Source organism: Periplaneta americana, chromosome 13, assembly GCF_040183065.1.
Source record: "Periplaneta americana isolate PAMFEO1 chromosome 13, P.americana_PAMFEO1_priV1, whole genome shotgun sequence".
Lineage (NCBI taxonomy): Eukaryota > Metazoa > Arthropoda > Insecta > Blattodea > Blattidae > Periplaneta > Periplaneta americana.
The window spans coordinates 122764642-122877700 of record NC_091129.1 but is presented as its reverse complement, the minus strand read 5'-3'; the positions used below and the strand labels follow the sequence as shown (position 1 = coordinate 122877700).

The window sequence follows — 113059 nt, the reverse complement described above, 5'->3', positions numbered from 1 at the left end:
ATGTAAACTAAATTCATGTTAACTGAACAATATACTGAGGTGAATTTGAATTTTCTGAACCGTTTGAGTTACAACTTTGGACATTTGCACAGATATCATGCTACACATAAATAGCCTTAATGCAAAGTTTCATCTCATTTGGTCCAAAGTTATATGAAGTATTAACATTTTTGTACATTTAAATAATTGTATTTTTAAAAATCATACTCCTCCTACAAATTTTTTAATTTTTGTCAGAAATATGCTCCACATACCTTTCAAACTCTCTGAAACATAACTGGCCTTTCCCCCCCCCCCTTCAGATTATTTCTCAAAAGCTAAGGAAAAAATTATTTTATGTAGTGAAATATAAAACTTGCGCAGGATAGGGACCGATGGCGGGCTTACGTGAGGGTGGCAATGAACCTCCGGTTTCCTTAAAAGCCATAAGTAAGTAAGTCAAATATAAAAACAGGTCAAAATGATGTCTTACATACTTACAAATGGCTTTTGAGAACCTCACGTAAGTCCGCTATCGCTCCCTATCCCTGAGCAAGATTAATTCAGTCCCTAGCATCATATCCCAACTCCCTGAAATCCATTTTAATATTATACTCCCATCTATGTCTCGGCCTCCCCAAATGTACAAAATTATGTCTAGCAGAAAAAATATATTGCCACCACAAATCTTGAGGTTTTAAGAAATTCCTGATAGCAAATTTTGTTAAACACACTTTTAAGGAGACACAAAAAATCATGGATATAATATAACATTTGGAGAAGGAGTAAGATTTGTAGAAAAAAGTAATATGTAAGAAATATGAATTATAGTATTTAGAGGGGATTAGGTGTTTAAAGGGCCACCCAGAGCTTGCAATCCTCTAAAAATGGTGGCCCGAAACAGCTAATTGAAGGGTCCTATGCATGAAAATTTGTGGAGAGGTTCTCTGAACCATATACAATTTTTTAATGTTGAATTAGTTGCAAAGTTTTCAGGATTACATACGAGGAAATTTATTAATTAAAAAAATATACTATCAAGCTTCCTTGCATCTTTGTGTTCATTCTTCAATACATTTTGTGATTATGTTCATGGTAGGTTTTCAGATGATGAAATGTAGGTGACAGTTTACCTATCAGTCGCTTTAATTATGAAATGGAGAACAAAATGTCAAATTACAAAAAGATGAAAATGCTGTGTCAAAGAGTGAATAAAAAAATGAGATCAATGTGGTATTAACAATCATTCTCGTTCATTGAAGAAGATGAATAATTTTATAAACTTTTTGCAAGTATCAGCAATTTTTTGGGTGCTTTTTACAGTATTACACCAGAAAAGTGTGCAGATTATTTTTAATGCTGTCTTTTGAAATTTGTACTGCATTAACAGTTTCTGCATAGGCTGACAGTTTTTTTTATTTTTTATTGTGGTAATGAACTTTTTCACTTTCAAAAGCACATTCCAGGTTCAAGTATAGTAGGTATTTAATTTTGTTTGTCCTAATTAGAGCTCAAAATTGATGTTGTTATCATACAGTCATTAGAAATCACTACTGTACTTCAATAATATTTTGACAATTCAATTTTTGTGAGAAGAAAAACGTTTATTTCTCAGAAGTAATAATTTTAACTTAATTTGTTTTGCTTGTAAGCCGACGATATTTGACATATTTTATTCTTGATTCACACACTTTCAACATTTGTATATCACTAATGATAATTAAGATTGTTAAATTAACAACTTTTATACTTCACTGTGTTAATTTATGAAATTTAATATGGTATAGTACCTTAGTGATTAGCTTCAGTGTGATGTCACCATTTTCACACTTCTGGTGCTAGTCACTAAGGTAAAAATATCATATTAAGTATTGTGGAAATCATTAAGGCAGAGCCAATTGTCAGAACACTCGTTATTTTAAGGATGTAATTGCATTTGTGATTAGTTGTTTACTTACGTCATTATATAAATGTTTTCAGATTACTAGTCTGTACTTACTTTGAAACTTCTGGAATTTGTAAAGAATACAAGTTCATATTTTGTGTGACTATAGTTTTGTAAACAATATGTTCAACTGCAACTCAAGCAAGAGAGGTTGATTATTTTAATTAAATCAGGCATTTATAAATTTGCCTAGTCTGCATATGTTTTTGAAAGAATGAGTAAAGGAGCTCTGACAGTTTTTGCAGTATTGCCAATTTGTACTATATAAACTGTTAGAGACTTCATAATGCCTAAAATCTCAATTTTTTTTTTTTTTTTTTTTTTTTTTTTTTTTTTTTTTTTTTTTGAGAAAGAAACTCCTTTTATAGTATTCAGAAATGTGTTTTGTATAATTTGCTCTCTCTCAAACACACAGATTCAAATTTGTTTCGCCTTAAAGCTTAACTTATCATCACCATAATCATCATTAAGGTTTGGGCCCTTTGATCTGTTCCTTCTCAGAGAAACTGATCTTCCCATCTATTATAAGATCTGCCTATACTCCGTCTTGCAACTGGAGTATAGTTCAAAAGTAATTTTGAGAATCTGTCTTCATGCATACATTCAATATATTCTTTCCAGTCTTCTTTATATTGTGATAATTCATCATTGAGGTTAAAAATTTTAAGTTCAGCACATATGTCTTAAGATCATTTATGATCTAAGAGAGTAAACCCCACAACTGATCTCAAAAATCTCATCTCTGCAGCCTCTATCTTCCTTCTGTCTGATTTATTCAAAGTCCAATTCTTACTGCCATATGTGAGCATAGGGACTGACATAGCTTTATAAAATTTAAGTTTTGTGAACTTCAAAGTTTTACGTCTTAAGATCCTTCTTATAGTGCCACACATTCCTTGAAACTTATTCACTTTGTAGATTATATAATTTTTCTGGCAGTATGATACATTGCACCATAGGTAATTGAAGGAGTTTACTTGTTCGATTATTTTGCCCTCTGTAACTAGTTTAGCCCATAAATGGTATTTACTTATGAAAGCTATGGTTTTGGTTTTGGCTGATGATATCTTCAAATTATATTCCTTTATTATATTATAAGTTTATTTCTTGCTAATTGCAAACTGTCTTCCTAATTATTAAATTTACCAGATCATCAGCAAAAAGAATAGTATTTAAAATACGATTATTAATAATAAAATTCTTAAAAAGTTTACTTTGCCATTCACGAATGACTATGTCAATATAAATATTAAAAAGTGTTGGGGATAAACCTCAACTTATCTGAACTTTAATTGTTCTTGATGCTGTTGGGGTTGGCATTCTTGTCACTGGGTGTGAGTTTCGCAGGTTCAAATGTGGCAGAGGGTGATTGATTTCCAAGGGCAATAAACATTCTTTGAAAGGAATGCAAAAGTGGAAAGCCTATATCGCAGATCTACAGCATATGAAGAATCGTGTCTCTAAATTGAAGGGCTTCATATAAAATTCATTGATCACTAAAGAGTATGCTACTGGAGCTAAATGACAGCTGTAAGCAGTATGAGATGAACATAAATGCAAATCCTATGATCGTAGGTAAACTTGAGAATTCTAAATGAGGCAGTAGAGCAAGTGGACATCTTCAAATACTTGGGGTGTATTATAAGCAGTAAAATGAGCTGCTGCCAGGAAGTCAAAAGGAGGATAGCAATGGCCAAAGAAGCTTTTAATAGAAAAAGAAGCATCTTCTGTGTTCCTCTGGAAAAAGAACTAAGGAAGAGACTAATTAAGTGCTTTGTATGGACTGTGGCATTATATGGGGCAGAAACATGGACATTATGACGGAGTTAAGAGAAGCAAATAGAAGTATTTGAAATGTGGATATAGAGAAGAATGGAATCTGTGAAGTGGACAGACAGAATAAGAAATGAAGCTGTGTTGGAAAGAGTGGGTGAAGAAAGAATGATGTTGAAACTGATCAAGAATCGAATTCGCAGTTTTCTGGATTACAGCATAACACCTTAACCTTGCGCCCAATGTGTTTTATAAGCATAATTTTATTTTTTCAGCTGATTTTAGAAATACACCTGAATATCTAAATTTTTATTTGGATTGCTTCTCATACTCATTTTATTCTCTTTAGTTTGAAAACCATTTTGATGTGAACTCATTGTTATGGATCAGTCTCTCTTCTTCACCTCCACAAGAACTATTAGTCTTGTAGTTTTTGTGGTCTAAGTATATTAGAGATAGAGAGTATTATTGTCTTCATCTTCAATATGACAGAGAAAATCATTAATAAAGTTGTTTGAATGTGTCCACTATTCAAGCAGAATAGTGTATTTTGAATACTGACTTTTTTAAATGCCTGATTTACGTATATGAGTGTGATGTGAGTTGTAGCTATGCTGAAATAGATCATGAACAATCTGATGATACGGTAGTTCCTGTCGAAGGTACCGGTAATAATGAAACCGACTTAGTTTGACTACATGTAATGATGCTGCAGTGCATATGTTGAGTTTAGTGTGCATTGTTATATGTGAGACTGATTTTTGTACACATGTTGTTAGCTTGGTGTATGATTGTATGTAAATAATGAACATTCCACAGTTGATGTTGAGAAATTTTTCACTTATTTACTGCTGAAGTACATTATGTGTCAAAACAAAAAGTACTGAAAGTGGATACTGCAGTTTAATGAACTGAAACATAAATATGTATTTTAATTTTCTATTCAACATTCATAACGTTCATGTAGATTCTCAACCATGTTTCCAAATAGATTTGCTGCAGTTAGTGAAAGAGAGCCACTATCTTTTCCCGTAATTCCACAATTGTGGGTGAATTCTTAAAGATAAAGATGAACACTCTTAACATACCCAATACATAGTCATTGGGTGGTGCAAAGTCAGGTGAATACGACGGATAAGGAAAATGTGTTCTATGGAAAATTATGTGTTTCCTAAAGTGTTCCTAGAGTAAAGTGAGTGTGTTCATAGCTGTTTCAGCAACTTGTAACATAACCATGAAACTCAGTGGTGACTTGTGAAACATTTCACGAAAGCCATCTGTAACATGTTTCAAATTTGGGTCTTACACGTTGAAGTTCATATGAATGGAAAAAATACCCAACAATAAATACTTTTTCCTCTGTTGTGAGAACCCTAATTGCATCACTAAGCCACGCACGGAATCTGTAATATGGCAGATAAATAAATACCGGTACTTGTGTTCTAGGCAAGCAAGCATATTAGTCAAGCAGTAATTTCAGTACTGTTTGCTTTTGGCACATATTGTAATTCCAAATGTTCACTGATGGTTTTCTTAGAAATTTTCCAGATTAACATTTTCAGAATTGTAAATTTATAATTGAATGTGCTTGTAATACGTTCAAACATTTTCCTTACACTTACAGTTCGAATTTTGTGGTAACATTGGTGCTTATGTTGAGACATTATACATATCACACATCATTTTGGCTCCTGAAATTTTAAATGCTGAACTAAGAAGCGAGTCACTAACCAACTTGTATGTTATCTCCCAATCAGCTGCAGACCCCAACTGATACTCGCCTGCCAATCGCCATGACACCAGAAGTACACTCAAAACTCGTGTAAACAGACATAACATGATGCCAATACATCACGAACACCGAATCTAATAAAACGTTACAGACTGTGCGTTTTTTTGTTATTGTTAGAAATTTTTTCGACTAAACTATCACTACTGCTTTCATTGTATTTTGTTCTTATTATGATCTCCATCATTCTCTTTATCGTTGTGATTTCTATATCTATAATTATCTTCCCCGTAGATGATGGGTCGGCCTTCCTCTCTAATTGCATTTTTGTTTTGTTACCGATAAGCTGCTATAATTTAATGTGTAACACTTTTATTAAGCCGCCAATGCTTATCTACTATAATAGTCATTTACATGAATAAGATTTTTACATGAACGTTTTCGATACCATTTTTTGTTTCATCTTCAGATGCATTATAATTAAAATTAACAATTAACCAATGGCTAGGTTTTCAATCATTTACAAATGTTAATTGTTAATTTAATTATAATGCATCTGAAGATGATACAAAAAATGGTATCGAAAACGTTCATGTAAAAATCTTATTCATCTAAATGACTATTATAGTAGATAAGCATTGGCGGCTTAAGTGTTACACATTAAACTTCCTCTCTAAACTTTATGATTGATAGAGATGGTACTCTTTGCCTCTCGATCAGTACACTTCTATTTTTCCCTATCTTCTTACACTGGAACCTTAAATTCTCTTCAGATAAACCCACTTCTTAAATTGATGCTCGCCACTGAATGATGGGTGATTTCGCATAAAACTAATGACTTCGAAATTGTAAGAGAAATTTTGTGCAAAAGATAGAATTTTTTAATCGTTCGTCATATCACACATTTGTCAAAGCCATCAATATTAGTAGCGGTCTCTTACCTTCAGCCTTAATTCTGTTCAAGCAAACTTCCCTTCACTGTTATAGACGCCTTGTTTGCCTCTGCTACACTCTGTGCCTTTTTTTTTTACTACTCTGTTTATTTCTTCATAAAATTGTATATCATCACTTGTCTGTAAAAATGGCTATGTGGTTTCAAGTCAATTTTATAGGAGAGTAAAAAAAACTTCACAAGAAAATTGTTTGTGTTTGTATCACTGTGCTAAAACATTGCTACTTTCTTTGTTATTTTATTAAGATTGCAAATATATCAACTTTCAATTTTTAGGAACAATCCTAGAGACCATTCTGCTCTTTTAAATGCACATAACCACTTTTACAGGCACAGCAACGATATATTGAGAAGAATCTCTCTTGTTCATCTCGTTTTAGTACTATAGTTTAAAAAGTGTCGGCAGCATCTCACTTAACACACAATTTGAATTTCACAGGCCTACAGGTCTTCTTCTAAGCAACTGAGCATGCTTTTCTTTAGTGTCATTGCTCCTCCCTTTTCTAGCCCAGTCCCAATCCTGCACAGGACCACCACCATAAAGACTCGCTTGCTAACTTTCTATTTCCTCACACTAAATAGATTTGTAAGACTTATAATAATTGCAGGGGACAATGGTGGTGTTGGAAGTGGCAACTTATACTCACTCAACTTTTTTTTATATGAAAGAAGAATTCTAAAATCACATTATTGAAATCGTAATTATGTTTTTAACAAGTTTTAAAAAGTAGACTATTACTGAAAAGTTACGACTAAAGTAAGCTTAGACTAATTCTCAAGAGCTGCCGTATGCTAAATTGATTTAGTTATATCTGTCTTAAATAATATATATTTTTAATATTTTCAATAAAATATGTCTGCATTTGTTTTTAATATTACATCTTTTTTATTTCTGATTGTGAGATCGATTATTGAACATGTTTGTAATTTTTTTTTTACCCAAGTAATATTTCAATTTCAGTAACAAAGAAGGTTCCCAGATATTGTTAGTATTGTAGTTAAATAACTGAACTTCAACATTTATTAAAATATTGAGGAGAAGGGAGGATCATGACAAATGGTGGGTGGGCTTACAATTCCTGAGGGACAGTAAAATTTCTTAGCATGGCTTTAGAAAAGAAGCAAAACTAGAGAGCATAGATCCTATTTTTTGTATTTATACTGTAGCATCCAAAAGAATCCTGAGTCACAAAGGCAACAATAATGACCAAAATTGTTCCCCTCCCACCAACTTGCCTATCTGTACTGCCAGGTATGTCTGCAGATCAATAGCTCAATTATTGAGACTGCAACATTATCTGCAGAACATCTTGTGAGATGGCAAGAGTCATTGGATAAACAAAACAGAAAACAAATTTGAATAATAGCTGAAGGAAATAAACACAAGTATCATTGACAACGTGATAAATAACAGTTATTGCGAAATTGTGTAGCACATTTAATGAGGAAATATGTCATCTTCATGAGTGTGTTTTGTTGTGTATGTTTGCCATAATCGCTTCCCAACTCTCTCTTTTTTCTTCGAACTAGATGAACATACAATATGACCAGAACTGTTCAGTAGATTGTACTTCAGACAATGCAGACAACAAAATCATATGCCCAACATAAAAGCTTGCAATTTTCTATTTACGAATGTAATTCGCGATCCATCTCCAAGGTTTATGTACCGTTTGTGGTTTTTACAGGAAGTGCAATATAGGTAAACTAATCTTCCAGTGTGGTTAAATAGTGCACATTCTGTACGACACGTTTATACATGGTAGCCTATAAGGTGTGATTTGAGTAATAAAATAAAAAGCGACAATGTTGGAGGTCCAATATACTGTGTGTATACAATTTAAACAATCCATATCAGCAATTTATAAGAATTATATTAATATATTAATCGGAGCTTATGTTGGTCATTAAATTCTACAGAAATATGCAATGGTTGCAACATAGAAACTAATCAGGACCCTCTTACAGAAATTGGGGTACCCTGTATCATTTTAGCAAAGCTTTCACGGTCCTCCTGGCAGCTCGGGCCTATAGACCCGAAATTACGCCAATTTTCTAGGATAGCTTCTCCCATAACTTTTATTTAAATAGATATGTTTCCTTATGAAATATAGAAATTATATAATTCAAGGATTTTTCTTAGTTTAATTTCAACATTATTTATATGAGAGGGGATAAAATTAGCGAATGATAGTATAAATAAGTTTTATATTTCAATTCCGCAACATTTATAGAAACCGGCCACAAAGCTTTGATCTGAGAAAGGAATAGGTGCAGAACGAATTTTCACACTTAATCTGTCCGCGTGGAATTATAACGGGAGTAACGGGACCAACCACCTTGATCATAACTATTGCACGTTCAATAATGCATAAAATAAGTGTTATTGTTAAAAGTCTGCTAGCATTATTGTAACTACATGTACGTGGGAAAGTTTTATTTATTCATTGTAACAATTTACAAGTTAGCCTGCATTATGATACAAGAGAAAAATGTATTCAAATTTTCACGTGTATTATTACGTGTCGTGATTATTAATTCCGGATTTTGTTATGTAGTACTCTCCATAATATCGTATCGTAACTGTATTGTTACCACTTAGAGGCGCAAGCCTTCGTGACCTTCCCTCACGCCACAAAATTGGGGTTTTCCGCGCGTTTTATATGACTAAATGACTTCCGGAACGGAAACAGTTGTAATGCCAATATATAGGTTATAGGAGTGCATGTTTTACAATTTTGGAAAGAAAATTGTTCATATTCCGCGTATTTTATTGAAAATGTGTCTCCGGTAGTAGCATGATACTCTATCACGTCCGCACCAATCATTGAGACTGGTTTTATTACATGTTATCTCGTGGTATGATGGGAACGTGTGAAGGAGAAAGTTCCCTGACGAAAGCAGAAGCGGGGAAGTAGGCCGAGGGGGCAGAAGAGGAACGTGTGCTCGCTCGCATGATGTCTGTCAATGTACTGCCGAAGTGGAAACCTTAACCATGACCATACAGACGGTGAAAGCATTACCTGGTAGAACTCAAGTTGAACTATTTATATGAGATTTAAGTGTCATGGCTTTAAGAACAGAAGAAAGGAGTTCTATGGAGTTCATCCTGAAATCCCTTCTTGCAGGAGGTAAGTGTTTATTATATGAAATTGTAAAAGCCACATGGTGCACTCTTCTATTTTCTTCAAATATTCTTTACGAATTGGAGATAATTGCCTTCGGTTTTCTGTGAATTGGTTTCACTGACTTTGTTGAGTTTATTGTAATTGAAAACGAATGCTTTTTAAGTTTATAATCACTTCGATAACATTTTATTGAGTTTAGATATCATTACATCACTACTTTGATACATGATGGAATAATTGTGTTTCACTTTTAGTGAATGAATATTCAATATTGAAGAAAAATGAATGTGTTATCGTCTTCAAAGTTTTATGTAATTTTTTCGAAATAAGATTGTTTAAATACTGACGTAGCAAAGCTTTTGGAATGCAAGTGCAGTCCTGGTGAAAAGTGTAAGACATTTCCCATGTGTGTAAACATAAAATTTGTAAAGTTGGGAGGAACTAGCGCACAGGAAGTTCTGTTGATTTCGAAAATGAAACCCTTTGAATGTATAAGGGACCTTTTGTGGAGATGCAGTTGATCGTACCGGTAAATGCAAAGCATAACAAAAGCTCAACTAATCAAACCTAACCTGTCACAGATTCGTATATGTAAAGTGTGTAAGTGGATAACGAAGGGAACTATTCCAGCGCTAGTTAAGCCAGCATGACAGTTATTTGACTTCATTGTGAAAACGTGATCGTCGATATCGTGCCCTAACCTATTTTGTTCAAATTATCCACATTATCATTAAATGCAAAATAAAAGTGCACCGTTTTATGTCAGAGGTGCTCAGTTTTAATGGTAGCTAATGATATGTTGATTTAAAAACACTAGGAATTTTAGTTATTGTCAGTAATTACAATGAGAAGTAGTGCTAGCTGCTGCTTCATTCTAAGACAGGTTTGTAGAAAAATATTATGATAGCCTATATCGAAATAAAGACTAGCCTTTGCTAACCACCCACTTTATTAAAATTACTGTGGAATCCATATCAGATTATAATTTGTATTTTCATTCATACAGCTCAGTTGGTAGAGCAGCTGGCTACGGACTGGAAGGTCCGGGGTTCGATCCCAGGTGGTGACAGGATTTTTTTCTCGTTGCCAAACTTTCAGAACGGCCCCGAGGTTCACTCAACCTCCTATAAAATTGAGAACCGGGTCTTTCCCGGGGGTCAAAGGCTATCAGAGCGTGGTGCCAACCACACCACCTCATTCTAGTGCTGAGGTCATGGAAAGCATGGGGCTCTACCTCCATGCCCCCAAGTGCCTTCATGGCATGTTACGGGGATATCTTTACCTTTTACCTTTTACACTAGAAAGTAGAGTTATTGGCCACGTTGTAGCACTGACCTTAAATATGTGCTCTAAAGATTTATTGTTGTTCACGATGTTAAGATTTATGACTGAAAGTTTATATCGTTTTTAGTAACTATTAAAATGAAAATAGTAGAGTTTAAAATTATGTCACTATCACTCCATGCACAACGAATTTATGATACATATCGGTATTATTATTTAATGATGTACTTACACATACAGTTTTCTTAGCAGTTTATTGGTCATAAAAATTCTCTTAGAGGTCAATGGTCCATGTGTCCATAATTTAAAAACTCCTCTAAGAATTTAAAGTAGGCGAAGTTATTAAGAACATAATAATATAATAATCCATCCATTAGCCCGATCTTGGTGTAGACTTTTAGAATATTATTTGTTTTAATCCCCAAAAGACGATGTAACACAACTTGGAATTACTGTCATCTTCACCCTTGTTACAGTCCGACCAGAAATTCTACTTTTTTAATGCATCAATCTGTCCTACACTGGTATATCCTTTTCAAATTGTCCATCTGCATCAAATTCCCAATGGTATTTTTAATGATGCTGCTAAAATAATAAGTTGCATGCTTAAATAAATACTGCAACTCCCTACAGATCTGTCTGATTGCATGATCTACAGCCATCGAAAATTTAAAGGACTCAGGGTTTTCAGAACTCAATGGAAGGCTATATTGTAACATTTTAATTTCCTCCATTTATTGCAATGCGAAAATAACCTTTACATAATTCAGATGAGAGATCTAACTGCAGACAGCAGAAATTCCTTGAATGGGCTCCTTTTAACACCCGAGGAAAATCTACTTAATCAGAAAGATTTTTTCTTACACCTCAAGAGTCGGCCTGGGTGGCGTAGTTGGTAGAGTGCTGGTCTTCTATGCTCAAGGTTGCAGGTTGCTGAAAAAAGGAGGACTTCTTAAAAATTGGTATGAACAAAATTAAAGATAAAAACAATGGCTCACCTTAGTTGTCTCACTATTTGCTGGATCAGTATTACATCTGTACCCTACTTATGGTGGAGCCCACTTTGTGCACAAGAGCCTATACAGAGAAACTTATATCTTGTAACAAATTCACAGACATGTCCTTGAAATTATATTTCACCATGATGATACCTCTGACTTCTCCCTTAGCATGCAATTTCGTTCTTGTGTCCATTGGGCAGATAGTAGGGAAAATACTCTCTCAACACTTCCATTGTGACTTGGGATAAATGAATAGAACTGACATATTTTTAAGAGTTCTGAGAAAGTTTCAGTGCTCGCAGAACTATTGGAATTGACGAATTTGCACCATTGTTTATCCAAACTTAAATCTTTGCCCAAATTAACTTGATTGGCATATCTTTGTACATTGCAGAATAAAATTGATAAAATAGTTTAGAATCATGAACAGTGACATTTTTAGAGTGTAAGAATTCAATGCATGTTAATAGGTCATCATATTTTAATTCCTGCCAGACAGGATAAAATTATTAAAAAAGAGGACATGTTCTCCTTTTGCCGGACAGATGGTAACTCTACCCATATCGTATTGGGTGAACAATCAGTGGCTAAATAAACTAATAAATCAGGACTAGAAAACGAGCATTTGTGGTCAGTCACACTGAATAGCCGAAGAGAGATTATTTTGCTACAGAAATATTAGGTATATGCATATGCACATATTAATTACATTTGATTACAGACTAATGCTTAGAAAATGAAGTTAGTGTAACAATTTTTAGAGTAGGTATATTTATAAAGGTCACACATTAGAAAATACTAGAAACTATAGTCATTTTTTTATACCAAACAGGATAACTTTGTATTAATTAGCTTAGTCCATCATCAGCTTATAAAATGTATTGCATTTCATGTTTGAATTTTAAGACATGACAATTAACAAGAATCTGTTTCCTCCCCTCAGCGCATAACGTCTGTAGAATTGGACTCGTCCAGCCCACGGGAACCAGTCAGCTGGCGCTGGACTAGCAGTTTTAATGCTGTTCCCTTGCCTGCCCAGTGTTGCCAATACAGCGGTTTTCCCGCTAGATCGGGCGTTTTTCAGTGTTAGTTTAGCGAGGAAAAGTATGAAAATTTATATTGCTGATATAGGGATTTAGTGGGTATTTTTAGCACTCACAGCGGGAAAATAATCTCTTTATACATTGACAATATAGCGGTTTCTGCACTGTTTCTTAGCGAGTTTTTAAAAACTGGGTTGGCAACACTGACGTGAATAGTAAATAGCTAAATACTGTTGGGCTTTCACTGGTAAACAATTTCCGTGTCTCCATTCTTTTTAGAAAGAATATATTAGTACGTTTATTGTTTTTGTGCATTATCAGTTCAGTATTGAAAGTGTGTCTGTGAAGTGTAACATGGATTAAAACAATATTGTGTGTTTTACGCTGTTTAGTAAACATGGAAAGGGACTTGTTTCGAAACGCAAGTCCATTACATCTCATACTAACTGAATCCTCTGAATCGTCCAACGAGTTCGATCTCTCTTCTAACTCGATGGAATCGTCGCCATCCGGCAGCGGTACCAGTCACGACTGCCAACAGTTACAATGTTGTGTTTTGGACCGTTTGTTGAACATCGGTACTTCGTTTGGAAGTTTAAGTTTTCAGGAAAAGCAAGATATTATAGTAAAAGGTAGACCTACTCCAGACGTTTCTATGAGTACAAAAATGAAGAACTATGTGCGTCATTTCAAAACTGAATACTACGAATCTTCAAAATGGCTAACTGCGTGTAAATCGAAAAATAAATTATTTTGCTGGCCTTGTGTTCTTTTTGAAACCGATAGAGGAGTATGGAATAGTACTGGTTTCTCTGATATCAGTAATTTTCACAAAGCAAAGATTCGCCATGAGAGGACGCAGTCACATTTGTCTGCAATAACGAAATGTAAAACTTACGGTAAAACAAGGATGGACTTTCAACTAAGTGAACAACGCAGGGCGGATGTTTTGAAACACAATGCCGAAGTTGACTCTAATAGAGAAATAATGAAGCGATTAATCGATGTAACTTGCTTACTAGCGAAGCAAGAGCTACCTTTCAGAGATCATAACGAACATAATGAATCCCTTAATCGGGGAAACTATATTGAGTTCTTGCACGTGCTATCCAAGTATGATATTAAATTAGACACACTCTTACAAAGCACTAAAGTTTTCGAAGATACATCAAGTCGAATTCAAAATGATATTATTGAAAGTATTAGTGACGTAACTCTAGACATAATAAAGGAAGAAGTAAAAAGTGCACCTTTTGTTGCTTTAATGCTGGACGAAACGACGGATATTGCAAAATTATCCCAACTTTCCACTGTCATTCGTTATGTTAAAGAGGGTGAAATTCAGGAGAGGTTTTTAGGTTTTACAGATGTCAGCAATAATCGCTCTGCACTTGCGTTAAGTAAACATGTGTTTAAAATCCTTTCGGACTTTCAATGTGAGGACAAGCTCGTAGCTCAAGTATATGACGGGGCTGCAACCTTTTCTGGCCATTTAAATGCGTTGCAAGCACTAGTGAAAAAAAAATGCCCCAATGCGTTTTTCATCCACTGTTATGCTCATCGGCTTAACGTAGTTCTATCGCAGTCGGTGCAATTTATAAAGGAATGTAAAATATTTTTCATGACATTGAGTGGTTTTTGTTCATTTTTTTCTCATTCAACAAAGCGTATAAATGCATTGAATGCTTCGGAAGTCAAGAAGAGGTTTCCATTAGTGTCAGTTACGCATTGGAAATACAACTCTAGGATTGTGAACACCGTGCATGAAAATAAGACAGAACTGATCTCATTGTTTGAGCATATTGTTGATGACCCAGACTGCTGGGATAGCGAAATTTTTATTTCTGCCAGAGGATATTTAGCATCATTGAAGGATTTCACCTTTTCTTTTCTGTTGGAAATTTTCAGTCATATTTTTGCTGTCACTGATTCATTATTCAATATTCTCCAGACAGAGACTTTTGATGTAAATTATTGCGTAGCAAAAGTGAAAGAGACCATTTCTTTCATTCAAGAATCTCGAAACAGTTTTGATGGTATGTATGCAACACTAGAAGAAAGTAATACGAATGAGAATGAACCTAGAAAGCGCCGTAGGGAAGGTGAATTGGACGATCCCAGAATGAGACATTTGCGTCTTTACAACGAGATAATTGACACGATAGTTAGCCAAATGGAAAACAGATTTCGTGATTTAGGAGAACTAAAATTTATTGAGCTAATTAATTCGAAAAAGTTTGGATCTTTCAAAACCAGATTTCCCGAAAATTTGTTTACTTCTCTTAAATCAGGCTTCAAAAATTTGTTTCATTTCGAAAATTTGCGAAGTGAGTTAGTGGCTGTTTATAGGTTGCCAGACTTTTCAGGCAAGACAGTGACTGAGATTGCAAAGTTTTTGAAAGACACCGAGTTGGGAGAAGAAGCATTTCCAGAAGTGTTTAAATTATGCTGCCTAATAACTACAATTCCAGTGAGCACCTTCACAGTCGAACGTACTTTTTCCTGTTTAAAACGTGTAAAGAGTTACGTACGGGACACTCAGTGCGAAGACAGGCTATCGCGACTTCCACTGTTATCGATCGAAAAGGCTCTACTGAACAAAATTCAAAGCCAAAGACAGTTTTATGATGACGTCATAGAAAAATTTGCCCGAAAAGGAGAGAGGAGGATTCCGTTGATGTACATATGAAGGTGGTAACTGGTAAGTCCTATTTTCGTTGTAATACGTAGTACCTAACATATTTTTATATTTTTTCTGTTTATTGTTAAATAGTGTCATGGCAGTTCCATTACTGCTGGTCCCCTCTGAAAAATGTCACCGCTCGACACTGGAACACAAGTCCCTTGAATATGAAATTAGGAAGTGATACAAAAATACCGTACTCTGTGGTAAAAGCTGTCCCAAATGATTGTACTATTAAAGCACAGCCTAGTATACCTTATTTTATTTGAAGGAGTGCAGTTCGGTGGCTCCTTTGAACACCTACTTACAGATTTATGACTTCCTACACAAATAACACTGACAATTCCATCCTGTCCTCTCGTCCCAACATTGCACAGTTGCCACAATCCTGGTGACCCTCGAAATCAGACTGGCGGGATTCTTGGAATTCGGAAAAGATGCGGGAACTCTGCCTCCACGTGGATTTGAGAGGACCCTGTCATTTCTTCTGAACGAGGGTTGTGATTGGTTAATAAGTAAGAGGAGAAGACAAGATTTCCGTCACAGTAAGGAAGACATTTATTTATGACAACCAATTAGTAGTGGGCAGTAGAAGGTCTGTCGGCAAAGTCCTTTCTATGAAACTGCACTCCATGAAATAAAATATGGTATACATACCGGCAATAGACTGTGCGATAGTAGCGATCCTAATGGCTACCAAATAAAGTTAAACTGTCATTGCATGCATAGGCCTATTTTCTACGTATTGAGCTTCGTAACTCTACATATTATACCAGACTGTGGTTAAAACTATAGTTTATAACTTCCTGCTTCTTCCTTCACTTTCATTGGGTGCAAATGGGAATGTTATGAATAAAATATTTGAATAATAAAACCATCATTCATTGTACAGAATGCCGAATTTGTCATACAGTTACTCTGTGATAGGCAATGGAAGGGGAAAAAGCAACAAGTTATTTCTCACAAACTGTAATTTGTGAGCATTGTAGAAAGAAGAAATTAGGCTTATAATAAAATGATCATTAGTCCAACGTCTTGCTTCATGGATATTCTATGGGTATTAAAAAAAAAAAAGTTCTGGTACTGCCTGTCACGGAATATGTGACTGTAAGATTATGCAATAGAGACTAAATTACTGTATGCAATGCTATATAAAACATTCGTTAGCATTACTACAAATGAGAATGTTAGACTTTCGAAGTTAATTACCTCATTTAATAATTATCTAGTCATTAACTTCCAGGGACTTAGGCCTACTTGCATAAGAGGAAGGCAGTGAGAGTATATGATTCCCTAACCAAAAATGATAAATTAATATAATTTTAATGTATTATACCTAGTCATTCCTTCGTGTATTTTGCTGTCTATTTAGTTTAGTGTTGTTGTTTAGCTAGCTGTCCGAAGACAGGTTGTGACACCGAGAAGGCATCCTGATTGCAGTACTTCTTTGTCTTGCCATTTTAGGTACAGTTTTATGCATAATTTTAGTATTTAGATCACGGTAAAATAAATCCTTGGCATCACAGCCCATAGAAGGCCAAGACCGATAAGCTGACTGCTAGTCTCACGTCCACATACCTCAGCAGAGATGACCACCCAACCAGTGGTAGCCTAAACGAATAACGTGTGGTTAGCACGATGATCCCCCACACTGTTACAGCTAATTTTCGAAACTAGATTTCACTACTCACTACAGCTGCCTAGATTTATCATGATGCTGAGTGAACACCGGTCTCATACACTGGCCAAAATTTGTGAGAAAATCTCTTCCCTCGTGAAGACTCGAATCAGCGCCCATTCCGAATCATTATTGTAAGGCGTGACACTTCAGACGTCACGTCTGTAGCGTGAGAGACACATATGGCTTTTAAGGAACCCGGAGCTTTATTGCCGCCCTCACATAAGCCCGCCATTGGTCCCTATCCTGAGCAAGATAAATCCAGTCCCTACCATCATATCCCACCTACCTCAAATCCATTTTAATATTATCTTCCCATTTACGTCTCGGCCTCCCCAAAGGTCTTGTCCTCTCTGGCCTCCCAACTAACACTCTATATGCATTTCTGGATTCGCCCATACGTGCTACATGCCCTGCCCATCCCAAACGTCTGGATTTAATGTTCCTAATTATGTCAGGTGAAGGATACAATGTGTGCAGCTCTGCGTTGTGTAACTTTCTCCATTCTCCTGTAACTTCATCCCTCTTAGCCCCAAATATTTTCCTAAGAACCTTATTCTCAAAAACCCTCAATCTCTTTTCCTCTCTCAAAGTGACAGTCCAAGTTTCACAACCATACAGAACAACCGGTAATATAACTGTTTTATAAATTCTAACTTTCAGATTTTTTGACAGCAGACTAGATGACAAAAGCTTCTCAACCGAATAATAACAGGCATTTCCCATAGACACATAGTGGTTGAAAAAATCTAGGATCACCCTCTCTAAAACAGTAATTGCTCAAGAAAGAAAATTACGAAAATTGATCGAAAATGCAAGCGTGGTGGGAATGTAATCCCACCACGAATGCAAGCTGTAAATGATATGAACTGTCAGTTGGTGCTGAACAGTCACTGGTATAGCCTTTCCAAATTGTCCCTCTGCATCAAATTCCCAATGGAACCGTCGCAGTTACTGATGGGGTTTGGGGGACAAGTAGCCACTGACGAAGACGAAACATTATGCCGTATGCTGTAATGTTACCAAATGATTACCAAACGTACTTTACCTTTTTAAATACATTTTTAATTTTGTGCGTACGATAAGTGCTTGTCTCATTACTCCCGACTTCTTGCTTGCAGTAAACTATTGATGTGTTACATCAGTCGGCATTGTCAAGCAGTTCTTAATTTTATTCACTTAAATTTTTTGCATGAGGAAAGAAGCAACTGTTAACTGTGCAACAGTTGTTGCATTGGCGGTATTAGCAAACACACAATATTAATTCTTAAAAGAAAATGTGAAGACAATTTTAGCAATAGGTAGGCCTTCTGTTTCATTTTAATAGTACTAATCGCAGCACACAGTTTTTATCCACGGCACACTACCATTTACTACCATTATTATTATTATTATTATTATTATTATTATTATTATTATTGTTGTTGTTGTTAAGTCAACTGTCCGAAGATAGGTTTGAACCTCACAAGTGACACCAATAAGACATTACTCATGAGGCAACCAAGCCAGGAGATCATGGGGTAGGGTGGCCAGTTCCTTTCCCCTTCCATTGCATACATCGCCGACTAGCTACATATTACAGTTACACTAATCAGGGCGTGGATTTTGTTGACTTAAAAAAAAACTAAAAACATAAAGGACCTATAAAATGATCTAAAAATGTTACAGAATTATCTAAAATACAGAAAAAAGACATAAAAATTAACATCCCTATATAAGTGAAAGTCCTACCTTAAACTAACAGCTCTCCAGACTGTCTAGTATGATATTTCCACATAAAAGTATAAAATTTTCTACACGAATACAAGTTTCCCCCAGCCTACAGTATAAAGTACAATTAATAATTAGGCTATAATTAAATATTATTAATTAGGAAAATTAATATTACTTAATTAGGAACATTTGCTTAGGAAAATATTTGGGGCTAAGAGGGATGAAGTTACAGGAGAATGGAGAAAGTTACACAACACAGAACTGCACGCATTGTATTCTTCACCTGACATAATTACGAACATTAAATCCAGACGTTTGAGATGGGCAGGGCATGTAGCACGTATGGGCGAATCCAGAAATGTATATAGAGTGTTAGTTGAGAGGCCGGAGGGAAAAAGACCTTTAGGGAGGCCGAAACGTAGATGGGAAGATAATATTAAATTGTATTTGAGGGAGGTGGGATATGATGATAGAGAATGGATTAATCTTGCTCAGGATAGGGACCAATGGCGGTCTTATGTGAGGGCGGCAATGAACCTCCGGGTTCCTTAAAAGCCAGTAAGTAATTAGGAACATTAAATTCAGACGTTTGAGATGGGCAGGGCATGTAGCACGTATGTGCGACTCCAGAAATGCATATAGTGTGTTAGTTGGAAAACCAGGGGAAAAAAGATCTTTGGGGAGGCCGAGACGTAGATGGGATGTTAATATAAAAATGGATTTGAGGGAGGTGGGATACGATGGTAGAGACTGGATTAATCTTGCTCAGGATAGGGACCGATGGCGGGCTTATGTGAAGACTGCAATGAACCTCCGGGTTCCTTAAAAGCCATTTGTAAGTAAGTAATAATTAAATGTTTAACTACAATAAAAGAGGAGGATAAATGTATCACTCACCAAACCTTCTCCATATCTATCATAGTGTATCTCAATGGCGGAGACTAAAATGGACGTTGGTGACTTCGAAGGAATTGCAGTTCAATTCTTTTGTTTGGAAGGCAGAGCGTGCAACAATACTAGCCGAGAGCTTTATCTCCTATTCTATTTCTCTTCTTACTTTTGATATATCGAGAAAATTCTTTCAGATTTCGCATTTGTGTCAGTATTAATTTTGCGAGTTTTCCTATATTGGAAAATTTTAGTTCGTCATTGAATTCTTTAACTTAAATTACTAAAAAAAAATCGGCTTAACATTTTAAAAAATTACCGAAATGCCCTTAAAATAAAAAAAAAGACTTAACAAATTAAAACAACGAAAAATTACCAAAACGACGTAAAAACTCTACATTTCTGTAATCAGCAGTTCGTATCCAGGATTTATATAAGTTATTTACGAGCGTTGCAAAGGATGTAAAGGAAAAAAAATGACATGTCATCAAAATCCGCGCCTTGCTAATCAGACTTCAGATGTATACAAACAATAATATTGTTCTTCCTCTGACACACATCGTCAAGAGAGATGTACTGCCTGATAATTGATGTATATCAGCCAGAACCTCAATCAGAGGTATATTATTATTATTATTATTATTATTATTATTATTAAAATAAAAACATTAATTTAGAGTTAGGTACGTACAGATAAGTACGAAAATAAAATTTGGAGCTCCCTTATTGTGCAAGTTTCGCTTACAACACACTGCACATGTGCAGTAAACAAGAGCCCCTGTATATATGCTACTTGTGGACAGTCGTGCGAAATTGTTGCCTACATACAGGTGGACCCCCATCAAAACTCGCTCCAAATTCGAATTCCGTATCTGTACATATGTGCAAGTATTCTTAAATAAAAAATATCGTATCGCTCCTCTGCATAACTTGACACACCACTGTTAATGTTTACGCCAGGATTTTTTCAGTATAGTAACTTCTTGTAATTACTAAAAAAGAAATTCTTTCATGCCTAGGCCTAATTACGAAATCTTTTTCCGAAGAGAGAAATGAGGAAGTATGTCTCATATCTCATAACTTAAACCATACTACTAACTTCAAATTACAAACACAGTATATATTTTTCTTCTAAAAATCATCTTTCTTAACGGAGGAAACATGTTTGTATTAACATGATTTTCTGTATCCTTGTTGCTGTTGTGATAAACAGTATTTTTGCGGAATGAGCCTTGAAAATTGATTTAAATGTGCGAAGTGGCACAGTTATATGACATCGCAAATGACTTCTGCAGCACATGTCCTTTAGAAAGTTTCCTCTTTGTCAGCACATTCGGAGAGATGATCTGCTCTCGAGGTCATCTTGAGGTTACAATGATGAACCTTCTTGTTCGAGGACAAACTTTTCTTGGTTGTGTCGCAGAGCATATTTGTGTGTCACCACGAAATGTTGTTAAAAGGGAGTGTCTTATTTGTACGATGTTATGTTAACGCTTTAACACCTTTACATCCTGCATAGCTATGGTCTAGCTTAGTATAACAAAGGCCAGACATTTTTTAAAACTCTCTCTTGATTCATAAGCCAGCATGTTATTCTGTGTGTATCAATTATTATTCATTTGGAAACGTTTGTACATGCTATCCATGGAATCCAGATTTAGATTCGTAAAATGGTTTTCAAGTTTATATTTATTAAGGTTACAATGGAGGAGGAAAGCAACTGGCCACCCTACCCCACTATTTCGTGGTGTAATTTCCTCATGTCACTTATGAGGTTCCGAACCTGTCTTCGGACAGTTGACTAAACAACAACAACAATAGTAAGAAGCATAGCAACATTGGAACAGAAGCTTGGCAGCTGAAACATCAAACAATTTCTAAATCATTAGCTATAGAAATGGGCTTTTGGAGAAGATTGCCTTTAAAAGGTTAGGGTTTACAGCAGTAAAATTTTGGAAATATTCAACATTTTTTTCCTCTATTACTGTATCTTGTACAATAATGAAAATTAGTATGTGTAAAACATTGTCCTTCAGCTATATGAAAAAAAAGAAGCATTTTTACGACTTAAAAAAATTATATACATTTTTTTTTTTTTTTTTTTTTCCAAAATTTAGTTCACTGTGCAATGATGAAGCGTTTCCCACATGTAACTCAAAAACTATCCGACATTCTGTGATGAAACTTTTTGTATGTATTTATGCATGTCATATCTACAATATGATGCTAGATCATTTCTCTACCTGTGAATGACCGTCTGATAAAAATAAATTCATTTTAAAAATGGTCAATTATCAATATTTTCTTTTAACACAAAAAAAATATTATTTATTAAGGAATGTAGTTGAAAGAGCATGATATTGTAAACATGAGTTTCAGCAATAAAACAAAAGAGGGAGAACATGAAAAAGTTAACAAGTAAATGTAAATGATTTTTTTTAATCTTAATTTTTTTTTTCATATAGCAGAAGGACAGTGTTTTACACATACCAATTTTCATTAGTGTACAAGATACAGTAATGGGGGAAAAAATGTTGAATATTTCCAAAAATTTTACTGCTGTAAGCTGTACCTAACCCCTTAATATCAAAAAGAGACAACATTAGAAACAACATAATAAAATCTAAAATGGGAGCAAAAAATTCAATACTGGATTACGTACAACATAAGCAATTGCAATGGTACGGTCATGTAAAAAGGATGAGTGAAGAACGATTACCAAAAAAAGTGTTGGAATGGTTGCCGCCCGAAAGGTTGAAGAGAGGGAGACCTAATACTACATGGATTCATGGAATTAAAACAACAATGAGGGAAAAAAGATTGGAGGAAGGACAGTGGATTGGAGAGAATGTTTAAAATTAATTTTCAAAAACCCATTAAAAGATGTATACACATTGTTAAACCAGTTTTAGATAGATGACGATGATGATGATGGTAATAATAATAATAATAATAATAATAATAATAATAATAATAATAATAATAATAATCATCATCATCATCATCATCATCTGTGGCGCTACAACTCTTTACGGCCTCAGACCGACCAGTCAGACTGCTAATTTAACACTGCAATAAATGTTTTTCCCTTTCTTTTATATTCTTTGTGTTTTTCCTCTATTTTTGACTCAAACGGATACCTGTAATATTAATTAAGTCTATTTATTTACTGAATTAATTAATTTTCAAACAACTGATTACCTCATTCTCGTCCTGTAAGATCGCCGAATTAATAACCTGAGATCTTGTCGCATTGAAACGAAACATTGCAGCCCATTTCCTCCTTAACAAAAAGCGATTTTAAAAAGGTTATTTATCCGATCCCAAAGTTTGTCGGTTTAATTTAGAGATACCCTGTATACAGGTTCCATCATCAGGGCATGAAGTGACTCTTCAGATCGTCCTATTGCTCTGACAACACTTAAAAAAATCTGTATGTACGTTCTAAACCAGCCATTTTCAAACTGTTCGCCGCGAGAAAGTGGATATAATAAAGGTTGTCGCAGTAAATTGGAAGAATGAAAGTGAAAAGAGTAGTAAAAAACTGAGTTCACAAGAGTCAACATTCGGTAAACACATTCCCTCCTAAAACCCTCAAAATTCCCCCCTGGTTCGGAACTACTGGTTTAGATTATACAAGTGTGCCACGGAATTTTAAATGATACCTCTAGTGTGCCACATGTTGAAAAAGATTGGAAAAAACTGTGTCCTAAACTATGGAGACGTTAAGTTCCAGAACACGGTGCTATCCCGAAAGTCTACTTTATGAAAAGCAATACAACACATGCCATAAATACTTCTTGAATAAAGTATCAGCACTTATGCTGCCCTTTGAACAGTTATTGGCAAGGTTTTATGTACTATCATTAAACCTTGAGTGATTCATTTATACGATCAAGTGACCTTGTGACGTTTATCGTAAAAACATTTGGAATTTAGTTACTGATGATCCCGCGTAGAAATGCATTTACAGAATATAATAAAGTATTTCTTAGCAGTTCATTCCTGTAAACACATTTAAAGACGTCAGTAACACTGAATTTTGAACTGGAATTGTTTGGAAGATTAAATTGTCTCGTTCTAAATAAAGTTAAATAATTGTAGCCTATAGTGTTTTTACGTAAGAAAGTAAAAAATATAGACCTAAACTAATTATTGCGTGATTATAAATTTCACACTTGCATCATTTAATATATATTTCATATATTTCATATTACAATTGTACTAACATTGTAACTCATTTTCTTACATTTTTCAGGAGATGAAAATGAAGTTTTAAAATGATTGTGTAAATTAGTGTATACAGATATGTAGAGTAACAATAAGATTTTACATACAATTGGGGAGGTTTAGAGTTACAATGATAGTACTGGAAGAAAAAGAAACAATTTAAGACCATATTAACTAGGATAACTCAAAACCATAAAAAATTGAGTTACAATGTTAGTACTTGGGAGGGTCGAATTCTGTTTGTGATCTGAGGTATGAAAAACCATTCTCACGTGCTTTTTTTTCTTGTTAATAGTTGACGGAATTATTCAAGAAGAAAATGTGAAACGGATGTTATGTTTTATTTAACGACGCTCGCAACTGCAGAGGTTATATCAGCGTCGACGGATATGCCGGAATTTTGTCCCGCAAGAGTTCTTTTACATGCCAATAAATCTACTGACATGAGCCTGTCGCATGTAAGCACACTTAAATGCCACCGACCTGGCCCGGGATCGAACCTGCAACCTTGGGCATAGAAGGCCAGCGCTATACCAACTCGCCAACCAGGTCGACTGTGAAATGGAGTAGAAATCGAATTTGCCGTTTCATATCGAAAGTTCGAAATTTGAAACAGTAATTGTTCATTCGTCGTTCGTTCTTTAGTTCATCCGTCTATTTGCTCGTCATTTGTACCATTCGTTTATTCTTGGATTCAGATACTTATTTAAATGCTTAATGTATAAGAATTAATTTTAATATTTTTCTATTGATCCAATAGTATACACATTTGTTACACGACTTTTGTGTCACTCTTCTTTTACTCATTTAATTTTACTCCTTAACTATTCATTCATTCGCATTTGTCACAAATTTCGACTATTTATCTATTTTTGCGTTGGACTAATCTTTTCATCCATTAATCCACTTATTCATTACTTGCTCCATTCATTCGATCGTTCATTCGCTTACTTGTCAGTTCTTTGATCCAGTAGTTAACTACACTTGTTGCAACACGTATAACACGATCTTTTAGTTCGGTTCTTGTGCTCTGAAAACGAATATGAACATGACGCTGTATCAAGTAACCTAGTAGTTGATACAGCGTCATTAATAACCAAGTAAAAAAAAAAGGTATCTTGTTCGGTCTTTTATGAGAGCAGCACTATTCATAATGCGAACGACCAATTCATCCCTTGTGTTTACTTTGTGTTTATACACTTGGCCTTTCACCCTCTACCACAGACAAAAATCGACAGGAGTAAGGTCTGGGGACCCTGATGAGTAAAGCTCGGATTTTTAACACAATCAAACAGTAAAATAAGCAAGCAAATAAGCACGAAAAATGGTGAAAATAAGCATCTAAATAAGCAAAAACGAATACACGGAAACAATAAAATAAGCACGAAAAATGGTGAAAATAAGCACCAAAATAAGCAAAAACGAATACACGGAAATATAAATTATTTGTTTCGTAGAACTCTGTATTGAAGGCTGTTGCAGTATACAAGGAAGGTCATCCTGAGATTTTTCCTGTGTGAAGCTCCTACGTCTGTCAGTGAAGAATGATTTGTAAAGTGAAAATGTTCTTTCGGCGTCGCATGACGTCACAGGCGCATGTGAAAAGCACCACAGTTCTTCGGCGATTCCTCTTCAATATCTGTTTCTTCATCAGAAAGCTTTTTAGAAATTTGACACAGTGTTTTGGCGGGGAATCCCAAGGTTCTCTCCCATTAGAACTACGCAGTATTATTTCACAACATCCTGAGTCATAGGCCTACTCTAGCATTGCTTTCTTACGCATTCGACAGAAGTTAATTGTTTATTACTTACTTACAAATGGCTTTTAAGGAACCCGAAAGTTCATTGCCACCCTCACATAAGCCCGCCATCGGTCCCTATCCTGTGCAAGATTAATTCAGTCCCTATCATCATATCCCACCTCCCTCAAATCCATTTCAATATTATCCTCCCATCTACGTCTCGGCCTCCCCAAAGGTCTTTTTCCCTCCGGTCTCCCGACTAACAATCTATATGCAGTCCTGAATTCGCCCATACGTGCTATATGCCCTGCCCATCCCAAACGTCTGGATTTAATGTTCCTAATTATGTCAGGTGAAGAATACAATGCGTGCAGTTCTGCGTTGTGATACTTTCTACATTCTCCTGTAACTTCATCCCTCTTAGCCCCAAATATTTTATTAAACGCCTTATTCTCAAACACACTTAACCTATGTTCCTCTCTCAGAGTGAGAGTCCAAGTTTCACAACTATACAGAACACCCGGTAATATAACTGTTTTATAAATTCTAACTTTCAGATTTTTTGACAGCAGACTAGATGATAAAAGCTTCTCAAGCGAATAATAACACGCATTTCCCATATTTATTCTGTGTTTAATTTCCTCCCGAGTGTCATTTATATTTGTTACTGTTGCTCCAAGATATTTGAATTTTTCTACCCCTTCGAAGGATAAATCTCCAATTTTTACGTTTGCATTTCATACAATATTCTGGTCACGAGACATAATCATATACTTCGTCTTTTCGGGATTTACTTCCAAACCGATCGCTTTACTTGCTTCAACTAGAATTTCCGTGTTTTCCCTAATCGTTTGTGGATTTTCTCCTAACATATTCACGTCATCCGCATAGACAAGAAGCTGATGTAACCCGTGCAATTCCAAACCCTGCCTGTTATCCTGAACTTTCCTAATGGCATATTCTAAAGCGAAGTTAAAAAGTAAAGGTGATAGTGCATCTCCCTGCTTTAGCCCGCAGTGAATTGGAAAAGCATCAAATAGAAACTAACCTATACGGACTCTGCTGTATGTTTCACTGAGACACATTTTAATTAATCGAACTAGTTTCTTGTGAATACCAAATTCAATAATATCATATAATACTTCCCTCTTAACCGAGTCATATGCCTTTTTGAAATCTATGAATAACTGATGTACTGTACCCTTATACTCCCATTTTTTCTCCATTATCTGTCGAATACAAAAAATCTGATCAATAGTCGATCTATTACGCCTAAAACTACACTGATGATCCCCAATAATTTCATCTACGTACGGAGTTAGTCTTCTCAAAAGAATATTGGACAAAATTTTGTACGACGTCAACAAAAGTGATATTCCTCGAAAGTTACCACAGTTGGTTTTGTCCCCCTTCTTAAAAAAGGTACAATTATGGACTCCTTCCATTGTTCTGGTACAATTTCCTTTTCCCAAATAGCAAGTACAAGTTTATAAATTTCGCTATATAATGCACTTGCACCCTCTTGTATTAATTCTGCTGGAGTTTGATCAATACCTGGAGACTTGTACTTTTTCAGATTTTCTATCGCAATTTCGATTTCTGAAAGCGTGGGTGCAGGTATAAATGGCTCAGCAGTTTGTATTTCAATTTCGTCCCGATCATTTCTATTTGGCCTATGTAGATTTAGTAGTTGCGCAAAATAGTTTTTCCATCTGTTTAGGATTGATGGAGAGTCTGCAAGCAAGTCACCATTCTCATCCTTGATCACATTTACCCTTGGCTGATATCCGTTCTTAAATTCCTTTATACCCTTATATAAATCTCGAATGTTTTTATTCTTACTATTTGTTTCTACCTCATTCAGTTTTTCCTTCAAGTAATCTCTCTTTTTATTCCTAAGTGTATGACTTACTTCCCGTCTTTCATTGAAATAATTATCTCTCTTCTCCTCAACTGGATCCTGTAAGAATTTCAATTTTGCCTGTTTCCTTCTTTCTACTACCATGCAACAATCTTCATCAAACCACGGTTTCTTTTTCTTAGTTTCATAATAACCTATGCTCTGCTCAGCTGCAATTTTGATACTATCTCTGATATTTTCCCACACGCTGTTAACATCTAATTCTTTCTCAACTTCGTCGGAACTTTCTAAAGTGGCAAACCTATTCGAAATTTCGACCTGATAATTTTGCTTAGTTTCCTCGTAATTGTTTATTAGCCGATAAAAAAAATGAATCAGTGATAAATGACGGCTAGAGTGAAATGTGCACTTTTAAAATTACAGTTTTGGGTAAAATATTCTGTTTTAATTAAAAATAGTCAAATAAATAAGTAAATGAACATGACCACCGTGGCCGATCCGTCGTTTGGGGAATATGGGATTTAGATGATGTATCACCTGATGGCAAAATGTAAAGGAGTTTCGTCATGTTGGAAGAACATGCCCATCCTTGTAGCTAAGGAAACTACGAACAGCCAGAGGTATATTTTAGGCCTGGCGGACCCAAGGTACTATTTTTCGAAGACAGGCGACGCCAGGGCATTTTTCTGATTTCGTATTATCGTCAAATTTTGCATTTATAAAAAGTCATATTTTATTCACATTTAAACAATTCTACTCCTAAAATCTAACAACCTTTCTATCTTTGCTACCAGGAAGTTGCTCCAATTTTGTTTTCTACTAGTTTATGGCTATATGCAACCAACTTTTTCTGTTCGAACAGACTGACCTAGCTTAGGCTTAGAAATTTCAGAGCCAGGGCTTATTTTCTATTAAAGAAATACACCACTTCAAGTAGCTGTTCTACATCCATTATGAGCAATGCTGCCCTCAGAAATCGATACGTATTGTATTGTATTGTATTTATTAACATTTCATGGTATTCATACATTGCTTCACAGCTAGAATATGAAACAAGTCAAAAAACTTAATGTCAATACTACTATAAAGACTTAATTTATAGTCACAGTCTAGTTGAAATATATACAGACGAGGTTTACAATATAGTCTACTAGTACAACACAAAGCTTTAGTATCAATTTGATGAAGCGTCGTTGAATGTCATGAATTCACCTACAGAATAGAAGGCGTGAGAAATTAAGTACTTCTTTAATTTGGCCCTAAATAATCTTATATTTTAAGTTTCATTTTCATTTTTTATATCGATAGGGAGGCTATTAAAAAATTTTAGTCATATAACGCACTCCTTTTTGATAGCACGATAGACTTGTCGATGGAGTATGAAAGTTATTTTTGACGCGTATTTATGCTATGAACTGTTGAATTAATTACAAAGTTTTCACAATTACATACGAAGAAGATTATTAATGAAAAAATATACTGACAAGCCATGGGCATTATTTGTAGTTTTTTTTTTAAATAGTCCTACACGATTCCCTAGATTTGATACCTACTATTGTTCTAATTATTCTTTTTTGTAGTAGGGATATACTGTTACTATCTGTGGAATTTCCCCATATTATTATTCCGAAACTCATTATCGAGTAGAAGTATGCAAAGTATATTGTTTTTAAGGTATTGATATTTACTAGCTTGTAGGTACTTGGGTAATTGTACTTAGTCATTTGTCGTTCCTTCAGGCTTGTTGTGCGTGACATTCCATTCCAACAGCTCATCTCCGAACCCATTAAAAATTGGACACATTTTTGTAGGAACTTTTTTACTCAAAATAATTCATACTACCACCGCCTAAAATTTTTTACAATTGCTTCTGAATCACCTTGCGTGTCAAACGAAGCCGTCAAGCTGTGTATTGCTAATGGTGATGGCTCTCGGTGTGCAACCTTGCTCATTGAGAATTGTTTCTTTACATCAGCTGTGGCGAAAATGTGACTCGCGAACACATTGTGGCTCGCAATGATAGCTATGCATTTCTCTTGCTTTCTACCTCCCCAACCTCCACCCTCTCACTCACTGGAGTCAAACTCCGTTCCATTTGTATTTGTCTCTGACCTACGAGTGGCTATCGTCTCAATGTCTCTGACGAAACCATGTAGGCTACCTCTACAAAAACGAAAGTTCCAAGTAAGATGGGAGGACGCATTTTTTTTGCTACCAATATGATGAGAATATTAAATGTATGACTTGTTCACAAGTATTACGAGGAAAACGGTTGTATAACATAAAACGGCATTTACTACATGTCACTCATGAAACTTTAAAAGGTTGTGTTGTTGTTATTATTATTATTATTATTATTATTATTATTATTATTATTATTATTATTATTATTATTATTATTATCTGTACGTCGATCCTTTTTCAGCAGGTGTACGAATAATGCGGTTAGATCTTCAATTTAAACTCACAGATTTACAATGTTAAATGAAAGCTAGATGTAAGGACTTGACAAATGTTGAACTTTTCAAATCGTTGCCTTCTTTCGCTTCCTCTGTTGAAGCCATGTTCGCTACAACTTACGTTTGTGAAAAATTATTTTCAACAATGAAAATAGTAACAACCAAATTTAGATCACCACTGATAGACAAATACCTTCGTGATCAACTACGACTGGCAGTAAGTGACATAATTCCTGATTTTGAAACTTTGTCGCAGAGACATTCTGAAAACAGTTAATTTTAGGTTGTGGTAATGGCGTGTCCTATGTTCTTTCTTCGTTATACGTACTAAACATTAGTTTGTAACTTTATACTGTATAAACGCTTGACGTAAGTAAAATAAAAAATCCGTTAATAAGTCAGACAGTTGCTTTACTTCCCCTTCGGGTGTCCGCCTCCCCTCCATAGGTGCTATGCACGTTGCAGGTTACACAGTGGCTCGGCGCACGATCACATTTTCGCCAAGGCTGCTTTACATTCAAGAGGATAAATTTGTTAGAAACCATAAGACAAAGGACTTTGGCATTAGCAATGCTTTAGTGTAAAAAGACATGAACATTTTCAACCAGAAAGTTACCTGGCAATTCACTCATACCAAAAAACGTATAGAATGGACTTTTCAGGTAGGATTAGGTATTCTCAAGGATGATGCTCAACCTTACAAATCTGTGTTGCGTGGCTTAAAGGCCGCTCTCAGAATGTAACATTTGTAGGATGTAAGTTAACTGCAACTACCTATGAATTATACCACGAAGCGCCATTGACAGCCACAAGCATTTATGAAGAAACCAAATCTAGTAAGTCAAAATGAACTTAGCTATTTTATCAGCGACCTTAGTCTCAGTAAACAGCAAGCTGAAATTTTGGAATCTAGACTGCAACAGTATAACCTATTAGCCCCGTACACAGTAATATAATTTCGTTATACAACATAGGAAATATCAATGGTTTCCAGGGTTCCTTCTTGTGTGTGTAATGATATGAATTCTTTAATTGAAAAACTAAGTTTTCAATATAAACCTTTGCAATGGAAGCTATTCATAGGCTTCTCGAAAGTAACTTCGAAAGCTCTGTTATTGCACTGGTAACGCTAAAACATCACAGCACTTGTACATTCAGTAGATAAGGAGGAGACCTGACAGTTTATCAGCGTTATGTTAATGAAAACCATGCCACCTTTGTTATACAAAAGCATTACGTGTCATTTTCGTAATCAGAGAAGTCGATTTAGCAAGTTCGCCAAACTTTGTTCGTGTGTGGCAGACATAAAGTTAAAATTTATTGGCTTGTGTTAAGTCGTTAAATAATTGACTCTCATTCAATTTTCTTCCTCATGCATTCTTAGATATTTATCAACTGAATTCCCTATTGTTCTCATTATCAGTCTTTCAGGTAAAAACTTTTTTTTTGTATTCCAGCATTATAATAGTTATTTATTAAACGATTATAAAGTAATAGCTATTGAGATACGAGTGTCTTAATAGCCATCATACAACTTTTTCTACGACCTGTAGTAAGGTTAGACAAAAACTAATTAATTCATTAAAAGTTAAAATTAATGTTTAGGTACATACTTCTTTATATTATGAATATGGAAGTATGAATATGGTTTTAGTTAGTGGGAAACAAAACAGTGACGTTTGAATGCAAGTGATTCTTATTTGCAGTTCCTATAGGTACGAAAATAAATAAATTAAATCACAGTTCCCTTTGATAAGTCTTAACGTTAATTGAAATATAAAAATTGTTGAATAATGTCTGATTCAAGCAATTTTGAAGAAATGGAAATAATGGAGGAAGCTGTAAAAGTGAGCAATACTTGATTACCTGCAATATTAAAGAACTTGTATGAAAAGGCATATGGGCAGTTCATGGATCGGAGAAGAATGAAAAATGCTTAATCATTTTCAGAGAACGTTCTGCTAGTTTACTTTCAAGAATTGCTAGAAAAAAATGAAATCACCAACACTGTGGACAAATTATTCGATGTTGCAGTTTGATTAAAGCATTTGACATCTCGAAATCAGTGGTTATTTATTTAAATAAGAAATCTGTATCGAAATGATAGCCTGTATCAAAATAAATGTCATTTTCTATACAGATTGTGATTGCATAACTTCATTTGAGCATAGTCGTAGAAAAACAATGTTTAGTGAAAATCGTGCATAATTTGTCACATTATTGTACCAGAGTCTTAAAATATCACCCTGCCAACTAAACGTTATGACTTCTGTTTATGACGGCATAACTTGTGCCATTTATACATTATGAAACGATTTGCCATGTTATAATATTTGAAGGGTTCAGAGCCATATTGGGCCAAGCGCCATATATTAAAAACGGAGAAAACAAGGATTAAAGTTAAATGAATATCAAAAAATTCAATGGAACATATAGCAAGTAATATAAAGTATGCACGTTAAAACTAAATGATATGTTTATCTTCATTAAAATATGGTATTCACTTAACTTTAACCCTTGCTTTCTCCATTTTTAATAAATGGTGCTTGGCCCACTATGGGTCTGAACCCTTCATTTCATACATCATTGTTGCCATAGCAACCTCTTTCTTCATAGACCGTCCACACCTGTGGAGTAACGGTCAGCGCGTCTGGCTGCGAAACCAGGTGGCCCGGGTTCGAATCCCGGTCGGGGCAAGTTACCTGGTTGAGGTTTTTTCCGGGGTTTTCCCTCAACCCAATACGAGCAAATGCTGGATAACTTTCGGTGCTGGACCCCGGACTCATTTCACCGGCATTATCACCTTCATATCATTCAGACGCTAAATAACCTAGATGTTGATACAGCGTCGTAAAATAACCAAAAAAAATCTTCATAGACCATGATATCAAACTACCCATCATTACAAATCTGATGTTATTTCTTTATTAATTATTGTTTTATAATGCTGTCGTACGAAAACGTATGAAACACGTTTATAATGTTATACAATTATTGCACTCGTCAAAATGAGGAAACTCGCTTAGCTCGTTCCCTAAAAATTGATTCGTGCCATAACGTATAACATTATTAACTTGTTTCATAATATATTTTATGTTCGACCATGCCGAAATGTAGTAATTATACACCTGGTAGCAGTCCTTTAATGCGTGTCATTAAAGTACACCTCATTAAAGTACAGGTGTTCAGCCAATGACAAGTCAGCTTTGTACCGTTATAAAACCGCAAGTATAAATTATTCTCGGATATGCAGTCGAAAGAGAATTAGCGAAAAGTCACGGAGGCTGGAAATCCAATACTGTCGCAGAAGGTTATGTTGTTACTATATTAATTAGAGTTAATTGTAAATAATATTCAAATAAATTCAATATGTCATCTCGTTTTTCAATTCTAAATCAATTTTCAGGTTATATCAGAGTAATGTTAATCTTATTCTGTGCCAAGGTCAATGAAATTCGGCCTCGGAAAAAATCAATACTTTCGCGTCTGCGCACATCTCACAATTCAGGTCAGTTCGCACATAACCATAATTTTGAATAATTTCAAGTTAGAAATATGGTCGAGCATAAAAAGTCGTATGAAACTTGCCTATAATGGTAATTAAGACGCTCGTATGAAAATTATGAAACTCGCTTGCGCTCGTTTCATAAACAGTCATACTTGCGTCTTAATTACTACCATTATAGGCTCGTTGCATAATGTACTAATTGTATGTATTATTAAATTTCATTTGTTCTATATTTTTATGTCATCGTGATCGGTAATTGTCAGTTTTGTTCAATATGCTAAAAATCCCGAACTCCACTCCTTTCTGATGCCATTAGTTCTGAAATGGTCGGATTTGCATTATGCAGCATTTCCACGCATTATGCAGTAGTTAATGTTTTAAAATAACGTTACGAAACTTTACATTTGTGAAGCCATTCATATGATGACTAGACAAGAGGACAAGGAGTCGTATTATCTGTTTGTAACAATGAAACTCCTCATAAATATTTAGCTGTTGATGTTGCAGATACCGCAGGTCTCTAGAAGTCATGCACAATCTGTTAAGGTCAAGATGCGAGTACATCCTATAACGAAAAGTCTAAGAGGCAAATAGATTGTTTGGATATACGTATCGCAAGTCATGCTAATTGACAAATTCCGATTGAAACCAATTACTACTGCCTCTTGGAGTACCATTTTAAATGTACGCGATAGATATAGACACCGTATTACTAATTACTTTCTAGGAAAAAAAGTAAATAAGGTATATACATAATATATAATAATTACATGCGTATATTCCTGTCTTTTCACGCTCTTTGGTCTCGCACCCTGTCTTAATTTCCCCTCTCTATCCTGTTTCTCTTACTTTTACCTTCTCTGTCACCTCTGACTTCTTCCTTCTCTAACTCCCTTTCATGACTCCTATCACTTGCTCCTTCTCGCATTCTTCTCTTCTTATATAATTTCTTTTCCCAACTGGTTTCTCTTCTCTTTTCTCTCTCCTCTCGTATTTTTCTCTTCCCTCATCTCGTATTTTTCTCTTCCCTCCTCTCGTATTTTTCTCTTTCCTCTTCTAGTATTTTTCTCTTTCTTCTTCTAGTATTTTTCTCTTCCCTCCTCTCTTATTTTTCTCTTCCCTCCTCTCGTATTTTTCTCTTACTTCCTCTCTTAGCCTATTTTTCTCTTTCCTCTTCTCGTATTTTTCTCTTCCCTCCGCTCGTATTTTTCTCTTTCCTCTTCTAGTATTTTTCTCTTTCTTCTTCTAGTATTTTTCTCTTCCCTCCTCTCGTGTTTTTCTCTTACTTCCTCTCGTATTTTTCTCTTCCCCCCCTCTCGTATTTTTCTCTTTCCTCTTCTAGTATTTTTCTCTTTCTTCTTCTAGTATTTTTCTCTTCCCTCCTCTCGTATTTTTCTCTTACTTCTTCTCGTATTTTTCTCTTCCCTCCTCTCGTATTTTTCTCTTCCCTCCTCTCGTATTTTTCTCTTCCCTCCTCTCGTAGTTTTCTCTTTTCACCTCTCGTATTTTTCTCTTCCCTCCTCTTGTATTTTTCTCTTTTCATCTCTCGTATTTTTCTCTTCCCTCCTCTCGTAATTTTTTCTTCCCTCCTTTCTTATTTTTCTCTTCCCTCTCCTCGTATTTTTCTCTTCTCTCCTCTCATATTAATCTCTTCTCTCCTCTCCTATTTTTCTCTTTTCTCCTCTCGGTTTTTCTCTTTCCTCTTCTTGTATTTTTGTCTTTCCTCCTCTCGTATTTTTCTCTTTCCTTTCGTATTTTTTCTTTCCTTCTCTCGTATTTTTCTCTTCTACTTTACTCGTTTCCTATCTTCTTCCTCCATTTTTCTCTTTTCTTCGTTTTTCCTACCTTCTATTACTTTTCTTTCCATTCTTCTCTCTCCTCGTTCAATGTCTTAGTCTTTGCGATTAATGAATTTCCTTTCCTCACTCGTTTCACGGCCGCCCGGTGGCCTTGATATCTTGGCGGTATGCAGTTATATTCTCCTACTCCCTCGCCGTCATAGTTTCTGCACCGGCAAATTGTTTGAGCAAATTCTGAAGAAATAGTCGCAAAATGATCAGTCCTAGCTCTTCCACCTCCTGTTGCAGGTGAAGTTGAAGCTGGAGCTCTGGTGTGAAAGCTGAAGCACTTGCCATTCAGCTGCGTGCTCATTACGTGTGTGAATGAATGTCACTTTGCAGATTAGACTGCATGTGAGCATACTAATATAATTATTAAACTTGAAATGTTGCAACAGGCCTTGTACAGACTTTTCCACTTCATATTTAGCTCTACTCTTTACGTAAGAATTTGAAATTTAAACGAATAATCCATGCATGTAGCAGATGCTTCCTCTTATGTAAACGAATTCATTGTGCCCCATTTCCAAATTGACAGCTTGTATGAAAGAATTAGAAAATACCAGACTAATTATTTACTATGTCGTGGTTACAGCGTACCATATACAGGGTGTTCTAGTACTTCTCTTGATTTTCAATGCGATTATGTACAAAAATTGAACTTACGTTGAAAAATGAATGGACTTTCTTTTTAAATAAGAGTTTTCGAGCTTCCGACGTGTGTTGTAGCTTAGTATTTTCAGTTTTTCAGTACTACTTGCTGGTAGGATCATCAGGGGGACCAGATATTTGAAATAATTTTTATTTTGTGGACGTTATGAAATGGTTTACTATTTTGAAAGATAAGTGCAATTGATTTAGAATCTTCATTATAAATAGCATTAATATTTAAGGAAGTTTTTGGTTTATTCGTTACGTAGTGCAAGGCCTGAAGTATCGCTGCTGAAACCTCACTATCTTCCACTAAGTGAAATAGATAAATATGTGAAGATTAGTCATGAAAAAATATCATACAAATAAATTTGAGAATTACCTATATAATACGTTATTTGAAATAATTTTTATTTTGTGGACGTTATAAAATGGTTTACTATTTTGAAAGATAAATGCAATTGATTTAGAATCTTCATTATAAATAGCATTAATATTTAAGGACGTTTTTGGTTTATTCGTTACGTAGTTCAAGACCTGAAGTATCGCTGCTGAAACCTCAATATCTTCCACTAAGTGAAATAGATAAATATGTGAAGATTGGTCATGAAAAAAATCATACGAATAAATTAGAGAATTACCTATGTAATACGTTTTTATTATAAATACTCATATGCTATGAGCTGCTGCAGAGAAGTCAAACGGAGGATAGCAATGGCAAAGGATGCTTTTAATAGAAAAAGGAGCATTTTCTGCGGACCTCTGGAAAAAGAACCAAGGAAGATACTAGTGAAGTGCTTTGTGCGGAGTGTAGCACTATGGGGTAGAAACCTGAACATTACGGCGAAGTGAAGAGAAGCGGCTAGAAGCATTTAGATTTGGATATGTGGCCAGTTGCTGTACCAAATGAGCTATCCAACCGCCTGTAATAATAAAGGCAAAGCCAAAGAAGTTATGAACATATTTTAGGTTCTCACTGTGAGTGAGTTTATAAAAAGAATGTTGGTCTTCTCCCTGTGCTTTGGGACTTAATATGACTGGCGCATTGCTACAAACCGGAAAGGCCATCTAATCTGTTGGGTTCGTTATGACTAGAGCCCGGATGGTTAGGCATTTATTTTGGTTAAAATAGGCAGACATATAGGCACTAAAATAGTAAAAATAAGCAGTGAAATAGACATTTATTATTCATGGAAACAGAAAAAATAGACAAATACTTAATAAACTATCCCATACGGTACTCACTTTTCTTGGTTACATGTCACAACAAGATGCTTTTTTAAGTTGTCATCTGTAATAGTGAGCCGCCAGTCAGAGAGAACTTTTTCATGGTGGAAAAAGATATTTCTACTTCTACTGAAGTGATTGGAGCAAACTTAAAACAACTTATTTCAGAAGGACTGTCTCTACTTTCTTTCAGAGATCGGAAAAACCTACTGTGTATTGTCTCAAAAAGAGGGGTGTGAGAAGGGATTAGAGACTTCGAAGTACTCGTGACTTGTGCGTGCAAGCGAAAACAGTAACGGGATCTGGAGACTTGCTTTTAATACTTCCCTCATCCCCTTTCTTTCGCTGGTAAACACCGAAGTGACCATAGCACTGAGGGTTATACTGTTCAAACATCTTTGTTGAGTGACATAAAAGATGGAATCGGTAGGGAAGAAAAGTGTACGACTTGGAAACATATGTATTGCTGGAGAATAAGATTCTCAACGAATATTTGTGCGAGGTGAATATATATTTTTAATTTGTACAACCGTTCTTTTTTGTTTTTTTGGTATTTATGTGCGGTTTATTTTAAATGCATTAAAAATATAAAAAATATACAATAACGACGTAAAGAGGCTAAAAAAGGCATTTAACCTTAAAATAGGCTACGGAAGCTAAAATAGGCAAAAAAAGGCAAAATAAAAATTGGGCCTATCGTTCCCAAATGTGTGAAAACGTGTTTATCTCTAATAGGTCTTTCATACATACACTCTGTTAAAAAAAAAGGCATTTTGCCTAACATCCGGCCTCTAGTTATGACTGGTTCAAACTATTGGACATGGGGAGCCTTGAGCTGCCGTTATGGCTGCTCAGTACAAGAGGTCATATTGAGTACTCGAACAACAACGATGCAGAAACAAATCATTTCTCAATTTTTCTTTATCATTAGGTTTTTATGGTGCCAAAGTAAGAGTGTCGGTGCTGTGCTGAGTGTCTTATTCAGCTGTTCGATTGAAGTGAACTTCGTAGCGTTTCAGAAGAACAGAAACGTGGAAATTATTAAAGTAAAAAGTTACATAAGTCCTTGTCCATTAATAATGATTAGATTACCGCTATATACAAGTTCTACTGGGAACTGGAAGATAAAGAATATCTTGCTTAGTATTGAATATTTAATGAATTCTGCCTTTGAGAATAAAAATACATATTACAACACGTTTGATAACTATGACCTTGTAGACACAATACAATTTCGAGGCCGACAAACTTTTGTTGAGAAAACGAATTTGGAATAATTTTTCTGCATATGGAGATGGAGAGAATGACAAGTGTACACTAAACTAATGACTGTGCTACGTACTGTATATATTTCTGTACAGATAAAGAGACAAATTCTAAGTTTCAGGCTCATCAGCTTCATGGATGTATCCGTTATAGAGAGGGTAAACTGTTCTTACAGGAAATGAAAACCGTTGCCAGTGTTTGTCTTGGAGAGTCCCCGCGTAAAGGAATTAGTTTTTCGAGACGAAAAATTTGTATATGGTATGTTAATTGGAAATTTCCTTCTTACAGATGTCCGAAAGTAGATTTTTCCTTGTTTATGGCTGTGAATTTTGAACACAATAAGTTGCAATAGTTATTAAATTCTAGGAAGAATTTTGAGTTATGCATTGCTGGAAGAAAACATGACGATACAAGGGGATAACTAAACATCACAAGCATCAGGGGCTAACCATTCGGCCATAGGCGAGGATTAATTAAAACTGTCCATGGGCAGTTCTTTCACTGCAAACCCAGCATTCTCCAATCTTTCCTATTTTCTGCCTTCCTTTTAGTCTCCGCATATGATCCACATATCTTAATGTCGTCTATCATGTGATATCTTCTGCCCCGAACTCTTCTCCCGTTCACCATTCCTTCCAGTGCATCCTTCCGTAGGCAGTTTCTTCTCAGCTAATGACTCAACCAATTCCTTTCTCTCTTTCTGATCAGTTTCAGCATCATTCTTTCTTCACCCACTCTTTCCAACACAACTTCATTTCTTATACTGTCTGTCCACCTTCACACGTTTCATTCTTCTCCATATCCACATTTCAAATGTTTCTGTTCGTTTCCCTTCATTCCGTCGTAATGTCCATGTTTCTGCCTCATACAATGCCACACAGCACAAAGTGGGCAAAGGCTAATTGGGATTTCCCGGTCTCTGATCGGGTCAAAAAACCCTGATAGAACTGATATTTAACCCTTGGGGCAAATTTCGGTGAAGTCAGGAGGACCCAATTAGTCAAATCCACTCTCCTCATCTCCACGGTGGGTCCTCCTGGGAATTTTAAGATGCGAAAGAGAGAGTGATGTGCGGAAAGCAACGGGAAGCTACCACATTTATTCTTCCCAAGAAAAACTGCAAACATGGCATGATAAATCTTTAAAGTGACTGGTTTACCTTGTTTAATTTCCATAGTCAACAGGTTAAAGTTTTCCAAATGCAGAATTGTCGTACTGCTATCCATTCCCCAACCTGGAAGACTAGGAGATTCCTGTTGGGCCTTAACTCTTAAGAAGTTGCCATCTCCAGAATATAATATGGGGAACAAATAAGATCTTCGGTCCTAATACAGGGTTTCAATCTGCAGACCATTGCTGTTAATGTAGGTCAGTGATGTCAATTGATGCCCATAGGAGCAAGCGCGCGCTTTAGAGCTCAGGAGAGCCTGAGCGCTTTACAGCAGAAAGAAAAGAGACAGACGAAAGAGGTAGTATATGCCGCTTGGTTGAGCTATATTCAGGGATGACCAGCACTGATTCAATAGATAAACGGAAGAGAACTTATTAAAATTGTATCCATGTTAATTTTTAGATTTGTCTGGAAGTATAAGTGCATTATAAGAATGTAAGTTTTAATTTTAATGTTCATTTTTCACAAGTTTGATTTTTTTGTTCAAAAGAAATATTTTCTCAACTATCTTTATAGAAAAGTGAAAATTTCAGATATAGGCCTTAGTAGCCATACAGAATGTTTTCGTAAATTTAATATACCGTAAATGCATATTACTGAAGATAGTGTATTGAAAGTTTTGAAAATATTCGCATGGAAATTGTTTGTAAGGAAATGAATTAACAAAGCAACTTCTGTTACATCATAAGCAAAAGATACGTCCCCATGTATTGTAAAAATGTCAGCGCTATAGCTTCAGCACATTTCGAGAAAATAATTTAATATTCTGATGATAGGAAGTTGCTCACCAATATCACCTTAAAAGCATAATGCGATAAGAGTTTTGTTATGGAATATTAGTTACACTTAAAACATATACAGCACCTAGGTAACTTTTCTTTGTACTGTAATATTGTTTTGATTAGTTTATTGATTATTTTTATAGGGCTAAAGGTACCATCAATATCAATTAGAACTTGTCATGTCATACTCAGTCTCTTTTTTTGGGATATCACTTTCTTTATGAATGATGTGTTTCATCCATTTAGTACAGTATAGTTGTACTACTACGGAATTTATGTGAATATTCCTTCTTATCTCTTTATTATGTTATTAACATTTAAAATACAACTGCAATATTAAGAAATTGGTATTAGTATTTCGTTTTACAGACAATATAGATAATATCAAACAGAAAGAAGCCATATAAAAATAACAACATAAAATGTCACGTTCCGTTTGAAGTTTGTGCACCACTGTTTTCTTAATCCTACAGGCTGCTTACTCATATACATAACCCTTCCTCTTTCCATACTTAGCGCTTGATGCCCGCGCACGACGTCAAGGTCAGAAAAATGCGCTTGCTTTGACATCACTGATGTGGGTTGTTAACGTGCCTCTTTTAGTTGCATTTGACTTTTTTTTTTTTTTTTTTTTTTTTTCGTTTAAATGATAAGCTCATTGCCATGCACATGCTCATTGCCAGGTTTATCCTTCTGTGTTTCGCTTTTCATTACAAATAAAATTCACCAGCTTTGTAAGATGAATATTTTACTGGCCCTAAAAGGATTATGCTAGTCTTAGAGATAAACAAAGTTTGACGATGTGTGTCCACCTAACTGTGGGTATGTTTGAATGTGTGTTAGTAACTGCTTATGTATGTATATACCTTCATATCTGTATATTTATCCGTCTGTATTTGTTTGTATAACTGTGTGTCTATATTTGTATGTATGAATCTCCCTCTCTTCTCTTTCTCTTCCGGTCGCTCTTTTCCTCTTATTCGTCGTTCATGTCCGACTTTCTTCTCTTGTTCCTTAGCCTCATTATTCGTCTTCTTCTTCCAAGGTTTCCATTCTTTTTACCCCTCCTCTTTGCGCAAGGAATAATTGAACACTAGTCATTGATGAGCAGGATTCGGTTGCCATGTGGTTAGCTTGACGCCCTACACTCATTGTACAACTGTGGTGGAATGTTGAATTGTGACATTTTTTAATTGACAATGAAACCGTCCTTTTATCTAACAGATGAAAAGGGGGAAGGGAATTGGCTGACTTGCTACATTTTATTGTTCAAGGTGGCGGGCTAATATTAGTACCACCCGAATGTAGGAGTACAGGACGCCAGCACATGTTATGTTCTGATGTAAGAATGTTCGTTTAGATTATAATATAGAAACTGCGGAAATAACGTGCAATTGGAGGAGGATGTATTTGTGTCGTGTGGGTGTTAAATTCTTAATAAAAAGTAGATGTCGCTTATTTGTATTAGTTAAGGGGACACTCCGCTAAAAATGACAACTTTTTCCGTAACCTTTTTTTTTTCCAACCAAATTTTGAAAGCATGTTTACTATGTAAAGGACTAATAAAATCCAAATTTTGAACTGCAAAATGTTTTTTGGCTGTTGATTCTATATTTTATTTTTTCTTTTTAAACCCAAGTTTTTTTTATAGAAGATCTCAATTTTTAAGCTTTTTTTTTGTTATATTCACAAGGCATAGAGAAACAATTCTGTGTATCCATTTTATGAAATATCTCATTTATTCACTTTTAAAAAATTGTTTGAAATTAAAAATATATATATTATTTTAATGTACCGAAGTACATATGGTGTTTCCATGCAGATATTCTGCGACATCGTACGATGAAAGAGTAGTGGAACGGAGAAAAATTCTCTCCGGCACCGGGATTTGAACCCGGGCTTTCAGCTCTACGTGCTGATGCTTTATCCACTTGTGATTTAAGACGGCGCTAATTCCGTCGAATCCCGGCCAACCAGTCACTCATAACGAGTGCACCTGCGCACATGTGTGAACATTAGTCCTACGTTCATAGACATCTATGACGTAGTGCAGAGGGCGGCCACCAGAGGGAACCCAAGAGATGGAACTTAAACTGAAATGATTCGATCCGACACCGGGATGGAAATCCGGTGTGGCGTAGTGGATAAAGCATCAGCACGTAGAGCTGGAAACCCGGGTTCAAATCCCGGTGCCAGAGAGAATTTTTTTCCGTTCCACTACTTTTTCATCGTAAAAAAATATATATATATATTTCGTATAATGCACGAAAAAAATATTAATAAAATAAACTAGCAGCATTTCTCACAAAATAAATGCATAGAAACATACAGCTACGTCATAAATACTTGCAGTAAAAATTTCGTCCAGATTGATTAATATTTGGCATGAAAAAGTTGGTGTTGGATCAAGAAAAATAAACTTGCGGAAAAATGGATTTGAAAGTAAAATAAGTAATTATGTAAATAAAAATTCTCCTCCGCTACATTCATCTAGTAACTTCAGGGAGCCAACTTAGTAACAAAAAGTTACTACATTTGTAATCAAATATTATTTTGTAAAAAGGAATTCTTTGGTGAAAAAATAATTTTAAATGCCACGCCTCCTTACATCCTTAATTAAAAAATTAAACATATTTGTAATCAGAATTGAACTAAGTCCATGTGGGATATGAAAATATACATTCGAAAGAAGTGAAATAGCCATAATTTGGGGGGGGGGGATTTTCATGATTTTCATTGGAGTCTCCCCTTAAGCACACACACGCCATCTTAACTTTTAAGTCTGTATTGATCACATAACCAAATTTCATGAATTACGATCAATCCTCCGTTGCATACGCATGCTATGTTTTCTTTACGTTATTTTAGTGCACACTCTGAAATGTATCCTTTTCAGTTTCTTTGCGCATTGTTCTTACATATTCATTTCCAACCCGTTAAATTTCGAACATCTTTTCCAGAGTTCAACATTTTAATTTTTGCGCACTAAACCATGGCACACCATTTCTTCATTGTCCAAATATCGGAGTGGTAATGTATAAGATAAACAAATTGTGCCTTCATAATTTTACAACATTGGGAACGGCCTGTAAAGCGGCAAGCATCTAATGCCTGATCGAGTTTCAGCATCATGACCCATCCCCAGCTCATGTCAGCCCAATACCCTGTCTCATGGTGAAATACACAACTTGGACTATTACAAACAAGAACACATACCCTCCCCATCATCACGTCATCAAGGTCGATCGGGCTATATTTCATTAGTCATCTCATAACCATTTGCCTAGTCTCCTAAATTGAGACAACTCATCCTGCTTGTAGTTTTCCGTGGTTTTCCTTAGTAGCTAAGACAAATGTCGGGATGAGCCCTAAAGAAATGGGCGACGAATCTACGTCTCCCTCACCACACAAGTTTCGGCATTTTTTCAAATTGAAGCCTTTTGAATTTGAGATTTTGCTTTCGTGTATTGCCTTCGGTACTTGGCGCGAGTTTACTGGAGCTTCATTGGCACAGTGCAAGGAATCGGATCCCTTCTCTTGCGAGGACTGCGGCTCTCACACTGGACGCGCAGGCTTTAACTTAGATCTTTGGTGATCCTGACCTGTTGCTGTTGTGTCGTGCTTCTTCCTCCCCCCACTCATAGCTGTTGGGTTGCATACATTTTTGTCTTCCCCCTTCAAAATTCTCTAATGTTCCTTCACTGGAACGGAGAAAATCGGAGTGAGATAAGTAACCAACAGACTTGGAGGTTACGTACATACTTTCTCTCAGCCCCAATTTCCCTTGCTAAGGACACGTTTTCGCGTACATTTTAAATATTTCTCCCATTTCTCCATTAACTCTGGCTTTATAATTTTACAGAATTACCCATTTGTATTTTTAGATATGGAGAGAAGCAATAGAAGTTTAATTAAAAGCTTTGTTACGAAGAAAAGGTCTAGAATTCTTTATTGTTAATATGCATTTACATCCCATGTTCATAGATACATTATTATGTGCATGTATTTATTCACACTGCAAATGGGTATATACCCGGTGGCAGTAATAACTAATTACACTCAATTATGACAATAATAAACACAATAAAATACAATTAATACTAATAATAATAATAATAATAATAATAATAATAATAATAATAGGGAGCATCCTAAATTAAATGAAGCACAATCACTTAAAATAACATTTAAAGTAAATCTAATTTGTATCTTAACTCTAAGTTCGAACTAAAACCCACGCGTATGATATGTTCATACCTGTACAAGTACCTTTCAGCACTACACTCATTTCGTTGACAACTCACTGCACTGGAACTACGACACATGTCACTGATTCTATCCTGATTTCACTAACACTTCAAAAACATTTCACTGTTCAAATATTTTGCACTGCCACTATAAACTATAAAGCTTCACTGACAGAAACACACTTCACTTACACAACACACTTCACTGACACAACACACTTCTTCACTGATACAACACTTCAGTAGCAAATATCAATTACACCCTTTAAATAGTGTGTATAATATACTACCGTCTATTAGTAGTCCTTAAGCCTATTTGCATATCTGTTGGTTTGTACATAATATTATTTTAATATCTTGAATTTAATCCAATATAATAATGCTTTCAAACACTTAACTTCGTACAAAATACAGTAAACATATCTCTAGACTACAAAAATAAAAGTCTACCACTAAGGATGACATGTACGAATTAGCAACTTGAGAACAAGTCAACAAAGAGTGTAGGTTATAGGTTGATCCGTGTGTTTTGATCTTTGACCTCAGCGCTATTGTCATTTCGCAAACAATGGAATCCGAAAGTACTCAACAGATGAACTGGACCATGAAGCCAATGTAATTTAAGGAAATCAGTGGGGGAAGGGAGGGAAAGCAGAGTGAAAAAACTATATATATATATATATATATATATATATATATATATATATATATAGTGAACTCTATATAGTGAAAAGACGGAAATGAGGGAGTAAGTAGGCCTAATAAAATAGATCATCGGATTTTAAGGTAAGGATTATTGCGTAAGATAAGCAATCAAAGTGTGTGTTAGTAGGAATTGGGAAGTGATAAAATAATAAGGGAAGAAATAGGAGGTAGAGAAATTGTAAATTATAACCAAATTAATTAATTTATATCAATGAGTAATGCCAGAAGGAATTAGGACATTAATTAAAGAGATAATGTTGGAGTGAAATAGGAATTGAATCAAATAGTAAGCGTTTATGTTAGAAATAGGTGTTAATTACAATAAGGTAGGAGTAGTACGATAGTAAGTGATATGAATTTTAATAATAATGATAATGGCTTTATTTAACCTGGCAGAGTTAAGGCCGTAAGGTCTTCTCTTACACTCAACTAGGATTAAAACTTGCTTATATAGTTGAACATACAACTGGATTGGAATTAAGTAATTACATACTGATACGATTTAAGTACATAATGAGATCAAAAGAGGTTGTTACATAAAAATTTATCTCATAAAATAAAAATAAACATAGTGGAATATATAATAACTTTGTCAGAATCAAATACGAATCACACAAAAACAGAAGCCGATAATTCAATAAAAAATGTACACAGTAGAAATAAAAATAAACACATTGGAATACATATTAGTATTAGATTACAAGTAAGTAGAGTTCACATAATTAAACCAGAAACCGACAATTGAATAAAATGTACACAATAAAAATATAATAATAATAATAATAATAATAATAATAATAATAATAATAAAACAACATAGTAGGATACATATTGGTGTTAAGTGATAAATAAACACGATTTACAAGATTACACAATAAAAATAAGAAACAAAAAATAAAAATAAATACAGTGGAATACGTTGCATTAAATATTTGCAACGCATTAGGCCTGGCAACTCTTCATAAGATATTTTTCTAACTTAAATTTAAAAGAAATTAAAGATCGGCAGACCTTGACTTCAGGCGCAGAGAATTTCAGTGACGAGAAGTAGCAACAGTGAAAGATGAAGAATAAAGAGATGATGTATGAAGTGGTATTTCTAGCATGTTATCATATTGTGACAGCGTATTTAAGTTATGATACCGAGAAACATTGTGGAATCGGACAAATAGGAAGCAATAAGTGAAATGAATGGACAAGTAAAAACATAATCAAGAACATGTATTCAGTTACTATATGTTATAAATTGCTAAAGCCACCGGCGTAGCTCTGTCGGCTAAGGAGCTTGCCTACCGATCCGGAGTTGCGTTCGGGCGCAGGTTCGAGTCCCGCTAGGGCTGATTACCTGGTTGGGTTTTTCCGAGGTTTTTCCCAACCGTAAGGCAAATGTCAGGTAATCTAATGCGAATCCTTGGCCGCATCTCGCGATCTCGCATCTCTCCCATCGACGCTGAATAACCTCGTAGTTGATACAGCGTCGTTAAATAACCAAGTAAAAAATAAATAAATTGATAAAGTATAATGTTGTGTAATAGTGTAAGAAAGGGACTGCTGGCCCGAGTACAGGAATGTGAATGGCCAACAAGACCGAATATGTTGACTGAAACTATATCTTGTCATAACTGGACCATGAAGGAATAATAATATATTCCTCCAAGACTTGGCCATGTTGCTGAGTCTATCGAGGATTGCTATTTTGAAACAGCAGAATTGTACTTCGACCGTTGCATGAGTTATTGTTTGTGTATACAGTGTCCAGAAGCAGCGGACTTCATACACACCGATAAGTGATTTTACTTTTGTTTGCATGAGCAAATTCCATGATTTCCATTGGTTAAAGTTAACATAAAAGAAAACATGGTTGCAAAGAGTAACTGGTACTTTATTATTAATTCTGCCCACCATTTTGAAATAGTGGTCAGCGTGTCTGACTGCGAAACCAGCGGACCCGGTATCGAATGCTGGTTGGGACACTGTCTGGTTGAGGTTATTTCTGGGTTTTCCCAGACCTCAAGGTAACATTCGACTCCAGACCCTGGGATAATTTCTCCGTCTTCATCTTCATTTTTTTCCGTCCTACCTACTTTTTTATTATTTTTAGTGGACTATTTTACGACGTTGTATCGATATCTCAGGTTATTTAGCGTCTGAATGAAATTAAGGTGACAATGCCGGTGAAATGAGTCCGGGGTCCAGCACCGAGAGTTACCCAGCATTTGCTCATATTGGGTTGAGGGAAAACCTCGGAAAAAATCTCATCCAGGTAACTTTCCTCGACCGGGATTCAAACTCGGGCCACCTGGTTTTTCGGTCAGACGCGCTAACCGTTACTCCACAGGCGTGGACCTGCCTACTTCCATACTCACGTCATCCTACCTTGATTATGGGCCGCACAGAATCCGGGACTGCGTTCGGGCGTGGGTTCGGTTCCCACTTGGGCTGGTTACCTGGTTGGAGACTTTCCCCAAGCTTCGTTCTTTCTCTTGCTCTGTTGAAGCCATGCCCGCTACAACTTACGTTTGTGAAAAATTATTTTCAACAATTAAAATAGTAAAAACCAAATTTAGATCACGACAGACAGACAAATACCTTCGTGATCAACTACGACTGGCAGTAAGTGACATAATTCCTGATTTTGAAACTTTGTCGCAGAGACATTCTGAAGACAGTTAATTTTAGGTTGTGATATTGTTCATTTCTTTCTTCGTTACACGTACTAAACATTAGTTTGTAGCCTTGTACTGTATAAAATTATATTTAAGTGCTTGACGTAAGGAAAATGAAAATCCGTTACTAAGTCAGACAGTAGCTTCACTTTCCATTCGGGTGTCCGCCTCCCTCCATAGGTGCTATGCACGTTGCAGGTTACACAGTGGCTCGGCGCACGATTACATTCCGCCACCGCTGCTCTACGGTAACGTAAATGTCAAGTAATCTATTGCAAAAAGTCGGCCTGATTTTGTCAAATACCATGTTGCTATCACCAATTCCATCGACGCTAAATAATTTAGTACCGTAGTTGATACAGCGTTATTAAATAACCAACTACAAAAAACGGAATTCAACCTCATTGGTGCCGTAATCTGAGAACAAGATTTCTTATAGTCGTCGAAAAAAGTAGGCAGATGCGTAAATAGCATGTAGGCCAGTATGCGCGATGTTAAAAAATATTAAGATTTTATGGAATATGAAAATTTTATAAAAGTATTATGACATGTAAAAAAATTTTTGGCCTTAATTTCATTCTACACATCGTCAAAATCGTTGTTCCCGTACCGCTACCAGAAGTGGTTTAGATTAGAACAGGGCTGGGCATCGGGAGCGCATCCAGACTCTAAACGGGGACGCTTAATATTCATCCGTCACTGAATCAACGCTGCGCGGTGTTCGGCGGGGAAGAAAGGGGATGAAGAGAAATCATATGGCTCCCCGTGAGAGAGTAGAATCCGCTCTTGCTGCCCAGCCCTGGATTAGAATATGACATTTTATATTTTGCCTGTCTGTGTATAACAATACAAAAGTCCGTATAGGACACGATTCTTGATAAATTCAGAGGGGTTCCACTCGGGTGTTCGATTCCCGGTCAGGGCAAGTTATCTGGTTGAGGTTTTATCCGTGGTTTTCCCTCTTCCAAATATGAGCAAATTCTGGGTAACTTTCGGTGTTGGACCCCGGACTCATTTCACCGGCATTATCACCTTCATCTCATTCAGACGCTAAATAACCTAAGCTGTTGATAAAGCGTCGTAAAATAATCTACTAAAATAAAAATCCACTCGGGTAGGAAATTCTTTCCACCCTCGCAGCAAAAAATTCTCCTCCACCAGGGACTTCAGGTGCATGCTGTATAAATGTTTTTAGTTTAAGTTTGAGTTATTTATAACACGTTTAACTTAAAGAAGACGACTTGAGAATTAATGAATCACATGTTTTTAGTCAAAAATAGACCATTCTAAACAGTAGTGGTTCTCTCCCACACATAATGACCTCTCTACTTTAAAGATAGTGTATTTACACGAACTTCTTATACACGCACACTGTTATTTACATAATTTTTACTTTTGCGTTATACGCAGTATAAAAGAGAACATTACATCTTTCTCTCTTTAGCTTTAAGGTCCTTGGAAGACCAGAGCCTGCCGAACAACTGATGCCCATTCTTTTCTATCCTGGGTCGATTTGCTCCAAGTTCTAATCCCCATTTCCCTTATATCCTCTAGTTCTCCAACCGAAATGGTTTACCAATACTTCTTATTCCTCCGGGATATCCTTTATAAAGAGTATCCCAACATGAACACCGGATTTAATAATGTTAATAAATTGAACAAAACAAATAACATAACAGATAACAGTTCACCAACCCAACAACAAGACAATTACGCAATGGCCCAACAAAGTTTTGTTGTCATTGGGTTGTCGACACTACTATCCGTTCCGTTATCTGTTTTTGTTGCATTTATTCACACTATTAAATCCGGCGTTCTTGTTGAGACACTCTTTTTACATTTTGCTTAATAAGGATGTCTCTTCACTCCTTTCAATGTGACCTAGCTAACTTAGTCGTTAGCTTTTAATTTCACCGGTAACACGAAAACATTATAGCCTAATGTTAAAGAAAATCGATTTCGAAATATTCACGGAAATACACGGTAACATCATCTCTGAAACTATTGAAGTGATTTTACTCATATTTAGCAACTGTGGGTCAATTCAGCCGGCAGTGATGGACTACAAATCGTCGTCATCATCGCCGTTATTTACTATCTCTTCTTAGGTCTTCCTAAATTCCTACTCTTTCTCGGGTTCAGAATTAATTTGGTTGCTCTATTCCACTGGTCGTCAAAGATTACGTCGTATAAAATGCAGCCCGCAATTCACAGCAAAGAGGAAGGTAGGAGGGAGGATGCACAAACTGCTTAACGTTGAATGAACGAGTGATGGCTAAGGACAGGGAGATCATGCCTTACTCTTCCGTCATGCTTGTGTATTAAGGGATTGACTCTCAAGCAAGAAATGCCGACCACTACTTTAATCTTTTACTTGGTTATTTAACGACACTGTATCAACTACTAGGTCATGTAGCGTCGATGGGATTGGTGATAGCGAGATGGTATTTGGCGAGATGAAGCCGAGAATTCGTCATAGATTACTTGACGTTCGCCTTACGGTTGGGGAAAACCTTTGAAGAAAACCCAACCCGAACGGGGATCGAACCCGCGCCCGAGCGCAACTCCGGAGCACCGTAGCCGACAGAGGTACGCCGGTGGCACCATTGCTCTATTCTGATCCATTCTGTCAACATGAACTTTCCTGTTCTTTCTGTAATTTTGTATGTATTGTAGTACGGGTTCCATTTTCAACTCAAATTTATTTTTATTTCTTCGATGCCTAATAGTGTGTATTCTGCAGTGCATCTCATAAATCCCATCTCTGCAGCTATCAGCAGACTTTCATCCGCTTTCTTCATTGTCCATTCCGTACTGCCATGAGCCAGAACTCTGCATACCACCATGCCAGGACTTCGTATAGATTACTTTGCGCGCGCGCTCGCTTAGAAAACGCTGATATCTGTTTTAAAAGCTGGCACTTGGCAACCCTGTCTTCGCAGAATCATCCCAGTCCTAGCTGTAATCACCTGTCCATCAGCAAATAGCAAAGATACGAATATATTAAGTTGAGTATAATGGCGATTCATCCATATAAGCTTCGTAACTTTTTGCTTTATATGTAATTTAGTGGCAAATGAAATGGTATAGTTCGTATGAGAGAAATGATTATGTACAGAATAATTATTTTTACTTTAGTTGTGATTTCTCGTCAGAGTTACACCGCTCCGGTCATAAAAGATACATGATGGGCTACATGTCGTGTCCGGTCGTTCATTCTAAACACATTAGCAGTTGCTAGTTCTAAGCCCCCTATGTAATGAGTTTGTAAATTTCAACACAAGCAATTAGCAATTAGTCTCAGAACTTCGCATTTTGATTTAGCATCTCATTAGGGACTGAATTTTTATACATTAAAATGTATATTTGAGTGGATGTGATGTACGGTATATTATAACTGTTTTGAGGCCTTGTTCAAAACACTTCGAAGTTTGACATAGGAGAGTTGGTTCACAAAGACTGGAAACTATAATGTATTTATTTATGTACAATAAAGTTTACTTAATTATTTAAAAAAAAAAGACTGGAAAATGCATCTAATGAAACGCGCTTGGTAATTTGTAACTATTAGTTGAAACCGTTTATTTCAACTTTAATTTGAAGAACGAGCACCCCCACTAAAGTCACCCACAGGTCTACATCAGCGGAAGCTGTAGCCAATATTGTAGTCAATTGCACAGCGAACACGAAGTTCATGCAATGCACTACAATTGGCTGCTACTTTCAAACTCAGCGACATTATTTTGTATCCGAGTATGAACATTTCATGCTCGTTTATAACTATAGATAAGTTGAATACTATGTTTTATTCTCATAGGATATAAAAATCCGGTTCATACGTAATTACAAGCCACTAACATGATATAATATTTGCGTTACTTCAAGAAAATTCTCATAAATAGAAAAAATGTAAATGATTAAGTGCAGTAAATATGATAAAAGCCTGTAAAACGACAAGCATCTATTGTCTGATCGAGTTTCACAATCAGGATCTATCCCCATGTCACCTTAATGCCAGAAATGCCCTAATATCCTGTCTCGTCGTGAAATACAATTGGGGCTATTACAAACAACAAGAACACACACTCTTAGGGCCATATGTTATTAGAATCATCTCGCAGCCAATTGGCTAGTCTCCTAAATTGGCAAAACTCATCCTGCCTGTGGTTTTCCGTGGTTTCCCTAAGGCGCCAAGACAAATGTCGGGATGAGCTCTAAAATAAATGGGCTACGATCCTACATATCCTTCCCCCCACACACACACACAAATTTCGGCGTTTTTCCAAATTAAAGCCTTCCGAAATTGAAGCCTTTGCTTCTGCATATTGCCTTTGGTACTCTCGGGCGAGTTTACTCGAGCGTCACTCGCACAGTGCAAGTGCTCGGACCCTTTTCTTGCGAGAACTGTGGCGTCCACTCTCCCCGTTCGGTGTGCAGGCTTTTAACATATTCGGTGATCATGATCTGTTGTTGTTCTGTCTTCCTTCTTCCCCCCTTCATGTGGTACCTATTAGGTCATGTCTATTTTCGGCTTTTTCCATCAAAATTCTCTCAAGTTTGTTCCATGGAACGGAGAAAATCGGAGCGAAGCGAGTGGCCTACGGGCCTGGAGCTCACATAGACACTTCTGCTCAGTCCCAATTTCTTTTGCAAGGACGCGTTTTTCGGCGTACCTTTTTCAATGTCTCTTTCAATTTCTCGCATTCATTCTGATTTTCCACACGGTAGCTGTTAAGTTACATCCATTTTCGGCTTTTCCCCTTCATAATTCTCTTAAGTTCCTTCAATAGAATGGTGGAAAACGAAGTGAGACAAGTGTCCAACAGGATTGGAGCTCACATAATTAGTATGTACCGTCCTATCTGTGGTAATATTTATTTAATTCTTAAATACTATGCCACCGTTGCTGTGGAGTAAGTGTTGCCATATCTGACCGTGAAACTAGCGGCTCGGGTTCAAATCCTGGTTGGAACAACTTATCAGGGTGAAGTTTTTTCTGGGTTTTTTCTCAACCGATTAAGAGCAAATGCTGGATAACTTTCTGCGCCGGATCCTGGACTCATTTCGCTGACATCATCTTCATTTCATTGAGACGCTAGATAACCATAGCAGTTGATAAACCGTAGTAAAATATACAAATTTAAAAAAATTCATTCTTGCCTCCTAAAAGTTACATTCGAAGAATAAATATGTTTCCCCCCCCAATCTCCGTTATTTCTTCTTCTTCTTCTTCTTCTTCTTCTTCTTCTTCTTCTTCTTCTTCTTCTTCTTCTTGGAACATAGGATGTATACAGCCATACTAATTTCATTGTTGTTTTTATTTTGAGACGCATTTGATTTGAAAATCATGTGACGTCTGAACCATACTAATTGTTCGTGACGCTAACTCTAGCCCACAAATAACTTAATAAAGAGCGCAATTAGTGTTGACCGGTTTACATAACTGGGTTAATCGTATCGTATGTTTTATTTCGTCATATGTCGTGTTTGTTTTATAAATCTTGTTAAATATTTCCAAAGCAAACAAATTCTCCGACATTTTTTCAGAATATTCAGTAATTCCAGTTTCACTTTCCTGTGGGGGGGGGGGGGGAGAAGGAATTTCCTCGACTTACCCTTAGTGGTAGTAGCCCTCGTTTCCCCTTTTGCTCTCATTACGCTATTACTATATTTCCGGTGAATTTAATAACCGATTCCAAATTGCATATACAATTAAATAAAGCCCTGGTTACTCCAGTACGAGTACATAATGGAACGAGCAGTCTGTAATGCTTCCTTATGTTCACCCTGAATTCAAGGACCAACCAAATATGGAACTTTCTCTTTAAGTTTAGAAATAAGGCAGATGGGCATCCTTCGGACATTGACCCCCATAGTTTTAAAGAACAGACATAGAGACTGCTTATTAATAGCATTGGAATTTGTTGTGGCTATTTAGTTGCTCTAGAGCAAGGACGCGTAGAATTAGAGCCAGAGATCATTCATGAGGATAAATTCTGCTGGTTTGTTGACAGATTTATTAGCTGTAGTCAGAGATTTGTTTGCCACAGGTTGTCTCCTCAATGAATCTCAAAGGAAATTTGTGTACCCCTGATAAAGAGAGCCACGTGCTAACCTTAGGACATTGGCCTGTGTTACATAATGTTCTTAACCGCTGTTAATGGACTATGTCCAAACAATTAATATGGGTGCAGATTTTGTAATAGCCTACAAATTTCTTGTTGTTAATGATTTATGTTTTCTCAGTATGTGGAATATAGAGAAAAAAATTGATATTGAAAAAATCTCTCTCTGATACCGGAAAATTGACAGTGCGTCGTTGTCTTCCCATCTTTGTGAAGTCTACTCAGCTCAGTTCACGTGTTCTGGAATTTATTACAGATATAAAATACGATTTCTTCATTTAAAAATGAAATCTGCACAAACCGATTATCAACTTTTTTTATTGAAAATATTACACAAGAAATATTGCCCCGAAATGAAACACTATAGATCTATATCTCTGACAATTTTAGTTCATAGTTATAATTATTTACAGCAGTGATTGAAAACCTTTTGATTTTCACGGACCCTTTGAAGCTTATACAGGGTGATTTTCACGAATTCCTTGAAGCTTATACAGTGTAAACTGTAACTAATATCATTAATTTCAGGAATTGCCCCGAAATGAAACACTATAGATCTATGTCTCTGACAATTTTAGTTCATAGTAATAATTATCTGCAGCAGTGATTGAAAACCTTTTGATTTTCACGGACCGCTTGAAGCTTATACAGGGTGATTTTCACGAACCCCTTGAAGCTTATATAGGGTAAACCGTACCTTACATCATTAATTTCAGGAGACTATTCTTTGAAATATTTCAAACAAAAACGTTTCATACAGTTTTGCTCGTTTCTGCTTCCTTTTCGAGATAAAAATTGTTTTATACGAAACATTCCATAGTGTGTTTTGGGAAAGCCATTTATTTAATTCCCAATATGCTCAGTAAATTTAAGAGAGCGGTGTATTATGATAATAAATGATTGAAAGAATTTTAGTTTTGTCCTTTAAATATGTAGAAATTTGATCCTAAAAAAATATAACTTTTCGTTCTGAAAATGAATTTTATAATGTTACATTTGTTCTGATCAAATTTCTGCACATTTAACTTCCTGAGTCCTGAGACATTTGTTGTTTCATTTTTAATTTAATTAAAAAAGTCACTGACATGAAAAATGCTGAAAAAATTCTGCAGGTTACAGTTAGGGCACAAATGCAGGTATATTATACTATACTTCGGGTATCTGCACATATCTTATATCATAATTATATATGAAGTATAGTATAGTATACTACACTCTCAGGACTCAGGAGGTTAAAGGACAAAATTAAAATACTTTCTATCATGTATTATTATAATACACTGCTCTCTTAAATTGACAGCATATTGAGAATTAAATTACTTTCACAAAACACGCTATGAAATGTTTCATATAAAACAATTTTTATCTCGAAAAGGAAGCAAAAATGAGCAAATCGTATTAAACTTTTTTGTTTGGAATATGTCAAAGAACAACTATCTGAAACCAATTATATTACTTACGGTTCACACTGTTATATATCATTTTGCCGGACCCACAATTATTATTATTATTATTATTATTATTATTATTATTATTATTATTATTATTATTATTATTATTATTATTATTATTATTATTTAGGCTGGTAATCATGTTCTACTCATTGAACATTTGCATAATGTAGTGAATTACACAGCCTTAATAAATTTACAGAGCTATTTAATTTCAGTTTTGACTTCTGAATATCATCTGAAGATATAAATACAGTTATTTTATGTTATGCGTGTCATGTCCTTGCTGTAAGATTTGAAACCAGTTTGTAGACTTACCAAAGACTGTTATCAATATGATAGTTGATGTCTTTGCTGTGAAAAATTAAACTAGTGTTTAGACTTAGCACAAGGTTAACAATGGGTCAGTTAAAGTTGCTGTGCGAAGTCTGACCCAATTGTAGTTACAAGTCTGCCTGAACATTAAGTTTACTTCTATATTTTGTTCAAGCAGACCAGAACAGAATAAGTACTCTCACACAAGTACGAGTATGCTGATGCAAATAACATTAACTGTTGTACTGTAATTTGGGGAACATCAGGATATATGGGTGGTACATGCAACCAAAATTGCAACGGAAATCTTTTATGAAACACGTTTCTTTTAAGCTCGAATCAAGAGGAATTCTAATAATTCTGACAGCCGCTCTCCTTTTTCGAAGAGTAAACTATTATTCGTCATCAAGAAAAGATTTTTCACATAATTTATTGCTTTTTATTTTCAATCGGATAATATCCCTCAGTTTTAATATCAATCAGTGATGATATTTTTTTAACTTCCTAAGATATCGGACGAGAGTTCATAATCATGTGTTCGTAGAAAGTCACTAAGAGTGGCAACCCCTTTCAAATCACTCGCGAACCTCCAGGGGCTCGCGCACTACAGGTTGGGAACCGCTGATCTACAGCATTTGCTGCACCTTTATATCGGCTAGTATGACATCTCATAGAAAAGAATGCACTTTTAGAATCACCAATTTTAATGAAATTTCGGATGGAAGTTAATTAGGTCTATATGAAACGAAGTATAGGAAAGCAAAATTCTACGACGTCCAAAAGTTGTCGAGTTGTTCGTAGCGAAAGTTACGGCATTCCCACTTTCATAGTGCATTTAACTGGCTTTGTATTACCAGCATCTGTAGCATGTATCATAGATCATAACTAATCTCATTGAATGTTATAATTTTGTTATATTGTACGAATGAATTCGTTCCTAATTTTGTTTTATGGTGAAGTGGAAGAAGAGGCCTGATGATCTTAACTGCACTCTAATAAGAATTTCTAATTCTAATCACCCTAATCATCATCATCATCATCACCATACAAGGATTAAGCCGTAGGCTCGTTCCGGTTTCATGAAAGCTAGAATTGTTAAAATTGTTCAGACCATCTTCTGTGTGGGCGTCCAGTATTTCTCTTTCCATAAGGTCTATAATTTAACATCAGTTTTGGAAATCTTTCTTCTGGCATTCTATCAATATGTTGTTTCCAGGCGTTCCTGTATTTAACTATTCGATCAGTGAGTTCGAAAATATTTAATTCTTTTCTTATATCTTCATTTCGTTTTTTATCTAGTAGAGTATATCCTGCTATATTTCTTAGAAATCTCATCTCTACTGCTTCCAATCCTTGTTCTTGTCTCTTAGTGATCGTCCAACATTCCGATCCATACATTAATATAGGAACAGCCATTACTTTATAAAATTTCATTTTTGTTTTTTCCTCGTATTTTTAAGGGTTCTTTTAATAGTGCCACACATCAGATTAAATTTATTTATTTTGTCATTAATATCTTCACTTTTAATGTAGGATAAGTTAAAACCTAAATATTTAAAACTATTCACTTGCTCTAAAATTGTATTATCAATTACTATATCGCCCTAATTCTAAGAAGATTAACTTTCGTTTTGTGGATTGTATGCAAGAATCGTTATTTACAATCCCAGAAGTAAAAATTGTATTTCATTTTTGATAAATTGTGCGCTGAAGTAGAATATCAAGTCACGGCGCAGGTGAACTGGAGATAATAAGTTTGCGCTCGGACGTAGTTTCTAACACTCTTGACCTGATTACCGAACGTTTCATATCAGTTTTGTCTACAAAAAAAAAGTAATTTGCGTATTGTCGCGAAAATACACAATTTTTACACCTTCTATAACTGAAGTTGCTTCGGCTTTCTGTGCGCCTACGTATTGTGCTATTTCTCCTTAAATATTGAACGAATTGTGTTCATAACGTCATATTTAATATGTAGGAGTCGGTTCACTTGGTAGTGATTTTTAACAAAAACACAGCAATTAATCCATTTCAAGGGAATTATATTTTTATGGCTTTTGTGGAGAGACTCGTTAGGTCATACGTGCATTATTTTAGGATATATATGTATACGACATAAAATCCTGGCTCTAGCCATATCCTTATTAGATTTCTTATATTCAGCGACTTTTTTTTAAAGATTGTTCCATTTTTTTTCTATTTATTTCTTGTTTTATCCTTCAGAGAACTCTACAGGCTAAATCGAGACTGGAATTCTTATACATCAATGATCGGCAAAGATTACATCATACAGAATACAGCCCGGAATACACAGCAAACGGGAAAGTAGGAGTGGGGAGGACACCCAAACTCCTTAACTTTGAATGAACAAGTGATTGTTGAGGGGGGGGGATCATGCCTTACCCCTCCATCCTGCTTGTGTATTAAGGGGTTGGCTCGCGACTCGGAAATGCACTATAAAAGAGTAAGACGTAAATTATATGGCTATTCAATTCTGATACATTGAACCAAAATCATTGCTTACTTTATTGGTTTTGGTATATTATTGGGGAGATAATTATGACCGAGCACTACGACGTTGTAGTTATTTAATACTAACCCCCAGCTAGATGCATTCCCATACAACACAAGCTGATTACGCTAAGATTCGTTGAGTATCCAGCTTTTTGAGCAGACAACTGTGCTCATCCTTAGATCAGACGGCTGCACTGAAAAATGCTATGAAATTATGATGGAATGGACATGGGATGAAATATGTTTATGCCTACCATGGGGAAACGGGAGTACCTCGAGGTGGACTCCAACTTCGATCTTACCCGCCACAAGTGTCAGTATGAATTTTGCAATTAAAAATCTCAGGCCTAATTGAGGCTCGAACCCGAACCAACTGCGTGACAGACCGATGATGTAGACTTGCTTACATTAACCATACAATATCCAGTCTCCATATCAGTTCATTGGTGGCTTTTATTTTGTATTTTATTACGGGATAGAAAAAAAACGCAACGTTTTGTTTTCTATCTTGTAATAAAAGAAGAATAATTTCAAATGTCACCTGTGAAGGAATTTGATTTTTCAATGTGATATCCTTAAAGTACAGACAGGGTTTGGAATTGAACGGGTTACATCAGCTTCTTGTTTATGCGGATGACGTGAATATGTTAGGAGAAAATCCACAAACTATTAGGGAAAACATGGAAATTTTACTTCTATGTATGTATTTATTTACACTGCAAGTGGGCAAGCACCCGGTGGCAGTGGTATATACAATATTAACAATACACAGTTAAAATGATAAGCAATACACAATAAAATTTACAATACATAATAAAATTTACAACACATATACAATTTTATACACAATACAATAAGAATACACAATACAATTTAACACAATAATAATAAAACCTAAAATAAAACACCTAATTTTACAACACAACCTACATAATTATGTATAGGTCCTACATAAGTTTCAATAGTCTTTCACTTTACTCTCATCTCATTCCCTGTAGTGGCACTATGACGCATTTCACTGACACTTTAGCACACATTTCACCGACACTCTGTAACACATTTCACTGACACTATAGAACACATTTCATTGACGCTATAAATTATCACTGATCGGAACTGTTCACTGCACTGTAAAACCATAACTTCACTGACTCACCTCGCTTCACTGATACAACAGTTCAAATAAGTCAAATAATTGCATTCTTATGCATACTTATAAACAGAACTACATTTAAACTAAACATTTCTAGTCTAAGGCCCTCTTACACGCTATTTTTAAATAATTTACAATTCAAACCAAGGAAGTAAACTCGTCAGGCTAGATAAATACATGTCACCTTAAAAAATTAAATGTTGAATGTCACCTTAATTTTAATTTTCACTTTATACACAACTCTTTAAATTATTCTTGAATCTCCTTAAGGAAGGACAGCCCTCAAAGACCGCTGCAGGTAGGTCATTCCAATCATTTATAGTTCTATTTAAAAATGAGAATTTACCTACATCCGTTTTCTGTTTCCTACATTTGATTTTAAAATCATGATCGTTCCTACCATAGTACGTTGGCTTTTCTAACCGAGCCGTTATGTCTACCCATGCTTTCTGACCTGAAGCAAATAGTGAAATAGGTTTGGAAGTAAATCCCGAAAAGACAAAGAATATGATTATGTCTCGTGACCAGAATATTGTATGAAATGGAAACATAAAAATTAGAGATTTATCCTTCAAAGAGGTTGCAAAATTCAAATATCTTGGAGCAACAGTAACAAATATAAATGCCACTCGGGAGGAAATTAAACGCAGAATAAATATGGGAAATGCCTGTAATTATTCGGTTGAGAAGTTTTTGTCATCTAGTCTGCTGTCAAAAAATCTTAAAGTTAGAATTTATAAAACAGTTATATTACCGGTTGTTCTGTATGGTTGTGAAACTTGGACTCTCACTTTGATAGAGGAACATAGGTTAAGGGTATTTGAGAATAAGGTTCTTAGGAAAATATTTGGGGCTAAGAGGGATGAAGTTACAAGAGAATGGAGAAAGTTACACAACGCAGAACTGCACGTATTGTATTCTTCACCTGGAATAATTAGGAACATTAAATCCAGACGTTTGAGATGAACAGGGCATGTAGCACGTATGGGCGAATCCAGAAATGCATATAGAATGTTAGTTGGGAGACCGGAGGGAAAAAGAACTTTGGGGAGGCCGAGACGTAGATGGGAGGATAATATTAAAATGGATATGAGGGAGGTGGGATATGATGATAGAGACTGGATTAATCTTCCACAGGATAGGGACCGATGGCGGGATTATGTGAGGGCGGCAATGAACCTGCGGGTTCCTTAAAAGCCATTTGTAAGTAAGTAAGATTTGCTTAAAGTATGCATTGATTTTTTTGTCAAATCAATCATAATTGATTAGCAAATCCTTAGTAGCCCTACACAGAGACTGCATCGATACTTCTATCAGAGAGTACTTTTTGAGGCGACGTACAGGCAATTTTGCTAGGGTTATGGTTCCTTTTGAACCATGAAGCTACTAAATGAGCCCTCAAGTTTTGCTTTCTGAATCAATCTATGCTATCCTTTAAACATATGCTGCCCTTAACCGGGTTTGAAGGCGCGAACTTTGGTTCCGTTGACCATTGGAACACCGAGAACGAAGATCGGTGCATTAGTATTATAACCGTGTCATCATCCCGTTTTAAAGTAGCTTCCCTAATTTGCATAAATTGTTAGGTTCAATTTAAATTAAATTGCCAATTTGTGTTACTTTGTCCACCGCTTGGAGCAGTGGTCAGCGTGCCTGACTGCGAACCTCGTGGATCGGGATCGCATCTTGATTGAGACAATTTACATGGTTGAGTTTCTTTTCCTCAACTTTGGAGTAAATGCTGGTTAAGAGCAACTTTCGATGATTGGTCCTCGAGTTAATTTCGCCTCTGCCGCCGCCGCCACCACTACCATCGGATACGGTGTCATCCATTTTCTCAGTATAGTATAGTCGAATCACCAAATGTTCGTTCGTGTATTCGTTCCATTCAGGCACTTATAAAATAACTTCATTCTTTTCCAAGTAGAATATCGTTATTTTCCGATAACTGATATATAGGCCTATTTCATCTTCATTCCTGCATTGAGGAATTGACTGGCAGATAACGGATATGAATGTAATTTTAAATTTTTTTTATGGTAAGATATACATAAAAATAAAAGAACATAATTTCAATTACAAAAAAATATAGGTTTATTTATGTAATATGAAATTAAAATAATTCATTTTGCTTTTTAGTAGGACTAATAATTATTAAGGCCTCTCTTTCGAGCGCTTTACACATCCAAAAGAAAATATTACCAAATGTTCCAGATTTTTTAAAATTTTCATTTATTTTGGGAACTAGATTTACGAGAATACATGTTTGATGAATAGCATTGATATTTCCAATTAGTTGCCAAAGCAACCAAAATGAAACAATTGAAATAACATTTTTTTAAATCCAATACCACGACATTTCTGGTCTCTCCTGGCAATGGCTTATTTGGAACCCACTTCTGAGATTCAGGCACCTGGAAGACAGAGTTATACTGCCCCGATGATGATGATGATGATGATGATGATGATGATGATGATGATGATGATGATGTGATATTATGAATTGCCAGGAGAGATCTTAAACCTAAGCCTATCCTGTGTTCTGACAGGGATCGAACCCAGGCCCTCATGAATTATAGTCAGAAGCTCTGACTACTAGCTCATGAGGCTGATCTGGAAATAACATTGTGGATATGATTTTGTATTAATGTATATAAACGGCATTTTTTTTTAAGTTTCAGCCATTTCGAACAAATCCTGTTTAACAATTTGTTAGATATGCATACCTTTTGGAACATCACGTGTGTCTCTCCTGTCTTTTTTCACACACCAAAAAAAAAAAAGGTTGTACACAGACGAAATGCCAGAAACCACTTTTCCAGTATGAGGGATGCTTGAATACATTTTTCTCTTTATATGGAGAGACCCAAAGGCTAGCGCCGTATCCCGCAGCATATTGTGCTCTACTACTCTTTTATGTGGAAATAGTTCAGTACAAATGGCAGCTTTGTTGTAGATATCGTGACTTATCTATATAGTGTTATCTGTCGATCAGCCATGTAAGCTCAAGGTCCGCCCTTTCATCCCCCGAGATCATACTACATCTCCAAGGTCCGCCCTTTCATCCCCCGAGATCATACTACATCTCCTCATACTAATGCCATCTGTACACTGCGTTGGTCACAATATAATTTATCCAGCTACACCATTTTGGGTATATGCTATTGAAATGATTATAGTATTTTTTTTTTTACACAGAAGAAATCGTCCCACCAATACTTTTAAACCAGTCAGATTAGCAGCCCGATGACGTTTAGGGGCTGCTTGTGTCTTCCTCCTACTTCCTGCAACCCCTAAATGTCATTGGCCTGCTAATCCGACCGGTTTAAAACTATTGGCGGGACGATTCCTTCTATATAAAAACATACTATAAGAATATTAAAATGGGAAGTGACGGTGGAATGATGGAGGGAAACGGAAGTACCCCAGGAATGATGGAGGGAAACGGAAACCCTCAGGAACCTTGGTTTCTTTTTTCTTCCAACAAATGGATCATTCCATGGCAACTGGTCTTGTATCTAAAAAATATTTTCTATAAAAAGTATATTTATGCTCGACCATGCCGAAATGTAGTAATTATACACCTGGTAGCAGTCCTTTAATGCATGTCATTAAAGTACACCTATTCATTAAAGTTCAGGTTTTCGATTATTCTCGGATATGCAATCGAAAGAGAACGAGGGAAACGTCACGGAGGCTGGAAATCCAATACTGTCGCAGAAGGTTATGTTCTGTTACTATAATAATTAGCGTTAATTGTAAATAATATTTAAATAAATTCAATTTGTCATCTCGTTTTTCAATTCTAAATCAATTTCCAGGTTATATCAAAATTAGTTCATGTTATTCTCTAGATTATATCAACGTCAATGACATTATTGTTCCTCGGAAAAAATCAATACTTTCGCGTCTGCGCACATCTCACAATTTATGAGCTATGCACAAGGTCACTTCCACTCTTCTCGCTTGCACTTGTTTCATAAACAAACATACTCGCGTCTTAATTACTATCATTATAGGCTCGTTGCATAATGTACTATTCTGTATTTTAAAATACGCAACATAGTTCAGGAGACATGGATGAATAGCATTTTAAAATTAAAATCTACATGTAACCATAAACAGAACAGTTAAACTTTGTTAAGCGATTGATGAATAGCATTTTAAAATTAAAATCTACATGTGACCATAAACAGAACAGTTAAACTTTGTTAAGCGATTGATATTTCCATGATGGAAAAAAAATAATATATCTAGGCTATGGAGAAAGCTCCTCTGTATGTCCTTTATCAAACGCAAAACCAAATTTAAAAAGGGTAATCTTGTTCTAAAAGTCTTGCAGAAAAAAGTCCTACTCTTTCAGAACTTACCAATTAGTAGAGATACTGAATGAACTGCGTGAATGCGCAATGCCAATGGAAAATGTTGTCGCACCCGTAACATTTAGTCTTCCCCCTCCCCCTTTTCTTAGACAAAAACATGAATTTAATAATTATGGATCAACAGCTAGTTAAGTAATAGAGGTACCATAGCTTTTCCAACTGCTGTAAGATAAGAAATTGACATCTTAACTCTTTTAGACAATATACCTAATATTTGTCACACCCGTAACAATGGACTGACCCAAATACGACTATGCTATCACTCGGATTTGAACTCGGGTCCGTAGTCAGCATATCAGTGCCAGCGAAACTATTTAGGCGGCCACTTGAATGCTATTGTCATAACAGTATTTTTTTCTATAGTTTGTATAACGAGAAAGTCCTACATTTTAAGTAAAGAATTTGTTATTAACAGTAGTAATACGTGTAAATTATGTTTTGTTTTCCAGGGGTTGCTGGGATGTGCTCCAAGACAGCTGTAGCACCGTTAGACAGAATAAAGATTTTACTACAAGCTCATAATAAGCACTACAAACATTTAGGTAAGTTACACTTTTTAGAATCGAAAGCATGTTATTCTGTTCTTCGACCTAGTAACACGTTGCTCTCAATACAGAGTGAAATCCGTAATTTCTTGGAAGATTATTAATTATAATATTATAATCCGATTAGCGTGTAATTATACCTGAAAACAGTATTCAATACAAAGTATGTAATCATATCTTTAGAGAGTTTTTCCAGATGCAAATTGTTCCTTACGCTATGATGAGGTAGCTTCGATTAACCTACAAGCATAAGAAATTATACCCTAAGATAGTTTTCCATGTGCAGGGATTTTTCTTCACTGTGGCAAAAGATGACGTCGATTAGTGTGTAATAGTAACTGCTTGAATACAGTTTTCCATACTAGAGTTTTTAGTGGGTTATTTTACGACGCTTTATCAACATCTATGGTTACCTAGCGTCTGAATGGTATTAAGGTGGTAATGCCAGCGAAATGAGTCAACGGTCCAGTGCCGAAAGTTGCCCAGCATTTGCTATTAATGGATTGAGGGGAAACCCCGGAAAAAAAACTAAACAGATAATTTGTCCCAACCAGGTTTGAACCCGGACTTGCTCGTTTCACGGTCAGACAAGATAATCGTTACTCCACAGGAGTGGACTGCTAGGGGTTTCCGTCATTGATAATTTATAGTAGATTAACATTACACGTTTTTTTTAACAGTTATTCATGTGCGGGATATTTCCTTCATTTTGATAAAGTGTAGGGTGACCAGATGTCCGGATTTCGCCGGACTTGTCCTGGTTTTTTAGTATTTTGTGAGGGTCCAGCCAGCCTTTTACGATAAAGCCAAAATGTCCGGCTTTCTACCTTTCAACAACATAATATACCAAATATTGAAACACAGTAGGGCCTATATAAGATAAAATATGAGTCAAAAGTATGTGTTTATGTCGTTATATGAAAAATATGCATTTTATGAATTCTGTGCGATAAAAGAATTTATTTTGAAGCAAGATGAACCATTTTTCTAGGAAACAATAGATTTTCAATGAAGTACAATTTTTGAGCAGGTTATGAATGTTAAGTGTTTCCAAACTTTGCTGTATGTATATGCCAATTCTTTTTTTTTTTTTTTTCCAATAATTGCACATAATGCCAATGTTAAAAGAGTATTTTCACTAATCATTACCCATTGGTCAGATGAAAGGAACAGACTGTCAGTAGAAGCAGTAAATGGTATTGTAACAGTGCAGTATAGTTTGTCTCTGAAATGAAGTTCCTAAGAGCACATCGTATTTCTTGAGTCATGCTGTATTACGAATTACAGTTCCATACACGTTTGTAGTTAGGAATGTTGTGTCTTTGAATAAACGACGGTTGTTTTAAGTAATTGCCGGAGGAAGGTTTCCTTGAAGTCTCCACTGACGTAGGTAAGTTGATTTCACCGCTTATGAACGATCCTATCTCAGTTCTTGCGTCATGCCGTGGTAATGGAGCTGTAAATATTTGTAACACAAGTCAGAAAGAACAAACTTGTCTTCCTCGTCGTCAGAACTTGTGTCTTCTTCAGCCTTATTTTATTTTTGTTCTACTTCGAAAGTATCTCTCCATAGCCATCTGGTCCGTCTTCATCTTCTGTTTCTTCTCTCGGCGTCATCGTCACATTCTCTCCTTTGTCCTTTGTCTCACCTTCGCCGTTTTTTTTCTTTTTCGCTGTTCTTTCTTTCTTCACCATCGTCTCTTATCTGTCTCTTTCTTCCCCTCCTTTGCCGGAGTCGTCGTCTTTTGTCTTGTTCCTTTCGTCGGCGTCATCTTTTTTGTCTCGTCCCCTTCGCGAGTATCATCGCTTTGTCTCGCCCCTTTCGTCGGCGGCGTCGTCTATACCGCCCCTTCCGTCGGCGACGTGGTCTTTTATCTCGTTTCCTTTGTTGGCGACGTCGTCTTTTGTCTAATTTCTTTCTTTGTCTTTTGCCTCGTTTTCATCGTCGTTTTCTGCCTTGGCTTCGTCGTTGTCTCTTACTTCTCCTCTTCGTCATATTTTGCCTCGTCTTCGTCTTTTATCGTCCTCTTCGTCGTCATCTTTTGCCTTGTCCTCGTCGTCATCTTTTGCCTTGTCCTCTTCGTCATCTTTTGCCTCGTCCTCTTCCTCGTCTTTTATCGTCCTCTTCGTCGTCATCTTTTGCCTCGTTCTCTTCGTCATCTTTTGCCTTGTCCTCGTCGTCATCTTTTGCCTTGTCCTCTTCGTCGTCATCTTTTGCCTCGTCCTCTTCGTCGTCTTTTATCGTCCTCTTCGTCGTCTTTTATCGTCCTCTTCGTCGTCTTTTATCGTCCTCTTCGTCGTCATCTTTTGCCTCGTCCTCTTCGTCATATTTTGCCTCGTCCTCTTCGTCATCTTTTGCCTCGTCCTCTTCGTCATCTTTTGCCTCGTCCTCTTTGTCGTCATCTTTTGCCTTGTCCTCTTCGTCATCTTTTGCCTCGTCCTCTTCGTCGTCTTTTATCGTCCTCTTCGTCGTCATCTTTTGCCTCGTCCTCTTCGTCGTCTTTTATCGTCCTCTTCGTCGTCGTCTTTTGGCTCGTCCTCTTCGTCGTCATCTTTTGCCTCGTCCTCTTCGTCGTCATCTTTTGCCTCGTTCTCTTCGTCGTCTTTTATCGTCCTCTTCGTCGTCATCTTTTGACTCGTCCTCTTCGTCGTCTTTCATCGTCCTCTTCGTCATCTTTTGCCTCGTTCTCTTCGTCGTCTTTTATCGTCCTCTTCGTCGTCATCTTTTGACTCGTCCTCTTCGTCGTCTTTCATCGTCCTCTTCGTCATCTTTTGCCTCGTTCTCTTCGTCGTCTTTTATCGTCCTCTTCGTCGTCTTTTATCGTCCTCTTCGTCGTCATCTTTTGCCTCGTCCTCTTCGTCGTCTTTCATCGTCCTCTTCGTCATCTTTTGCCTCGTTCTCTTCGTCGTCTTTTATCGTCCTCTTCGTCGTCTTTTATCGTCCTCTTCGTCGTCTTTTATCGTCCTCTTCGTCGTCATCTTTTGCCTCGTCCTCTTCGTCATCTTTTGCCTCGTTCTCTTCGTCGTCTTTTATCGTCCTCTTCGTCGTCTTTCATCGTCCTCTTCGTCGTCTTTTATCGTCCTCTTCGTCGTCATCTTTTGCCTCGTCCTCTTCGTCGTCTTTTATCGTCCTCTTCGTCGTCATCTTTTGCCTCGTCCTCTTCGTCGTCTTTTATCGTCCCCTTCGTCATCATCTTTTGCCTCGTCCTCTTCGTCGTCTTTTATCGTCTTCTTCGTCGTCATCTTTGTCTCGTCCTCTTCGTCGTCTTTTGCTCATCCTCTTCGTTGTCTTTTATTGTCCTCTTTGTCGTCATCTTTTGCCTCGTCCTCTTCGTCGTCATCTTTTGTATCATCCTCTTCGTCGTCTTTTGCTCACCCTCTTCGTCGTCTTTTATCGTCCTCTTCGTCGTCATCTTTTGCCTTGTCCTCTTCGTCGTCTTTTATCGTCTTCGTCGTCGTCTTTTATCGTCCTCTTCGTCGTCGTCTTTTATCGTCCTCTTCGTCGTCGTCTTTTATCGTCCTCTTCGTCGTCATCTTTTGTCTCGTCCTCTTCATCGTCTTTTATCGTCCTCTTCGTCGTCTTTTATCGTTCTCTTCGTCGTCATCTTTTGTCTCGTCCTCTTCGTCGTCTTTTGCTCATCCTCTTCGTTGTCTTTTATTGTCCTCTTCGTCATCATCTTTTGTCTCATCCTCTTCGTTGTCTTTTATTGTCCTCTTCGTCGTCATCTTTTGCCTCGTCCTCTTTATCATCATATTTTGCCTCGTCTTCGTCCTTTATCGTACTCTTCGTCGTCTTTTGCCTCATCCTCTTCGTCGTCTTTTATCGTCCTTTTTGTTTCTTTTGCCTCGTCCTCTTCGTCGTCGTCTTTTGACTCGTCCTCTTCGTCGTTGTCTTTTATCGTCGTCTTGTGTCTCGTCCTCTTTAACGTTGTCTTGTGCCTCGACCTCTTCGTCGTCCCCTTTTTTCTCTCATCGTCATCGTCTTTTGTCTTGACCTTTTAGTCTTCTTTTGCCACGCGCTCTTTGTGGAAGTCGTCGTCTTGTTGTCTCGCCCCCTCCGTCACTTCATTTGTCTTCTCACCCCCCCCCCTCCATTTCATTGGCCTCGTCGTCTTTTGTCTCACCTTCTTCACCGTTGTCTCGTCCTCTTCTTCATCGTCTTTATTTTATCTTTAGCCGCATTCTTAATCTTTTTTCGTATCCATCTTCTCTTCATCATCGAAGAATTTACCTCTGAATAGCTGTAGAAGTCGAAAACAGCATTAAATTACGGTATTACATAAATATCGCCAGTTCTTTAATGGTGTGTTGTTCAGTTGTCGGGCAGATAGCCAAAGTTTATATGGTTTGTTTACACATAACATTGGCGTATTTTTTGTAAAGTGGATTATGTGTTTTGAGCAAGACGCGAGGCATAGTCCATCAATCTTTTTATGAATCTTCCTGCTTACGTAACATCGGCTGTATTATTAGCCTAATGCACATGGAGACTTGTGGTGTTGCGGCACTTTCTCTTCCTGTACAATTGGTCGTTGGTAGAAATCCTAATTTGTTGATTGCTTGTTATGGCTGTAATTTTTTAGTTTCCAGCCGCGAATAATGGGTAGTTGATTACACAGTTCTAAGCAGTTAAATGAAAAATGTAGGTTTCTTTTCGGGGCGTGACAAGCAGAATTTCTGACAATAAAATTGCTAATATAAGACCATTTCTCCTGCATTATTGTATTGTTCGTTATACCCAGTTTTGCCAGATCTTGGATCATATGACTAGCCATGTGAGCTGAACACAAGCTAAAAAAGAGAGAAATTTAAATCAGTTTTTACGTAAAGTGCAACTATTTAAGTGATCTGGAATAAGATAAGTAAAAACTGACCCGTCGTCCTCGATGACCAAATTGGTCATTGGATTCTAGATTCGTGGGCTCAAACCCGACCGAGAAGTATGGGACAAAGTTCTCGGCATGACTTTCTCTGGAGAGAAGTCGATTTAGGACACCTAAAAGAACCGTCCCTGTCCCTTGTAAAGGCTGGTTCACAATAAACCGGAAACGAGAATCGGAACGAAAACGAAAATGGTAAAATTGTTATAATGTGTACATTTAAATGTGAGCATTCACAATTAACGAAAAGCTTGCCGGAGCCCAGGATCGGGAACGGAGAGTTGGCCAAGTTTCAACTTTGGCGTTCACGTTTCCGATCACAGCCCACAAGATTCATTCTATTGCCATCTAAAAGCTATTTTGTCGTCGTATATTTTGTAGGAAGAAGACTGTAACATAACCTATGCATTATTTTCTTCTGTGCTGTGCATCATGGAGTAAGTTTTATTTGATGAGATTCTAATATTGAGTGTTGAGGGAAATCCTCACGTTTACGATAAGCGGTGCGCCTCGTATAAAGATGGGAAAATGAAGGAGAATACGTGGCTTTCAATAGCTGCATCTTTGAACACCGAGCGTAAGTGAATCATATTTTATTACTGTATTGGTTGTATTACACACTACATATTCACGCTTCAATTCAATAACTACTTTGTGTTCATTTTTGTTATATTACAAATATTTCTTCTCTAATTATTTTACGTTATGGTACACTTACAATAGGCTGTGATAATAAAGATGCATGGGCATATTTATAGTACCGTACCTAATGAAATGTTTCAGTTGAAATTTCGAAGTTGGTTAACCTGTTTTTATGTTTGCAGCCTTGTACTCATGAGAGAACGCCATTGGTCAATTATACACAAATAGCATCAGAAAGCGTAATATCGACTTTATATATCGTTATTGACATGCATATCGATATGCATACTCGTCTACGTTCTCGGTTTATAGTGAATAAAAAATTTTCATATTCACGTCCTCTGCTTCTCGTTTTCATTCTGGTTCTCGTTCCCGGTTTATTGTGAACCAGCCTTAAATGGTTCCATGTTAAATTTAGGCGATGAATAATAATCTCTTCAATTGAAGCGTTAAATAAAATTCTGCTCCTATTGATGCTGCTCCTATTACTGCTATTAATAATAATAGATATTATTTTACTGCATCGACACTTTCCATTATAGAGAATATTCATTCATTTAGTGTTCTGCCCAAGGCAGCTCTTTCACTGCAAACCGAACACTCTCCCGTTTTCCTATTTTCTGCCTTCCTCTTCGTTTTCTCATATGATCCATATATCTCAATGTCGTTTATGATCTGATATCATCTTCTACCCCGAACTCTTCTTCCGTTCACCATTCCTTCCAGTGCATCCTTCAGAAGGCAGTTTCTTCTCAGCCAGCATTGAGTGTCGAAATTCAGTGTATTATGTGTAAAGTAGACTAATTTTGTGTGAATTTATCGGACACATGATTGTTTTACGAAACGAAATCTCTTGCTGCTACTACTACTACTACTACTACTACTACTACTACTACTACTACTACTACTACTACTACTACTAATAATAATAATAATAATAATAATAATAATAATGCTACTGAAGAAAGACATCAGCGTTTCGAAAATCTTGCAACTAGAGCTGATCACGTGGTGGTACGAGTTGAAATTGAGGCGCACTCTGGAACAAAATACAAAACCTTGAATTTGAGATACAGAGCAACAGATATTTTAAATCTGGTATAACAGCCAGATACCCTACTCAGGAGCGTGGTGGGAATATTCCCATTACGCTCAGGAGTGTAGTCGTGCCAGGGCGCCGGCCCGGTACTTTTTTCTGCAATCTGGGAGCGCAAGTTGGGGGGAAAGGAACTGGCCACCCTACTCCATTATCTGCTGGCCTAGTTGTCTCATGAATGATGGTTTGTTGGTGTCACTTGTTTAGTCCACACCTGTCTTCGGATAGTTGACTAAATAAAAACAATAAATAATAATAATTTTAATAATCAACTTTTCGCGAACCGCCCTTGTCATTTACTACACCTGTAACGCTGCTATTATAATACCGGTCAGCAGCATTGACGTGGGTGCGAAATCTCACATAATTGAGCGATGTGGCATTCCGTATACAAATAATAACCTACTGTAATAGGTATGGAACTATTGTTTGAAATGTGAGCTAATGCCGAATAATATGAGAGACTGAAGAAAAATTAAGGAGTGTCCAAATTTGTGTTAGGGATACAAAATTTCAAGGGACATCAAAAAATGGTTCAGTAGTTAATGAAAATGCTTGGAGATAGTGAGGATGTTGCTAAATAAAGACAGCAAATCTTATAGCAAATTTTAACTGATAATTAAGAGCCAGCCTCTTATACAAGGGGGAGGGCGCAAAGGAGAAATAAAATAATTTTATTAATCAATAAATTTGAAGTATTTATCATGATGTACCAAAAGAAAGGAAAGCTTCAGCAGGTATAGCAAATTGGTTAAAAAGAACTGGAGAAGTCGAATCCACAGTTATGAATTTGTCAATGAAGGAATTATCAATAATAGGAGTTTATACCTAGTCAAGAAGAGTGCTCATTGGAAGAAACAGAGTTTTATGACTTCTCGAGAGAGGAATTTATCAAAATCAATTACAAAGACTATCTTGTAATAGCTGGAGACTTGAATGCGAGAGTCGGAAATAAGCCGATAAAGAAGATTATGGGAAGGCATAGTGAAATAATTTCAAACAATGGAAAACTCCTAATTAACTTCGCTAATATCAAGAATTTTAAAATAACAAATCCGTGGCGCTACAGCTCGTGAAGGGCCTAGCCGGCTGCTGGCCTCACGCTCACATCCCGAAGCAGAGGTGGACGATCATCCAACCAGAACGGGGGTATCGTGTGGTTAGCACGGTGATCCCCCCAGCCGTTATAGCTGGCATTCGCAACCGGATTTCGCTACCTATCGTAGCTCCCCAAGTGCATCACGATCCTGGGTGGGCACCGGTCCCATACACTGGTCGAAATTTCATGAGAAAATTTCTTCCCCCATGAGGACTCGAACCAGCGTGCATTCCGTAACGCGAGTCCTAGACAGGATGCCTTAGACCACGACGCCACAGCGCTTGACGAAAATAACAAATACCCACCCAATTTCTTTGTGGTTTCCTATTATTATAATCTCAATATGAGTTGTTTCGAGTGTGCAAAGTGAGATATATTAAACTTATGCATAGAAATAAGTAGATGTAGTAGTTTTAAACTATGAAATTTTTATAGTATTTATATTGTAGGCACTTGTATCTAATTTTAATTGTCTCAGCTGGACCTAAAAATGTGAACGCACTTAAAATAACACAAAGTATAGAAATGCTTCTTTCAAAAAGAAATTGAGATAAAAGGAAATCTCTTTTCTAGAAGGAAGACATCAAATAATGCATATCATATTCATGGCAGTCTTTAGACCAGCGGTGGCGAAAATGCGACTCACGAGCACATTGTGGCTCACAATGATAGCTGTGCTTCCTACCTCCCACAACCCCCACCCTCTCACTCACTGGAGTCAAACTCCGTTCCATTTGTATTTGTCTCTGATCTGCGAGTGGCATATCGTCGCAATGTCTCTCTCGAATACATGTACATCTACAAAAACGAAAGTTTCAACTAGGATGGGAGGACGCTTTTTTTTTTTTTTTTTTTTTTTTTTTTGCCAATATGAATGAGAATATTAAATGTATGATTTGTTCACAAGTATTACGAGAAAACGGTTGTATAACATAAAACGGCATTATACTACATGTTACTGATGAAACATTAAAAGGTTGTGTTGTTATTGTTGTTATTATTATTATTATTATTATTATTATTATTATTATTATTACTACTATTATTATTATCTCTGTACATCGATCCTTTTCCAGCAGATGTACGAATAATGCGGTTAGATCTTCAATTTAAACTCACAGATTTACAATGTGTTGTTAAATGAAAGCTATATGTAAGGACTTGACAAATGTTGAACTTTCAAATTTTTACCAAAAATAAATATCCGAAGCTTCGTTTTTTCGCTTTCTCTTTCGAAGCCATGTTCGCTACAACTTTCGTTTTTGAAAAATTATTTTCAACAATGAAAATAGTAAAAACCAAATTTAGTTCACGACTGACAACTACGACTGGCAGTAAGTGACATCATTCCTGATTTTGAAACTCTGTTGCAGAGACATTCTGAAGCAGTTAATTTTAGGTTGTGGTAATGTGTCCTATGTTTCATTCTTCATTTATTTCTTCGTTACACGTACTAAACATCAGTTTGTAGCCTTATACTGTATAATTTTTTTTTTAAGTGCTTGACGTAAGGAAAGTGAAAATCCGTTAATAAGTCAGACAGTTGCTTCCCTCCATAGGTGCTATGGACGTTGCAGGTTACACAGTGGCTCGGCGCACGATGACGTTTTCGCCACGGCTGCTTTAGACTATGCAAAATGGTGAAAACACTGATTATACGCGGTGCAGATGCACATGAATGCCCGCCCATGTCTAGTCTAAACTGTAGCGACTCGCTAAATGATTTCAAGTATTAAATCTTTGAACTAGATACATTATAAATTCAAACTGCCGTAGATACTGTATGTCAGAAAATGTTCTCTGCTTGTTTCATATTGGCGTTACGCGCGAACTAGTGCATAGGTCTTCAATGTTTTGGCTTCTGTATTTCATCATCGCCTGAATGTACGAAGTGCTCCACATGCATGATAACTGAATGCTCGGAGATACCGCTCTCCAGCTGAGACACATGATGCCCAAGTGTCTGAGATAGCGTATGCGTGTCTGGCGATATGTGATTGAATACGTCATGGTAACCTCCATGTTCGATTGGGAACTTCCATTGAACTTTTTCTAGAAACTCTCGATATCGGCTGTTATACGAGTAGGTATTATTATTTTTTCGTTGAAAGTACTTTGTCTCTAAGCTAACAACCGTGGGTCGACCATTTATACTCTACCTGCAGGTTTTGGTTGATGTCCATAGAGGAATCTTCCAATATATTTTAAGCATGTCTAAATAATTACAGTATTAGCATATTTGATGGCAGCATCCATAATAATTTGTCAAATATCTTGGTGTCACGATTTTTACGAAGGTTATTGACTTGTCATGGAGTCGCGTGTGTGACTCAAGTCCTAACGCGCATGCCTTCCATCCAGGCGCCCGGATTCGATTCCCGGCTAGGATATGATGGAATTTGTTTTTTTTTTTTTATTATTGAACATGCTCCATTACAGAGTAATATTACATGTTTTAGATTTTTCCTTTCCTACAACAAATATACATATTTTGGATTTGTATTGGTGAATACTCCCGATTTAATCTATTTTGCCTATTTAAATTGATCATACCTAAGCAAGATACAGAATTAATACAAATACATATATATGGCTTAACCTAAATAAAAAGAAAAGAAAGTATATATACATGATAGGAATATATTGCAATTGTGAGTTTTTTAAACAAATTGTTAATTTTATAAAAGTTGAATGATAAATATGTGTAACCTAACAATAAATGCATTCCTACAATTGTTCAAAATCTATTGAATTGATTAAAGTGATGAATGGTTGAAGATGTAATTTTATAAGCTGATATTTGGTAGGTGGCCTACTTGCTGTCTTCGAAATGCTGTTTCTTATAATTTCTCTTTGTTTCCTTAATATTGTGCAATCATATAGCAAGTGATCTATAGTCTGACTTCCACTATTACACGGACATGTTGCACTCTCCAGTAACTTGAATCGATGGAGGTAGGCTTTATTCATCCCGTGTCCTGTCACCATTGACGTGAAGATGGCTGTAATATTTAATTCCATCTTAAGCCTCTCTTTTACATTAGGGAAGTAGGATTTTGTTATCGCTGCCTTTGTAGTGTCGTTCCATTCTTTTTGCCATTTTAGTTTTCCTTCTTCTTCTGTTTCAGTTTGAATTATACTTTTTGGAATTTTGTCAGAGCATACTGCTGCATCCTTGTTTTGTGCCGCTGCCTTCGCTAGTCGATCCGCAAGTTCATTACCGTATGTTCCGACGTAGGCCTTGATCCAGAAGAATTCTATCGTCCAGTTTACCTTCTCCAAAATTAAGACTTTCTTCCTGATTTCTTCTATGGACAAAACAGATGTTGCAAAGAGTTTTTCTTCGAGTATTCCCGTTTGTCTACCATTCCACCAACGGATTTCCACCTTCCTCCATTTCATCTCTCATCTGCAATAGTTAAAAATTGGCTGAGGTGAAGCTTTGGGGGTAGGCCTAGTACTAGTTTTCGATGCTGATATGGGATGGACTTGGGCTCGGGCCATGGGGCTTGTCTCGTCTGAACTGAAAATGGGCTCTGCCAGGGCTGCGGTAGAATCGCTCATCTGTCAGCATCGAATTCGTGAATATTACCCGAACCACTTGTGAGACTTCATGGCATTATAGGGCGTACAATGAACCAAAACAAGCGCAAGTGCAAGGATCCACCCCGGGTTCGAACTTCGAAAAACCACGCCAAGACCTATAATAAGAAAAATATCTAATTCTCTTACTTACAACAATTAGGTACGTTCCGATATCCAGAATTAGCCACACAAGAGGCAACCAATAAGTTTCCTGACTGCCCTGAATGTAGGCAACACACAGGAGATAGGAAACGGATAAGTTATCTAGAACCAGGGAAACGCCTGGAATCTATACTAACTGCATTACTTGAAAGGCAGAGAAGAAGACTATACATAAGGCGTATATGGAGAAATTCCAGGAGAAATCGCAATACGTTCTTGCATTTTTGCATAAAATCACGTGTAGAAGCTTAGTTCTTAAAAAGATAATCTGACGTTTGATAGACTGACTCAATAGACATGGAAGCAATGATCTGCAGTGACACGCGCATGCATATTTAACGGTACAATAAATACAAGTGCAGATCGGAGATAATGTATATTGAATGCACCTTGTATTTATTTTATCAGATATCGAATCAAAGTATCGATAGCTTTACCAGTATTATCGGAAGAATGTATCGATATTTCTGAATATCGAATGATTTCACTTAGTTTTAATAAAAAAAAAACTATATATTTACTTTATTTCCAATAGGCCTACGTAATAAAATTAGACAAACTATAAATTAACAATTTTAAAAATACAGATTCGTGACAGCCATTTGGAGCATCTTCTGTAGTTGATTAATATGCTGTTTGCTTGCAGTATTTCAATTGTCTTTTTTACTTCTTTCCTAACTTTTGTGATCCGCACTGCCTACATGCTCTTTCACATTTCAGAGACGCTAGCACGTAAACAAAGTGTTTCTGGACATGGGTTTATTAACAAAATATGATCACATGATACCCATCTACTGTCCGTTACTCAGGAGAAGACGAGCGGAAAGAATGTGACCTTCTTGACTATCGCTGTTGATTATTATAAACATCTCTCAGATAAGCATCCCAGTAGCCAGGTTATTACTCGTGCAGGAAACATGAGTAACAATGCGTATGGAAATTAAAGCTAAGTTGAACAGAAGGAGACCTAATGTTTCCGCTTACTGCAGTACAAATATTGCATGTTTTGTCGTACGTTATCTGTTCACATCCCTTCCTCCTCAGTCCGCTCTCGTCTTCTCCTGAGTCACCGACAGTACCTACCATCAAGTTTTGTAACATCTTTTTTTACACCCTGTACAATATTTAAAGGTTAAAATCTCTTAATTTTTTTCTGTTGTTCGTGAGCTGAGGTGTACTTACATAAGTGAAAAAAATATGTATAAGTTTCATTATAATATTTTATTCTTCATCCATTCCCTTTATATTAGATTTGATCAATAGTATTTTAACTGACATTTTACTTCTAAGTTTTCAAGGTTATTTGCGTGTTTCATCGTATTTTATTTTTCTTTTATCATGTTACTATAGCTCATTATCGGCGATATTTGAACTGGCAGTTCACTATTTTTAAGGTCACTTCCCTATATTAATTTATTTTTTTCATTATCACCTAATAAAATAGCCGGTTGTTGTATTTGATACTTCGTATATAGAGTTAGGTATCTTACATATTCATGTTACTGTTGCTAGGAACTGCGAGTGGATATTTACGTTTTCTTCATTTAGTCCCTCGCCTTAGTGACTTGCAAACTTTTATCCATGCGTTGTTCCTAGCAACAGTAACATGAATATAAAGGCTGTCTTCATAGTTTTCAACGTCAATATTAAATTAATATAAGTTGATATTTTTTTATTTTTTTATTTATTATTTATAGTAACGATTTATTAATAAGGGCTGCTGGATAATTTCTTTTATTACACTTGTGGATAAAATTTCCTTTTGCCCATTTATATGATGAGCAACTATTTATTTGTAATTATTTATTACCTTATGTAATTTATGTATGGCTTTTGGGCAGTTTCAACGTGGTTTCAACTTAGCATTATAGAAGTTAGATAATCACATGTTTTATTATGTTATATTCAGTATCAAATAATTTTACGACGTTTGTTTATAGGAGTGTTCTCTGGATTGCGACACATTGTACATAAGGAGACTTTCTTCGCCTTGTATAAGGGTAATGGAGCACAGATGGTTCGGATATTCCCGTATGCTGCCACTCAGTTCACAGCGTTTGAAATGTACAAAAAGGTATTTTTTAATGTTTCGATTTCTTATAATTTATAGCATCGTATGTTGTGCTTGGAATAATGTTACGATACAAACGTACATTGAGGGTGATTTACTAGCACATTTTACAGAAAGCAGTACATTAATATTAAATATTTTCGAAACCAATGATCTCTTACAAATAAAATATCTTGCTACTTCTCGTTAAAAAATAACGCACAATCTTCTTTTGTTTTAGTATATTGATTGTAAGCATCAACATTTCATTTTCATTACTATTTTTTTAATGTAGCACCTTAGTTTTATATTATTTTTTGTACCAGGGCTGTGGAAATTCCAATCTGTGGTCCATCCATGGCAACAAGATGATGTTTGTGGTCTTTCATTAAATAAAGAATGATGTTGATGTTGTAATGCATGACTTCAATCTTACATGTTCTTTGAACGTAACTTTTCCTACCTTTATTAATGGATATTTATAGACGATATAATAATTTAGCTGTCATTATTTTCCTTAGTTCAATACGGCTTTCGTAATGTCTGGTCTTTCTTTCCTCTTTCCATGTACAAAAAATTCCCCATCCGTGATTTATGTCTTCGTTAAAAATGTGTGTCGTCTCTGTTATATGGCATCACAGGGATCTTCGATAGGACTTTCTCTTCTCCAATTTTGTACTATCAGAATACCGAAAGCGTTTCATATTTCATGGTATTATAATGTACTCCCACTAGCCTTCATTCTGCTACATATTAACTTTTACGAGGCGCATCCAGAAAGTAAGTTTCCCGATTTTTTCCTCTTGAAAGTAAACTTAATTAGCCGTGTCAATTGCGCATGCGTAACAGATCTATGACGTATCAATCATATGCCAGCCGGACAGGTCCCGCCTGGTGCCAGTAGCGTGGCAGCAGTGGTCCGAAATGGAAGCTCTTATTCCTTCTCCCGCCGCCTGCGAGTTTCGGTCGGTGATAAAGTTCTTTAATGCACAAAGCATTGCGCCAATTGAAATTCATCGGCAGCTCTGTCAGGTCTATGGGCCGAACATAATGAGTAAGCAGATGGTGCGTCGGTAGTGTAGGCAGTTTTCCGAAGGTCGTCAAAGTGTCCATGATGAAGAGAGCAGTGGGCGATCGTCCCTCATCAGTGACGATCGTGTTGAGCTGGTGCGGCAATGCGTCATGGAGAACCGTCGCTTCACGATTACGGAGCTGAGCAGCATTTTCCGCAGATATCGCGATCCTTGTTGCATGAGATTGTCACTAAGCACCTGCTGTTCAAAAAAGTGTGTGCCAGGTGGGTGCCGAAAAACCTGACACCCGAACACAAAATGCAACGTTTAGGAGTAGCACTGACATTTCTGCAACGGTATCACGATGACGGCGACGAGTTCCTCGACAGGATCTTCACAGGCGATGAGACTTGGATTTCGCACTTCGCCCCGGAAACCAAGCAGCAGTCAATGCATTGGCGGCATAGTGGATCTCCGGTCAGGACGAAATTCAAACACGCTGTCAGTACGGAAAGTGATGTGCACGGTGTTCTGGGACAGGAAGGGTATTCTGCTCATTGACTTCCTTCCAAGAGGTGAAACAGTGACCGCTGACCGCTACTGTGAAACACTGCGAAAATTGCGACGTGCCATTCAAAACAAGAAGCGTGGAATGCTTACTGCAGGTGTTGTGCTCCTCCATGAAAATGCTCGTCCACATACGGCTCGGCGCACAGCAGCTGTTTTGACGGAATTTGGCTGGGAGTTGTTTGATCATCCACCCTAAAGTCCTGATCTTGCTCCCAGCGATTTTCACGTTTTCTTGCACCTCAAGAAATTCCTGTCCGGTGAGCGTTTTGGCAACAACGAAGAGCTGAAGACGTCTGTCACATGCTGGTTCCATTCACAGGTGGCAGAGCTCTACGACAGAGGGATACAAAAGTTGATCCCACGATACGACAAGTGTCTCAATTCTGATGGTGGCTATGTTGAAAAATAGCTGAAACATTGCTGTACCTGTTGCCAATAAATGTTTTCCTGAAAGTGTGTGTTCTTTTTTTAAAAAAAAAATAGGGAAACTTACTTTCTGGATGCGCCTCGTATATTCTTTGTATCGAAGAAGTCTTTAACATATTTCGCCTTTCAAGATATTTGAGTAGTCTTATTACTGATGATTGACAGAATCTCCCAAAGTCTACTTTCCTTTTATATCTTCATTTCTGTTCCAAGTCTATTAAGAGTTCAAAACAGAGAAATAAATAAATGGCTGTTCTTTCTGACGTAAGAGTCTGTATTTACTAAATAAATAGAAGATGAAATCGAAAAGGAAGGGAAAATGTAGACAGATACCGGTGTTTGGATGAATGATTGATGGATGGAAATAACAAGGGATGATAGAAAGGAATTGAAGTAGGAAAGAGAGGAAATATGGAAAGGGGAAAGGGAAAATTTAAGAAGAAAATAAAGAAAAAGGTAAGAAAGAAGGAAACATAACAAGATAGAAGAAAGTGAAGATAGGTATGGAGGATAGAAAATAAAAGAATGGAAGCAAAAAAACATAAGAAAAGGAAGGAGGATAAGGAAGGAAGAAAGGATAAAAAAGAAAAGAAAGTAGTCATTAAGCTTGTTTTGTTTGCTTACAGATGCTGTCATCAGTATTGGGTAGCAACTCGCATATAGGCAAGTTCCTAGCTGGGTCAGGTGCGGGAGTTACAGCTGTGACACTTACATATCCTCTAGACACGATCAGGGCCCGCCTGGCATTCCAAGTGACAGGGGAACATGTCTACACTGGCATCGTGCATACGGCATTAAGTATTTTTAAGGAGGTATGCATTTTATGTTTGAAATTGCATTTAATATATAACTGTATGTCTTGTATTTATTGTGGGTGACAGTTGTAACAGATCAGTAAAAGTGAATCACTGCTCTGCGAAAGAAATAGACGTATTGTACGTTAATTTATTCCATGAAATTCACTAAATCCTTAAGTACTATGCTAGTTACCTCCCAGCAGGATTGATTCTGCAGCACGTAAGCCATTCTTGCTCTCTCTCGTAAATGGCGTTAATTTGTTACAAGTAATTTACTGTAGACATTAATCTTACCAGTTTTGTGTAAAGAATTTTTACATTTGAAGCATAATGTGAAAGATGCACTACATTTCTTTTATTTCTATTACAGAATTTATGATTCCTAATGTGGGTGGATTACATTACTTCATCAAAATCTCTCTTTATTGCAAAATTACAATATTTTAATTGCTAATTTTTGTGAGAAAAATTAAGTATAAAGGAACTAATAAAATAAAAGAGAACCTATTTTCTTCCATTCTTTTTTTTTATTAAATTTTTATTCTGTATATTTTAATAATAATTATTATTTATTTATTTAATCTGGCAGAGCTAAGGCCAGTAAGCCTTCTCTTCCACCCAGCCAGACTCTAATTCTAATTGAATACAATTTCTTACATAGTTATTACATTAATATCTAGACCATAAAACAACATGAAAGTAAATAATGAAAGTTGGATAAGTAATGTTAGTGTGACAATAGTAAACATTGGTAAGAAATAGTTATAATAATAATAATAATAATAATAATAATAATAATAATAATAATAATAATAATAATTTATTTTTATTTATTTATTTATTTATTTATTTATATTTAATGTGCTGTACAACAGCCAGTGGCCAATTGCAGTTTAATAATAATAATAATAATAATAATAATAATAATAATAATAATAATAATGAAATAATTTCGATATTTAATGTTTTATACATTCTTTCTTTTTATTCTTTTTTTTCTTTCATGCTTGCGTTTATTTGTTATTTCCTTTTTTACTTAAGGGTAATTCCCCTGCCTTCTCACCTTCTCTGAGTCCAGTATTGCTCACGACCAATCTAGCCTTTATTTTATATAGGTGAATAAGATCAGCCTCAGTGGCGCAATCGGTAGAGTGCTGGCCTGTGCCTGGTTCATGTCAGTAGATTTACTGGCATGTAAAAGAACTCCAACAAAGCAAAATTCTGGTACACTGGTGACGCAGATATAACCTGGGCAGTTGCAAACGTCGTTAAGTAAAACATAATTTACAATTTTTAGGCGAATATGGGTTGATTTTTGTACTAATAATGGTTTCAAAACTTTATTAATGATTTCTATGAATTTATTAAATTTAAACATTAGCTCTGATAAATCTTAATTTTCAACAAAAGGTAGTTTAGAACGTAAATAAATAAATTATTTAAGTCAATCTAGGATGCTATTGTTTAAACACATTTTGATTTGTACTGGATATTTACCATCAAAAAGGCCGTTATCTTTGTTTCCTTCTGTGGATATTTTCGTAGAATAAAGCTGGGCTATTGTAGAATATGTTGTCCTCTAACCATTGCAAATCATCTTCCGATGTTGCTAATAAAACCAGTTCTGCAAAATTTATAATATCTAATTTTAAATTGCTATTAATAGTCCACAGCCTTGTCTGACACCTCAATTATTATTATTTTTTTTTCATTCATATATTTTGTCTCCTATTTTGACTTACTGAATTGTCACTTTGAGAGAGGAACAGAGGTATTGTATTGTATTTATTTACATTACATGGTATTTGTGCATCGCCTCACAGCTAGAATATGGAACATGTCAAAAAATATCTTAACAGTACTATAAAGTCTTAATTATAGTCACAGTCCAGTTGAAATATATACAGAAGAGTTTTACAATATAGTCTATTAGTACAACACAAAGGTTTAGTATCAATACTTAATACAAGACAGAAATATTCATGAAGTGTTGTTGAATGTATAAATTTACTTACAGAACAGAAGGCGTGAGAAATTAGGTACTTCTTTAATTTGGTCCTAAATAATCTTATGTTTTGAGTTTGATTTTTTATATCCATAGGGAGGCTATACTGTTTTCGCTGTAAGAAAAATCCTAATGTAAACACAAGAATGTGGCTGTCATACCCGTGATTGGCTCCCAGACGAAACACTCACATGACGCAGGAGAATATAGTTCATATTTGGAAACCATAATCTTGTATTATTTGAAAATAAAAAATTGAATTCTAGTTGTTAAATACGATGAAACATATAACTTCACTCATATGTAAAACGCTATGTAAAGGAAAAGCGACTTTTATATTTTGTTATGTACTATGAACGCGGATGAATACCAACAGTAATACAGAGGTAGTCTGTTCTTGTAACAGGCTGGCATTACTTGAGCTCGTAGTTGTTCACATAAGCACATGGTACTGAAGTATGGCTTCTGCATCCTCGGTGTGTGTGGTTATTAAACATAAGAGTGGAAACCCTCTCAAAAGCGGAGAAAAACAAATAGTCTTAAATGTATATAATAAGTTAAATGAGTTTTAATTACAATAATTATAAACTAAATGTTTCCTAAGCAAACGGATGCACAGTAGTGAGGTTAGGTCTACTTGATGAGTAACGGGAAATGTTTAACATGAAACAGAATGTACAGGAGTGGGCGGGAACACGTACTGAGAATCTATGGCGCCAAACAGCGGCCAATGAAGCCTCACTTCAGTCACATGCTATTGTTTACATTAGGATTTTTCTTACAGCGAAAAGATTATAAATGGTATTCGAGAATAAGGTGCTTAGAAAAATATTTGGGGCTAAGAGGGATGAAGTTATAGGACAATAGAGAAAGTTACACAACGCAGAACTGCACACATTGTATTCTTCACCTGACATAATTAGAAATATTAAATCCGGACGTTTGAGATGGGCAGGGCATGTAGCATGTATGGGTGAATCCAGAAATGCATATAGAATCTTAGTTGGAAGACCTGAGTGGAAAATACCTGTAGATGGGAGGATAATATTAAAATGTATTTGAGGGAGGTGGGATATGATGGTAGGGACTGGATTAATCTTGCTTAGGATATGGACCAATGGCAGGTGGCAGTGAACCTCCGGGTTCCTTAAGGGCCATTTGTAAGTATGTAATTTTGACTGGTATGAGATTTATTTTATACAGATTATAAATACTGCATATTATGATCTGTTGTGGGATATGAGAAATTAAAGAAAATTAAAAAGGAAATAATGGAAGGGAAGTATGGAAGAAGAAACTAATAAAATGAGAGAATGAATAAAACATTAAATATAGCCTATGGAATGTTTTTGCGTTCTATTGATGAAAAGCCTCGTATCTTCCGGTCTTCAGAGGTAAATATAGAATGTAATAATGGCAAGAAAATTACTGTATAATATTATAAAGAATGTTTTTTGTTCTGTTTTAAAGGAAGGAGGCTTGCGAGCCCTGTATCGTGGTTTTCTGCCAACAGTGTGTGGGATGATCCCATATGCTGGTTTCTCTTTCTATTGCTTCGAGATGCTCAAGTACGTCTGCATGAAGTACCTGCCACAAGTTACCTGCGAGCCCTGTTCGCGAAATACAGGTAACGTGTAGTCAAGTTTGTTTCACATTGATGATGACAGTTGTTACTTGTACTGTGTGTTTCTCAGATAAGCCTAGATTCCACACCTGCAGTAAAGTCAACAGACACAATGTGCACATATGTAGTCATAGAACAGCAGAAGAATAGCCCAAAAGTGAACATCTGATGCGACTTCTTGCATAACAGTCATTGGACCCTTTCTTTTTATCAAGGACACAGTAATATCTACTACAGTGTACTGGACATGATGGAATTTTTTTATAGAACCTCAACTACTAGAGTTTCAACCTTGGATGCAGTGGCGGTTCCTCGGGGGAGGGAAGGGAGGAATGTCCTCCTCACATTTTTCTTCTTTTGAAAGTAAATACCAAGTAAAATATGTGCCTTGAAATTCGAGGAAGATTCGATAATTTTTAAGTTCACAGCTATAAGAAAACCTCGGTTGATCGAGTTTTAAACTACGCGCGCTCATGTGCTGCTAGAAAACTGTGAGAAAGATGTGAGATTGTTTGTGTGGAGGAAAGTAATCCATTCCTCCTTTACTGCAGTTAACACACATAGACAACAGCGCACTAGTGACCAGAGAAAGAAACAGAGTTTTAAAGCAAGTAAATGAGCGGCTAGGGAGGAGATCCTCCTCTGAATCAGTCATGGGCGGGAAATAGAAACCGACTGGTCGTGCAGCAAGCTCGCTGCCGCTGCCATCTAACGATGCTACATTCAACCAGACTATAACACGTCATCTAGGAGGAGTCACAATAAAAACAATTTTAACGCAAAGCTATGAAAGACACCATATAAACTTTTTTTAAAATTATAAATAAAAATATATTATTCATTCCACTTTATATAAGCTATATTCATGGTTTGAAACTTTCGAAAATATTGTTATTTGAAAGTTGAAGTTGAATTTATATAAAACAAAGAGGAAGTAGTTCTAAGTTAGTATCGCAGATATTTTGGCCTCTGAAATTCACTTCCATTCATTGTCTATTAGACAAGACAACAGCCAAGTTGTCAGTTTTGGACAAATATATTTGAAATTGAAGGTACTGCAAACTACATTATTTTTAACATAAAAAAATTAATCGGCCACCGGCAGCTTTGAACAATAATGGTAGTATGACTTTACAAGAGCTGATATTCTTCAAAAACATGCGATACTGAACTTGTAAAATGTACATGTGGTAACACAGACCACGTGGGTGGGTGCAGTGTTATCGCTTTCCAAAAGATTATTTCTCATTCCCATTTCCGTAAAATGGTTCCGGTTACGTATTAGTAGCTGGTCTCTTCCAACACGTGTGATGCTGTAATGTGCGTGAAAAATGCTGCGAGGTTGTGAATTTCCTTGTAATTGTTAATTTGTGCAATTATTCAACAATGAATGGAAGTGAAAACATTTTATATTTTGGACAATTTAGGAAACTCAGTTTACAAAAACAGATTATTGCTATACAAAAGGGAAGGCCAACCCTAACACTATCTGGTCTTACGTGTATGCATGTAGGCTAATTTGTAACTTGTTTCTCTCAAGAAGATGTCATTTTGCACTGTTAACTTCTTTCCTCCTCTTAAGAAATATGCAGGAGCCGCCACTGTTTGGGTGATATTCCAGCAAGATGGTTCCCTGCCACATTAGGGATTAATTGTTCGGGACTTTCTCAACTTAAAATTTCCTGATAAATATATTGGATGCAGTGGTTCCCAGACATAACCCCCTTAGATTTCATCCTGTGGGAGTTATGTGAAAGATAGTCTATTCATAACGTGTGCCAGATATTAGGACATTTGGTAATGAAGATAAGAAACGTTTTTGCTTCTATTACCAAAGAAATGCTGCAGAACATTTTTTTCTTTCTTATTATTGAATTATTTTACGATGCTGTATCAACATCTCAGGTTATTTAGCGTCTGAATGAAATGGTGATAATGCCGGTGAAATGAGTCCAGGATCCAGCAATGAAAGTTACCCAGCATTTGTTCATATGGATTGAGGGAAAACCCCGGAAAAAAATCTCAACCAGGTAACTTGCCCCGACTGGAATTCGAACCTGGGCCACTTGGTTTCGCTATCAGACGCAGAACACTTAGAACTAGGATATTCTCCATGCCACCAGTGGCGCACATGTGGAAGTTCACTAGTATTTATTCATTCATTCATTCATTCATTACTTTATTCCATAGATCTTACATGAACAATGAAGCTTTAAGATGTGGAACAAGTCAAAATTTTACAATATTACAATTACAATTTTTACAAATTTTTGCAGTTTTACAATTTAGTAATTTTCTACAATTTTTACAATTTTGTGCAATTTTTTACAATATTTTGGCGAGATGTAGTGAGATGAGGTGAGGTCCGAGGATTCGCCAAAATAGTACCCAGCATTTGCCTTTTGGTTGGGGAAAACCTCGGAAAAATCCAACCAGGTAATCAAATCAAAGGGGTTGATGCCAAGGACTCGCCATAGACCATCTGGCTTCAGTCCCATGGCTGGGGAAAACCTCGAAAGAAACCAAAGGGGGATCCAACCCAAGCCCGAACACAGCTCCGGATCAGCAGCCCAGCGAGTCTGCCAACTGAGCTACATCGATGGCTCTACTAAAAGTGTACAATACATAGCCAATCAGATTATTAAATTTACAAACGCAAACAATCATTCATCTGTTGAGCTATATGTATAATACAAAACAAGTACGTTAATTAAATTTAAGGCATAAACAATTCAACCAGTTATGATATGGTAAAGGAAATTTAATAGTAACTTATTAGCTTCCCATATATTCCATTAAAATCTTTTCTTTGTAACGTCGCTAGATTTTGTGTAATTGAATGTTGTAATGAGGGAAAAACTTTGTGAAATCCTGTATGTTATATTGCAACACGCACTTAAATATGTAATAATTATATTTACAAAAGAAAGTTCACCATTAACCACATGCTGATAATGTGGGTCCAAGTGGTGGACAAAGCTGGTGTTCATTGTGGGTTTTTGCTGGAGTACTCCTGTTTCCTCTACTAGTATCCGCCATTACTCCATTGATCACACTCATCGTACTGGTGTTCTGTAGATTACCTGCCATGGTGCACAAAGGACAACACTCTTGTAGAAAAGAATCTACAATTACGATCATCTCTCCTAAAAGGGAATGCTTGAGTAAATGACATGAATGTCCACCATTGAGTATAGGAGTAACACGTGCAACAATAATAGTGATGAAACTAGAAACGTAACAGTCAAATAACAATGAAACTCAGGACTACTGACCACCATGAGGTCACTACGATCTAAAGTGGCTACAGTATGCTGTGTCTATGAAAACCTGTTGTTATTTTCGGTTACTTCTGATTCATGGTTTGAAAGGTTACTATGGAGACCAGATAATGGTGCCAAACTGTTTTGTGTAATGACTTTGTGACCCTGTGCACACTGTGTTGTTGTTTTCTAATGCCAGGCATTTGACAATAAAGTCATTTGACCTCTTGCACTCCAATATTTTTCAAAGATATTGTCATGGTTAACCACTGACGCACAGATTTTGAGATGTTCTGAATCCATTTCTTGATTTGAGTTGCACAATGGACAGTTAGGAGACTGATATATTCCAATTCTATGCAGATGCTTGGCCAAACAGTCATGGCCTGTTGCCAATCTAAATGCAGCTACAGACAATTTGCGTGGTAAATCGGGAATCAACTGTGGATTATGATGCAGAGAGTTCCATTTTTTCCCTTGAGATTGTGTTATCAAATTTTGTTCGTTGAAGTCTAAGTATGTAGATTTAATAAATCTTTTCACAGAGGAATACGTAGATTTAGTAACAGGTCTGTAAGTAGCAGTGCTGCCCTTCTTTGCTAAAGCATCCGCATTCTCGTTTCCCAGGATTCCACAATGGGATGGTATCCATTGGAATACAATTCTTTTATTGAGTGTTATTAGTTGACAGAGCATTTTATTTATTTCTGCTATTCGAGATGAAGGTGTGTGTCTAGAGACTATTGATAGAATAACTGCTTTGGAGTCTGACAATATAACTGCATTTTTAAATTTATTAATGTGGCAGAGAAGATTCCTGAGACTTTCACTTATTGCAGTGATTTCTCCGTCAAAACTTGTTGTTCCATATCCAAGAGATCTATGAAGTGAGAAGAGACAGCACATAACACCTGCACCTGCACCTTGTTCCCTGGAGATCAAGGATCCATCGGTGTATAAATGAAGCCAATTTTGTGGAGGGTACCTAATATTAATTGTCTCTAAAGACAATTGTTTCATTATTTCAGTGTTTACTTCTGATTTCAGTATTTCTTGTGTTAAATTTAGATTAAACTCTATATTTAATAGTGTTAAAGGGTTTGGTTTAATTTGTAAGTTTTCTTTTAAATTCGGGACACACTGTTGATTAAAGGCTGTATTTATGTTCTCGAAGTATCACCCTGAGGTCAATGTTTTGCAGGCGGCCTGGTGCTGCTGATGCCTGCCAAGTTGCTGTGTGGGGGCTTGGCTGGTGCGGTGGCACAGAGTGTGTCCTACCCACTGGATGTAACACGGCGCAGGATGCAGCTAGCCATGATGAACCCTGAAACCAAAAAGTTCGGGTGAGAACTGTAAACTAACTGTATCTGCCTTCTTTTGTGAATCATTCAACTTGGTAGGACTGTCGCATCAACTGCTCTGAACCATCTTCATCATATTAGTTTAATGAATGATATTGGGATATCATAATTTTATTTTGTTACTAATGAGGACATAATTTTCTGAAAATGAATTAGAAAAGAAATAAACCTATACAGTTATTATTTATTTATTCCTTTAATGATTCAATTATTTATTTATTTATTTATTTATGCTTTTACTTATTTATCAATTAACTTACATATTTGTTTATTTACTTATCTGTTCTTGTTTCTATGTATTTTGTGTATATAAATATGTATTTATTCATTATTTACAACTCTTAACTTATCGGTATTTATTTGTTTGTTTATTTTTTGTATTGCAACTTCTTTCAAAGTCAATTCACAATAATGAATTATGACATAAACTAAAGTTATCATATTTTTCAGTAATGATAAACATACAGTTCAATAGCAGTGAAGTATAGTGAGGATCATGTAAGAGTACCTAGTTCCGAAAAGGCTAATTTGGCTGTCTCTTCAGTGTTGCTAACTAATGCCAGATATCACCAAAGAGGGTAAAATCACAATGCCATGTACTGAAATAATAATAATAATAATAATAATAATAATAATAATAATAATAATAATAATATAGCATGAACAATAACAATGTTCTGCTTATGTATTTATTTACCACATCTCATCTTTATGTTGGGAGGTGATTTCTAAATGACTTAATAATTTGTGAAAGAGTGTATTTTCCTCCTGAACCTCTCACACATTATGTTGGTAATTAGTAGTTAATATGATGTAATATTAAAATGTATTTTGTCTGACAACATGAAATTCATTGTTTTGACTAAACAATTTATGTTTCACAAGACCTAACCTAAAAATGTTTTTCTTTTATCACGTGAAATGATTAGTACGAATTCTGAAAACAGAATACTGAAATGTATACTCTACTTAAAATACATATTCCTAAGTTACTACCATGCTATTTCCTCTCTTGGACATTTTAATAAAAATCTGAACACTAAAAAATATATTTCTGTCCATTTGCCACATGCACAATTTTTCAGTCCAAGTAGGCCTAGGTCAATAAGTTATGTCTTATTTAATTACATTTACCTGAATATAATGTTCAATTGGAATCACAGCGCAACACAACTGAATTATATATTGATATTAATATTAATACAGGTATTACTAATTAATTATTAATTACGTTCAAATTTCACAAGCTTACTTAGATACTTTCATTTCATCAGACCTTCTACTGTAAACCAAAATTATTGCTGCCAACATAACAGTTAGAAAATAACTGCCAGATATAATATTTGTCAGTACTCGAAATTCGAAACGATGTTGGTAAAAGAAAATTCAACCTCGCATCTAGAAAATCACTATAATCCACTAGCATATGTAGTAATAGGGGAAAAATGGTTAGGTTTCATTCTTAGGGTATTAAGTAAGCTGATCCGGACTGTATGCTGACAATCTTGTTAATGTAAAGGAAGATATGCGAATTTCAAATTGCTTTCTGAAATTATTTTTTGAACAGATGCATATTTTATGATAAACATTTATTCTTTATTATATACATTATATTATTATCACATTTCGTAAAATATGAAATTGAAAGCTTCATAATTTATTGGTGAAATGTTTTTTAATTCATAAAATAACATTTTAGTAAACCTTGATATTTATATGTATATTGCAGATTCGTATTTGTATTTAAAAATTCAGTTTATAACTTAATAAATATTGAACAGTGTTATTTCCTTGGACTAAATTCATTTCTTCTGTCATTATTCTTATTCAGCTGCTTGAACATAGACAAAAAAAAAAAGTAATTTTGACGAGTTTAGTATTCTCTTGTAATCATTGCATTACAGGAGGTGTCAGATGAGCTAATTCTTAATCTCTTATTTACATTTACAGTAATACTTGAATTATTATTTTTCATTTCGTGTTTGACATCACATTGTTTCGCATAGCTTTAAAAAAAAAAATTTTTGTTGGAATTTTTCTTGTGATACTTCTTCACGGCATTGTGATCAGTCGTGAAATCAACTTCAGTAAGACTTCTACAAAATGTAAACTATGGAACAATTATAAAATTAGTAAAAAATTCTCTCAGTTACCTATAAAAACAATGTTTATCATGAAGATTATTTACACCCAAATAAAATAAACTTCCCTTTCTTGAATTGCACGCAAAATGTATTTTCGTATAATTCCATAAAGTAAAATTGATTCTGTTCATAAATTTCATGGTTTAAGTAATTACATGTATGTATGTATGTATTAACACTACAATTGGGTATACACCCGGTGGCAGTGATATATAATATACAATAATTACAATTACTGCAATAAACCTAGGACTATAAATAAAAACTATTCTATAATAACGCCTACGGTAAGCAAAGGTAAATCTAACTTATAAGTACTTCAATTTCACCCAACTATTACCAATTTAAATAATTACATATCACCTTAATTAATTAAATACCAACTTAATTACATACCATCTTAATTAATTACATATCATCTTAATTTATTTACATATCAACTAAATTACTTATCATCTTAATTAATTACATATCAACTTAATTAATTATATATCAACTCAATTAATTACATGACACAACTTAAATAATTACACTGCACCTCCAATTACATTTTCAGTCTAATCTTCTCAACCTTTCCTTAAATGTATTGATTTTAAGAGGACCACCCTGAAAGATGTAATTAAGTCTGCACAAATTCACATAAAATAGTTATTCATATATTGTAATCATGTCTATTTTGTTATTTACAAAACTGGTATATGAAATAGACAGAAGTATCAAAAAATATTAGCCGTTTTTAATGAATTTACTTTTTGTCAAATAACCAATAGCATTGGTGCAAGGTTTTTGGGTACTGCATTTTTTTCACAGTTGTAAAGACATTCGACGTTTCAAAGTTTCACTGGGGAAGGTAGGAAAAAAGAAGAAGAGGAAACCCTATATGGAGAGTAGATAGGCCTAGTGTAACCTCTCAAACACCTACCTTTTCATACCTTCCTTGATGATGGAACCAACATATAACTTAAAAATGTTGGATGTCTTTACATCTTCAACACAGTGCAGTTACCCAAAAGCTTTGCACCATGTTGATCGCTGTGAAAGTCTCAAACTTTACTTAACCAGTAGTATTTTGAAATCAGACTAAGAAGGAACATGTTAGATTACTGACTTTATCGACAGTCACCCACATCTAACAAGGGTTCTTCTATTCTGCCTGGCTTTTAAGTTATTTGTGGCAAGAAAAAATTTCTTTGAATACATTTGCGACTTTCTACAGAAAAATCCAACTTCTGCTGTATTTCTTTAGAAACTATTGCATTCATTTACATAATTATGTTCATAATGAATTAATATCTGTTGATGAAAACATTTACCTTATTTACTCGCATATAAGACCCCTTTATTTTCAATTTTCAGTGCAAAAAAAAAATAGGATCATATGTACGCATATCTACAAAATTAGTAGGGAATCAAAGCATAAAATAATCATTAAACAAAACATAGGTTAAAGGTGTTCGAGAATAAGGTGCTTAGGAAAATATTTGGGGCTAAGAAGGATGAGGTTACAGGAGAATGGAGAAAGTTACACAACACAGAACGGCACGCATTGTATTCTTCGCCTGACATAATTAGGAACATTAAATCCAGATGTTTGAGATGGGCCGGGCATGTAGCACGTATGGGCGAATCCAGAAATGCATATAGATTGTTAGTTGGGAGGCCGGAGGGAAAAAGACCTTTGGGGAGGTCGAGACATAGATGGATTTGAGGGAGGTGGGATATGATTGTAGAGACTGGATTAATCTTGCTCAGGTTAGGGACCTATGGCGGGCTTATGTGAGAGCGGCAATGAAGCGTCGGGTTCCTTAAAAGCCAGTAAGTAAGTAAGTAAGTAACAGTAGAATTGTAGGCCTAAAGTGCCGGAGACGCACACGTATTTCTCGCAGTAACCAACACATTGAAAGCCAGGCCGGCTCTGGACGAAAACCCGAGCATCCCCAACTAATCCCACTGTATATATATCTGTGATTGTTTTTTCCCTCGGAATGGTTTCTAAATGGTGAGGTTTTATGTGGACACTGATACCTTCATTCTGACAAACAAGGGAAAGTTGCAGTAAAGGCAGATTTCTATTGTATGCAGTTTCTGTTTTACTGTAATATTTTGCACTGTGCTTTGTTTGCCACTCTGTACTCTAAGGAATGCATTCTTTGCACATTCTCTCTAGTTCTGTAGCACAGCATTCATATTTTGTTGTATATTGCTTTCATAGGTGTGAAAACTAACTGCATTGTGGGTGGCATATCTGTATAAGGAGAGAAAGCAAATTGCAAAATGCATATGGCACATTTCACATGGGATATTTCTTTTACTATCAATTGCAATGTATGACTAATTGTTTCTCGTGTTTTCTAACTATCTTCTTTTTCATGATTTCCTTCCTTCACTGCGGGTCACACTGGGATGCAACAGACGGTATGTTTAGAAATATGTATTTCACTTTTAGCTTTACAGTAGACACATAGTAGCTGTTTGCCTATTGTTAGAAGCTTCTTTCCAGTTCGTTTAAGACTGGTTCACAATAAACTGGAAAGAGAATCGGAACGAAAATGGTAAAATTGTTAAAATGTGTACATTTAAATGTGAGCATTCACAATTAACGAAAAGCTTCCCGGAGCCCAGGATCGGGAACGGAGAGTTGGCCAAGTTTCAACTTTGGCGTTCACGTTTCCGATCACAGCCCACTAGATTCATTCTGTTGCCATCTAAAAGCTATTTTGTCATCGTATATTTTGTAGCAAGAAGACCATGACATAACCTATGAATTATTTTGTTCTGTGCTTTGCATCATGGAGCAAGTTTTATTTGATGAGATTCTAATATAGAGTGTTGAGGAAAATCCTCACGTTTACGATAAGCGGTGCGCCTCGTATAAAGATGAGAAATAGCAGCATCTTTGAACACCGATCATAAGTGAATCATATTTTATTACTGTATTGGTTGTATTACACACTACATATTCATGCTTCAATTCAATAACTACTGTCGTGTTCACTTTTGTTCTATTACAAATGTTTCTTATCCAATTATTTTACGTCATAGTAGACTTAAAATAGATTGTGATAATAAAGATGCATGGGCATATTTATAGTACCGTACCTAATGAAATGTTTCAGTTGAAATTTCGAAGTTGGTTAACCTATGTTTATGTTGGCTGCCTTGTACTCGTGAAAGAACGCCATTGATCAATTATACACAAGTAACCTCAGAATGCGTAATATCGACTTTACATATTGTTATTGACATGCATATCGATATGCATAGTCGTCTATGTTCTCGGTTTATTGTGAATCAAAAATTTTCATATTCACGTCCTCTGCTTCTCGCTTTCATTCTGGTTCTCGTTCCCGGTTTATTGTGAACCAGCCTTTATAGTAGCTGACAGTAGAATAGTTCTGTAAGCTTTAGTACTTAGGAGATTTATATGTATTGGTCAACATAAAATCATAAATATTTTTAATAAAATGGATTTGATTTTGGTTGACAAACTATGTGCTTACTGTAGGGTTGAATTTTGAATACTGCTTAATTTATCTTATTACATGCATAAATATATGCAATAATAATTATATTACAGTATTAATTTCTTACTTAATTTTTTTTATTGTTCATTACAATGAAAAGAATTACATTTATAATTAAGTAGCGAGCTGTCACTTTTTAAATAAAGTAGCATTCATAGTCATTTTTCAGCATTATACTCGTATTAATACACAATGAAATCTGGTCACATATTCTGCCTGCAGTTCATTCAGTTACATTATAAACCTACACATTTAGTACTGTAGTAATCACTGTCCTGATACGAAGATCATAGGTTCAGACCTGCCTAAGAGCAATTAAAACCTTTAGCATGACTTCTTTCAGATACCCATTTTCACTTTTTTCACATCATACATATATGTCAGCAGGATTGCTACATCACAGTCTAGTATATACAGTTGCGAAGCTCAATACGTAGTAAATATGCAAACATTAGATAGTTGCTCACCACTAGGATCGCTAATATCGCCTCATTACAGGCAATGCAAAATAGTACTGTCACAGTCTATTGTTTCTAGGACCCTCAAAACTCAAGCTTCGTGACTGTATATAGTAGACTGTGGCTACATTCAGAAGGAAGTGACTACTGAGTTTATGATTGGATGTATTCTCGTTCTTTTCTATCATAGGTGTCCACAGTCATTAAATGAGGTGACATTTTGTTACCAAGAACAATTTTAGCTTCTATTGAATTTAAATTGTATATATCTGGACACACACATACAGAATTCTGTCATCAGACATTGCTTCTTCCATTTCAAATTCCTTAACATAATATCGTTGTAGTCCATATAATACCACAAAAAAAATTATGATTTATTACAAAGGAAGGTGCCACAATATACTATATGACAAATGGATCTGAAACCCTGGGAAATATGTGAATGAAACTGCTTGATTCCGTTTCCTTGTCTGCAACCATTTCCTCTCCTGGTTCTGTCCTTGTCCCGAACTACCTCCTCTTCCCGAGCCAGAGCATCTGCTTCGCTCACAAATTGAGATACTACCTAGTGAGAATCTGTAGTTGCCGAGTTGTTAAATCTTCTGCTTTTTGTGTCACTTATGAATCTGTGGGGGGGGAGGGGGGTGCGTGTGCGCGCGCGCGCAGTGCTTTTTTTCTGGAAAAAAGTTTACCGAAACTCTGTCACTTGGTCACATTATACAGCAATAACGTAGGTTTAAAAATATTAGGCCTACATACCTTATATTACAATAAGTTCCAAACGGAGCTCATCGATTTTAAGTATAATGGAAATTTTGCGATTTCGAGCTATAGTTTCAGGATCAATAACAGAAGATGGCAGCACTAGATTGCATGAGTTACTTTTGCACCAACGATAATAATGAGAAAATGTAAACTCTTGGACTCGACAGTGGCGGCAATTTTAATTTTCAATTTCGCTTATAAAATATATCTCAGAATTTGTAATGACAAAAAGTTTACCAGAACGCGTTCCAGACCATTCCAGCTGAAAAAAAGCTCTGTGTCTATATATATATATATATATATATATATATATATATATATATATATATATATAATATTAGTAAAATACATTATAATTAGTGATAAAAAATTCATTTTATTTTATGAATTGCTCAGAATAACTGAATATGTGAATTTGTGAAATGTGGCACCTATTTCTTTGATGTCTTTGTCTTTTCCCTTGGTGAGAGCTTTAGACCTATTTAATGAACTGAGACTGAGTGGGTTGTGAGTGATGTGGGCTAGGTTTGTGAAGGACAGGGAGCAACACTACCGCTAAGCTGTTTGGGTCAGGATTTCAGATCCGTTTTGTCGTATAGTATGTATGTACAAATACAAGCTAATCCTCCAGTTAGAACCTATTCAATTCTGAATAAATGAAAGAAGGATATTATTGGAACGTTTTCCTTGTTATAATCAAAGATCGTGTCCAACACTTGACCAAAGGTTTGTCCAAGTTCCAGGATGGGGAGGTGTCCAAGATATAGAGAAATCAAATCTTGTAAATTTGTAGCATTTTAAACAGTTCTAAGGGATATTGTCCAAGATAGAGGAGTGTCCAGGATGTAAAAGTGTCCAACTTGAGAAGTTTTACTGTATAAACAAAACTTACTTCGATCAAAGAATTCGAAAGGCAGCTGCAGGAAGATACTAGCATCACAGATTTCATTGTCTTTTTGTACATATTGTAATTTTTTTTAATTGGTGGAAGTTGTAAAAATATGGTGAAGTATTTATATATGTATATAGTAAAGATCTTTCTTAACACAGTAACAGATACATAAAGGTGCTACTTAAATGATGTATGTATCCATGCACTAAAATGCTGTTAGAATTAATATTTTCAACATGTTTTCTAATTCGTATGTGAGTTGCTGGGGTCGGGAATCAAGAGAGTCGAATTTTTATTTACCATTTTAAATTATAATAATATGTGTAGTTACATGAGAGATACCCATATGAATAATTATTATACTCTGGGCAATTACCCAAAAGGAAAGAATTTCCACAATAATGAAAAAGAAATGTAGGAACTATAAATTATGCAATAGCAGATATGTAAATGAATAGAAACAATTGCAGTCATTCATTTATTCGCGAAATATCACTTAGGTTACCTTAGGTTGTGGTTATAGTAGGCCATGGTTTAGCAAGACAGCCTGCCATCTTGTGGCAACAACAAATAATAATCAAGTGAGAAAACCTGTTACCTTGTGCTTACAAGAGACACTATTAGATAGGCGTAGATAAAATTTAAGACAATGTACCATACGTTTTGGTGAAAATAGCACCACCTGATATGAAGGGGGGGGGGTGTATTTTGGTCCAGGAGTAATTTCCTTTTAAGATGCAATTTCTTCTGCATTGTGTACATCTTTCATGGAAGGAGCACTTCTTGATGTAAAGAAAAATGTTTTAGTCCAAGGACAATTTATTTACATAAAGATTAATTTTTGTCCCTCCGGCGCCAGAGCGAATTTTTCTTCTCTAATAACAATTGTTACCATAACAGATCATTTATTTTTAAAATGCATTTTTTCTGCACCATGTACACCTGTTCTGCAAGGAAATCCTAGAGTAAGAGAAAAATGTTTTGGTTCAAGGCTAATTTCTTTTTAAAATGCACTTTCTTCTGCTCTCCATATCCTTTGTTGTAAACCAACTGTAACTTCCCTCTGTTCTTCAATCAAATATGCTATTAAATATTTATGCTTGGTTACGTCCAAAACACACGCCATACTTTTGTACCATTGTTGCTAGAGGATACAATTGAAACCATCTCAGAAATAGTAGGAAACAGTCCTGAATTCTGCATTACTGCCACTATTGTGATTTGCCATGTTACTTGAAGAATATAATATACTGTATTTAACATTTTCACCTTGGTTGTTTATTGAAGAAATGCTTGAAATCCGAACTGTAAGTACTGAATATGATATGTGTATAATGCAATGTTTTAATACCATAAAGCATGTAAATAAAAATCGACTCTAACAGACCCGGCCATCCAGAATGCAAAGGACTCAAATTTTAGAAGTGTCTTATAAGATCTTAAGACTTCCAGTAAAATATGTAGACTTCGGCAAGTTTTCTGTAAAGATAGGAAAGCTTACAGCATACTATTATGTCTAAAGCATCATGTTAGTGGATCACATCTTCATACAAATCATGTCACACTTCTCAAATGGCATTACACAGTGGAATATATGCAGAGCTTCAGAGCAAACTTTTTTTCAGTTAAAATGTTAACTTATGAAACCTTGATTTCCTCTTAATAGCTCTTCTTTTAAATAAATTATTTAAAACTTTGGGGCAGGCTGTTGGGATTTGTGATTTTTCAAATTCTGTATTAGAACATCTGGGATCACAGGCCTGAAATTAGTTCACTTTGTGCTATCAGTGCTCAATATGTTAAAAAAAAAAAAAAAAAAAAAAAAAAAAAAAAAAAAAAAAAAAAAGACTGGCAAAGAAGACTTGAACAATTACAGAAGAACAAAATGGAAACATTTAAGCTTCAATGGCAACAAAAGAAATTGATAAGCTATTATATATCGATATTTTGCCTACCAAAATGTAAAATTGAAAGAAAATTGATATTTCTAGGTTAACAAGTAGGAATAAAATAGGTTCGAATCTAAGATTCTTGGGCTAATAGAAAAGAACTCAAACCAAATTTGCCACTTCTATTTTATTAATATGAAATTAATATATTTATTATTTGTATTCATGTATAGTTCGTTTCCTTGTGTGGTGCCATGTCCAAGTGCCCATATATTGGTGTTGTTGACTTGAAAAAATTCCATGATTACTTATTCGTTGTTTGAATTCCATGCTTTAGAATTTGATATGGTGCAATAGTTTCCTGCTATTGTACCAGTGATAAGAATGATTGTAGTTATGAATAAATATTTAAATTATAATGGGGGAGGGGATGCAGAGTATCTGGAGATAATTTTCCCGCCATAGTGTGTGTTACCACAAATTACTCTTGAGCTCAAATCCCCAGTTATGGAAAGTCAGTGCTCTAACCAAGATATATACTGGTATATAATACTGTGTAAAAAAATTATCATTCTGTTAAACAAGAAAGCTGTTACGAAAACGAAACTAAAAATTATAACAAAGTAAATGCTTATCCCTTCTAACAGTCAAAAAATGAAATAATTGCTACAATTGCAAATAAATAATAAAAACGTAGGTAATTTAATTAATATGAGACTTATAAAGCAGAGTTTCTTACTTAAACCATACAGAAAAGTATAAAATGGTAAATATTTAAAAAGTATCTTATTTAATTATTTTCCTGTTAAAAATGTTTCCCATTGTTTGTTGCATCCAGTGCTGGAGATACATACATTTTTATAACAGCAATTATTTGTATGAAAGAAAGACAATATTTAAGACTGGTAGGCCTAATATAATTATATAACTGAAAGAATTCACATTCATTGTTGTTTTCTGTTTCAGAATGGGTATGGTGAGTACTATTGTTCTCATTTACAAAGAAAATGGCGTCTTCAGAGGACTATACAGAGGTATGAGTATCAATTATTTGAGAGCTATTCCAATGGTGGCAGTGTCTTTCACAACGTACGAACTGTTAAAGCAGATGTTGGAGCTGGATACTGGGATGAAACTTTAATAAACAGAGGCTCTATGAACTTACATAGGACTTAAATATCATTACGGAAATTCCAGCTGTGCAATAAAGGAAGTTCCCATTAATGGACAATACTATTTTTATTTGTATTGTTGCAGCATAGAAAGTCTCTGTTACAAATGTTCCAGCTTGCCTCATTATAATTTTCTTTGATCATTGTCACTTGTGTAAGTTACTTAAGTTTTAGCTTTAAAGCATATATTAGTGAGATGCATTAAAAAGAATAACAAATGATCATTTGAATAACTAGCAAAGATACAGAAAAACACTGCTCTCTATCGGTGTATTTATTTAGATCATCTGTGAAACCAGCGACAATGACAATAGCATTACAACCTCACTTTTAATGTACAATGTGTTACCAAATATTATTTCTTTGTTCATTGTTAGAAAGGGCATTATCTGAAATTCAGCTCTGACCATAACCAGTTTTTCTTGGTTACACTGTGTAAACGAAATGGTGAATGTAGGAGAATAGTAGCTTAGGAACACATACATATATTTAATAAAAATCGGTTTCCATAAAACCAACAGCAAAGGATGTAGTTTGGTTAGATATTTGCTATTTTTTTTTAACTTAATACGATATTAGTTATTTCACTGTTACAAAAAGCATTTGCTTTAAAATAAAGCTTGACCAAATAGACAAGAAGTAGGCCTAGTCCTCCGTGTTTGTTGTGGGAGATCGTGTTATACTACTTGTGCATTGACATAAAGTAGGTACGTCAACATAGTTTTCCATATATTTTTTTAATTCCTCTGGTACAGTAACAGGTTTTCTGATTTTACTTGTACTGTAATTAGTTTACAATAAATATGAGCTTATAAATTATGAGCACACATAGACATTGAGAATTTCAGACTGGCAAGTGTCTGTTACATTTAATTCATTCATTCCAAGCGAGATTTGATGTTTTTAAATCTATAATAATAGTCGATATCAAATAATTAAACTATTTGAAAAAACTGACAATCAGAAGACCATAGCAAACAGAAGACAATTGTTGCATTCTCCATTAAATATTGCAGATTTACTTAAATAGTTTTTGTACTTCACGCATTCTGTAGTTATCAACATAATAACCAAATGATTCAACATAAATAACTCAGACTAGTTTTTCTTGTATGTACTGTATGTGTTTCCAATTCACAAATAACGAAACTGTACCCATAATACCATAGTGTACACATCCACTACACTACTTCAATGAAATTTACCGTAGTATTAAACTTGTAATAATAATAATAATAATAATAATAATAATAATAATAATAATAATAATAATAATAATAATTCTCCAGAACAGCTACATTAATGCCTCAGGATTGCCTATATTTCCTCACCTCAAGAAACATTTGGGCAGTGAGAAAAGGATGAGATATTAGGATGGGGAGAAACAGACACAGTCGGCAAAAGCATACTTCCGATGGCGTGCACGTCACAAAGTTCGAAGATATATAAATAGGTGACAGAACAATAGAATTTGTTGAAATATTTACTAATTAGATGGCACTTGCCTCTTGTTCTTCCCTCCACTTCTCATATGTTCTTGTTCCTTTTTACTCTTGTTCACATCTGAACTCAGTACTGGATTTAATACACTATTCCATGGCCATTACTTGCTTATACTTACGATATTTCCTAATGAAATTACAAATTAACCTTACGAGGATTCGAACACGAACACCACATACTTCAGTAGTGGAGAGAACTATGTCTTAGCAGCTTCAGCTACAATGGTCTCTAGCGAAAAGAATTTAAGATGTTCCTGATGTACTATATTATGTCGTATATGACATTGTTATCGATGTAACACTCGAGAGATTAAGTGTTACACTAAGGAGTTTACAAGGCAGGGGCTGAAGTGTGGTGCATTATCTGGTAATAATAATAATCCGTGGCGCTACAGCCCGTGAAGGGCCTAGACCGACCAGCCGGCTGCTGGCCTCACGCCCACATGGCGAAGCAGAGGTGGACGATCATCCAACCAGAATGGAGGTATCGTGTGGTTAGCACGATGATCCCCCGAGCCGTTATAGCTGGCATTCGCAACCGAATTTCGCTACCTATCGTAGCTCCCCAAGTGCATCACGATGCTGGGTGGGCACCGGTCCCATACACTGGCCGAAATTTCATGAGAAAATTTCTTCCCCCATGAGGACTCGAACCAGCGCGCATTCCGTAATGTGAGTCCTAGGCAGGATGCCTTAGACCGCGACGCCACGGCGCGGGACGCATTATCTGGTACTTAGTCTTTATTTAGTGGATGGAGTGCAATGGACATGAACTGAAATTTTTCGATTCTCTTATTCTGAACGGGAAAAAAAACAAGTGTTTAAATTTTTGTGAGACCACAGGACGTTGAAAAGACAGGTAACTTGTGAATGTTGTGGCAGAGATGTAATACTAGAGAAATTGACACTTCCCCTAGTAATTCGCCCTGGACCTCTCAGCGATGTGGAAGCCCAAGAAAGAGATTATTGTATAAAATCATCTTATTATGACATTATGTAACCGAGTATTGAACTTCAATGGATATCTTTGTTGACATATTGTTTCCGATTAGTAAATAACAAGGGTGTACGCAAGAGAGGGGGATGTATCGGGTTTAAACTTGAAGTTAAAAATAAATATATATTAAATTTGAATATTTTTTTATCCATAATCGTTTTTTTCTTCTCTAATTTTTCACAGTCAGAGTAACAAAATGTGCATCGACATAAAGTGTAGTCCATCAGTATAATCTCTGTGCTTGGTGCTGCGGCATATTCGAATTATAACAATGCTATCTCTATTATATAGAGACGTACCACCTAGTACTGATCTTGTAATAAAATGAACCTGACACAATATGAAATTTAACTTGTTTGTTAAAAATTGGATGACTGAAAAAATTAAGTTTCAAAAATTTTTTAAGGATATTAATAAATATACCGTAACATAAATAATAATAATAATAATAATAATAATAATAATACACAAAATTTAAAATACCGATACCGGTAATGTAAATAGTAAACAATTTTAATAATAACACCACCTTTGACAAAATTCTGCGTATGCCACTGGTAAATAATATATATAATTAAGTTCCGTCTATAATTTATCCAACATTAATTTATTAAAATACAAAATGTTGCCACATATTATAAAAGAACGAACAGTTCCGACTTATATAAAAGTCTTGTTCAGGTCTTTGTTCTTAAGTGAATCTATTTGACTTGAAGATGACTTTTATATAACTCGAAAACGTTCGTCCTTTTATAATATGTGACAATATTTTGTATTTTAATAAATTAATGTTGGATAAGTTATATACGGAACTTAAATAGTTTATGTAAATTCAATAGATATGTTTTCATTCGTGATTTGTGTGATGGATAGCCTTGAAGATGAAGGAAAAGGGAGATGGCACATCTTGTACAGTGAACAACACAGAAAGGAAGGATGGAGATTCTTCAATGAATATGGCATAGCTATACTAAGAGTCCATAAGAATATATAGGTACCGTAAATACCTTTTGATTATAATATTGAAAGTATTTCTGAGTGGAAACTGAAAACATGTATTTATCATTATATAACAGAAGCCATTGAAGCAAAAAAAAAAAAAAAAAAAAAGTTTTCTTCTTTGGCTGTAGCTATTCTGGGGAATTGCAATAATAATAATAATAATAATAATAATAATGTCATAATAATTATGAAGGACTTAAGTGTTAAATAATGACCCATTGATGAAGATTGTGATGGTGACAGTGATAATGATAACAAAGGTTAAACAATATCTTAATGTATGGCAGTAGTATTAATCTTATCTCACTCTGTCTGCCTCTCTCTGTTTTTGATAATGATCTCATAGTTAGGCCTACAAAAGTAAAGTTGAATGATTTTAGTAGAAGGCAATATTCTGTCGGAGATTTATAGCAAGTCTAAAGTATGGATTCTTTTAAGATAAAGAAATCTTGATTACTTTCCTGTTGTAGCAGTCATTCTGAAATCTTGCTGTTGATGTGCAAGATCTCATCAGAAATTTGATTGTTACATAAAGTAAATTTGTGATGTAGAATAATGTACGATACATGTACTTTACAAACAAAGGCAGGGAGAAGATAATGTGATGCTATTCGAAGTAAATATATACGTTCATCAACACATTTGATTAATTGTTTCAAATATGCTCCAATTGGTAGTGTGGTACTCGTAACTTAAATTTTGCTAACTTAAGCAATAGTTCAGCATGCAAAATCAAAATACCGCATACAATATGTAAAGTATGTCTTTATTTGAAACATTTCTACTTAAAATTTATTATAATGAAGATCTGGAGATAAATAACTATTAATTTATATTATTCATTCAGTTTATTATCATAGTGAATCTCCTGATAAGTTTAAAACCTGAAATAGTTAATTAGTATCCAATGCTGTGATCTGTGACAGTCTTTTTCCTTATTGTTTCACTCAGAAGTGGAAGTATGATTCACACACAATTTGAGACATTAGTTTCCAGTGTAGATATATAAATGTTTTTCAAAACGATCATCAATGACAAGTCTTCCTTTGAAACTGAGGTAATCAGAAATTAAAATTAGATCCTTCAGAAGTTTTTCCCATGCTGAATTTCTTGCACTTCTAGCAATTTAAATTTAAAACTTTTGTGATTACTTAACTTCACAAATATTTGTTATGTTAAATATTTTCATTTATGATTGTTGGATTTGATTCCCATTTTTGTGAGGTTATCTACAGCCTTTTTTTTTTATGCACTCCAAAATGTAGTGGTACCAATTTGATGTCATTTAAGATTTATACTTTTTTTTTTTAAGAGAGAGTGAAAGCATTCTTACAGATAATCATGGTCACTGACAGTATAATTGGGGAGCTGGGTGCAATAACAGCATTAATGTAAAAAAATATTTTTAGAAAAATTAGATAAAATTTATGTAGGTACAATTGTGTGACAATGTGACCTGTTCTGGCTCTTGTTAAAAATGTTTGAACAGGTCTGGGCAAGTTTGTACATTTCTAGGTCATTTGGTTTCTTTTGAACAGACTGTAAAATTTTTCCTTTGACAGAAGAGAGCCAGTTATTGATCAATAAGTTCATGAAATGAGACCTTACTGAAGCAAAGGCACTATTTCACATAACAAAATTGATAAATTATTCAATTGAGTTAGCGGTACAAAAACAACTTTATTCTACACATACGCAGTTAGGCTTAAATTAATAGTATTTTGAGACTTTTGCATTGCGAAATAGTTTCAAACAAATTGTAAAAATTCCTTACATGAGCAGTTGAAGTTGACTGTGATTTGCATTTCTGATTTGATTAGATTGTCTTGCTCTTGTTTCGAACATCTGTTCACTTACTGTTCATAAGAGAAAACACACTCTGCATGAGCTTTGCTGCCTGATGAACGTACTTACAGCAGAACTAATTAGGTTTTTTTCTCCTAATTTTGTAACTCTAACATTGTTTGATTTTAAACTAATAAACCCTGAAACTATTTCTGGCAAATATTACCTTCTATAGTGACTGCATATTTCATTACATCTCTGGAACAACAGAATCCATCATATAAATCACCTTCAATCACTGAAAATTAAATGTTTCAAATACATTTTTACATTATGTGAAAATAAAGCAGAAAAATGCTCAAAGAGAAGAAAAATACAGGAGTCGGAACATTATTAAAAATTAGGGCTAAATGCAGGAGGTCACGGGAAATACGGGAGGGTTGGCAACCTTAGGAATGGGGGTAGGAGAACTTACCATACATGCGCAGATACTACTTGTCAAGGATGTGTGTGTGATTTACACTGAAAGTGAAAAAAAGGCAATGCTACTATATATGAGCTAGATTTATTTAATTGTTTCATTTTAAGTAAGGCAAAAAGGAATTTGCATTATGACTAATTAATTGGTACCTCAAAATATTTGATGACATAGATGATGTCTCGTATAAACTGATGTCGTTATAACAAAGCTCAGCTGTAGTTGAGTAAAAGTGATTTTTAATATTTGCACTAACATTGAACAGCTTGACTGATGTGTGTTTTCTCAGTAATTTCCTATACATAAAGACATTCAGGTTTCATACTTATCTCTGCTGGAAATTTATTTTCCATCTAAGTTCTCGAACTAATTTGGCAGTAAATTACTTTTCAGTTTAAAAAAAACTCTAGATGATTGCCTATTTGTCTTATGCACATTACATTTCCTTCAGAAAATAATGTATAGTTGTCACTAACCTCAAACAGTGTGACAGAAATATATATTTTCACTTTCATCCATAGCTTGTTTCAAAATATTAAATTAGCATTGGAAGCAATAATAATTCAGCCCAGTTATCAGTGACCATAATACTTTTCAGTTTGATTTCTATTATGGTATTGAATGCTTAACTTTTTAGCATTTGCTTTTTATAACTATTTTAGATTATCAGTCTTTTAAAAGAAGTTATTTAATGGACTGTTATGGATAGAATTTCTGTTCGTTGTTTAGATACATTTATTTTTTTCACTTGAAGTCCATAATTATTCTTACATAAGTTTCTCTCGGTTTATGAAGATTATTATTTTTTTCTTTTTTTGCGCATAAGTTGGCTACTTCTTCATGAGAACAAAAATAGGTAAATAGGTCCTTGCTTGCGTGTTTGACTTTTTGTTGTAATTGTACAACATACATTAGATTGGAACATCAAAGTACATTACTTATCTCAGCATAACTTCCAGAATGCCCCTAGTGTCCATTCATTATTCTACAGGGTGAATATTAACTATAGAAACAAAGTTCAGGCGGTAATTCCTGACAGGAAAAGGAAGAAAAAAGTTTATGGGAACATATATGCCCGAAAATGCATTTGTTCTATCATAGATGACAATACCGTTCTTTATGACATTATTCATTCGTAAGAGCACTCGTTAGGTTCAGCATCAATGTGATATGGCACCCGGAGAGGCCTTATAGAACTCTAAAAAAATATTCTTCGTTAACTCTCTTATTGAGAAAGTTTTATGCTGATAAATTCATAAATCGAGAAGAACTTGTGTTTTTCTTTAAAACTAGTGTATCTGTTATGCATACATGAAATTTAACTTCTAATTCCCATGATGATGAGTTTGTGTGAAAGACTGTAATCTCAGTTGTAGATAGCCTTTTAACAAAAATGAAAATTATTTTTATATAGTAACAAATATTTTTTTATCATTTGTTATGTTGTCTATGTTCTGCTTTATACCAAATATGTATGCTGATATTTCTGTAAAAGTAGAAATTGACTTGAAAGAGTGATTAAAAGCCATTTCTGTTTTTGTGTGTTGGGAATAACATACAGATATGTTGACAATTACTAAGATTGTTACAGTCTTAACGAATATGTTGATAAATGTGAAAGTTGAGAATAAAGCTTCCAATGTAATGTTCATTTGAATGCAAACTGTGGTAAAAGTTGTAAGATTAGAAGTTGTTATGCTGAAATTTGAACAAGTTTTAAATGTTAAAGTAATAAGAGAAACTAGAATTTTTATTTTTTAAGTAATATTTGTTGTTAGTTATTATTGTTGTAATCTTCATTCATGGCAAGTGTTAGTGATATGGTCATGTGCCTTTCCTAAAATACTATTTCTGTGCTTTCAGTTTAAGTTTCTTTCTTATTAAGTTGCTCTTGATAGTCTAGTGTTACTGTGAACACCTGTATTAAAGTATCGAAAGTTGGAATCCCACCTGAAAGTGGTGGATTTTTTTACTGAAAAAAATCTAAAGTGTGATCTCAATCAGCGATCGTGAATAAAGCCAAAATTCCATGTCCAAGACCACCTTACTCAGTTTTCAACTCATGGTAACTGATGTCACCATGTTAACAATTTTGGAAGCCTTTGTTAGGAAAAGAATGAAAAAAAAATTTTAAGTAGGTATCTGATTGGTTCAGGGTGAACTATAAGTACTGTTATTGCAAGCTATCTTGAACCTTACATCCCCTAAGTCTGTCTTTCGAACTGCTCGGTACGGCATGTACTCATCAATGTAACGGCACGGCAAGGATGCCCCTCCCTCAGGTAATGTGACTCTTTTCAGAAAACGTTGGTTCTTACACTTTACGGCTGAGAATGCGGATGCTATTTACAGACCTGTTACTAAATCTACGTATTACTCTGTGAAGAGATTTATTAAATCTACATACTTAGACTTCAACAAACAAAATTTGATAACTCAATCTCAAGGGAAAAAATGGAACTCTCTGCATCAAAATCCACAGTTAATTCCCGATTTACCACGAAAATCGTCTGTAGCTGCATTTAGATTGGCAACAGGCCATGATTGTTTGGCCAAACACCTGCATAGAATTGGAATACATCAGTCCCTTAACTGCCCATTGTGCAACTCAAACCAAGAAATGGATTCTGTGCTTCAGTGGCTAGTCATGATAATATCTTTGAAAAATATTGGAGTGCAAGAGGTCAAATGACTTTATTGCCAAACGCCTGGCATTAGAAAACAACAACAACACTTTACGGCTCTCTACTGTAAAAGAACTTGGTTCACTACAGACATCATCATCTCACGACACTCTGGTTTTGACAAGGGAACATGGTTTCGTAGCAGGTTTTAATTAACCTGTAATGAGTAAGTATTTAAATATAATGTTTGTACACTCCTCCTCTCTTATCCGGGCTGGGGAGCGGCAATGGCAGAGTTACTACAGCTATTTCTATACATTATATAGGTCTACATGACTTACACCTACAGCTGATAAGTACATATTCTTATAACAATATTTTACAGGCTTACTATTATTTGAATTTACATTAATTTACAATTATACACAATTCATAACCCTATCATTGCTGCAATCATTGCTTGGTCCAAAATTAATTATTATTTCGTCAATGGCATCATCCATTCGGAATTATCTTCTTAATCGTAGGTACTACTTTCTGAACAAGATAGAATTCTTCGATTGTATCCTGAATGATATGTTGATAAAGTCGTCCACTTCAACTTTACACAAGTCCTAATTCTGGAATGAAATAATATGTTTTGCAGACTATAACAAAATAATAACTTACAACAGTAATTCATTATGTCGCTCATAGTACACACACTATTGTACATAACTATTATAGCAATAATTTCTAAATATTACATACCTATTCTTTCCCGGAGTAGTGTGAGGTTCATTCGGTTGTAATTCAGTGTTATTCTTAATTCTCTTCACGGAACTAATACTTTTGCTAGAGTATTTAGCCGCTCTCTCATATTCCTTATCAAGAGGTTCCAGCAAACATTTATTTTGTTTAATTTTTCCTCCTCGCAACAATTATATTTGCGATAATTTCTCTGTGGATAACAGGGTTACTTTTTCTCCGTGGTGGAGTGATTTCACCATAATTACTACCCTGTGGTTGCTGCTTCATGTTAACACTACTGGTACGCAGTGAAGGAAATAGCTCTATGTTTCTTGACAAGAGATTATGATGCGGAGCATGCGCAAACAACTCAGTTGGCTCCACCCACGTTACGCGCTTCCTTCCCTCTGCCCTTCTATCCCCTCTGAGAAAGTTCAAGATAACTTGCAATAACAGTAATGTCATTAATTTCTAGGGGGTATTCTTTGACATATTTCAAACAAACAAGTTTAATACAGAGCAAAACACCATGTATATATGGACTGCGGTGATCTCTTGATGCATCTTCATTCTCTTTGTCGGCAAAGGAGAGATCCCTCCCCAAAGTCGAAATCAGGATGAATAATTCGTAAGATTCGCCAGAAAACTATGTATTAAACTTTCTTGTTTGAGATATCTCGAAGAATAACTTCCTTGAATCAATAACATTACTTTAGGTTGACTCTGTATATAGTTATCTGCTGATATAAGAGATGCAGAAGTTGAAAATAGCAGTTAAGTCGAGATCAAACAAGAGGGAACCAGCAACTGTGTAGTTGTGTTACAAACATGCATTACATAACATAATTCAAATTAATTTTATTTCCCTGCTCTAATCGATTTGAGGAGGCTTTTCTTTCCTTTTTAGAAGGCAAAGAAGAAAGAGGAATAAATTTTATTTCTGTGCATGCATTGGCCTCTTTCTTTACTCTTTGCACATATGAAACTGTTAATGTACTGAAAGATTAGCAACTACATATAATTGGACTAGTGTTACACTGTGCTTTGTGTTGTTATTATATGACGTTTTTCATATAGCCTACTCATAGGTCTTAATTTTGCCACTAGAATTTTCTGGACATAAAATTGCTGTTAACTGTACTATGATTCTTGTATCAGCTATTTTTGAAAGACACATTGTCTAATACTAAACAATGGAAAGGCCTTTTAATATATTGTCTTTAATTTAAATTATACAATTGTAGCAGACTGTTTTTTATCCATGAGCTGCTAAAGGCTGTGTGATGTGTGATATGTCTTACTTCGTCTGTGTTGTTATGGCGATGGGGGAGTGGAGCAGTGCCGTCCATCCATCCAGTGGCGGAAGGGACTAGTTGATACATTCTGTAGCGCAAAATAAAATAACAAAATATCTCTCTTTGTACTGTGTAGTTCCGTCACTGAGCTTGTCATTCAAAAAACTGAGTTCCGGCAGCCTGTGCAATAACAAGATTTTGAAAGGAATCCTGAAAAATTATAACCCTCCTATAATCTCCACCCTCATTTGAAGGGACTTGGTTTTATTGCTACTGAGACAAGATAAACCTTACCAGGTTTAATGCTTCTACCAAGGACAATCTTTTTGTTCGGTAATTTATGGATAATTTATTAAAAATATCATTGTGATAATATTCAGTTACAGTAAATCAGAGAAATGCATTAAAGATTCTAGAGTTACGTTTTAAATATGTTGTATGAGCAGTGACTTGTCAAAGATAAAACTGCGATACATATATGTGTATGTTATATATTTGTTTTAAATTCCTCATCTAACAAGAAGTGCATTTCTTGCGTAGTCTTGAGGGGATTCATTTATTACCTCAAGAATATTTGTACATCACTTATATCTACTCATACATTAAGCTGTAATAAACATTTTCCGATATATTTTCTTGTCTTGTCACTATAGTTTAGATTATCATAGACTCGACCATTGAGGTCCAACTTTGCCTTCACTTTGATGGCATTTCTGGGTAGTTCCTCTTTGTAGGACAATTTTTCTTTATGACTTTTACTAGCCTGTTCTTCAGAATTCTGTCTTATAACATCCTTTAATTTCTTCGTATTTCCACTTATTTGACTGTGTCTTTTATATTCCTTTGTTCTCTTATCTAACAGTTTTTTATTTGATCATAAAATTTCTTAAAATATTTCATAATGGCTGTTAAGAGAAATTTGTTTCATATATGTCTGCACCCTGTTCTACAGCATAAGTTAATGAGAGACTAGTGGAAGATTTATGTAAACTCAACGTTGTTGTATTGTTAATATTTTAAGAATTAATGAAACATATTCTTTGTTGTGAATGGCAAGAACTATGCCACCCATTCAGCTCTTTATTAACTTATGTTTGTGATATATAATTATTATAAACTATAAAAATTAAATATCTGATATAGGTACTTGGATTATCAGCAATTCTTGAAATTTAATTGTTACTGTTGAATTATAGTTAATGCAGTTTGGATTCAAATGAATATAAATACTGGAGTTAATGTTTGTTATGTGCAGCTTGAAAATGAAAGCTGCTTTGCAGAAAGATAAAATAGCTTTTATATTATTAACACATTGTCTATATTATTGTTAATGTTAAACTAAGAATTAATCAGAATGTTTTTAACAGTTTATTAAAATCTAGTTTCAATTATATTTTATCCTCAAGCAGTTTTTCTAATTGATAGGAATGGGAAATCTTCCAGGGTGCCTTTTAATGCTTTGTGCTGCATAACATAATATGTAAGAAAAATAATCCATTTTCACACGGAAATCAAAATTTTCAGTAAATATATATTATCTAGTTTAGGTCCAAGTAGTGAAACATTTATGGGACATATGTGCCAGGATCTGTTGGTAATACTGAATTTGTATAAAAATACTGATATAGCATATTTGCTCAAATATCTTACATGCAAATGCCCAGAAAGTATCCCTGTGACATTTTGTACTCTAAAATGAGCTCACCTACGATATTAGTGACTTAGTTTCGTTCGAAGTACGAGGCGTATGTTTAAACTAAGTACAGTACCGTTTTAAAATTTTTCCATGGCAGCATTGCGATAGCGATTTTGGTGCTTGAGCAATGACTTCCTCCATCCTTTAGGAAGCCAGACGCAGCTGTGAGAGCATTTCGAAATGCTCAAAGCTATCGAATGGCCCACCAACTGTCAAGTCCGATCAGTAATTTGTTTTTTGAATGAGAGAAATCTTACACCAGCAGACATTCATTGCCAACTGTGTGAGGTTGTGAGGTTTATGGGGAAACAATAATGAGTGATGGAATGGTGAGGAAGTGGGTTAGACAGTTTAAGGAAAGTCGTGAAAATGTGCATGATGAGCCGTGGAATGGCCGACCATCTGTTGTCACGGATGATTTGCTGCAAGTTGTTGAAGCAAAACTTCGCGAGGATAGACGTTTCACAATATCGTTGCTTTCTTCGCATTTTTTCACATATTTCAACATCAGTCTTCTACAACATTGTGACAGAATGCTTAGGATTTGGGAAATTATGCTCAAGATGGGTGCCAAAAAATCTTTCTGATGAGCACAAGAACAAGCGATCCACCTCTGCACGGACTTAAACTCAAGATTTCGTCGCATCATTTGGTTGGGAACAATTCGACCATCCTCCCTACAGTCCTGACTTGGAACCAAGCAATTTTCACCTGTTTCTTCATCTGAAGAAATTCCTTGGTGGAAAACATTTCAACGACAATGATGTGAAACAAGGAGTGCAGACTTGGCTTTCATCAAAGTTGGCATCATTCTTTGACGAAGGCATACAAAAACTGGTTTCCCATTACGACAAGTGCCCCAATAATGGTGGTGACTATGTGGAGAAGTAGTCGAAG

At 35.5% G+C, this 113059-nt stretch overlaps 1 protein-coding gene across 1 annotated transcript; it reads left to right on the top strand.

Moving 5' to 3' along the window:
* The first annotated feature begins 9297 nt into the window (after positions 1-9297).
* LOC138712343 (solute carrier family 25 member 16-like) lies at positions 9298-102188 on the top strand. Its single transcript, XM_069843996.1, has 7 exons — positions 9298-9509; positions 64539-64631; positions 78039-78172; positions 80784-80969; positions 84430-84586; positions 89048-89189; positions 99849-102188. Exons 1-7 carry the CDS (start codon positions 9446-9448, stop codon positions 100021-100023), a joined length of 951 nt encoding a protein of 316 aa, XP_069700097.1. The 5' UTR covers positions 9298-9445; the 3' UTR covers positions 100024-102188.
* The last annotated feature ends 10871 nt before the right edge of the window (positions 102189-113059 follow it).

Excerpts from the sequence above, each read along its gene's own strand:
- LOC138712343 (XM_069843996.1), top strand. The coding sequence starts at position 9,446 with ATGGCTTTAAGAACAGAAGAAAGGAGTTCTATGGAGTTCATCCTGAAA. Across the intron at positions 64,632-78,038 it reads TAAGCACTACAAACATTTAG|GAGTGTTCTCTGGATTGCGA; the intron begins GTAAGTTACACT and ends GTTTGTTTATAG. Across the intron at positions 78,173-80,783 it reads CGTTTGAAATGTACAAAAAG|ATGCTGTCATCAGTATTGGG; the intron begins GTATTTTTTAAT and ends GTTTGCTTACAG.